The sequence below is a fragment of the Desmodus rotundus genome, chromosome 6, assembly GCF_022682495.2.
Source record: "Desmodus rotundus isolate HL8 chromosome 6, HLdesRot8A.1, whole genome shotgun sequence".
Lineage (NCBI taxonomy): Eukaryota > Metazoa > Chordata > Mammalia > Chiroptera > Phyllostomidae > Desmodus > Desmodus rotundus.
In genome coordinates this window covers 109,311,630-109,433,525 of record NC_071392.1, presented here as the reverse complement: position 1 = coordinate 109,433,525, position 121,896 = coordinate 109,311,630, and the positions used below count along the sequence as shown (strand labels likewise).

The 121,896-nt window shown below is 49.7% G+C and overlaps 1 protein-coding gene across 1 annotated transcript; it reads left to right on the top strand.

The window, feature by feature from the left end:
• Positions 1–4,378: 4,378 nt before the first annotated feature.
• Positions 4,379–63,633, top strand: DHX35 (DEAH-box helicase 35). Its single transcript, XM_045194725.2, has 22 exons — positions 4,379–4,439; positions 9,816–9,949; positions 13,696–13,788; positions 14,925–15,002; positions 20,610–20,714; positions 22,647–22,708; positions 23,801–23,870; positions 25,843–25,902; positions 30,829–30,941; positions 31,859–31,955; positions 32,807–32,965; positions 34,871–35,081; positions 38,197–38,321; positions 41,778–41,832; positions 44,533–44,628; positions 46,461–46,555; positions 48,217–48,294; positions 50,261–50,390; positions 52,831–52,912; positions 54,844–54,915; positions 55,572–55,683; positions 60,512–63,633. The coding sequence occupies exons 1-22, from the start codon at positions 4,400–4,402 to the stop codon at positions 60,554–60,556; spliced, it is 2,112 nt and encodes a 703-aa protein (XP_045050660.2). The 5' UTR covers positions 4,379–4,399; the 3' UTR covers positions 60,557–63,633.
• The last annotated feature ends 58,263 nt before the right edge of the window (positions 63,634–121,896 follow it).

The following is a 121,896-nucleotide window of genomic DNA, read 5'->3' as shown; positions in this document are numbered from 1 at the left end:
GGGAGGGGGATGGTGGGTGTGGGAAACTATTTGGTTCAAAAATATTTGTTGCCACTCCCTGGGAGAGAATTGTATTTCTTTATCTAATGTTGGACTTGGCCATTGCTGACAAGCTTGTGAATATTTCAGTACATGGCTAAAAGATAAAAGCTAACTTAAAAAAAACGTAACCACACTACCACGATCACACCTAAACAACTTTGATAAAAATGCCTCCGCGTCATCAAATGGTCAGTATTCAAAGGCAGTTGTCTCATTTTTTTTCCTCCCTGCTCATTCTGTTTGCATCAGAGATCCGTACAGTTCAAGGTCAACCCGATCAGACTGCAGGGTCAACATTCTTTTGAAAGACTTAGGGCGGCCTCTGAAGAGATGGCCTCCCCACCTCTGTGGGTGGTTGGGGTGGGGAGTCTCTAGTCTTTACTTACGGGACTTAAAGATACAAGATCATATCAATGAAAATTTACATGACAAAAAAATCCAAGGGTGAGGATGGAGTCAGGAATGAGGCTATAGGTGCGTGGCACAGTGACCAGCACACCTACTTTGGGTAGGCCACACGTTTAACTTTAAGTTTTCAGTGGCCAGCGCAGAAGGAGAAACCTGGTTGGATCCACCATTCACAACATCCCTAAGATGAAGGCAAATCCAGGTATGGGAAGAACAATCCTCAGCACTAAAAACCCGGTAAGAATTCCTCACAGGCATCCTCTTATCTAATGATAGTTAAGCATCCTGCTAATGAACACAATGACGGATACTCTGGGTGTGCCCAAACACTAAACTCCGCAACAGTAGCTGTACAAACTGACTTGGATGTATTCACAGGTGTGTGAGTGTGGAACATGTGCCGTATGTCGAAATGTTCAGATGAGCCTTATTACACTGGGTTCACTGGTGCCACACATGCGGAAACCTGCCCCAGTTTGCCTGGCAGAGTGGCAGTTCGAGCCGGTGAACACCCTGTTCGTTCTCAAGTGTCCCTGTTTAAACAATAAAGCATTGCAGCCTTCCCATCTCGAAAGCTCCACACTGGCCTCAGCAGGCCCTCCCCAGCTCGTCCGACTCCACAGATGCTCGTGTTCCCCAGGCCAGTGTGGCAGACTGCCCTGGTGGCTGGGTCTCCTTCCCAGTGAATCTCTCCACGCCTCTGTGCCCAAATCCTTGGTGCTAAGCAGACACTGATGCTAACATGTGGGCACTTGCTGCACCTCAGACTCAGTGGAAAATCCCAGTACGGTACAATTCAGTACCATATCTGGCTTGATGAAGTGTAGGCCCCAGGGAAGTTAGGATTTTTCTTAGGAAGCCAAGAGTTCTAACACATGACTACCAGGATGGTGTAGTGGACGTCTGTTATTTTTACTTCATTCATCCATTTACCCTCTAGGTCTGCTCCTCAGATCTCCCTTTGAGGAACCATTCTCATCCCAGCTGTTAGTCCATGTGGTTCTGGTGACGCTGACCACCTGTCTTGTGGTGGAGCGTGGCCTAGCTGTAAGTGATCAGGGATGGACACGTGGCCGGACGTGTTTGCTGTGAGTTTTTGGAAAAAGCCTTGATGCCGAGAGGATGCGGTGGCTAAGCTGCAAGGCCATCTAGTTATCACACAACACCTGGGTCACTAGAAGACAGAACAATATGATTACAAAAGCATGGTGTCTCAAGTCAGAACTACTCTTGGACTTTACATAAGCCATTTTTGCTTAAGTGAGAACATCACTTGTTACATAAAAGCGTTTACGGGCACAAAGACAAAAACTCCTAAATCTGCCTCCTACACGGGGCCAAGATGGTGGGCTGGAAACAGTTCAAAGCGGAAAGTACCGGCTACCACAGGCACACAAAAACTTCTATCATGTACTCACGAAACGTGATTTTGAGGAGCATCTTTCTGGAAAACCTATTATCATGCAAAAGTTGCAAAATGTATCCTTATGTAAGAAAACGATCAAACTTTGATGAATTGTTGGCAATGAACTAAATAAATTTTGGATGCCATCTTAAGACATAATGGTTTTAATTTTAGAGTTGTTATTTTAGGCCATTCTTTCTGAAAACAGTTAATTAGGCAGGATAAGAGAGTTTACTGAGACCATCCTTGGCTTTTGACAGTGAAACCAAACCATCAACATCTAGGTTATTTCTTAGGTGTTTTCTCCAATAGACACCTATAAGCAAAACTACCCATTAGGGACAGTGGGACTTCGAGAACTTTCTGTGGCAGGTAAACTAATTCTCATCTAGGAGAGTTAAGCTCTGATGGTTTTAAATGGTTCATGTGGTTGGAAAAAAAAAATAATAAAACACTATCCAGGGAATTAGAAAGCCTGAGTTCTACTTCCAGTTCTGATGCAAAATTAGCTCATTGATTCTGACCAAGTCCTTTTAACCTCCATGGGCCTCAGAATTTATTCTATAAAACGTATTTAGACTAGATGTTTTAAGAAATTTTTTTAAATAAGATTTTATTTGAGTCAAACTGACAACATATACTGGGGAGTAAGATTTCAAATGCTTTTCCAGCCTAGACATTGACTGAAGTCTCCTCCAGCTTTACTGCCTCTTTGCAAATAGGAAGACTTTATATAAATCATATGAATAATTTATAAAATACGGAATAAAAAGTGACATTTATTGCATTTTCCTCTGTATTCATGTATAAACTCTGTTTTCTGTACTTGAGCCTTTGGTGAAATAAGACAAAAATAAAACAAGGAAGAATCCATGTTATGAAGAACTTTAAAAAAGTATACAGCATGGTGTTCACATATACATTTACTCAATAGGCACTTTTGTTATTGGGCTAGAAATATGAATGTGACATGGTCCTTGTCCTTAAGAAGCCTGCAGTGTAACAGTGGAGATTAACTACAGTTCCACTAAGCAAACGTTATCACACAGTAATACATCGAGCACACAGGTTCTGGGTCTACAGAGAGGGGGATGCTTAAGCCAGATAGTGAGTTTAGAGAAGTCTTCTTAGAGCTGACTACTATGAGGATGTGTTAAAGGATGGATGGAGAGTTCTAGGCAGAGGGATTATCAGGTATTGCATCCTATTTTCATTATTATGGAAATAAAGAAGGTATTTGGAAAATAAATGTATGCATGTAAATTTAGATCCCCCCACCCCCACCCCTTGGTGAATATGGTCTATTCGAGTTAAGGAGAGCTAACATGGTTTGAATACCTGCCAGGTCTTACGCTGTGTTAGGTATTTTACATGTTATCTTATTTAATACAGCCTTTTAAAATATTAGATGACAGCCTGGAGGCAGGAAATGGCAAAGTTAGGATTCCAAGTCATGTCTACTTGTCTCCAACTGTTGAGCTTTCCATGGCTATGTCATTTCTCTGAAAGGGCGCATAATTTTCTTCACAGCTCTGAAAATGCGTAGGTTCTGAAGCCTCTCCCTTCCAACTAGTTGCCTACCCATAAAATTGTTCCTTTAACTTGAGCTTATTAGCTCTCCTTAGTGAACTTGTTCTCAAGCTTGTTGATTAAAAAGAATCATTTGAGGGGCTTCTTAAAATGCGAGTTCCCAGGCCTTGCTCCTGGAGATTCTGACTCAAGAATGGACTGGGGACTAGTACTTCTATTTTAAACAAGCATTCAAATCATATAAACAATCAAATTGTAAAAAAACACTGGGTTAGCGTCCTAGCCAACTGGTCTACCCATTTCTAAGCCTCTTAGTCCAAACCATGTTTATCCCCGGTTTTCAGCATTACTCCCAAATCCCCTGAAGACTTCCTTCCATACCGTTTACCATTGTTTTCTTTATTGATAGTTATAAACACTACTGTTTACCGAGCACGTATTTACTATTCACTCTCGCCTCCACCTCGAACACGAAGGAAGGGGCTGAAACTGCAGTACGTGGGCGCTCCGGAAATATTTACTGAACCAGCAAACCCACAAGGCAGTTATTATTATCCTTCAACTTAAAACTATGGGGGAGAGTAAAAGAGAAACAGTAAAACGGTCATTTTGGATGCACTGTCCCCGTTCCCACTGCCTGCCAGCAGTCCCTTCCCAAAGCTCGCACTTCTGAGGCGATCGTACGCCAGCGAGGCAACGCCACGTGCCTAGAACGGCTACTTGGAACGGTGACCCGCTGAGCTAAAGCGCCGTCTTCACCAGTTTGTGTGTGGGGGCGGGAAGGGGGGGAAGGGGTGGATCCCGCCGGCCTGGAGGCGAGGCCGGAACGCTCGCGGTGGACTAGCGGTTGGCTCCGCGGTGCAGACGCGTGGCTTGCCTTGGGGGCGTGGCCGTAACACCAAGGGAACCGGCGTCCTAAACTCCACGCGGGCCACGCCCCCCGTTCCCTCCCGGTGCTGACGCACTACGGAGGGGTAGAGGGGAGGAGCCTTGCTCGTGACCTTTCACCCCAGCATGGCTGCGCCCATGGGACCGGTGAAGTTCTGGCGACCGGGTAAGGCTTTGTGCAGAATGCCGGGTACATGCGGCGAACTGACTTTGGTTTTGGCCTGGATGCCGGCGTCCTGGAGCCTGCGGACCTGCTCGCAGGCCTAGCGTCGGCCGATTGGCCACAGCTGCCTCGATGCTGGTCGTCTCAGCGACTCCGACGCTCACAGGGGTCCAGAGGGATTGGGGGGATCAGCTCCCAGCCTGGGCAGAAATTCTCTCTGTGACCTTGTTCGAGTCTCCCAGCGTCTCTGGGCCTCGTTTCCTCACTCCTGATGCCTGTCTTGCCCAATCCACGAGTTGGGGAAACGCTAAAGCGCCCACGCGTGTCCTGTTACCGCCCTGGGGCTAACCTGGAACCAGATAGGCGGTGCCACTCAGAATTTAGGAGCTCAAGCTGTGGAATCAGACTGCATGGATTCCGCTCTGCTTGTGGTAGCAGAGTGCCTTTGGGCAAATCACTTAATCCTTCTGAACCTTAGCTTCCTCAGCTGTTAAACGGGCGGAATAATAACGTTTATCCTTGAGCTTGAATAAAGAGCACGACGACTTGTCTGACGTAGAGTAAGTGCTCATAAAAAGGTAAAGTAAATGTCTTACTTTGTTTTAGGGTGGTTTTTGTTCACTCCGATTGTCTACCAGAAAGTGAACTCCTTCATATCGACTGACATGGACTTCCTCTCTTGCAGGCTAACACGAATCTCAGTCCTAAAATGCTTTGCTTGTTTTGTTTTAATTTTCTCTACAAGGGTTTTATTGAATGTGTACATGTGAGACCCTCCTAGATGCATTACTTCCTCCCCTTCCATGAGTTTCTACTGAAAAACAAGTTTCCACCCCCCACTGCTTGCACCTCTGCAGGTCTGGATATGCAAAGTATATTGCAGCAAAAATGAAATGAGACATAGAGAAGGTAAAACAAGGAAAGTTTTTAACTTTAAAGGGTATTTTAGAGTGGGTCCCTGAAATTCGGACCATGCACCTAAGTGATGGGGGAGATAAACCCATGCAAGGGATGTGTTAATTCTTTTTTAAAATCTGTAGTTTGTCACTTAACAATTTTATGATTCAGCATTTCAAAGTCATTAGCTAATTATCTATCTATCCTGAGTTTTATTTGCAGCCAAAACTAAGCTCCCATTAGGTAACAAGGGTACCTGCCCTCTGTTTTTTCAAGCCTTTAATCATGGGTCAAAGTGCGAAGTATAATAAAGGCCTGAATGAACTGTTGAAAATCAAACCAGGATATTATTTTAAAGAACATGGGATTACTCTAAGAGTTTGATTCCATTATTTAGTTTATTCATTGACGGTATACTTGCTGTACACCAAACCTTGTAGTCAGGAGACAGATATAGAAGACCAGGGCTCTACTTGCTCTCAAGGTTTATTCTCTGTCTCTCAATTATACTATGAAGTTGGATACCCTTTAGAAGAGATTTTAAAACGAGGCAGAAAAGTGGTGGTAAGGAAAATGGGCTCTTGAGTCAGGCGGTAGAGCCCGTCCTTCACTACCATGTACTAACTCGGTGATTTGGCAAAGTCACTTAAGTGCTCAAAGTCTCAGTCACCTCATCTATAAATTGGACATAACACCTACCCAAAGGATTGTTTTGAAGACTAAATGAAAGTACATGTACAGCTGTTAGCACCAGACACATATTAACTATTATAATTATATGGAAGTATAGAGGAGAGGGAAAGATTGAATGTGTGGATATGAAGTACTTCATATCGCTAGTGATATTTTTTTAAAAAAATAGTGATGTTGTTTTGAGGTGGACACTGAAGCACAAGTAAGATTTTGTTCCACGGAGAAGTGGGAGAATGGAGCTCTAGGCAAAGGATGCAACACGAACAAAGGCAAAGTGCTATGCATGCCTCAAGAATGTCCAAAAAACCAAAATAATTGAGTAGTGTGATGGTGTTAAGTGGTGGGGAAAAGGATGGGGCAAAGTAGGTTTATAGTTTTTCATATGGAAAACAATACAGTAATAAATAATACAAGAACAAATATACAAAGAACATACTGTGTTTTGCATACTCACAACTGTAAACCAGTACTTTCTCCCCACCCTGTATTTTGGGGTTTAGCAGGAAATGAAGCTAGAAAGGTAGGGACCTCGTTGTGAGAGTTGTCATGGCAAGTTAAAGAATTTGCCCTTCATTGCTTTTAGCAGGGGATGACACACGTCCCTTGTGTGTCTTAGAAAGATAACTTTGGCAATGCTATGCAGAATGGTTGGGAGAGGAAGTTAAAGTCAGGAACTCCCTTAAGAGAAGGTACTACTAAAACTGAGGAAGGATATTGAAAGCCTTAGTTTTTTGGCCTGGGAGCAGCGAGGAGGGACCTTGTTGGAGGGACATTTTAGAGGCAGACGTATGAGAAGGTAAAGTCAGTAATGACTCAGATTTCTGGGTTAGGTGACTATCTAGGTAAGTGGTTCTCAAATTTTGCTGCGTAGTTGAATCACTTGGGAAGCTTAAATATCCTGCTGTTCTGTCAGACCCTATGACACTAAATCAGAAGTCGGGAGGGCCAGGAACTAAAAACATCAGTGTCTTTTAAAAAGATTCCCCAGCTGATTCCAGCATGTATCAAAGTGTGGGAACCACTTGTCTAGATAAATTGTTGTCATTAGTTGAGGTGGGAATGGATTTAGAACACACTTACAAGGCCCTAAGTTTGTGCTAGTCACTTTTGCCTGTATCATTTTATTAAACAGTCACACTAAGTCTACGATGGTGGTATCACTGTCATTTGACAGGGGAAGAAACTGAAGTTCAACGTATGAAAGTAGGATGTGAAGGTCAAGTAAGGGATTGAGGCTAGACGTAAGGCTAGATGTTAGAATCACGAACATATCCTCTAGGCTGGGAGCCACACCGTCAGGTAGCTACAGGGGCCTTTCAGACAATCTGAATAAGTGAAGCTGTTGGTTGGAAGTAATGCGGCGTAGGGGACTGTGGCAAACTAGAATGTGCACGTAGTGATATACACCCGAGCTTGCATGTGCTAGCGAAAGCAGGAAGTTGTAGTTAGTTCTACCCAATCGTTGTCATGTGGGCTCACAGTTGCCCGATTTTACATCTAATATCCAGATTCGAATGGGAAATTTTTACATGTTTTAAGTGAACTATTTCAAACATTTTAACCAAGGCACTTCTGGGGACCTTGAGTGACTAGTTTGTGATCTCTAGCAATTTGTGGTATCTGCCTGAGAGCTCTGTCTGAACTGCCTAAGATTTCTGTTTGACCAGCCCAAGTGGATCGGAAGGGCCTGGCCATTTTTCTTCACTTAGTCAACAAATATTTCGTGATTGCTGATTACACGCCTGGCAGAAACTTGATAGCAACAGCTTTGGGGATTTTTTTTGGCCTGGCCTCCAGTAAAGAATGTATTGTGCTGTGGTCCAGCAGGCGTACACATGCACCCCTGAAAAAAGTTGTACAAAAACAGTATTCCTCCCTGGGACTCGGATGCCTTCTATTCTGTTTCTAGTTCACTATTAAAAAATGCTGGTCATGATTCACTACATTAATTTCATAACCCACTAATGTGTCACCACTTAAACTGAAAACTGAGAGGGAATGCTGGATTGAGAGGGTTGCTGTTAATCAGCCTTTTTTTTTTTTAAGATTTTATTTATTTTTAGAGCGGGATGAAGGTAGGCAGACAGAGAGGGAGAAAAACATAGATGTAAGAGAGAAACTTCAATTGGTTGCCTCTCGTACCTCCAGAGTGGGGACCGAACCCATTACCTAGGAATGTGCCATGATCGGGAATCGAACCTGCGACCCTTCTTCACTTTGAAGGACAATGCCCAACCAACTCAGCCACACCAGGCAGGGCCATTTATTAGATTATTAAAGGCATCTGGGACTCCCCAATATGTAAACCTAAATCATTGGGCTAAATATTGTCATAAATATTCTTGTCATAATATGATGACAATATTCTTGTCATAATATGACATAAATATTCTTGTCATAAAGTATGTACTTTCACATGCCATCACAGATTCTGAGTTCAGAAGACCTGCAAGATCATAACTTTGGGTAATTACCCCTGTAGCACCCCCAAAAGGAGGCTGTGCAGCATGTTTGAACGTCCAGAGAAGTTTTTGTTGCTGCACGGAGGCCCCGTGCCGCCCCAGGGCTGAATAGCTCTACCTGTTGGGTTGAATTCTGAGCCCTGTGTCATTTACTGATTACTCTTACTTCTGTCCTTGGGCTGCACAAACAAACGGGCATGAAAAGTGATGGAAGTGATCATAAAAATGCTTCTCCGAAGGCACTTTTCTTTTCAGGCTAAAAATCTGTGGTACCTTGAACAGTTTTTCACTTTGGGATATGGCTTCCCTATCCTTCACCCTCCTGAGCACCAGGTCGTCATTGTTCCTACCAAGAAGCTGCTGTGGAATATGCGGCTTAATCTGCTCGGCACAGTGTTTTCTTAGAACAGCACCTCCCATCTAGCCATTCCAATTCTGTGATTCAAATGGGGGCTGCCATTTATTGCGCCCCACTCCACTGGCCGTAGTTGATTGGCTCGGGCTGAGCATTGGACCTGTGCTGGGAGAAAAAGAGCCCCCCACACCCTTGGACAGCACACACCTGGGGCCCCCTGTCCCCTCATACCGGGTCTTTAATGTTCTCCGTAGCACTTACTGCCAGTTCATGCACTAAGTTACGTTCTGTCGGGAGGAAGAATAGAAGCAGCAGTAAGCTGCACGAGGGTAGGCCTGCCTCCACAGTGTTCGCGCTGTATCTCTGCACTTCTGGCCCTGCCGGGTGAGTGAACGAATGATTGGTGGAGGATCTGCGGGCCTGAGCCGTGGCACCGTCAGCGGCCCCGACTCCAGCTCCTGTAGAGAAGCCACCCTAAGGGACAGAGAGGACCTTGTTGAGAGGAGCAGAGATGAGAGAAGGAGAAAGCCCAGGCAGCATTTGAGTCCTGGTTCCTGTGGTCCGTGACCTTGCTGCCATCCTACAATACTAGGACTCATCCTATGCTTCAGCTAATTCCCACTGGGTTTCTGTCACTTTTGTTAAGGGTTAGGTGATAATACGGACAGGGAGGCCGGAACCGAAAACATGGTTGTCTGTAATGTACAGTTGTGTGAGGCCAATTGGGAGCCCACTGGGACTGGACCTCCTTTGTTTTTGAAACTGCAAATGAAGCCTACAGAGAATATTTTTGTATTTTTACAGGTATTATACTCTTCTACATGCTTTCCTGAAGTTAAAGTGTAATGTCTCCTAGTAGTTTGAGATTACATGTATTGCTTCTGTTGTATAGCTTCATCTTTGAGTTTGTAACTCGTGCGCATTTTTCTGTTTGCTGTGTCAGAGAATCTGAAAAGAAAATTTCTGTTACAGGTACAGAGGGCCCAGGTGTCAGTATCTCTGAAGAGAGACAAAGTATAGCGGAAAACTCTGCAACAACTGTTGTTTACAACCCTTATGCTGCCCTTTCTATAGAGCAGCAGAGGCAGAAGCTGCCGGTGTTCAAGGTACGTTGAATGGGCACGCTCAGCCTTTGGGCCTGAAGCCGCCCGCAAGGGCTTTACTGGCACTGGGGCGAGGAGGGTCCTCTTAATGATTCTTTAGAACACAGAGAACTCGAGACTCCCTTATCTGAAGGGATGAACTTTGAAAAGTATGTGTGTCAGTTAACCTTGTGAATCTTCAGAGTCCTTAAGATTTTTTTCAGTTAGATCTTCCGTATTGAAAACTGGAAGAAATGGAATGATGTTTTTTTTCCCCCTCTTTGTTTTCAATTACGGACAAGTTCAAACATGCAGAAAAACAGAGAAAATGGCACAGTGAACTTCTGTGCATCCAGCTTCAACACATTACCAGCACACGGCCAGGTTGGGCTTCCTTTTTCAGGGCCTGTTTCTTTAAACAAGATTAAATGGGAGTATGAGGTGCTTTCTGGTGAAGAGGTCAACTCCCACGGAGACAGTGACGGGATATCGGTGTGTTTATTACGTGCCATGTGCGCATCCAGATGGGGTTTCATTAGTCTGGTGAACTGGACGCGTCTCTCGTCATCTCACAAGACCAAAGAGTAAACCAGAATCAGAATGTGTGTGTTTACAGGGAGTCGTAGTTCAGCGCAGATGGACCCAATCCACGGACACACCTCCTCCCTGTTGCCAAGTCCACGTGGGAAGCCAAACTGTACTCAGGAAGTGGGCTCAGAGCCAAAGGCGATTTAGATAGAGTTGAAGGGCATTTTATTTACACAGCCCCTGCTGAAGGGTGATGAACGGTCCCAGTCCCGGCCTCACCCCATGCCTCTGGAATGACCCGAGTGGGTGTGGCCACCAGCACCCTGTCTCTCTCCTGGACAGTGCTGGGTAAGGCTGCCAAGTTCTTATACTTACGGAGTCCCATTGTCTAGACTGCTAACTCCTCTCTTATAATATGTTCTTTTTCCAAATGGATATTAAATGGCGGCCTTAATAATTTAGCCAAGTGGCTTGCGTTCGAGCCGTATGTGGCCCCAAACATTTTAGTCACTCGCATACTGCCAGTGTCTGGGTTTCCTTCTCGGGCGGTTAACCTCACCCATTCGGTGTGAATGTAAACCAGTCTGATCCCCAGGAGACCAGCTTACAGGCTCTCTGTGGCTTCCTCACCATGAGGGACACAGATTGAGCTGTGGTGAAGGGTCTGGACTTCAGAGTTCAAGCCCAGGCTTCCTCGTTTGTGTGCTGTGTGGCCTTGCTTTACCATCTGAGCTGCTGTTTTCTTACCTTCAACACGGGACTAATGGTACCTCCCTCATACGATTGTTATGAGGACCGGATGAAGTAATTCAGGCAGAGCGTTTAGCAAGATGTGTGACATGCAGAAAACATTCCAGTGCAAGGAAAATTATTATTTACCAGGTATTTAATTTTGGCATTTTCTTGATTGATCCTTGTCTTCCAGTGATAAGATATGATAAGTGAAGCCACAAGTGGAAAAAAAAGAGTCAACAAGAAGTTAGCATATATTGATGCAATTAAAATGGTAGGGAGAGGAGTATGTTACCGATAAAAAGCAAAGCAGAGATGAAGCATAGTTAAGATCTCATATGGTTTTAAAGATAAGTCTAGGAGATTTATTCATTTACCACTCCCCTGTTAAAACTAGAACTAAAAGTACCTTTGAAAAGAAGTTGGAACTGAAGCCTCAGTGCATCTGAAGCTCACCCCTTTTTCCCAGTGCCATCACAGGGTGGCTGCCTTCCCTAGGCCGGTGTCTCTTTGGGCCCCGGACACGGCCGTGCAGAGTTGTGCTCTTGTTCCCTCACACTCCGGCTCTTCGGAGCCCACTCGGGTCCTCCTCCGCACTCTCCGTGGCTTCCCTGCCTGTGCCTTTCCGTGGTGCTGTCATTTTCCCATTCTCCACACTGGAAATCTTCTCATCTCTTGAATGTCGTTGCATTCTTTCCATTTGCTGTGCTCTGCATTCAGCACACGAAGTATGGTTACTGCCTTCGGTTTCTCACTCAAATCAGCCTTGCTTGCTGCTGTCCCCTGTTCTCGAAACACAGCCTGCGCTTCTCCTCAGGTACAGCCTGGACTCCAGCTCTGCATTTGGGGCCTTTCACAGTGTGGCCCTAACGACCCCCTCAAAACCCATTTCCATGCCAAACCCAGAGCCTCTCCTGGGCTTTTTCCTGCACCCTCTGAATAGAGATTGTATAGTTGTATGGTTTGCTTATTTCCATCTTCTTTCTTTTGCTTGTGTTATTTCCCTTTCCAGGGATGCCTTGTCTGTCTCTCTGTTTGTATTCAAATTGTCTTTCAAGTTTTCCTTGGCTGTCCACGCATCCATTCATCCATCCCTCCAGTGGATGGATCTACCGTTTACAAAGTATCTGCTAAGATCCCAAACCTTTTCCCTTCCACCCACAAAAAAGAAAGCACAAAATGCACGCAACTGACAAGGAAGCATCTAGAATAGTCGTGAGGCCACCTGCTGCCGAATATCCTTAGAGTGCTTGTAAACATGCAGATTCCTGGGCCTCACCCTAGCCCTACGGAATCCCAACCCCTGTAGGGCTAGGGATCTTCATTTTTAACAAGAACCCTGAGAGATTTTCACACTAAGATTTGAGGACTACATAATTAGGCCCCAAGTAAGGCCCGATTAAACACCTAAAACAGCCATCACATTATTGACCCAGTGAGGCGATACCCGGCTCCTCCAATCTCCACCAGACATGTCGCTGCCCTGGAGTCCGAGAGCTGGGCAGTGATCGGAGTGGGGGGGGCCCGGGCAGGTTTCTGTAGAACTTCGTTCCAAGCAGGAGTGTGTCAGAGCACTTCCGTGTGCCTGCCATCGAATGTGGTACCGGGATGCATTCTGAAGCTCAGTAGATAGGATGTTGGAATTGTCTGTGACTTTCCAGGCCAGTCAGTGTCTTTGCTCCCCCCTCGTGGGTAAAGGAAGGCTCAGCTGGACTGCAGATGTAACTGGTGGGTGCTTTGTTGTGACTTTGGAGTGAGAGGTAGTGGTGAAAGCATATTCTTCTTGTCTGTTTCTTTAAGCGAGTTAATCAGTGAAAAACATTTTGATTAGGTGATACATGCTTGCTGTACAAAATCTAAAGCTCTCCCTCGCAGCCCTGCTTCCCAGCCACCCTGTTCCCCTCCTTGGAGACGGGGCAGGTACCAGTTTATTTTTCCCAGAGATAGTGTGTACATAAGATAGCAAGTGTGTTGTATCTACCCTTTAGTGCAAATTCTAATGCATTATTCACACTGTTCTGCACCTTGCTTTCTTCCCTTAACGTATCTTGTTGACCACTTCATGTCAGTATAAATAGACATTTGTTCTTTTTTAGTGAGTCCGTATGATTCCATTATTGGAGTGTTCCATAACTGATTTAACCAATTCCCTGTTAGTGAACGGTTAGGCTGTCTGAGCTTTTGGTCGTTATAAACAGTACTGTAGTGAGTGTGCTTGTATGTACATCTTTGTTCACACGTATTTGTATGTCTGCAATATGACTTCTTATAATTGAACATCTTGATTCGAAGGGTGTGTGTATGACATACTTTGGTAAGTTATTATACTTAATTAGAATTGCATCAGCTTACACTGGTACCAGCAGTACCTAACAGTTGGAAATACATTTTGATAGTTCTTTTAGAAATGTAGTTTCCTTTGGCAGACAGCTCATAATGTTTGAATGTCTTTGTTTAGGTCTTTTGAGAAAATGTATGGCCATTTACAATGTACGGTTCTGCTTTTTCAGCTTAGGAATCACATATTATACCTGATAGAAAACTACCAGACGGTGGTGATTGTTGGAGAAACAGGATGTGGGAAGAGCACGCAGCTTCCCCAAGTGAGTATGGATTTAGGTGTGTCTTTGCACTTGGATTCGTTTGGAAGGGTTTGGGAATGAGAACTTGCTTTACTATCATTTGCATTTTTGCAATCTTCTCTCAGAGAGGAAGTATTCAACCCAACTAGATATTTTTATTGAACTTCTGGGGTTTATAATTTCTTTGATTAGTACTGAAGTAACAGTCTTCGATTTTTTTAAATTCCAAAATAATAGTTGAACAACCACACTCTGAAAAGAACAATGGGGACAGATTGAAAGAGATGTAATGCATCATTTTTGTCCTCAAATAATTATAGTTGAAGAGGAGGAGTAAGATGAATTATTGCCATAGTTGTAAATAGAAATTGAAGAATTTAGAATTCTTCAATTTATAGAATTGAAGAGGGTTATAGAATTACAGAGGGACACAGGTGAAGGTTCATGTTAAATTATTGAGAGATTATCAGGGAATAATAATAATTAACAATAAAACTGATGATAAGTGCTACATACAATCATTTTAAATAATCTATTTAATACCGTTAATCTATTTTGGATTTGAAAAATGCATATAATCAAATAACTATGTAACCAATATATATAGCAAATAAGTACATAAGTGAGATAAACACATATAATCAAATTTTATGTACACTAATATAACTCATGGCATATGTGCATGTATGTAAAATCTAATTATTTTTATTTAATCTCCCAGAACTTTTGGTATGGTTGATATTTATATTGAGCCGTCTCCAAGCGTACTGTAAAAGTCTTTGTTCTGCAGATTTAGCACGGTTTTTTATTCTTCCCCTGTCCCCGGAGCGCTGTCCTCAGTGACTGACTCACGGATAGGTGCTGTGCCTTGAAGCAGCTGTAGTACGAGGAAGTTTTCTAAGACTGGGGAGTGAGAATGTTGAGTTTTGCCTTGGTTCTGATTATCATCAGCTCTGGTGTGAACTTGAACAGATTACCTACCATTTCCGAGTCTCAGAACCCTCATTTGCAAAATAATTTCCAAAACGTCTGTTGGGGCAAGAACCATCTGTTATTTCTCTTCTCAGTGATTTTAACACAGCACAGCGTGACCTTAGGGGAGATTCTTTCTGGAGAAGTGGTGGCAGATGTATGCTTAGATGGGACTTTTCTTGCAGTACCTCGCAGAAGCTGGCTGGACAGCGGAAGGAAGAGTTGTGGGCGTGACCCAGCCCCGAAGAGTGGCAGCCGTTACGGTGCGTTTCTGTTTCCTGTTTTTTTCATAGTGCAAAGACCCCGTCTTTGTCTTCTGTTTCAGTGACTTAACTTTTTTCTCATTTCTCAAACACTCCACGTGAATGTGACTTTGCTTCTTAAGAATTTCATTCTTCATTTTAAAAAGAACCGTGACCTGATTATTTCTATAGAATTGATCCCTGTATATTATGAAATTTTTAAGTAGTAATAAGTACAGAAGAAGTTAAAACAAAAAAGAGAATAAAAAAACCCCAAGTCTCACTGTCCAGCAAAAACATTGGGGACGTTTGTCTGCATCATTCCGGGTCCTCTTAGGCTCACGTACAGAAGAATGGCAGGATGGGTGGATACAAATAATTTTAGAAAAGTGGGATCAGGGCCATATATTTGCTTTTGCAGCATTTAACAGAAGAGGAAACCGAAGTGAAACAGGAGTAGTTATATTGAACTTTGGATACATATTTGTTCACCATGAGAGAGTTTATTAAATCTTGAAAACAAAAAAGATTAGAAAAAGCTTTAGGATGCTATTTATTTCTGAAACTATGTTATAGGTAGTTTCCTGCTGTAAGAGTAAACGAACACACTTTTTTCCATCTTTCCCCTCCGTTTGTTATAGATGCAGTGCTATACTTTTTATTCCAAGATTTATAAATAGACATTCTTTTCTGTAATCATAACTCCCACAGGTCTTTAATTCCAGTTCCGTTAGAATGTTCATCACTCATGACTCCCATTGCTCTGCCAACCTCGAATCACTCATTTTACTTTATTTCTTGATTAGCTGAATGTCACATGCCTGAGAATGTTTGATTATGTTCCTTGTTGATATAAAATTCTTGATTCCACTCTCCTTCCCTGGAAAGGGCGCAGACACTGTGACCCTGACTTTAAGCATGGAGGCGCCCTGGACAGAACTCTGAGGTCCAACAGGGGCTCCCCCCTGCCCCCGCTTTCCTGGCTGACTGTCCTGCTCAAATGCTTTTATGACAGTTTTTGCACCAGGATGTGTCTTGATGCTAATTGCTGTCTCATTTTTTCCTAAAATGGAAGAACTTTTCATCTTCAGGTTCAACTCTCTTTGTATCAGGCAGATTTTCTTCTATTATATCTTGGCATGTTTTTCTGTTCTGTTGATTTTATGGACTTTCTAAGAGTATCAATTAAGTGTATATTAGATCTTCTTTGTTTATTTTTAGTATTTATCACCATCTCTGGAATCATGTGCTCTTTTCTACTTTGTTTTGTGAGATTTCTTTAAGCCTGTCCACAGTGTTTGATTGTTTTTAGTCAAGTTTATTCTGTTTTGATTCTTTTATATCCCTACCTGTGTCTCATAGTTATGTCTTTTAATTTTTATTTCTTAATGGATAGAGAAGTAAATATTTAGAATGGGTGGAGATATTATAATACATCGTAATTTTTAAAAGCAGATAATGCCACAAACATTTTTTTTAAAGTCGAGAAAAATAACAGTGCTTTTATTAATTAACTGCCTGACACATTTCTGTAAATTTTTTTTTCCGTGCAATTTTTGGCCACTTTTCCATTGATCATCTCTGCACATGACAGTGATTTTCTATTACTTTCCTGCAGTGAGAGCAATACTTTTGTGTTACTCCAGCTTCTTCGTGTTACTCCTTCGTGTTACTCCTGGTTGATTCGGGTTTGCTTTTCATTATTGACATTGTGGAAAAGTTCCTTTAATTTTGTAACTGGCTGCTTATAGCATATAAATTGTAGGGATTCTTCTCAGATTTGGGGAAGGCCTTTCTAGAGTCTCGTGTCTTCAGACTGGCTTCTGATCTGTGCATTTGAGACATTGTTTCTCTTTGATTCTTCTTTGACTTTGCATCTGTTCCTCACCTTGTTTTTAGCTTCAGCCTGTGATTTCTTTGAAACTGGATTTCTTTAGCTGAATTCTACTTCTGGTTGTTTTTTTGGTGGGGGGTAATACTTTTAAAGTTTCCTTTTAAACTGCTTTTTTGCCTGTGTCCTTTTCTTTCCTTCTTTTTTCATTAGCTTTAATGCAATGGACTCGTATTAGTGTGTTTAATGGCCACAGGATTGTGAGGTTGTACCGGTCTGGACAGTGAACGTCCTCTCGCCAAGTCTCTTAACCTCCTGTGCTGGGCAGACAAGGACGAGGACGAGGACGAGGATCTGCCCGCACACTCCTTGATGAATGAAAAGTTCTGTAATGGCTCGAGATAGAATTCTCTGGGCTCTCTGACTTGGAATTTGCTGCCCGTTCCTGACTGCCTCTCTCTCAGCTCCCTCTGACCCCCTGTGATTCTTTGCTGTCAGAGCGGGTCGCCCACTGAGACATTTCCTACACCTTCAGAGCCTGAACACACTACCGCTCAGGTCTTCCGGATCCAGGGGTTGTCGGCCTTGGCTTTTAGGGTGGCCACGCTGACGTTGAGCGAGCCAGCAGCCAGCAGCCAGCTCTGGCTGTGAGGAGGCGGGGCTTTCCTCCTGGGTTCAGACCCACAGCATCTGGCAGCTGTCCTTCCTAATTTATTGTTGGGCTCCTATTGTTTCCTTCTTTCATTGGGGTGGAGGTTTTGGTTGATAATATGTTTTTTTCTTTTGTTGTTTTAAATCAGCTCTGAGAGAGGGCCATCTTTACCTGGACGAGGAATTAATTCTATTTTTGCAGTGTACTGAGTTTTAATTATTGTGCAATCTTTTTTTCCAAAGTTCATTTTCTAATTGTCTTTGAGTTAGAAATTTTTGTAAACATTTCCCCAGTCTTGTGTATGTGTGAAAATGGAGTAACAGTTTGGAAACCACGTCACCTTTTGTGTCACAAGAGATGACTCAGTTACTTAAATTTTTCCTATTTGAGATTTGGAATCCCAGCTCTTAATCAGTTTGCATTTAACTCCAGATTTATAGCCGTGGAATAATTTCCATGAAACCACATGCTCTCTCTGTAAAGAATCTAAAGTGTGTAATATTAATAGACTGTCAGATTTGAAATACAACATCTCAACAGTACTTTGTGTGCAGACCGAAATCTGAAAACAATCTCGGAGCCTCAGAACAGATCACATAAGCAGTGGCTTGGTGTCCGTGAGAGGCAGTTACCACTGAGCGTGTTCACTGAGCTCGGAGGGCCTGGGTTTGGCTTCACGGCCAGGCCCTGCCTTGCGCTGTGATTCTGGACAAGCTCTAAGCCTGTCTGACTTCATTTTCTTTCTTTGTGAAAAGGAGGGTATCTTGCCCACCTCGTGGGCTGTGTGCATATTTAATGAGATACAGTTTGTGAGAGCTTGGGGCACAGTACTTGCAGGTAGTCGGTGCTCTGTGATTGGTTTTCCTTTTTATCTCCCTTTCCTTATATTTATTTGTTTCTGTCAAAAAGATATTTACTCCAATTGATGAGGTTATTGGGAGTATTATAGAATTTAATAGAGGTAAAAATCTATTAAAAAGCCACTAGGTTATGACCTTTCAAATATCAAGTGGTGTGATCATAAATACATTTTTTAAAAAAGAGTTTGAAAATAAAATACATACTTTTTATAGCAAATATATATAAATAGTGAAATAATAGGACTAAGTAACTGGTTTGGCTTCTCCCTTATAGACTCAAATGATTATCTTTTTATGGAGAGGGTTGATTCATTTATATTCATTCTTTTAAGCCTATTTCCCCCGTCACCTCCAAGTAGTTCTGTGCACATATTCTCCATATGTACCACTTCTGAGATTTACTGTAGAGTGTTCTGTAGGGTTGGAATTGAAACAATAACAATAACAATAACAAAACTGTCCCGGTGAAGTACTGTGTATCGGGAAATGCGAGCTGCAGAGGTAGAGCAGTGTAGGATGAATTTCTGGTTTCCTAAGATGTTTTGAAAGACTGTGGTACAGACCAGCTGCTGGATGACTGATCTGTTTTGGTCCACCAGATCTGCAATTTCCAGTCCTTGGGCAGAGCCACTGCTGATGCTCATCTGCCCTTCAGTTTCTCAAGCGCTGATGGCCAGATAACCACTGGTGTGCTTGGCCCGGGAGCCGCGTGCAGGGAGGCTCTGGGCTCCTGGGCCCGAAGCTGCCGTGGCCCAGTGGCTGTAGCAGTGAACTCTGCTTCAGGCACGTCCTGTGACAGCCCACATTCCAAGCCCAGGACTCGGGGACTGCATGGGGAAGTTGCCTCGCACTGGGTGGGTGTGCCAGGTCCCCAGGAAGCCTCTATAGCAGGGGTGTCCAACCTGCGGCCCACGGGACGCATGCAGCCCAGGATGGCTATGAATGCGGCCCAACACAAAATCGTAAATTTACGTAAAGCATTATGAGATTTTTGTTTGTTTGTTTTCATTAGTATTTGTGTATTTGATGTGTGTCCTGAGACAACTCTTCTTCTTCCAGTGTGGCCCAGAGACGCCAAAAATTTGGACACCCTGCTCTGTAGTATTGCTTCCCTTTGGTTCTTTTCAGTAATTTATATAGTGAATGTTACACTCTTTATTTTAAACTAAAGTATAAGCTTACTGCTCTTCTCCTTTTATATTTATTATTTCAAATACTTCCTCCTAATAAGTTGATAACCTTTGACTGAGAAGTCTACCAAATTTATGGGCTTCATGATATATTACGCATTTTGTTCTCTGGTGTTACTGTACTATGGTAACTTGGATTCTCGGTTAATCTTCTCATGGGCTCATCTGCCCTTTGTTATTTTTAATCTGCATTCTTGTCTTTATTTCCTCTTTTAATGGTTTTGGTGGCTGGGACGCTGTGGCACGTTGTTTTAGATTCTCTTGCTCTGGAGACATCTTTTGCCTCCAAAGAGAAAATGAGTTTGGCCTGGTATTGAACTTGCTCATTCCTGTCCTCCTGCCTTCATGGTCCAGGGGCCAGTGGACGGTGCCCTATTTCAGGGCAGAGGACGTGAACATGTGCCCGGTTGGTGTACTGAAGGAGGCTTGAGGAACAGAGTGAATCTCGTCATGTCTGCTTTCCTTTTTGCTTTGGCCTCCAGGAAATTTAGAGCTGAGTTTGTAGCCAAGTTCAGTAACTTGGCATATCTGTGTTTTAAAAATTTTCTCATTGGCCTGAATCTTTGGAATTTCACCTGTCATTTCTTTGATCCTGATTTGTAAGATCTTTATGTGATTCAGTTTATGTTGTGAATATTCTTATAAGTTGCCTCAAGTCGATTCTAGAACGAGGGGGGGTATATAAAGTTAGTAAGCCACAAAGGTTATCCCACTTGTTCTCTACTGACCTGCCCCTTTTCTTTTCATTTTCCTCTGTGTTCACATGCTATTTAAAAATAACTGCCCTTGGTCCTGACTGGTGTGGCTCAGTTGGTTGAGAGTCTTTGCAAAGCGAAGGTTGCTGGTTCAATTTCCGGTCAGGGCACATCCCGAGGTTGCGGGCCAGGTCCGTGGTTGGGGCACGTCCAGGGGGCAGCTGACTGATACTTCTCTCTCTCACATCAATGTTTCTCTCCTTCTCTTTCTCCTTCCCCCTCTCTCTAAAAATAAGTAAATAAAACCTAAAAAATAAGTGGCCTGTAGGGCTTTCCGTAGTATGTACTCTGTGCAGTAATTTCCGTGTCTCTACTTCGAGCATGGTCTTTCTTCCCGCAGGTTGCAGGGAGAGTAGCTGATGAGAGGGGCGCAGTGCTGGGCCACGAGGTGGGCTACTGCATCCGCTTCGACGACTGCACTGACCCGCTGGCCACCAGAATTAAGGTGAGGTGCTCGGGCTGCTTTCCCTGTTGTAAATGGGGAAGATGATCACTTGGGGGAAATTAAACGCATACTGCAGTACTGTTGACGGGACCTTTAGTCTGCTGGGAGGTACGGATTCTTGAGTCGTGGCCCTGGAAGGACCTTGAAAGTAAGCCTTGGCTCTACGGATGAAGCGGCTGAGGGCCGGGGAGGTCGAGTGACTCGCCCGTGTTGTGTGCCCGGCAGTGGTAGAGCCAGGACTCGAAGCTGTCCTCTCTTATGTGTGTTTTACTGCTTTCCCACCGATCCACACAGCTGTTCAAACACAGAAACTTGTCTGTAAAAGGCCTAAAACCAGAGACCAGGTAGTATAGATTGATAAAAGTTTAGAACTTAGTTTTACTAGTTCGCACTTCCTAATTTTTACAAGATAATGGATTTTATATGTGTGTTCTTTGACCTGCATGCTAATATTAAAATAATTAGTGCCAATAATAATTAGCATACACCCCTGCTAACGGCGTCTACTGGGTACCACGGTGCTGGAATCGAAGTCTGATCAAATAGTACTCTGAAACCATGAATGAAAGTGCTTTGATGAAGTGAAAAGTGGTTATTTCAACTTCAGTTAACTTCTCAATTTGCAACAGAGGAATATTGAAAATAATCAGATGAGTTAAATGAACAATGTAGTGATTTGTAAAAAAATAATGGACCTTGTTTTTCAAATTTTGTATTTTGTTACCTTTACAGTCATTTTACTAGGTAAAGGGAATATTCTTCTGTACCTGTAAATATATTTAAAGTAGCTAATTTTTAGATAAATTTCAGTGGATTACATAACCAAATGATTATGTTTAAAACTTTCACAGAAAGCTTTTGTGTTCCATTTGGTCCTACGTTCAAGGCCCTCAGTTCTTAACTGGTGGCCTGTCGTTGGTTCTCAGTCTCACTCCAGGGTGTGAATGTGGCAGCTGGTACCAGTCCCAGGAAACATATTATGGGATGCATCTTGCTCTTGTAAACAAAAAGTGAAAACACTAAGGTACAGCCTGTGAGGGAGACGCTTAGCCCTGTTTAAAGTACTGAACTGTTTGTCGGTGAGAGTAACAGTACCTAATTCTTGCTGCATATTTCTAAAGCATTTTATAAACATTCATTAATCCTAAGTGATCATTGCTGGCACTCTCGAACACTATATCCTGGGTCCTGTGCTAAACACTTCACATGTACTATCTTACTCAATTCTCACAGTAACCCTTTGAGGTAGATACTTCTATCATTTCCATGTTGCAAATGAGGAATTAGGTCCAGAGAGGGCAAGTAACTTGCGCAAGTTTCACACAGCTCGTCACAGGTGGAGCCAAGGTCTGAACCCCCAGCCGTCTGACTCATAGCCCATGTTCTTAACCGCAGTCCCTTCCAGCCTCCCTACAGTCATGTCAGTTGAAGTTGATTACCTCAAGAGCTGCAAGCCCTTAGTTTTGGGGACATTTTAAGGACAGTTATGTCATACTCGTGGCATTTCCTTGGGCAGGCACAGGTTTGTCTTTACTGCCTGTTCAGCGATACCTGCGGAGCCGGCCCGAGGAAGTGAGGCTTAGCCCATGTTCAGACGGGAAGTGCAGGTGAAACTTGCCCGAAAGACTTTCAGACCCCAGCTGGAGATCTCACGTTCAAAGTCCTGTTTGTGAGCAGTTCCCTTGCTCGATAGCTAGAATGTTGGGGCATTTCCTCATTGTCCTTGTGGCGATTGTCTTGTATGCATGCTAGTGCAGAGGTCGTTTAGTTGCACTTGAACTTAAAAAAAAAAATCAATAACATACAGTATAAAGTGGCGGTGGGAAAGTGGAGACAACTGTATTTGAACATCAATAAAAAAATCCTGAGCTATAAAAAAACATATAGTATACATGGATTTTTTCTAAATTTTCTTATGTTTTTGTTTTTTAGTTTCTCACGGATGGAATGTTGGTCAGGGAAATGATGGTTGATCCTTTGTTAACAAAATACAGGTGAATGTCTTTTTCTTACGGTAACTTTCCCGAAGTTTGAAAAGTGCACAAGCACACGGAGAAGCAGTTGTGTTGGTAGCTGGGGTTCACGTCTGCGTACAGCTGCCCTGGAGGTTTTGTCCTTACCTTGGCTGCTTCGGCCCTGATGTCTTCCTCCGAAGTTACAGATGGTCAGAAAAGGGCAAATTACAGCCCTACGTACTTGAACGTCTGTCGATCTGCTCGTTTTGTCTTACGTCCACGAAGCTGCTGACTGGAGGGTCGCAGCACAGACTGGGCAGCACTTGGGGAATGCAGTCCTCAGAGTCCACGTACTTGCCCTTCCTCCCCGTGCTGTGTCTTGTCCACCCCGCCAGGCTTCGAGGTTGTCCTACCCAGGCTCGGGTGTTCCGGGAAAGCATGTCACATTTGGCTCCCTGGTACGCACGCAGCACACCTGTGGTCGTGCGCCCCTTTTTGTTACTGTATTTCCTGCAGCTTAACAATCTTTTAGTGGTTGGGTCTTGTTCCAGTTCATACGTGCTCTGTGGGGTTATATGTTATATAGTATGTATTTTACATATTTAAAATCACATTTTAGATCGTATTGGGATCCAGTCTAGGTGGTAAACTCTTTACGAGAATACTTTAAAAAAAAAATCCTCACCTAAGGATATGTTCATTGATTTTCAGAGAGAGAAGAAGGGGAGGGGAGGGGGAATATCTATGTGAGAGAGGAAACATCCCATATGCACACCCCAACCAGAAATCCAACCCGCAACCTAGGTACGCACCCTGACTGGGAATCGAACCCGTAACCTTTTGGTGCACAGGATGATGCTCCAACCAACTGAGCCACCTGCCACGGCATGGCTGGTAGAACGCTAAAGATAGCAATAAGTACACCATTTTCTTCACCGGGGTATGTTAATGTTACCGTTTGTATTAGCTTAAGAGTTTCTTCCTTTTTGGAGAGGAGTTATGTGGCTTTATTTTAACACAAGGTGATCGCATGGGGGCTAAGCACCCAGTCGTCCCTCTGATGATCTGGGCGGGACTGTGCCGGGTGGGGGTTGTCTGGATGCTCCGTGAACTCCACCTTCTGACTCGCAGTGCCGTCATGCTGGATGAAGCCCATGAGAGGACCTTGTACACAGACATTGCCATCGGCTTGCTGAAGAAGGTATGGCTTCGCCGCCGGGCATCTGTTTTTAGGTTTTTGTTTTGTTTTGTTGCCTGATTAGGAAAATGGAGGAAAAAAATTTTACATCCTCATCCATAACCCAATCCTACTCATTCAGGGAAGACCACTGGTGGGATGTTGGTATGTTCTCTTCTTTAGTGTGTGTGTACATAATCTGTTTGGCACAGCGGGGATTGCATTGTATGTGCTGATTTGTGTCTCGCGTATTTCTCTTAACATCACATCAAGATCATTTTCTGTGTCATGAACTATTCTTTGAAGACATTATTTTTAACGGCTATATAACGGCGTCTCTATCATAAAGTATTTTATTTTTCCCTTACTGTTAGGGTTCCAGGTTTGAAGTATTTTAAATAATGTCACAGTGAGCACCCTTGCAATGAAATCATTGCATTCCTGTTTTTTTTCCTTTTATTTTTTAAAAACACTTTATTATAGAAAGTTTCAAACATGCCCCGGATAAAGAGGGAGTTTATGACCCCAGATACCCATCATTTGGCTTCGATAATTGCAGCTCCTGGCCAATCTTGTTTCAACCTTATCTCCATCCTCTCCCACCTTCCTGCTTTTTTGTGTGTGTGTGTGCTTTCTGATTGTTTCCCTTGGACAAATTCCCGGGCACAGGAGTCTAGAAAGAAACGGCAGAGCAGTGATGAAGCATCAACTCTGGGTCAGACCGCCCGGGTTCAGACTCTTAACTGCCAGGCTCACTCACCTCTACAGTGGGGACAATGGAAGTGTCTCTGTGTGCGCTGGTGCACTTTCCTATACGGTGGCCCTAACCACCTTGGAGTTAAATCGGCTACAGTAGAGTAAAATAAAAAGTTCAGTCCGCAGTCACACCGGCTGCACCGAGTGGCCACTGCACGGGACGGGACCCCTGCGTGTTGAAGAGCCCTTTTGCACAGAGCTGCTGTTCTGTGCCAGAATCTGTTGTGAGGCTAAAATAAGACAATGCAAAACTCGCAGGATGGCTCCTGGCACAGGGTCACCAGTAGACTCTGAGGTACTTTAGTGCAAATTAGAAGAAGGTGCTCCCAGCCAGGGGAGGGGAGGGTGGGCCGACTTCTGACGCCCCAGCCTCCTTAGCCAGCATCGTGGTGTAGTGTGTACACCACACGGCAGTCCCCAGGGACCCCGGCCTAGTACAGAACTTAGTATCTGTGATTTTATCCCTTGGCCGAGGATTCAGACGTCTGATGTGTATGAGGGTCTATCCTCTACTTGCCTTCTGAGGGGCAATATGACGAGAGGGCTCATCTCACTGAATCGCGGCCAGCACTAAACCTCGGTCTTCAAACACAGATCCCTGCCATGTGCCAGATGAGACCGGAATCGCACTGCGCCTGCACAGGGTTGCTGTAGTTCATTTGTCATGTCTCCTGCACTTGTCGGTCTCTGTCTTCTGAGTGCTCTTAATATCTTTTTCCCCTATTTCTGCCTTGGTGTGGCCGTTTATTGCTTGTTTGCTTTTAAAGTACTTTTTTATACTTTATATACGTGTGGAGCAAAAGTAGGTTTACATTTGTTCATATGGGAAATAATGTGACAATTAATAAACAATAACACGAGAATAAACTGTTTCGTGTGCTCACAACTGAAGTCTGCTTTCCCCATCCAGTGTGCATAGATTCTGACCATCCAGAGACCCAGGTTTTGCTTTAAGTAAGTTCAGATTCAATTCTTAAAGCTCCTTTATACTTTACATACACAATTTTAGCTCTTTGTTCTGGAAAATGTTATGTATTTATACAATTAGAAACAACAGTGATAAATCCTATTTTTACCTATGATGTTAGTAATTACCAACTTGTGGTCAGACTTGCTTCATGTGTAAGCTCCCCCTCACCCCCCAAAATACTCACACTAAATTATTGTGATGTAATTTCAGGTACCTGGTCTCACCCACAAATTTTACAGTTATCATTGTTTCATGATGCTTTCTTTTCAGATTCAGAAAAAGCGGGGGGATCTTCGATTGATCGTGGCTTCAGCCACCCTGGATGCGGAGGTGAGAACCTTTCCCCCTCTCTCCCCTGCCCCCGTGAACCCTGGAATCCTTGGCCGTATCTGTGGGAAGTTGCCTCTAGCGAGAGCTCATCTTTGGCAGCATGTCCTCCGGTCCTTATGGGGCCATCCGATGACCTAGATTCCACAGGATCAGAGGGTACTCCTTTTCAGCCTGGGGGTGGACTGTGCCCTGTAATTAACTGAGTTCGTAATACCAACTTGTCTTGTTTCTCAACATACTGTGTTTCTCCTCTCACAGGCAGCTGCTTTTTTACTTTTTTTGTGCTATGAGGCTAGATTTCTTGTATTTATTTATGACTATAGCATTTATTTTTAGAATTTATGTACAATTGAAGTTTTCCCTGTACATATAATAATTCCCATGTTATAATTTTTATGGTTAAGTTTATATTATTCTCTTAACAACTAATATTTTAGTTGAAACAGCAGTTCAACTTCCCAAGTAACTTAGACCTCTTGTTGTCTGTGTGTGTGTGTGTATAAAATAAATAGGTGTGTACAGTTCAGTATGTCCAAGGTTCCAAGGTGCTGAGACGGCCAGGGTGGGAGTTCCTAACTCCAGCTGGCTCGAGGGTGTCCGGAAGCTTTCACAGGAGGGACATCCCACTGGGGCTTGAAAGATGCACAGGAGTTTGTCAGGTGGGCAGGGAGGGAAGGGCATCCTGAGCATGTGCAGAGCACAGGGGTGTGAGACCGTGTGTGCACGGGGTGGGGGGTCCAGTGTAAGGGGGCATCTTACCTGTAGGGCCTAAATGGGGTGATCTGCCTCTGACTCCACATTCGCCAGTGTTACTCGCATTCCAGCCTCGCCCACCCCTTGCTGTCCCTCAGAAAAACCCAGACTTGCTTCTGCTCTGGGAGGGAGCCTCTTTTGAGACCATTCTTCCCTTAGACGTTCTCATAGCTCCACTCACTTCATTCCAGTCTTGGTCAGACATTACCTTCTCAGAGAAGCCTTTCTCCACCCCTCCGTGTAAAATAGTGCCCCAGTTCCTGTGCATCTTCGTATCTGTTTATATTTTTCTGTCTCGCACTTATCACTGCCTAACATCATGCACACATCCAACTGTTTGTTTATTGGGTCTCCCGCCACGAAAAGTGAGCTCCCCAAAGATGGAGACTTTGACAGTCTCCCTCGTGATTTTATCCCTTTGACCCAGAACAGCGTCTGGTGTAGAGTAGGTGCTGTGGGCGGGGTGAATTTTGATTGAATAGGAGACAGTGGGAGGTTAAAACGGAAAGGTTGGTGGGAGTCAGGTGACAGAAGGCCTTACAAGCTGACCAGAGGAGGAAGAGCGCCATCCAGCAGCTGGTCAGGACTGCCGGGAGGGTGTGAGGTATGTGATGTGACCCTCTTTGGGCCCCAGAAAGACACGTTGGTGCTGTGTTGGGGAACAGGAGAGATGTGGACGTGGCAGTCAGGAGGCCAGCTTTATAGCCCAGCTGAGATATGAAGAAGGACTGGCCCCTGGCCCCTGGCCCCCGGCCTCCCTATGGCTTCAGGACCCACACAACCTGGCGGGACTGAAGACTCAGCGTGGCTGAGAGCGGTGGCTCCCGTGTACCCAGGCTGCATCCCCAGACCTTCCCACGGGCTGTGGGAGTCTGCTGTCTCAGGTCTGCCTGTGATGGCTTCGGGGTCAGAGCTCCGTGGGTGCCCTCTTTGATGAGTTCTCGTGCTCTTCACCCCGATACCTGCTGCAATGCTCTTTTGAGGACCACACCAGAACGCTCCTCCTGTCACCTCCCCTGTGGCTTGTTGTACGAAACATCTCTATTTCACCTCTTATCTTTGTCACTCACCTCACCTTTAAAGAATCATTCCCAACAGTTTTTATTGTGTTTGAACACTATCACGTCCAAGTCTTTTCTTAGAATGACTGCGAAGTAATATTTACTGCTCATAATTGCCTTTTATAGTCTTTTGGCGTGACAAAGAGATTTAAAAAAAATAGCTTCTTTCAGTTCTGGCTACAGTAGTTGGGATAGACGGACTGTCTGGAAGTAATTTTTAACTGGAAAAGTGGAATGTGGGAACTCGGCCAGGCCGTGGGAATGCTGTAATGCGGGCATGCGGGACCTCAGTGGTGTTCAGCTGTGCCTTTGATGGGCTCGGGCAGGTCACCCCTTCACCCCTTCCTGGCCCATGCGGGGGAAGGTGAGGTCTGTGTGTGCGGGGGAGGGAGGACCCGGGGGAGGGGTGAGTCAGTGTCGTGGGAGTGAGGGTGTGGGGTGGGTGAGTGTGGATGCATGTGGGGCGCGGTTTACAAGTTCCCATGTGAGAGTAAGAGAGTGAAGAAGAGGAATGGAATGGCCGAAGAGGGGGAGGGAGGGAGGAGTAGGAGTGGGCGTGGGAGTGGGGAAGGGTGTGGCTTAGGTAGCATTTGATGGAGAGGTCCAGGGGTGTCAGAACCTATCCCTGGACCCCCAGCGGCTGGACCTGTGGGTGACAGACTAACTCTAAGCCCTACTGCCTGGAGGGACAGGTGACGCCACCTGCTCTGGACTTGCCCAGGGCCCCAGGGCCTCAGCAGACTGCGGCTGGGAGGCAGAGGCAGCAGAGTATGCCAGGGGCCGGCCCGTGGTTGCCTTCTTCGGTGCAGCTGCTTTGTTACTGTGAGCCGCATTAAGCAAGCAGTTACGGAAAACATGACCGGGTATAATTACGAAGTGTTTACTGACCATTGTATCATACTGTTGTCTTCCTTTTTTCATTTGCTTCTATCCACGTGCCAGAACACAGGACTGCTGACAACTCCCAGTGTTTTTGTCATAGGTCCAGCTCCTTGGGAGGAAACTGGTGTCTCTTTCCAGATTCCTAGGGAAGGAATTTGGGGTTGGCTGGGGTCAGGTTCTCGCTGGGGACCACCTGCACGGGCAAGGCAGACGTGTGGGCCCATACGGGGTGCATGTGTTGTAGGCCTGGCTGCTGGGAGCCCACTGCTCTGCGTCAGGGGAGGAAGCTGTGGCAGACGGGGGGACAGCCCAGCGTGTCCACATCACTCACATCCTGGGTCATAGGCTGTCCTCTTCCTTTATGTCATTTTGTGTTTCTTACGTGTCAGTGTGACCCCGCCTCTCTCAATCCTGACTTAGCTCTCCTTTTCCAGGTGGACCCATTTCACTATTCCAGTCCCTTCATTCTGCCTCAAAGTGTTTGCACTGTTGATACTGTACTTATTTGCTTTCTAGCCTGTAGTTTTCTGTGCGTATTTTATATTTCCAAATAGAGATAAAAGACAAAGATCTTAAGGATTAGGATCTTATGTCTTCTCAGTTAGTACTGAATGTTGTGTCTCCAAAGAGTGACACTCCGTGTTAGCTCTTCAACACGTGTGTTCCTGAGCAGCGAAGGGGCAGCCGTCCGCCCCACCGGCACTGTCGAGGCATCAGCTCCCTCCCTGTTCTGCTGGCCTTTTTGGTCCAACGAGCCTGCCTGTCGAGCCTTCCTAAAAACCCTCCTCTTCCACCCGCAGCTTCTGGAGCCCTCTGTCCCCTGTCTGCGGCCTCCCTGATGGCCTCCCCTCAGACTGCTTTGCTGGCTGCTCCTCCTCCTCCAGGCTGCCCACCTCCTTTGTGCTTGAGGCCGTCTTGACTTGTGCGCGTGCACTAAGCCTGAGCTGCCAGCTGCTGGCTAGTCGCAGAGCATTGAAACTCGTAGACCTGTGACTGCTACCAACCTGTGACTCTCAGCTCCTCAGTGGCAGTCCCTTTCTCAGTGTGACACTCATTCAGGCCCAGAACGTCCATTGCTTGGGGGCCTGGCTGAGGGAGAAGTAACTTCATCCTCTGCAGCGAACCTGGGCGGCTGCTCACACCCCCCGATTGCCAGGTCCCATCAGTCATGACCTCAGGAATGCTTTGCTTTCCCACCGCCCTGCCCGCCCCACCCGAGTGCAAACTTTCATTCTCCCGCCTCTGAGCTGGTACAGCACCTTCCTTAATTAGTCTGTTGGCCTCCAGTCTCTCATCACAGCTGCCCTTCTCCACAGTGGCCCCAGAGCCAGGCACCCAGGGCACAGGTCTGACAGTGTGACCGTCCCACTGCCCTGGCCTTGCTGCTCTCATGAAGTGTCCTGCAGCATGGCATCGGGTCCCCTTTGGAGTGATGACAGTCACTTACTATGTACTCGTACTAGATCGCGCTTTATTGGAACCGCACAACGGTCTTGCAGGGTAGGTAGCCGTCTGTTCATTTTGCAGACAAGAGGCTAACTCAGAGCCGAGGCTGGTCTTCCCTAGACCCTGGACTCCCCCTGTCAGGGGCCCCTTTACATCTTAGTCTCCATCTGCTGTCATCCTGGAGAGGGGTGCCTTTTCCCCTTCCTGGTCGTCCGTTAAGGCTTAGCCATGGAGCCTGCCCCCCGTGCTGCCTTCCCTGAGAGCTGTCACTGACCTGCCGTTCTCTCCAGCTGTGACTTGCAGCTCTCTCTGGTCATTTAGTCATTCTGCCTTGGTGTACATTGTGGTGGGTTCTCTGCAAGTGAACCGGGTCTTTGCTTTCCGGCTCCGAACCACACGTCACCCTGCTTTAGCCTCTGTTTCACCTGAATCACACCTTTTGACAAGTTTTTCAGTTAAATGAGATACAGGGGGTAGGATAAGATAATACCAAAGCTGCATGTTAACTTAACATGTATCAGTGAATACAGCTTTGAAATCTAACCTTCCTTATTTTATCAAACCCTAGTAAAGAGCCTGCCATGGAAGTGTGATTCCTCCCAGTTGCAATAATAAAAATGGTTTTTAATAACTATTTTGCAACCCAAGGTATTTATTATAGGTCTTCAATTCCTACTGTACCCCGTAGTCTGCCAGTTTCGTATCAGGTTCTTTCTGTCCCTGAGTTACTATGAACCATTTTTTTAGAGGAATGAAGAACTGATTTTTTTTTTTTTTTTTTTAGAAATTTCGAGATTTCTTTAATCAGAATGAAACCAGTGACCCCGCCAGGGATACGTGTGTGATCCTTACAGTGGAAGGGCGAACATTTCCAGTGGACATCTTCTATCTACAAAGGTTTGATGATTCTTGTGTTTAATGATGGTGATGAGAAAGCTGGGCCTGTATTGCAGAAGGAGAAGCAACTGCATGTTTTCCAGGGGCAATGTGCCAGGCTGGTGAGGAGGGGCATCCTCTGTGTCTTCTGTCATTGATACGATGCGCTGGAACCTTGCCCAGTGTCACTGCCGAAGTTTAACTTTTGACACTGATGTGCACATTTCTGTGACGCTGTGGCCAGCAGCTCAGTGGGAAAAAGCCAAGTGTTAACACGGTTGAGGGAAGGAGGGGTCAGTAGTTTTCAGAACTTGGGTTTGTAAGTAAGACTGTTGTCAGTGGGGGTGGTATTGGCGATTTGAATCCTTTGGTTCTCTCTTCTGGTTCTCAGCTCTCTACATCCTAGCTAGGAGGCCTGGTTGATGTTTTTGGGAGGAGCCCTTTTGACTAATTCCTCCCCCGAGTCACTAGACAGATGAAGACAGGACTGATAAACGCAGAAAGTTGTGGGCTTGACTTCTGAGTCGTTCTGGTTGGATAGCACCCCCGTTGGCTCCATCTTCCCCCTCACGTGCTCCCCGTGGACAGAGGGGCACGTGGACAGGGTGTGGGGTTTGGCCCTGGGGACAGCCCCGTTTTCACTGGCCAGGCAGCTCTGCATGCTGAAGATAGCACATTGGTGTGTGTGGGGGTCTGTTGTTTTTATTCCTTTACAAACAAAGCAAAAAATCATAGCTGAAATGTGATTTTGAATCATTTTTAAATGCTGTATTTAATAAAAGAAGAGAGTGGATACTTTTTTAATTTAGTCACCCGCTGATTACTGCTGGGCAGGCCCATACTAACTTCCATGAGATTCTGCTGCCCGATTACCAGGGTAATTGATCTGTAACTAGTGTGTATGTTCTGGTGATGACTTTATCTCATATATCTTTCAGTCCTGTTCCAGATTATATCAAGTCAACCGTAGAAACCGTGATGAAAATTCACCAGACAGAGGGAGATGGAGACATACTAGCATTTCTTACTGGTCAGGTAATTCCACTGGACCTGTGTTCTGTAGTGAACAGACATGCTAAGGCAGCATCAAAATGAATACAGAGGCCTGTTACTTTGCTTAGCCATTTATTTCATGGTTTATTGTATTTTGTGGTTACTTTATTGCAAAAAGAGAAATTGTTTGGTTTGATGTCATTCATCTACTGACTACATTGTTAGGGAGTCCCTAACTCCTGCCTGTTCTGTCTGCAGACGGTCAAAGGTAATGTCAGTTTATTAGCAGATTCCAAAGTGTATTACGCACTTCATTCAACAGGCTGTTTTGCTTACTAAAATTGAATATCGCGCTGGGTGCATTTTGTGTATGCACGCTGTTGCTGCTTGCCTCGTCCCCAGTGTCAGCTTGACAGCTGGTGCTGAGGGTGCCAAGTGGGCCCAGCACTGGAAGGACAGCTGCACAAGGCCAAGTGCTCACTCAGGGCTGCAACACTGTTCAGAACGACCCTCTGGCTACCGTCTTGTCCACTGTTGACCGTTTTCCATGGTCAGTATATGCCATGACTTGTTCATACGTGTGCAGTGCTTCGTCTCAGTGCCCGACAGTTGAGTTAAACAGTCGTCGTTTTTGTTTATTAGGGGCTCTTCTGGTTAGTGCAGATGGACTAGATTTCTCTAAGTAATCCGACCGTTGCAAGTTTTCACCCCCCTGGCGCCGTCGTGCGGTAGCACTTGATTACATACCAGCCCCGAGTGAAATGTGGTCACCGAAAGTCCCGAGTCCGACCACGGTTACAATCCTGATCCGCATGCTCATTTCCTTCGCCTGAAGCAGGGACGGGCCTCAGATTGACCGTGGTTTCTTTGGTTCCTGGTCCGATGTCTTTTAGGAGGAGGTAGAAACCGTCGTGTCTTCGCTGATCGAGCAGGCCCGAGCTCTGGGTCGGACGGGGATGAAGAGACACCTCCGGGTCCTCCCTATGTATGCCGGGCTGCCTTCCTTTGAGCAAATGAAAGTCTTTGAGAGGGTGTCACACAGTGTCCGGAAGGTGAGGCCGACCTGACGACCAAGGGCGTTTACGACATCTGCAGTCATTTCGGTGCCCCTCTCCTGTGCCCGGGGAAGATTTTTTTTTTGATTGGAATGGAACTTGGTATACAGGCAGGTTTCTTTAAGAATTTTAGGTCCATGTTTCTGTGCGCTAGGTCTGAAAGCACACAATAAATAATGTGTTGGAGAGGAGCCTGCAGAAGTGCCACCCTGACAGTGGTTATCAGAGCGGGTGACTTCTCTGGGCTCTTTCCTGCTGCCTAATGTTTTCCCGTGACACAACACTACTTTGGCTTGACCGTGTTGGTGGATTGTGATTAATTGGGAACAATAAATCTGTTACCGTAAGTGTTTTCCTAAACCATTTGTTTGAAGCATCATTTTGCCTGTAGAGCCAAGTTTAAGTCAATTAATTCAAGGTGTGGCTTGAAAATATTTAGTATTGAAATTGGGGTGTGTAAGGGTGTGGTGGGAAGCTCGGTTTGAAGGAGCCAGCAGGCAGCCAGTCTGCTTCCCGCTCACCTTCCCCCTGGGCCTTACTCCCCTTTCCCTTCCATTGGGTGAGGAAGGCCCAGAACTGGCCCGAAGTTGGCTTACAGGAGCTATTTATCAGCAAGTGGCAGAGAATATAGTAGCTGAGTGATGGTCGGATGCTGTGTTCCCAGTTCCGACCACTTGGAAGAGGGTGCTCTCAGCTGCCCGGCTACCAGGATAGAGCAACCTGAGTCTGCCCAGGGAAACATGAACTGTGGCCACCCAGTCAGGAGGCCTGGGTTCTGTGCCTGAGTTACTCAGCCTCAAGGCCAGGTGTTCTCAGCCATAAAATATAAAAAATAATGACTGTTAGATGGATGATTTTATAGCACAAAATCTTACATGTCTCCACATAAAAATGGCAGGAAGATTTTTATGAAAGGATCAATGAAAAGGTGTCTTTAAAAGCGCTAAGTGCCATCTATACTCGTCCCTGCTGCTTCAAATTCTCCAGGGGCAACCCCAGTGCACTTGGAGTAAAATGCAGACACCCCACGGTGGCCCAGAGGCTGCGCACGGCCTTTCTCTGCCTCCCTCCGAACTTGTCTTGTACTTACTCTGGGTTCTGCCTGTACTGGCCGTTTCTCCTTTCTTTCAGCTGTTTGTTCTGCCTGGATCTCTGTAGGACTGGCTGCCTGCTGTTACTCAGGTCTCAGCTCAGAGTCATCTTTTAGGCTGGCTTTCCCTGGCCATCCAATCTAACAAAGCACACCCCATTATTACAATGTATAATGAACACCTTAAATACTGTGTGGTGTTATATTCTTACTCTGTTGTGTTTTCCTCACCATATTCGTCACTCTCTGAAATTAACTACCTGTTTATGTTCATTACTTATTTGCCCAAACACTCACGCTAGACTCTGGGAGAGCAGGGGTCTTCTCTTCTTGTTCATTGTGCATCCCCAGCACTGTGAACAGTGCCTGGCAGAGCACAGACGCTCAGAAATAGCTAGAATGTGAGTGGATAAATGAATGTACATGCACAGGGTGGTGATTTACTTCCGTTGTGCAAAAGGCAAAAACTAACATTTGTTGAGTATTTACCGGGGGGCAAGTACCAGGCTCTAAACACTTTATGTGTATTTCATACTTAACCCCCCCAACCCTGGGAGGGGGGTGAATATTATGTTGATGAGGAAGCATGCTCAGATGAGTTAACTTGTCCAAATTCCCACGGTCTGGGAGACTTCAAACCCAGGGCACCCTGACCCTAAAATTCATGTTCTTTCCAGTATACCACACTGCCTCTTAAAGGTTCTGCCATGTCAGAAGTATCTTTCCATCTTTTAGGATTTTGAATAGTTTATTAAAAGTGAAAGAAACCAAATAACTTTTAGTGTTAACTCTCCTTTCTGTGGGGAACCTAGGTGATAGTGGCCACCAACGTGGCAGAAACCTCCATCACAGTCAGCGGCATTGTGTATGTGATCGACTGTGGCTTCGTGAAACTCCGGGCCTACAACCCCAGGACAGCCATTGAGTGCTTGGTGGTGGTCCCAGTGTCCCAGGCATCGGCCAACCAGCGAGCAGGACGTGCTGGCCGCAACCGCTCGGGAAAGTGCTATCGCCTTTACACAGGTTAGTGTGGCTTTCGTGAAGGGTGTTTGGTTTTCTCAGCCAGCCTGGGCCCTGGAGAGTGTTATATTTACCCTCCATGGGCAGGGCTTCACGGCAGACCCAGACCCCCCTCACGTGTCCCTCTGTAACCTGGCCCCCACCACCTTCCTCACCCTAAATGTAGCGCTTCCTCGCTACTGCTCCCTATTGGCCGAAGCTGGCCGTGAGTCACCAATTATTTGCCATCCCTGTTCTAACCTACTGTTTGGGCTTAGGCCTCTCTTTAGCCATGTGACCCGATAGCTTAGGCCGTGTGTCTCAGGTCCTGTCTCTTTTACCTTCCTCGTAACTTAATGTGCTGCTTTCTCGTTCTGGGATCCCTGAATCCTGTGGGGCCAGAGCATCCGCCTCCACCTCTGGTCAGAGCATCTCTGCAGGGCTCTGGCAAGGTCTGTCCTGAGAGTCACTGATAGAAAGCAAGTAGTTGGCCACTGCTGCTCTGTGCCATGTACCCTGCTGGGTTCTGAAGGAGCGGGACAAATCCCATCAGGACTGTCCTGGCCCATGAGGAGCCCTCCGTCCAGCTGGAACACAGCCTTCCCGACAGACAGTGATGCCCCAGAGCTGCTCTTCCTCTGTTCTTCCTGCGTGAGGGACGGCCCTGTGACTTCCCTCCTTTGTCCAGGCTTCGTTTTCACATCATTTCAAATTCCCTCCTCTGTCCCATCTCCAGGGACAGTCACTTACCAGGTCCGGGGGGTTTATTTTTATTTTTATCATTTATCTCTTTCCTTCTGGTTACCATTGCCTTTGTTCCATCCTCAACATCATCCTTTCTTTTGGCAAATGTTTACAGAGCACCTGCTGTGCGCCAGGTGCGGTGCCAGGGTTTGGAGCTCTAGGGCGAGGTGAGCCGTGGTCTTTGGCTGCGCGTGGTCACTGACAGCCTGTGGGTGGAGGCAGACCCACACACAGGTTGGCATATTGTGGTGTGATAGGGTTGCTATAAAGAAATGAGCCGTGGAAGCAGAGAGCAGGGAGTTCCTGTTGGGGAGGGCTTCACAATCGAGTGTCTGGGCCCGATCTTACCGGCAGCCTAGCAGTGTCCAGGAGGGTTACTAGTGGAGATTAGATTCAGCACACCGGGCAGAGGCAGTGGAATGCACAGGTACGTGAGAGGGAGGGAGGGGATAAGGAGGACTCACGGGAAGGAGGGAAAAGCAGAACCTGAGGCCACGGAAGGCGCTAAGAAGGAGTGATTGGAGTGGACAGGGGAGAACCGAGGTGGTAAAGAGGTGTCCTGAAATTCAGGGGAAGAGAAAGTTCCCCTGAAAGAGAAGTTTTTAGTGGAGATGCAGTTGGGGAGGGCCCTTCGACAGTCAGGTGCGTTAGATCCAGCCCCTAGGCTTTCTGGGCTGACCTGTTTCTGGATGAACCTGCAGTGGGCACAGCTCTGTGCACAGTGCTACCTTCTCTGAAACCCTTCGAAGTTCTCAGAACCTCTATGGCTTTTTCCCGCTTATCTTCTCCTGCTCTCTGCCTCCTCCGCCCCCGCGCTGCGTCACAGCTGAAGCACACTCTTCCTGGACACACCTGCTGTTTTCCCACACCCAGCCCTCACGCCTCTGATGCCCTTCCCTGAGCTGTTTCCTCTGCCCAGCGTGTTCTCCTTATTGTTCAAGTCCTTTCTCAAGTGGCACCTCCCAAATTAAGCAACCACAGGTGTCTTCTTCTGATGGCTGGGCTCCTTCCTTCCCTCAGTGTCACTTTCCCTTTGGTTGGACAGCTCACTGGGACCTGGTCTCCGAGGTCACCATTTCTGATCTTGTCCCAGCCGCCTTCATGTCATTGAAGCTCCTCTAAGCCATTGGCCTGTGGCACCTACAGCTCGTAGCCCATACTCCACGCACTGGAGTCCTCAGTGGAGTCTAGTTGAGTGTCACTGAACTCTGAGGAAGCACTTACTCCTGTAAGTGTCCTCTCAGTGGGGTTGTCCTCTTACCTGGCAGCTTTGCTTCTCCCTTGGTCAGCACCGTAATGGGAAATGTGGTGATGCTACCAAAAAACTGCTCCCCAAATGCTCTTGAAGGGCAACGGCAGTATCCCATTTGGAACTTCCTGCTGTTGCCCGGTATCCAGAATCTTCCAGTTAGACCCTTGCATTTGGCAATTTGTGTCCCACGCCACAGAGTTCTGGTCGGCTGTTCTCTCAGAGAAGACCTGTCCGAAGTTCTTCAGTGACAGTGCTGTTTGGTTTGCTTTTTCTCTAGTTCGCTGCAGCTCAGCGATCTAAGTGGAAGTTGGCCACCCTTGTGTGAAGGAGGTGTGCACAGCTAAAATGTGACTGACGTGGGGGGCTTTTGTGGGTGGAGCATTCTCTGTATGACCCATAAGCTTTCTGAATACGTACAGAATGGATTTATTCTCTTCCTCCTCCTTTTTCCCCACCCATTTCGTCCTGCTTTTATAAGAAGACCTCCCAACGTCTCTCTCCTTCCCGCCCTGTTCTCCTGCCCCTCCCATCCTGGCGCGACTGTGCCTTGTCTTTTTTGCTGTGAGAAGTCACCTTTTGTTCCTGGTGGTGCATGTCAGCATTCCTGAGTCTCTTTGGGACAGCCTCTGGGTTCTGAGGTGGCACGTGTGCCTGGCTCATTGACTTCAAAAGGTGGATTTGGACACGTTTTGCTCTCTGTAAGTTTTGGTCACTTGTTATATTCTGGTTACTGTTTTGGTAGTTTATTTTGAAATTGTTCTTTGCTTATTTGTACTGCTCTTGCCTTTTGGACTTACTTTATCCCAAGAGGAGGTAATGGTAACTGGGCACCAGTAGTGATTCAGCAAATACTTGTTGCTTTGATTTATAATTTTGCTGATAAAAAACACATGAAAAAAAAAGCATCCTAAAGTAAAAGGACAAACTTTCATAAAGATACATTGTTATAAAGATATAAATTGCTAAAGTAGTTTTTAGGTACAGTGGTATTTCTTAAACCTGATACAACTTTATATGTAATCATATCATCCGATCCTGGAACCCTAGAGCCTCTTGTTAGAGAAGGAGAAGTGTCCTTTTGTCATAAGGATCGCATTTGACTGTGACATGTGACCCCAGGCAGTTCTGACTTCCTATCCTCAGAGGAAGCCTTTGACCAGCTGCCTCAGTCCACCGTTCCTGAGATGCAGCGGAGCAACTTGGCACCTGTCATCCTGCAGCTGAAGGCGCTGGGAATTGACAACGTCCTCAGGTTCCACTTCATGTCCGTAAGTCCGGGGCCCCAGGGAGGCCGGGGTGCTCCAGGGGAATCCAGGACTTATTATGGAGCATGTCACCTTGCTTTTTCCCTTTCTTTCCCACCTAGCACCTGTGTTGTATGCCTGCTTTGTACTGGGTGCTGTGCAGGGCATAGGGGGACTACCGCTAGGTCAGGTAGACACAGTTCCTGTTCTTGCCTGCTGGGAAGAGAGACAGGTAATGGGTAATGCCGGTACGTGTGCCCGGGGCTGGGAGAGACAGGGGCAGGGCCCCCCGTCCAGTTAGTCGTGCCCGAGGTGAGACGTGGAACTCATGCGGGATTTCACTGGGTCAGGACAGCGGAGGGGAGGTCCAGACAGTGAGTACGTTTGTAGGCCTGCAGGAGAGAGCATCACACTTGGGGGAGCCCTGTGGCTTTGGGAGAGCTGCGGGGAAGGTTCTTGGGGCGGGCTGTGTTTCTGCTTACTTTTAGGGCAGGTTTCCAGGGCCACAGTCGCTTTGTAGGTCCTTGACACGTGGCCAGGTTGCTTTACAGGGGTGAACTCCGGCAGCGCGGGAAGGCCCCGCGCGTTGTGCCCCCGTCACGTCGTGTTATTTTCTGGTAGAGTTTTGCTAATTCGATTGATGGTGGGAGGGAGAAAGGAAGGTAGGAAAAATACCATCTATACCTTATTATTTTGATTTTTCGTAAGATAGTTTTTTAAAAAAGTTTATTGTCCACTTTATACTTTTGCATTGTTAAGCCATTTATCTGTTAGAATTGGTGTTTATTAGTGATTTTCAAGAGTCCTTTAATTATGAACGTCATTAATCTTTGTCTACAGTATTTCTTGCACATAGTTTTTCTGGGTATTTATATTCTACTGTTTTTAAATTTATTATTATTTTTTAATGCGCAGGCATCCACATTCCCACAGTAAAGTTGTTCTGTCTTTGCCTCTGTGGCTTGTTATTCTTGTGCTTATGAAGCACTTCCTTGTATCTAGGTCAGTCAGTTAATAAATACTCACTTTTTTTCTTCTCGAATTTTTATGATTTAAAGACGTGCATCTTAGCTTCGGTCTATCCCAGCTGTACTGGTAAAGGGTGTGGCAGGTCCTGCGTTCTTGGATAACCAAGTCCCTAATGTCCCCTGTGTCATGGCAGACTAGGCAGGTGAAGGAATAGAAAAATAGCACCCCACCCAAAGCAAACAACTGTGGGTTTATTGTAAGTATGGAGAAAACATATCCTTCGTTTATTGGTGTGTAAGAGAAGCAATTATAAAGAAAAGATGAACAGTAAATGCAAATTAAAAGCTTATGAAAAACCCCGAATTGGCAGGCGGTGGCGTGGAGAGGGGCCTGGTTAAGGGAAAACATAATGGCAGCAGTGACAGATCAGCATGTCCGTGTCTGAAGGGTTTGCAGACATCACTTAGAATAAACCTAATGAGCACTGAAGAGAAAGCTCAAGGAAAGGAAATGTCAGAACATACTCGGCTTTTCTAGAACAGGGAGAAGTGCAAACTGAAGCGGAGTGCCGCTGTAATTCAGTCAGCAAACGAAAAGAGAAAGGATGAAATGCAGAGCCGCCGGTTTGGGAAGCTGGGTTCACACTCTGGGCCAGTCCTCGTGGAGGCCTTGCCGACATGCCCGGCGCTGCTTCTCAGGGAAGTTTCTCCTGAAGAAGTAATTCAGAAGAAGACCAAAGATGTCCATGCGATAATGTTTATAGCATCCCTTTTTATTAGATTAAAAATATCAGTAATGAAAACCATAAACATTGGGCAACTGAAAAATGAGGAGAATACATGCAAATTTATCTTCATTTAGTCCCTTCCCGTTATTTCCCCCTGAAATGGTGTTTTTCACAATTGAAATCACAGGATACACGCAATTTTGTGTATTTTGCAATGCTAATTACAGTAGCAAAGAACTGAAAACATTTGCCCAGTGGTAAGAAGATGGCTTATTTTATAGAATAAGTATGACCATGTTGGAAGGTTAGCTAGCTATCCCAAGCAGTCACTGAAGTTCCTGTGGGTACAAGAAATAATGAAAACGGAAAACCATACAGTGAGGAAAATGAGCTAGAATTCTACACACCCAGTCCTCTCAGCCGTGTTAAGCAGTGTTTGTGTACGGTCCTGAGTCCGACGAGGCCGCAGAGAAATGCTGGCGGCCGCAGTGGATGCGGGTTTAGGTGAAAATACCAAGGCTGTGATTTGTGGGGTCAGGGGAGGGGTTTGGTTTTGTCGATTGATGGCAAATTCAAAGAGCAGAATTAACGGGGGACTTGGTGCTCGACTGGAAATAGGGTCAAGCGTGGAAAGGAGTCGGAGACACCTTGTTAGTTGTGTCTGTAAGTATTCAGACCCTGGTTCGGTGCTTTGCCGTTCCTGCTGTCACACCTCCCGTGACCTCAGGGTAAAAGATCCCCAGAGGGTTCGCACTCCTCCACGCAGGTACAGTGCATTTTGCCTCTTTTGTGAAGTCGGGTGTCAGAGGCACTGAGGAAGGGCTAATGAATCAGTTCCACGATTTAGTCAGCCCCGGTTTGATCAGTAAGTTCCCTCTGTGTGGTGAATTATGTCTAGTGTGTGTGTGCAGTCATCACAGCCACTAAAAGTACAGTTTTGTTCCTTGGCTGTCGGTGGGTGGGGGAGAGTGAAAAAAATGCGGCCAGAGTTCAGTTTCCAGCTTTGCCACGAGCTGCTTACCTGACTGTGTTCAGTGTCTTTTACTTACTGTTACTCACCGTCTCCAACACTGAACTAAAACAGTGTGGTACTTAAAATGTTTGTCATGTGGATGCATTTAGGAAAAAAGCCATGCAATTTGCAAAGTACTACAATTTTATTATCTGGCTTATTATAAACAAAACAATTGAGCAGAAAATGGTAGTGGTGCTTGGCAGTAGTAGATGCTCAGGAGAGATTTGTGGAAGGAAGGGAGGAGGGAAGGGTCTAGAGAAAGAGACCCAAAGTCCCGATATCAGCTTTGCTTAACTTCCGATTACCTAGCATTCTCCGTTGTTTTCAGGAGCTCAGATTCACCTGTGTGTCAGTCACCCCTTCCTAGGCAAGGCTTGGCGCAGGGCTCTGGCGGGTGCAAAGACCCCCGCCAACCAGTATTCCAGTGTAGTGGGAGGCGGAGACTACGCAGTAAGAATTAGAGCTGTCTGATGAGAGTGTGGGAAAAGCAAGGAAGTAGTTCAAGGTGGTCCGCTTCTCATGGAGGGAAGCGTGAGGAAGGGCTTCCAAGGGAAGCGTTTAATCAAGCTGAGAGTAAAGGCCGAGCAGCACTAAGGATGCCGAGGAGGAGAGGAAGGACATTTCAAGGGGCGCCAACGTCAGGAACAGGAGCATGGCGGTCGGGAGGTCTGGGGCATGTGGAGGGGAGAGTGGATTTTAGCAGGAAACAGTCACATTATTACCTGTCACCAGAAGAAATTAATTTAGGAGGATTTTTATATTTTCACAGCCCCCTCCAGCCCAGTCGATGGTTCAAGCGTTGGAGTTACTCTATGCCCTGGGAGGTATGACTTTCTCTTCCTATGCGTGCTCCGATCTCTTTACTGATACGCGATGTTTGTTAGGTCGCATTCCCTTTCGGGCTCTTAGTATCCTCAGGAATGGAATTGGTTTCCCCCAGTAACGGCGTGTGAAGTCTCCCCACGACAGTGGGTTCATAAAGCATGTCAGGACATCAGAAGTACTAATAACCGTCACCAGAGCCACCCTCCTAAAGACATCTAGAAGTTCTCTACCAGTATTTCAGATGTTACCCCTTTTCTCCGTCCCCCCACTCTGTCCCGAGATTGGTGGCCTGGTGTTCCCTAACTCGCCTTCACTTCGTTCCTGGAGTTCCCTGCGGAGAATTGGGGGGGGCGCTGTCTGTGGCATTGTGAGGCACCGAAACACCATGTTACGGAGGAACCTGTGTTGCTGTTTGAGAAATGTAGTTATTTCCCTTACGGTAGAGAAAATTGTTGCCTACCTGCACCCCGTCAAGAAGTACATACTTTTCTGTGAATAGTTATTGAGGTATAACACATCCATGTAAAATGTACAGTTCAGTGGTTTTTAGTATATTCACAGGGTTGTGCAACCATCAGCACAAGTTTCGAATATTTAGAACATTTTTATCCCCTGTGCCCATCAGTACTCGCTCCTCATTCCCTCCCCTGTCCTCCTCCTGGCCTATAGGTCTGCCGCTTCCGGACACGTCACACAGGTGGAGTCCTGTAATATGTGGTCTTTGTGATTGGCTTCTTTCATTCAGCACGGCGTTTTCAAGACCCATCTGTGTTGTACCACGTGTTAACACCTCATTTCCTTTTATTGCCGAGTAAACAACTTACTGTGTGGATATACCGCATGTTAGTCTTATCCATTTGTCAGTTGATGGCCTTTGGGTTGGTTTCCTCATTTCGGCTAATACACATGCTGCTGCTGTGAACATTTACGTGCGGGATTTTGGCGGGCGTTCCCCCCAGCAGTGCACGGATGCTCCCAGTTTCTCCACAAGTTGCCAGTACGTGTCATCACCGGCCTTTGGTGCGGTGGCCGCCCCAGTGGATACGAAGTGGTGTCTCGTGGCTTTGGTTTGTGTTTTCCTAATGACTGAGGATGCTGAGCACCTGTTCATATTCTTACTGGCTACTTGTATATCTTCTTGGGAGAAATGTCTGATGAAATCTTTTGCCCGTTTTTAATTTGGGAGTATTATCCTTTTATTATTGAGTCGGAGGAGTTCTTTATATATTGTGTGTGCACGTTTCTCTTCAGGTCTGTGATTTGTAAATATTTCTCCCATTCTGTGGGTTGGCTTTCACTTTTCTGATGGTATCATTTGCCGTACAAAAGTTGTATGCAGTTGAGTTTATCTGTTTTTTCTTTTGTCACTGTGGTGTCATAGCTAAGAAACCATTGCCCAACTCAAAAGCATGAGTATTTTTCCTGCCTTTTCTTTGAAGCGTTTTGATAGTTTTGGCTGTTAACATTAATAGGTTTATGATCCATTTTTGAGTTAATTTTTTCATATGGGGTGAGGTAGGAGTCCATCTCCACTCATTATGTTTATGGTGTCTCCCTGAGAAGGAAGAGCCAGATACTGATTTAACAGTAACTGATTCAGTGATTTCAAAGGCCTCCCACTGGGTCTGCAGTGTGTGCAGGAGGAGGCTCCCACCTCCTGTTCTCAAGGATGGAGCAGCTCGAAGGCAGGGCTTCCTGGGGTAATCTGTAATGCGGATGGGATATTGGCTGCATAGGGGTTTTTCATTTGGACCGATTTTCCTCCAGTCGGAGTGACATTTCAAATAATTTTTTGTTTCTTCACTGCCCTAAATTACCTGGAAGAGGTAGAGGGAAACACCCAACTTAGTTTAGTTTCAGGCTGAATTATCACCTTTAAAGAGAAGGTTATATGGGAACAGCTGAGAAATGACCTTTTCTGTCTTCACTCTGAGCCTGAGGTAGTGGTTTCAGTGCCACATCTCGGGCGTAGTCTGAACCATAGTGAAACGGTAGTCTGCCTTGTGGGCGTCCAGTTTCTGATGCGGCCAGTGGTGAAGGGGCGAGGAGGGGCGTGGGGAATTGAAGGAGTCCGCCCAGGAGGCGGTTGGATAAACAGCTCTGATGTTGGCACCCAGGAGAGACCTGGGCAGGAGTTTAGACTCATAGGCATGGCCTTGTAATCGCTCACACAGTAAGAGAGGAACAGGGCACATGGGATGTCATCCTGGAACAGCTACCACAGTACATGGAAGAAGATCCAGAGGTAGCAGAGAGGGAGCAGCAGGCGAGAGGGGTCCCGGGAAGCGTGTTTCCAAGGAGCTGCGGTCTACAGAGGCGAAGGCTGCCGCAGCCCTCAGGAGGTGTCCTTTGTGTTCACGCTGCGTGGGTGTCGGGCCCTTGGGAAGGCAGCCTGTGGGGAACAGCAAGGCTGCCATGGGTGAGGAGAGTGTGGGAGAGAGAGGAGGCTGCGGGACCGTTTCCTTGTAATTAAGTCCTTAAATAGAAGCCGTTAGAGGTACCAGTTTTTAAAATTAAACATTCAAGAGCTCAAAGGGAGGTCCTGTCTTTTTTTGACACAACGGTTCTCTGGGGTGAGAGTGAGTTCGGTAGAGCATGACTCATCTTCCGATGCCTTTTCCAGCGTTCGTCATCCTCTGTTCTCTCAACGACGGGACGTCCTCGACACGGTGGCACACGCCTTCTTGTTCTTTTGGCAGGTCTGGACAAAGACTGTCGCCTAACCGAGCCGCTTGGCATGAGGATGGCGGAGTTTCCTCTGAATCCCATGTTTGCGAAAATGCTGCTTGAGTCAGGTGGGTGGAGACGGCAGTTCTCGTGGGTTTTACTGTGACCACCGGGGAGCTGTTTGCCTGCATTCTGTGCGTCCTGGGGAGGAGCATCCAAGATACAGGGTCTGGCACAGATCACGCCGCTTTGGTAACCTATTCCAAGTCTTTTATCACAAACTCATAAGCATGTGATTCTGTAACATAACCGTATCACACTCAGGCACACCATACGACGTTTTAGGTGAGAGTTCAAATTGCTGTCCATCTCGTGAGAGACACTCACACACCCCACCAGCCACACACAGCGGCGTTACTCCTCCCGGACGCCGTGTTTAGGGCGCTGAAGGAGCTGTCGCCGAAAGCTCTCGGGTTTGGGGCATGTTGCCAACTTGTGATTCCACGTCAGTCATCACTAATTCAGTAAACGCTTCTATTTGTTTCTCACGGGCCTAGCACTGACACCTTCAGATTTTTCTGTTTAAACAGGGAAGTTTTTTGTTACGGAGGTGAAAAATACATAAAAGAATTTACCATTTTAACCACTTTCTAAGTGCGCAGTTCTGGAGGCATTAAGTCACTCACGTTTCTGTTGTACCATCCCCACTGTTCACCTCCCGGACCTTTTCCTCTTTCCAGACTGAAACTGAACCCAGGAAACACTCACGCCCTGGTCTCCCCCTGCCCCCCCTGCAGCCACCACTCTGCTTTCCGCCTCTGGGTGTGACTCTCTGGGAGCCGCACGCAAGTGGAATCATGCAGGATGTTTTTTTGTGGCCGACTCATTTCGCTTGGTATAACGTCTTCAAGATTCATCCGTATTGTTGCCCGTGTCAGAACGTCCTTTTTAAGGCAGAATAACATTCCCTTGTATGTATAGGTCACGCTTTGTTCACCGTTCATTCGTCTGTTCACAGACATGGAGGGAGCTCCCACCTTCTGGCGATTGTGCCCAGCGCTGCCGTGAGCGTGGTGAACAGATACCTATTTGAGTCCCCGATCTCACTCCTTTGGGGTGGATGCTTAGAGTGCAATTGCTGGGTCATCTGATGATTCTATGTTTGATTTTGGGGGGAATTACCACATCATTTTCCATAGTGGATACCCCATTTTGCGCTCCCACCACCAACGCATGAGGGTCCCGACTTCTCTGATGCCCTTAGATTTCTGTGAGCCAGACCTGAGGCTCACAGGAGTCTGAGTTTGCAGTTGGGGAGTGTGTCGCTCACGAGGCAGAGGGCCTGTGGGCGGTGGGCCTGGCAGCGCAGCTCGCTCTCACCGTCTGGTGTCCTGGAGGGCTGGTGGCTGCAGACTCTGGGCCCGGGTACTGGCGGCGGCGGCGGCAGTGGCGGTGGCCCGCCGAGTGTTTCCCTGGTCTAGTGCAGTGCCAGGTGCCATGAGCCCTGCGGGCAGGCCCCCTCAGAGAAGGACCAGGAGCAGAGAAACAGCAGAAGGGACACGGCCCACACATCCCCTGCCCCTTTCCCTCTCAGGCTTTCTGCCAGGACTCTAGGTGTCCACATAAGGGGGTCCGCAGTGGGTGTGATGCTGACCTGCCCTCGGTGATGGGGCCAGTGTGGCTCCCCTGTGGCTCACAGTGAGGGTCCCTCAGTGTTACAGCTGCAGAGCGGACCAGCAGCTCCTCTCGGAGTCCTTCCAGGCCTCCCTTGTCAGGGCCGTGTACAGGACACGCCATTCGGCAGGGTGAAGCGCTTGCGTACTGCAAACTGTAGAAATCAGGCCGAATACGGTGCATCATCTTCGTGTGCAGTGTGGTACGAGGGAAACGTCGGAAAACGTCTTTCACTTCTCACAGATGCATTGCGTGTCTGAACTCAAACGTGGTTTTTGTCTCCTAGGAAACTTTGGCTGTTCTCAGGAAATTCTCAGCATTGCAGCCATGATGCAGATCCAGCATATCTTTGTGGTCCCCTCGAACCAGAAGTCCCAGGCAGTAAGTCCCTTCCTCTTGGAGCGGTTCATGCCAGTCGCTCCTTCACTCTGGGCCTTCTTATCAAAGCGACTAGGAAGGGGGGGCAACCGAGCGGCGCGGATGCCAGCCTGCACCTGCGGGCGGGCGGTGCGCCCGGCGTTGTGCCACCCGTTTCCTGTGCTTCATTTCATTTCATCTCCACTGTGAACCGCGAGGCAGATGCCGTTACGATCTTCTTTAGAGGTGGAGGCAGGGGAGGGTTAGGCAGCTCACTCGTGGCCGCACAGCCATGGTGGAGTGGCCTCTCACAGGCGCGTCCCAAAGCTCCACCGTTTTACCCCCGCCTTTCCCGCAAGGGGATCGTCCTTTAGGTGGCTCTGGGAGTGACTGAGTGGGCACGTCAGTGACTAAGGAGTCAGGGCCTGGGCCCAGCAGGCTGATTCTGGCCATGTTGGCGTTGAGCCAAGGAGGTGACAAGGCCCTACCTAAGCCCAGGTGTCAGTGACGATGGGAGGAGTGAGTGCTGAAAAGACTGAAGGAAAAGTTAGGGTGCCGAAGGGCACCACGAGGGAGGCCTCCCGACGAGGCAGGTCAGTGACCAGTTCCAGGTCGGTTCCGAGTGCCCGAGCGCAGCCTTGTGCACTGAGAGGCGGACTTCGGGTGTGCGGTTGGGAGGAGAGCCTCTCTTGCGGACTCTTCCTCTCCCCAACAGTCACGTGACCGCAGAGCGCTGCGTTTCCCTGCCTCCGTGCCCGGCGATTATTCTGTTTGCTCCATTTTCTGTTTGTGTGCTTCTCCGTTGGCCTTTTTCACAGCCCCACCTCTGGGCAGGCAGACTCACGTTCAAGGTGAAGAAACCGAAGCTCTCCAGTGTGTCTAAAATCGCACCATATCCCTTCTCCCTTTCCCTCCACCATCCCCTGCTTTGTTTTTTTCTTCTAGCACTTCTCACCACCTAATATCTAAATATTTTGCTTATTTATCTTGTTTACTGTATTTCTCCCACCACTCTTATATTCAGTGTTACATTCTAAATTCATAGAGCAGCACCTAGCCTACAGTAGCTACTCAGTAAATATGTTACTGAGTGAATAGAAGGAAGAAGGAAGATTTATTCGGTGGTATTAGATGCAAGGAGAAAGTTCTGACGTTGAGAAGTACGTGTGTGTGCTTGTGTTCATGCTGTTTATGCTGCTCCTTGAATCCGTGGGAGCAGATGGCATTGCCGAGGGTGTTACACAAAGAAAAGTTTAGGGATGAGGTCTGCGTGGGAGCCTCGGAACACAGAATGTCCGCCGTGCGCCAGACAGGATGTGTCCCCAAGCTTTCGTTCTGGGGCAGGGGTGCTGGGAGGAGTTCTGGAAGAGACACTGACTGGAGAGAGGAGAGACAAGACCACCAACCCTAATCTAACAGCTGTGCCGGGGGCTTTGTACCGGGATATCTGAATCCCACAGTGATCCTGACAGACAGTCTCATGTCCCCGTTTCACACATGAGCACACGGAGGCCGAGCAAGATGAGGTGGCCGGGCTGAGGTCTTTCAGGAAGTGGAAGAGCTAGAGTGCTGCACTCCAGGCCCTCCTGGCTCCACAAGCCATGAGCTGTCCGTTGTGTGGCGTTGCCTCCCAGAATGAGAGGCTCACCAGAGTCAGCTTCTGAATGTCGCTTTTTTCTTTCCAGACTCGAGCGCACCGAAAATTTGCCGTGGAGGAAGGTGATCATCTCACCATGCTGAACGTGTATGAAGCATTTATCAAGGTAAGCACAGCCGCCACCTGAAAGGTCCCCTCTACGCACCCATCCACCCTGGGAGCCAGGGTTCCAGAAGGTCAGTTCATCCAGGAATGGCCGAGACCCCTTTTTGGGGTGTCTGTTAGAGTATTGCCAATATTTCTTTTTACTTTTCTAAAGATGTTACTTATTTAATTTGAAAGAATGGGGAAGGGAGGGAGAAAGAGAGGGAGAGAAACATCCATTGGTTTCCTCTTGCATGCCCCCAACCGGGGACCTGGCCCACAACCCAGGCATGTGCCCTGACTGGGAATCAAACCAGTGACCTTTCGGTTTGTGGGATGATGCCCAACCCGCCGAGCCACACCAGTCAGGGCTATTGCCTTTCTGATCTGTGGGTTGGCCCCTGCCTGAGGTCGTGGTGCAGATTTGCCTGGAAGAACACAGGAATTGTTTCTTGCTTCTTTCTGCCTGGAGAGGTGGACTTGCAGCGGCCCCCCAGCCCCTCCCCTCACTCTGCCTCACCCACCCAGTATTTCTGGGCAGTGCTGTCCGACATTTGAGTAGGAAGTTCTGTTATATTTTCTGCAAATAAGCGAGGCTGAAGGGAACTTGTAGCTTTAGCTCACTCTTCAGAGTTGTCCTGTGAGTCTGAGGCCTCACCCAGCAACCACTCCGCCAGCAGCGGACGAGCTGCGAGGGGCCATATATGTTCACATACCTGCCTACAGTTAGCCACAGGTGATGCTGATTTGTAGTGTTCTTAATACTCTGTAAAACTAAGAGCAAATAGTACAGCTTAAAGTTCTCACCATATCCCTTCTCCCCTTCCCACCTGCTTTGTTTTTTTCTTCTAGCACTTCTCACCACCTAATATCTAAATATTTTGCTTATTTATCTTGTTTATTGTATTTCTCCAACCACTGTTGTATTCACTGTTACATTCATAGAGCAGCACCTAGCCTACAGTAGCTACTTAGTAAATATGTTACTGAATGAATGGAAGGAAGAAGTAATTTAAAAATTACTAAAAAGAGAGATCTAAAGGTGATGAAGAACAATGAAGACAAATCTCTATAAGGAAAGGCTATGAGAGGGGGAAATGAGATACTTCAGATTTTCAGTATCTTGTATTCGTTTTTTTAAATACTTTTTTAGAAGAGCAGAAGGACTAACTTTTTGTTTTATCAGAGATCTGAATGGATCTGTTTCAGTCAATGAACGGTTTTCAGGAAAACCCCATCTCTTACTGAGATTATTAATTATGGATTAAGTCAGTGGAAATTCGTTTGTATGTGCAGTGTGTCATCTCCGACCCAGAGCTTCCCCCGCCAGTGGACTGCAGGTCCAGGCCTCCATTGCTCCTTCTGCGGTTGCCGTCTGCGAAAGTCCCCTGCGACTTACATTTTCTTATTTAAGACACTTTCTTGCCTGGCTTAGACTAATTTCCAAGATGCCTTCCCACAGCAGTACTTAATCTAAGACATAATGATCATACTTAAGAAGCTAGAACAAAATGAAGAAGTGTTGGTAGAATCATAGTTTGGGGCTAAATAATACTAATTTGGAAATTATTTCTAAATTGTCAATTGTCATGTTGTTTGCCTGCAGTCAAATAAAGTGACAAACTCAAGCCTGCCAAGGAAGGGAAGTGCATTTACAAAAAGGCACAGGGAAGTGATTCTGTCTGGGAGTTTGCCAGTCACTAGGAAGGTACTGAAGATTGTCGTTAGGATTGTCGTTAGGATGGACAACTCCGCTTGTCAGTCGAACTCTCGTTTGCCCCTAACACAGAGGCCGGGGTCAAAGAGCGTTCAGAGGGCGAGCATGCCGGCCCCTCTCTCAACGTGTTAGAGAGAGAGACGCCCAAAAAGGGCTGCTTGCCCCCTGGAGATCTCGCCTCCCTGAGTCAGGAGGCACAGGGAGAGAGACAGTGGTGGGTGGTGACGCTCCCCGCGCTTTTTTTGTGCTCCTGCCCGGGGGCCCCCCGCAGCACAGCAAGAACTCTCAGTGGTGTCAGGAACACTTCCTGAATTACAAGGGGCTGGTCAGAGCGGCCACCGTGCGAGAGCAGTTGAAGAAGCTCCTCGTCAAGTTCCAAGTGCCCAAGAAGTCGAGTGAAGGTGAGAATCCGCTGCCGCTGCTGGCGGCGTCCCCTGTCTGCTCTGTCGACTTGCGGCTGCAGAGTTCTCCTGCTGGCGTGTGATGTGGGGCAGAGAGCGGGCCTACTTTGCACCCGTGTCGGCGAAAAGCCGTGTGTAAAAAGAGCGTATTTTTTCTATCAGGGTTCATTTTTATGTCCGAGGGCAATTCTTGTTAAAAAAAACTTCCATAAGCCCTGACAACACGTAAGAACCGTTAGCCTTCAGACCGGTGAACATCACACAGTTAATTTTCCCACGTAGGCTTTGTAAGGAAGGTCACTTTTAAGTGGGTGGTACTTCTGGCTGTTGCGTATAAATTGCATTTCACATTCAGACGCAGGCATTGTTACAGCAGGCGCCGTGTGTCTCGCCCGGGCCGGCAGCAGGGCAAGGCTGGCTGACATGCTGCGTGAGGCCTGGGTCTGCCTCCAGTGGCGACAGTGACGATGAGGACACGGCTGGGTCACACTGAGGCGGGGGCTCTACAGTCCCTGTCTCTGCCTGCCCCTCTGTGAGGTGGAGGAAGTGGTACCGCGTTTTACAGACGAGTTGCCAGGTTCCCAGGGAGGGTCAGCGCAGGACAAGACAACGGGTCACAGCGGCTTAGGACCTGCGCTTTTCAGCAGCCGTCTCCCGAATGCCTGCCGAGAGCCGGGCCCTTGGGCGTGCCCCCAGCTCCCCAGTGCTCGTGTGTAGTAGGCCAGCAGTGTTCCAGCGTTTTTATACGGTAATTCCTGTAATGCTCACAGCACTCCGCTGAAATATGTAGCTGTTCCCCCATTTTATAGATGGAAATAGTGAGGCCGAGCGGCGATGAGTGCCTCGCTGAAGGTCACACAGTGAGTGTGTGGTGGAGTCAGCTGGAACCCAGGCAGTTTGCTTTCAGCCTTGTTTTGCTTTCACAACTAAGAACAAGTGCTTGCAAGGAGACGAAGGCGTGGTTCTTACTGTCAGGAAGCAGTGCAGGTGAAGGGAGAGTCGCACGGGTAGACAAACTGCTGCAGTGTGACACTGCCAGCCCTCTGAGCAGTGACGACAGTGGACGCCTCAGTGACGGTGGCGGACAACAGGGGCAGCGGGTGAGATGTGGTGGGAATGCAGGGAAGAAGGCATCCGCGACGGGGGCGGGCCTGGAGTGGTGGCCGAAGTCCAGCTGAGGGAACTGATTGGATTGGCAGGGAGGACTGTGGGGACAGGTACTCGGAGTGAGGAGCATATCAGTGTGCAGAGAACACTGGCGAACGAATACGCTCACAGGAGAGAGAAGAGCTGGAACCTGGGTGATCAGGTAAAGCCCGTGTCACTGCTGGAAGCAGGAAGCTTACAAGGGCAGCGGTTCGGGGAGAAGCTGAGTGCCCGCCACCTAGCAGAGATGACAGTCTTCTAGACCTGCGTTTCTTAACCTATTTTTCATTATTGACCCCTTGCCCAGGAGAAAAGTTACATTAAATTCTTCCCAACGAGAGACATTAAAAACTAGGAAATGAGATTTTGTAAGGTAGGGTTGAATTTTGGGGGCCTCAAATAGTAGTATCTAAGATTCCCTCCTGCCTTGCCCCCCAAGAGCCATTTTTCACCCCTTTTGCTCTACGGGGAAATTTCTCATGGGCAGTTGGAAAGAAGGGACTGGATCTTGGATCAGACTGTGGTTAGAGATGGAAATTTGAGTCATCAGTTCTGTGCCAAAAGGAAGTACAGGAGTAATTGTGCAATAAAGAAGGGGTACCTTTTTGCCAAAACATTGCTGGTAAGAATGCAGCGAAACTCACAACCTCATACATTAATGGTTTTGTAAATTTTACCACCCTTTGGGAACTGATTTATCAACAAACTATATTTCATTGAATCTAAAACACCATTATGAATAAGCCAGGCCATTATTTTATGTACCACTAGGAAAGAAAAAAAAAACTGCTGCCAATTATAATTATAAAATGCTGTCCTGGTTTCAGTGAGTGAGAGTGTAGAAAAGAGTGAGTCTCAGATTTGATGAAATATGATATATCATAAGCCATATAAATGACACTATCTGTTTGCACGCTAATTTGGAATGTGTCCTGTGGGAATCATCTAACGGGGAGCCTTTCCCCTTGGAAGATGTTTACTCTAGCAATCCAGACACCAATTAAAGTGGGACGTTTGAAATTTGTAAAGAATTGCACAGTGTAGCTGTAGCCACAGAAATAATGTAGTGTTAGTGTCCCAGACTGAGTCTCAGGGAAGGAACATCATTCCCATAGGGTACTGTCCTAGGAAGGAGTTCTTAAGGTCACGGGCCAGCCATCAGAGTGCTCTCCCGGGGAGGCGGTGCAAGGTGCCTCAAAGCAGCCAGGGGCGCACCCTCACAGCGCAGGCCTGGGCGCACACAGCATACTGCCGGCGAGGGTCTCACCCAGCATTCCCTTGGCTGCCTTGGCAGGTGATCCAGATCCGGTTCTGAGGTGCATCGTTTCGGGGTTCTTTGCAAATGCAGCGAGGTTTCATTCTACCGGAGCTTACAGGTAATGTGGTGCTTGGTGAAGTCATTTATTAAAGGACAGATCTTAAAAATGATCCAAACCGCATAGAAAGCTGCAGTGCAAGAAAAGGAGAGAAATTCAATTGAATAGTTTTCCCTTATTCATATGGTGCCTCTATCCAAAGATGAGTTTAGCTATCTAACTTTAAGCAAAGTATCTTAACTCTGTGGACGTGAGTCTCAAATGCTCAGCCCACCCACGCATTGTAGAAGGACAAAGTTTCCAAGTCAGGAGGCTGGCAGTACTTCCATTTTAGTAACAGGAGCACAGGACTAGGAGGAGCCATTGCTCTTGCCTGGACAAGTTACTTTTGTCACCGGGTAGCTCCTACGTTTTTAGAGAACTGCAGGATTGAAGCCACCGCCTACTCTGATACATTGTGGCCACACTTGGTGGCTTTGGATGTTGGTCAGTGTTTCTTCCTGTGCGCGACCTGCCTCCCACTGCAGCCTGTTTCATTTTCTGCGCAAACAAAATCGCTGCTGGTGGATGCCCTCCTCATAGCCTTCGGTATGTTAAAGTATAGTCCCAGCTGATACGTGGCTTAGCTTTCTTTACTCCAGACGAAATCACTCCAGTTCCTTGAATTGTTCCTGTTAGTCTGTCTTCTCACACAGCCCATTTCAGTCTCGTACTTCGCTGCAGCCCGTGTGAAGTGCAGTGACCCTGTGATCTGCCACTTAGTAAGGGAGCAGCCCGGCTGCTTTCTCCCAGCCCTCCTCTGGATTTCCTGCACACAGTATTCTGTCATTAGCCTTCTCCGCTCCGAAGGTACTACAGTCCTGTCACCGTGAGGTCAGCTGCGTTGTCCCAGACACTGGGCTTTGGTAACGAGGCCAGAGTCGGGTTGAGAGGTTTTGTTTTATGTTTTTGGCAGCCAGGTCTCTCAGGAGATGGGGCCATGAAACTGACTGAGCCTCAGTACAGCATTGTACATTTACCCCCAGGACGTCCTCTTGGTCAGTCCAGGCTGAGTGCTCTGGCCTGTCGGTGTCGCGATTCTGCTGCCCATCACGCGAGCTCGCCTGCCAGCACCGTGTTGCCTGCGACCGAGGTGTCTCTGGGGGCCTGGCATCCTCTCCAGGGAGTGCCGTTACCGTGTTGTCACTGTGACGGCCCCACTGTCCTCAACAGTGTGAATTCACAATTTCCACCGGCATTTGGAAAAGTCCTTTCTCCGGAGCCCTCGACAAAAATGCAGGCTACATACACAAGAGGCTTCACGGTCGGCGAGCCCCTGTGGGACGAAGTTCAGTGTCGGTCAGCTCAGGGCCCCAGGGTGCTGGCTCCACTGCGGTGCTAGAGGCACTTGCCTGACACGCTTGTCCCTGGCACCTGCAGAAACTCCGTACTTGTGCTTCGGGCAGTGACGTCCTATGGCATGAGTGGTCTCCTGTGATCTGATCCGACTGGGCGTCCTGGGCTCCATCAGTCTTTTTTAATTAAATCGAGTCATATCTGCATTGAACTTGAAATATTATCTCAGAGAAATGGATACTTCAACATCGAGCTTTCTTTTCCCCCTATTATCTCCCCCATACTCTTTATCCTTCATATTAACTTTGTTTAATAGAAATAGTAATTTGTATTATTTCTGTTCCCAAGGAAATTATTTTCAAAGAGAGCCTGTAGAAGACAAACATAAGGACTGACAGAGCAATATATTTCTAAAATTTTTTCCCTAAATGTCCACAAGTCGTTTTACTTTTATTCCCTTGTTTGTGTGATTTATTCTTGACTTCTGGGCTGGCAGTGGGGGAGGAGCTCATAAAGAGCCCAGGAGAAGATGGAGAGAATAGTCTTGTTCCTGTGAAGTATAATCTGTATGCATTTTTTGTAATAAGCATGTCTCTGGGAAAGTCTTGCTGTAAGTATTTAAAATCTACTGCAGACAAATTCTTCTGTTTTACAAGGACTATCCGGGATGACCATGAACTACATATCCACCCTGCGTCAGTCCTGTATGCAGAGAAGCCGCCTCGCTGGTAAGCCACGCCCCCGCTGCTTAGCCTTGTAACTGTGATGAAGGAAAGGCCTAGTTCTTGTTCGTGTAGGGTCCCTGTCAGGGTCCCTATCGCCTAGAACAGGCGCCAGTACTGGTTTGTTGGCTTCGTTATGCTGGGCGGTTCATAACAATTCTGCTCTATCAGAGCTCTCCTTGAGCAAATGGTGATAATCCTCTGCTCACTCAGCCATTCAGCAAACATTCAGTTTTGCCCTTGGACCAGACACTTAACCCTGCACAGCTGTGTGGAGATGAATTCAGGTCCCAGAGAATTCATGGTTCGGATGGAGAGGCAGACACCAACAGATGCCAGTGCCTTAGGGGAAGGGCTTTCATAGAGTGGTGTATAAAAGGCTGCATTGGCACCTCAAGGCCAAGGTCAGGCAGGGATGGCTGAGATGCTCTGGAAGTCACGCAGGCCTAGAGCCTCCCCTGTGGATGGACACACTCTGATGCACCACTCAGGCCGTGAGTCTTGGGTGAGCGATGTCCGTGCATTTGTTTAGCGTAGTGCCTGGCACGCAGAGTAGATGCCTGTTGAAGGTGAAGGGAAGAAACGCATCATCTCTGATTGTCCTGATTCTTGCCTCTCAGCACAGGGTATGGAAATTAGCCCATGCCTCCTTCTCGTTGCAGGGTTATCTACAATGAAGTCATACAGACCTCCAAGTATTACATGAGAGACGTGACTGCTATCGAGTCTGCCTGGCTGCTGGAGCTGGCTCCACACTTCTATCAACAAGGAACGGTAGGAATGAACAGAGTCTGCCCCTAAAACTGCCTGATAACCCGCCTCTTTGTGTTCCAGATACACACCTATTCTCCAGGCCAGTGCCTGACATCGTCCCCCCGTAACACATAGGTGACATGGCCATTACCATATCCCCAACCATTCTGGGTAAGAGCTCTCTACCACTTGCTTACAGTGAAGCCCATTTAAAAGTAACGCATGAGACAAAAAAGAGAATGAATCTTCAGCTGTTTCTTTCATCCTCTGCTCTTCTGCACTATTCCCAAAAAAAACCTCTGTCGCACTGTGGATCGCGTTCACAAAGAGTGGCACAAGTGTTCTCTGACGAGGACTGCCTCGAGAGGCCCTGAGGAGGTGTGCCAGCGGAAACCCGGGGTCCAGCCCGGGGCCGGCTGATGCTGAGCGCCGGCGGCACTGTGGGTTTGTTCTCTCCCTCCACGCAGGCCTGCCGGGACGATGAGGGGGTGAGCCTTGTAGAGCACGTCACAGTGTCATGTGCTTCATTTTTACAAGAAACTGGCTCATTCATTGCACGCACACACAAAAGTCACAGATTTTTTAGCAAGATTTTTAATGGAGAGGTGATTATATTGGAAGGCTGGCATGAAAACAGCTACATCAGAGTTCACAAACTTTCTGGCTGAATAGAGCTTGAAGACTTGCTCCGATCTGCATCGTGTTTTTAATCGATGTGTTTAGTCCAGTCTCCTTCAGTGAATTACTGATGTGGGTTAGGGTTAAGTCTCCCGTTTTGCTATTTGTTTCCTACTTGTCCGATTTACTCTGCTCCTTTTTTACTGCATGCTTTCGAGTTAATCAGATTATTTTAGTGTTCCATATTGTCTCTTCTAATGGCCGTTTATGCTTCCTGGTTTTTGGTGGCTCTAGGGATTATACGTGCGTCCTTACCGCACTGCAGGCGACCTCGAATTAGTGTCACTATTCAGCTTACAGCGTAAGAAACTTAGATATTTCACTTGCCTATCCCATTCTTTGTGCTCTTGTCGTCAGATATTTTATTTCTACATATGTTATTGTGTGCTATTCCTATGTATGGCCTGTTTCTATGTGTTGTCATAGACATTACTTTGTTCGACATATTTTTAAATGTCCTATTTCACTTCTACATATATTCTGTTTCCACAGTATGATATTATTCGTGTTTTAAACAGTTGCCTTTTAAAGGAGCTAGGAAACAAGAGGAAGAAAGTGCTCATGTTTCCGATGTACTCGCCGTTTCTGTCGCTCGGTGCTTCTGCACAGGCCCCAGTGTCCGTCTGGCGCCTCCTCCGTCCAGCACTTCCTCCAGCGCACCTTTCAGTGCACCTCCGCTTGGAGATGCTCCCCGCATTCACACGTCTGAGCGTCTTTATTTTATCTTCACTGCGGACAGATACTTTTTCTGTGTTTAGATGTCTAGGTGGAAAGTCTGTTTTTCTCATTCAGCACTTCGGAGAGTTCATGTCCTTGCTGTCTGCTTTGAGTTGTTTCTGGGAGAAGCCGGTCACTTTTATTGCTGCTCCTCTGTGTGATGTATTTGTGTTCTCTCGTGACTGCTTTGAAGTTTCTCCTTGATCTTTGTATTTTCAGCAGGTTGACCTACTACGTGCTTTTCTTTGTGTTTTTCCTGCTTGGGGGTCATTGAGCTAATTGGACTGTGGGCTGATGTTTTATTTTTAGCACATTTGGGACATTTGAGATTATTATTCCTTAAAATACTTTTTTCTGCCTCAATAACTGTGCCAAGGTCCTGGACCTCCGGTTACACACATTTAAGAGCCCTTGTTGTCGTCCTGCATGTTATGGAGGCTCTGGGTTTTTTTAATTTATGCTTCAGTTTGGATAGTTTTTCCTACCTGTATTCACGTGCATGGGCCAGTTCTTCTACAGTGTCCAGCCTGCTGTTGAGCCCATCCAAAGAATATTTCATTTTGTATTTCCTATTCTCACACTTTCATTTGGTTCTCCTTTAATTTTTTATTTTTCTGCTTAGAGTCTCACTCATTATGTCCATCTTTTTCTTTAAATCTTCTAACATATTATACTGGGGCAGCCAGAAGTAGGTCTACAGCTGTGATTACACGAGACACAGAGTTTATTATTATTATTATTACTTGTATTAATTACTGTATTAATCCTTGATTATTATTAATTGAATAACTGTAAACTACTTTTGCCCGTCCCTGTATTAGTTGTTTTAAAGGGCTTGTCTACTAATTGAACATACTGGGCATTTTCTGGTTTATTTTATCTTTTGATTTTTGTTTTCCTCCTTGTTATGCGTCTCATTTTCCTGCCTCTTTAATATTGTTGTTTATGCTGGACAGTAGAAATGCTGTGTTGTGGAGAGTCTGGATTTGGTTGTCTTTTTTTAAAGAATGTTGAGCGTTTTCCTAGCAGAAAGTTAATGATGACAGATTAGTTTCATTTCACCGAGGACTGATTTCAGGCTTTGATGGGGCCAGTCTGAAGTAGCTGTACTCCTAAGACACGAAGACCTTTTTGATGTCTCAGCTGAATGCGCAGCCTGGCCAGTGAGGCCTTCGCCCTCCGGGCAGAGCCCCAGCGTCTCCAGCACAGACCTGCAGACTCTGGTCTGCAGATGAGGGATCTTCTCACCCACCCCCCTCTTGCAATGGGAAGGGCAGCTGGCTTTCAGAAATCTTGTTACAATACTTAAATGGTATCCAACCAGACAAAATACATTTCACACAGGTCCTCATCAGATATTTCAGCCAGACACGAGATCAGCGGCGGGGACTGATACCAGCGCGGAGTGTGTGGTCTCTGCTGTGTCGGCCTGATGGGAATGACCCTGAAGTGGAAGGAAATCTTTTCCCTCAGAACATCTCGGGTGGGAAGTGCGAGAGAAGCGACCAGAAATGCACGGCGGCGTTGAGAAGCGGGGGCCCAGCCGTGAGGGTGCTTGTTAAAGGGATGAGGGGCAAGTAGCAAGGGAAGGAGACTCCGAAAGTCGTCTTAGGCTCTTGGAGAACAGAATGAACCTGAAAGTTGAGTCCTTTTCCCTTCTCAGCTCAGAATTAGTTTATTTAGGTCAAACGCACAGAGTTAAGAGCAAACAGCCCCAGGAGTTTGAAGGAAATGGCAGTCATAAATTCCTGCATTTGTCTTCTCTCCAAGTGCGTGTTTTTCAGCTCATCAGCTCTCCTCTGATCACTGTGATCAGTTATTTTTAGAGAGGCCGGGGTCTCCAGGAATCACCTGGTACCCCAACTTCATTGTACAAGCGAGGGCCCTGAAACTCCCTAAGAACCTCAGCCCCTCCCTAACTAGACAGTGCAAAGGTACTTCTGCTACTGACTTGTTAGTCCAAAGCGAAGTGATTCCTCCGAGGGCCCTGCAGGCCCCCGGGGCGCCCACGCACGGTGGGGGTTCCTTTGCTGAACACAGCATGGCACTCATGACCGCCGGGGCTCGCTGACCGTCCCCGGCTGTGTTTCTGCACCTTCGGTGACTCCCCATTACCACTGTTTTTCCGAGCGCCGCCTCACCCTGGAAACAGGCCCGAGATGGTCTGGAGTCAACTCTGTTTATACTCAGCATTCTTCCCAGAAAGGAGCACCACAAATGGTCCCACGGGCACGATGACGTCGTTTCCCGTTCCCAAGCTGAGGCTGTGGGGTGTTTAACGTTTGTTGTGGGGTCACATCAGGTGAAGTGAGAGGATTCAGAGAAACTCAGCAAGACCAAGCTGGGAAGAAAAACAGGGTGACCTGCTCAGAGATTTGGCTTTCAGTCCTTAGAGTATTTTTCCCTTGGTTCTCAGAGGTATCTTTGGAATCTGGGGAAAATCCTCTGAGCCAGGGCCTTTGCCAGAACCTGTACCAGTCCTTTCCTGGACATACGCAGTTAGAAAGGGACCTCATTCAGCTCATTGACACACGTGTCCTGTCCACTTGGCCATCTCTCGTCGTGCATGGTGGTGTGTTGTGTCTCCTTCTGCACCCTGCGTTCTCCCAGGGTCTGCGTTCTCCCAGGTCCCTGCCCCGCGGCCAGGTGGGCGTGGGCACTCCGCAGCGGGCGAGCGGCAGGCCTGCCCTGCTGGCAGCCAGGGCGGGAATTCCTCAGGTGGAGATCTCGCCGCATGGCAGGGCGACGTGCCTTAGATGTTACTTGGTTGGTTGTTTATGACTATTAAGGGGGCCCAGGGGCACCTCAGTTGCTGAACAGAAGTCATTTATTAAAAACGTACGTTTGTACCCTCTGCCGTATGTTAGAATGGCCGAGTGTACAAATGCATACAGAGTGTAGAAATGCGTACGTTAGAATTTCTGGCACTTTGGGCCAGAATGTGTGTCTCCCCGAATCCTGTTATCTGATGCCCGCGATTGTAATGCTGTGCTTCCTCTGCCATTTATGCTGGCAGAGAGCGACATTTCTGAAAGAAAGCCATGTCACGAGGGGGTATCCTTTTCCTGTGTGTCTTCCCTGCCTTGCACAGGTACCTGCATTTGCGATGCCCGCTAAAATGACGCACCTCCTCGTTTCCGTTCCCTAAGGGATTCGTGGACACTTGATGTGCTGTCCAGCCCGAGCCCTGTCCCCCGAGCTCAGGAGTTCAGCTGCAGTGCTGTCCACGCGGCTCATGTGCCCAGGCTGAGCCATGTGAGCCCAGGCAGGCCCGTTTCTTCTGTTGGCCACTGGCGCTTTTCCCCCTGCAGACTCCTGCCCGGGGGCCTGGCATTTACTGAGAGGGCGTAAACCAGATGGAAACTTCGATCTGGTCCTGTGTGGGGGGATTGTGGTGAAGCCTGGTTTCTTTGTCTGGCCAACCCCAGTTATGGTGTTTTCTCTTCTCTTGCAGCACCTGTCCCTAAAAGCCAAACGGGCCAAGGTCCAGGACCAGTGAGCAGACCTGGGCTGCGGCCGCAGGGGCTACATGGGGCCCTCTTCTCTGTGTCGCTGTCCCAGCTCCGGGGGATGGCCAGCTGTCCTTGGCTCCTGTGGAACCTTCAGCTGCTTTGACCGTGGACGCCGCCCACGCATTAGCCCCTTCTTCCCTCTCCCCTCCGTTCCTGCACTCCTTGCTGGGACCCGGGAGGGGTTGTGTGCAGGCAGGCACCCTGCTGCACGGCACCCAGCAGAGTGGGAGTTGGCAGGGCTTTGCTCGTTGGTCAGTTGGCACCCTCACTGACCCAGCATGCCACTTCCAACAGGCACACCGTCCTGGCCTAACTTAACAGGGAATGAGGGGCAAAGTTAGCCAGTCTGCCTGCAGCACCACACTGGGTGCCCAGAGGTGCACCACGCTGGGCTGGCTTTGCTTTCCCTGGAAGGGCCATGGCTCTGTGGACCAATGAGGCCAGCTGCTAGGTGTGAGTAAGTGTGCCCACAGAGGGGCACAACACGGGAAACGCTGTGGGTTTCTACCAAAGTCACCACGGGGCTTGTCTGGTGGCATAGGGGCTCCCTAAACCAAGGAGCTTCTGGCTTCCCCTTTGCCCATGTCTGTCTGCGGGCAGAGGACTTGCAAGGACGGGTGATGGACAGAGAGGACGCGTGCGCCGTGCTCTGTTAGCACGGGTTTCCCTGTTTCACAAGTGGGCTTAGCTTTCTCTGCCAACAGCATCACCAGCTGACAGCTCGGCCCCGTCGGGGGCCTCTGTAGCAGGAACTCACAGCAGCGTAGAGGTGCGAAGCTTCTGTAGCTCAGGAACACGCCTTGTCCATTTGTGTGTGTTCGTTTGCCGCGTTCTTGGAGAACAGGGGCGGCCCTCCCAGCGGGCGCCGGTCGCATCGCTGTCCTGGGCTCCTTCCCTCTGATTTTTGCATTTCAGCCCATGACCGGTCACACTTTGTCCCCGTCCTGTTTCAGTGACATTTATTTCAAAACCACGTAGCTTGAAAATTTATTTTTGTACTGATCTTAGACTGTACATGCCACTTTGGCACCAAACGCGTATGTCATTTTTATTTCCATTTTATAAACGTGTTAATAATAATAGTGGTAACTTGTTAATAGTAGCAAACCTTTATACCTAAAGTAAATGTGTTCCCTCCCATCCTGGTTCCCAGGGTCTGTATTTTAAGATGGTCCACTTCATTCTTCCGCGTGAGGGCCTGACATTCGCTAAGAAACGTGATGCTGTGACGTACAGCAGCTTTTGGGGTCGCGTAGACCGTGCAGCTGCATCAAGCAAGACCCACGTGACCAAATGGCCTCAGGCCTTCCTAGAGCAAACCATGGACGTGGCTTCAATGACGTCCCAAAGATGCTCGCCAGTTTCCGATTGGGATTTCTCTGCGGAGAGGTCAGAAGCACTAATTCATATAAAGTCTGGATTTAGGACTGGAGCTGACCCTAATAAGCTGTTGCGGTGGAAGGAGGAAAGGGTACAGGACCCACACCCTGCAGGTGAGGCCAGATATCCACAAGAGAGGCCACACGGCCAGCCAGGGGCTTGGCCTCGGGGAGCACAGTATCGCTGGCCGCCCCAACCTGGGGTGTCCTATCCCAGCACGTCTCCCTGTGCCTGCCACCACAGGGCTGCCGTGCTCAGGGCAGGCCCCGAGCTGTGTGCTATGTTATGCTGTGGCCCACAGTGTGTGGAGAGAACATGTCACTGGCAGGCCTGTTGCTGTATGGTCACAGCCTATGAGTGTGTCTGGAGACCCATCACCGTGTGAGGGAGTGATGTCCTGGCCTGGCTGAGAGAGATGGGACCATGGCCATCAGGGCCTGCTGGCTTAGCAATGCATGAGACTTTGTCCCCAAGTAGTCCCACGAGAGTTAGTCCCCTTGGGCTCCACGTGGCTTTTCAAAATCGTTAGTGAAATTTCCACTGCACTGCAGCATCTTCTTTCTGGTGCCCCAGGAAGAGGAGGGCAGCCTGCGTGGAGGATGTGGTGGGGGCCGAGGGGTCCTGGAGGCCCGGAGAGGGGAGCTTTCTGTGCGTGTGGCTCACTTCCTGCAGGTTCTTTCTCCGCAGGGTTGGACAGTGCCATCACAAGGAGCCCTGGTCCAGCCAGTCAGCAGGTGGTGGGTGAGCACCTTGGCTGAGTACCTGGCACAGGTTGGGGGCTGAGGTGTTTGACATGAGTGGCCTGATGGGCAGACCAGCACAGGGGAAGGGTGACAGTAGTGAGTGGCAGAGGTCACAGAGGCCAGGCCAGCATCCAAAGGACGCTTCCCCCACGACCAGACTTCCTGTGAATGTGCAGATGGTGCTCGTGTTCCCCTCCAGCTGAGTGTTTCACCGTGGCCGTGACCTTGGAGAGTGGCACAGCCCCACACGCTCCTGACTGTTGTCCTGGCGTCAGCACAGCTTGAGACCAGCGCTGCCTTCACTTGGTGGCCTGGGTGCTGCCGTCCCTCTGTCCTCATTCAGCTCCACTTTGCAGGACTCAGTGCCGGTGTCTTCTGGTCGGTCATTTCATAGGGCTGAGTGGCGGGAGGCACAGGGCTGAAGCGCCTAAGTCTGGGTGACCACGAGACCCCGTCCTGGACCTGCCAGACGGACCTCTGGGAGTGGGACTGGGAGGCTGCAGCTCCAGCCCACAGGCTTCTGATGTAGGGAACCACTGGGAATGGAGACGGGCCTTGTAGATGTGGGGACATCAAGGCCTGGGAGGAAGGTGAGCGCAGGGGCAGCATCAGATTTGAGTGACAGTCGATAACATGGGGTTTTGCATAGACGGTACCCTAACGTGTGCCTAGATGGCACCCCGGGCCCACCCTGTTCCCCCAGAGTGCTGGGATCAGAGTGCTGGAGTTCGACTCCCAGCAGGTCCTGGCAGTGCCGCTGCCGGTGTCGGACAGCCCGGCGCGCCTGTTCCTGGCTCCCTCCCAAAATGAGGAGCACGCAGTAATGGGCATTCCATGAAGCTCAAAATTACTCCACATGAAAGACCATCCTCTGGTCTGTTTTTGGTGTGAAAATGTTCAGTTTAAAAAAATGTTTTCCTTGGGAAAGTATAATATTGACAATCTCGAATCAGTCTCTTCATTGAAAACCAACTCAACAAAAACAAACGTCCATTCATGAGACCCCCGTGTCTGGGCACCAGTGGGCGGGGGGCTGGGCGGGCACCGAGCACCACCGCCTTGGGAGGGTGTCTCTGGACTTGGAGCAGCGGGGGACTACCTGTCTGGCAGAACTGGCAGGATTCAGGTTAGCAGGACTCGGCCCCCGCTCCCCGTCACCGCACCTTCAGAGAAGGCCAGTTATGTCCACTCTCCACAGACTCGTCTGGACTTTTCCTAGGCCTCCCAACTTGGGCTGAAATGGGGTAATGGAACTCTGGATTTTCTGTCATTACAACTTAAAATAGTCAATTAAATCCTCTCAGACTCGTGGCCACTCCGGAGTGGCTAGAGTCTGCGGGCAGGTCCGGGTCCTCACACGCATTGCCCGCTCTGGCAAGGTCACACTGTGCTGTCTCCAGTGAATCATGGAGGTGTTACCTGGTGCAGACCTGGGTGGTTCTGAACTTGTTCAAACAGGCTGTCTCCTTGCCTGCCAAAGAGATTCCTGATGCAGCATTCTCCCTGGCCCCATGGCCTCAGCCCCGGTTGTGGGTTCCGCTGAAGGCAGTGAGCAAGCTGGGCCGGCTGGGAGGTCCAGCAGGGAGTGGGTGTGCTGGCGAGGGGGCCAGGGTGATGCCCAGACTCCCCGTGGTCAGGCGAAAGGCCCGCATGGCTGCTGCCCCAGGGCCAGGCTCCTCACTGGCCCCAGGGTGATGGGGTGAAACCTTACATCAGGGGTCCCCAACCCACCAGACCGCAGAATGGTACCGGTCCGTGGCCTGTTAGGAACCGGGCCGCACAGCAGGAGGTGAGCAGCCCACAAGCGAAGGAAGCAGCTTCCTTGCTTTACTGCCTGAGCTCCGCCTCCTGTCTCCCCGCCCCACCGTGCAAAAAGGTTGGGGACCGCTGCCTTACACGACCCAAAGATGGGCTCCTTCCTCTGTCTGGTCTGCTGCACCCGGACCCTCCTGCCTGCTTCTGCCATCGCTCCGTTTACTTTCTCTGTGTTCCCACTTGTTTGTTTTGTTTTGAGTGTGTGTAGTATCTGCAGTTACTGTGTTTACTCTTAGCTGTTCTTCTTGTGGTTGGTTTTCACTTGGGAGTATCCTTTAGCCCTTCATTTTTCTGTCTGACTTCTGCATGATTCTCCCCCCTCCTTTTTCTTAAATCATGAAGTTGCTTCCTTTTTATATTATTTTTAAAGAGTACTTTCACCTTAACATTTATTTTAACTTCTTGGTCTTTTTTTTTTTTTTTTTTACACTCTTTGTTTTTAACTTTTCTTTTGTACTTCTGGTACAAACAAAAATCTCGTTTAGTTTTTGTTGCTGTCCTGTAGATATTTGTTTTCATTATTTTCATTTTCTCATTTAATACATTGATTTTAGACTCACTGTAACATTTACCTTCCATTTCATTTTACTTCTGTTACTCCCCTCCTCTCGTATGTCAGTATGCTTAATTTTGTTTTCGTGGTTGGCAGAAGGCCTAACTGTAGGTGTGGGAGCTGAGAGAAGATATTTCTGATGGTTGAAACCAAGAAAGGGTGAGCTATCCAGAATATACAAGGAGCTCCGACAAAGCAACAATGAAAAGACCCCAACAGAAACAAGTGGGTGAAGGGAATGAATACTCCGTAGAAGCAGACCCCATAGTTTACGAAGCTGTGCAGAGATGCTGAAAATCAGCAGCAAAACACAAACTAAAGCAACAATTCCATATCACCAGGTTAGCAAAAATTGCAAAGGTGGGTAGTGCCGAGTGTTGGCAGAGATGCGGGAACCTCTGTGCACTGCTGGTGTGGCCGTCCTGGGTAGCCACCCGGCACAACTCATCAAATGAAGTGTGTGCATGGCCCACTCTCCAGAAATTCCATGTGTGGGTAAGTGTTCCCAACTGAATTCTCACCTCGGTCCCAAAGGAGACGTGTATAAGGACGCTCGACTGTGGCGGGCAGGGTAGAGTAACGTCCACCACTGGGACCACGTGCAGGGTCATTCCATGGATGACACCGTGGAGTCCTCCAGAGCAGTTTCAAGCCACAGACAACATGGAATGTGGACCTTAAAAATAGCTGAGTGAAAAAAAGTAAGTTACAGGGAGAGGTGACAATATCATTTACAGACAATAAAAATACACGCACCCAAGAAACTACAGTGTTGGCAAAGACGTGTACAAACCAAAAGGTGCACATTGGTCGGGTTGCCTGCAGGAGGTGAGGCAGGGGGTGAAGGAAAATTAAAAGTGAAGTAGAACATAATGGGATGGAAGAAGTTCCCTTGGGTGTTCACCTATAGGAGACATGAATTATGGGACATGTGTCCTTTCTTAGGGTTTCAGACAGGTTTACCAGTCGCCCCAGGTAGGGCGGTTTCCGGGGGGCTGGCCACACTCCTGTGCGTTGATCTCGGTGGGCCTGATGCTCGGCTCCCAGCTCATCTCCCTGCAGGAGCCACTGTTACCCATCCCACTGGGCGTGATGCTCTGGTGAACACGAAGTGTCTTAACACTTACCTTCCCCACCACAGTGCACTTCCGCTCAGACATGGGTTCTTGTTGTGATGCCAGGTTCTTGTTGTGATGCCGTGTGAGCTAATGCAGTCCACGGTGGAGTCAGTTTCCACCAGCCATCTGACAGCAACAGCTGCCAGCCTCGTGTGACCACCAAGGAGTGAAAGGAATGCAGAGGCAAATGAGCACACTGGAAAAGCTCACCCTGAATTCACGAGTGGAACGACTGCTCGCGTGGGCGGGAGCCCGTGGGACCCACGTAGGCACAGCTCATCCATGCTTCCGAGACGGACTGGTAGGGCAGATGACGTCATTGTGAGTCTTTCCTGCTGATCAGCATCCTTAAGATGGGATTTACGCTCTCAACCCACAGGGACTGTGGTCCCTTTGCTTTGGCTCATGGCCCTGTGCTTCCAGAACCTCCTTGCCCTCAGCGCTGGCCTGGATTATTAGGAGGTTGAAAAGAACAGGTTACGCCAAGGCTTTGAAAATCCCTTCCTAACCTTTTGTCATCCGAGGAGCCTATAAACTTCAGCTGTGTTTGCTGCCCCCTTGTGGCTTCTGCTCACTGTAGCGTTGGGGGGCCGGGCATTTAGAACCCTCTTAATTAGCCCCGGTGTCTGGTTTTCCAAGAATTGCCTGGCAGCAGGGAGGAATCTGGGCCAGGTCAGTGAGGCAACATGCAAATCGGAAGAGGCCACCAGGGAACTTGTTAAATTTAAGTCTTACTCTAAATTTCTTACTGCCTGGAGAAAGGGTGTTGTAAATCATCCTGGCTTGGGCTGCGCACTCAGAAGGAGGGCAGATTCCGGAACAGCTCCCTGCCCCAGTGGTGAGTGGGGTCACGCAAACCCACGCCTGGGGAAACAGGGCAGGTTTCCTGTCCCAGATTTGTAGACTGAGGCCAGCTCCCCTGGGCCCGGTTCTGAGCGAGCCCAGGTGGAGTAAGACTTTTACATTTGATTTATGCCACTTGATTGATCTGTCGTTCCAGCCAGAATTAGGACTGGGGTCCCCGCAGTCCTGTAGCCTCTCCGAGCTGCTCTCCTGGTTTGTGCCCAGATGGAACCCTGACACCCACGGGGGGCCGAGAGTAACTCCTGCAGTGCGCAGGGACGCACTCCAGTGACAGTGGGGCCGGGTGCGTCCTGAGTGGCGGGGGCAAGAGGCCTGACATGGAGCAGGAGACCCAGATTTAAAAACAAAAACCAAATCAACACTCATTGAAATATAATTTACCTATAATAAATGTATTCATTTTAATTGGATAGTTCAGTGAGTTTTGACAAATATATACACCACAAATGACCACCAAAACCAATTTTAAAAATTAAAAAAAAAAAACCACCAAAATCAGGTACAGAACATTTCCATCCAAAAACTCGCCTAATTATCTACTCTAGTAACCCCATCCCCCCACCTACTGGCCTCAGGCATCACTTTTCACTAGGAACTAGTTCCGTCTTTTCTAGAATTTCATGTAAACAGAATCATTCAGAATACCCTCCTCTGTGTCTGGAGGGGACCTGGGTTTAAGCTCCTGTTCCAAGATTAGGTAACTTTGTGACGCCTGGCAGGATACAACCTCTGTCTTCAGCTCAGTTTTCCTATTTGTAAAGTGAGGGTAATAATCACAGCATCCACTCATTCGCATGTGTGCCGGAGCTCCCCCCAGGTTCAGGGCCAGGAAGTGCTCAGTGACCAGGGACTGCTCTTCTCAGCGACCTGTCACAGAAGGACCTGTCCCAGAAGGCCGCTGCCACCCCTCCCTCCACACCTATCCCAGCCTCCCAGGTGGCACAATTGACACCACACTCCCTTCAAAGAGGACTCCTTTTAGAGAGATACAAAGATGCCCTGGGGAAGAACCGGATGCAGCGATGAGGCCCCCATAGGTAACTGGGGCCTGAGCTGAAGGGGGGATACATCTGGGAGGCATCCACAGAGCCCTGGACTGGGGCCTCCTTGGTCTTGGGGGTGGGGACACTGAGGTGTCCTAGGGGAGTGAGTGTGAGCAGAAGGTACACAGGGCTGCTGGACACTCCAGGGGGGTGGTGGCATGAGGGGCAGACCCACATTTGGACACCCACTGTGACTCACGCTGGGACAAACCCAATGGACGCCTCCAGCCCCTGCATGGGCAGGCGCAAACTCGGTGACATTTGACACACTCAAAAGCACTTCCAGACCTGAGGACTGCACACCCACACAGTCACACTCACCCCAAACTTCAACTATGTATCGATTGTCTTCTTTGTGCCAGGCGCTGGAGATAAGGCAGTGAACGCAACCAAGTCTCTACCCCTGTGAAGCTCACACGCTAGAAGACAATCCTATATTGATTCAGGCTGCACCCCAGGGACAGAAAGGGTCCTGGGTGGGGCCCTGAGCTCCATCGTGTCAACCTGCTCATGGTGACTTGGCAGAATGGGACTGTGCTGCCCTCTGCTGGCTCTGTGCAGGTAGGTGCTTTTGGTCCCCTGTTTCTGGCAACCTGGTGGAGCAGACTCCCAGGGGCAGGGGCTGTGTGAAGAACTCTTCCCCTGAGCCCTGATAGCCTTGTTACACCCTGCATGCCCTTTCTTCTCCTTCCCTGTAAGTATTAGCGGGATTTGAAGTGAGAGTTGAAGAAACTCATTTATTTAATTTATTTTTAGAAAGGGGGGAACGGAGGGAGGAAGAGAAAGAGAGAAACATCAGTGTGTGGTTGCCTCTCACGCACCCCCCATGGGGGACCTGGCCTGCAACCCAGGCACGTGCCCCGACTGGGAATTGAACCAGGCCGGCACTCAATCCACTGAGCCACACCAGCCAGGGCTGAATCATGATTTTCTTTTGAACTCTCGCCTGTACCACCCCTTCCCCATGGCCCCTCCTCCTGACCCCCAGCTACTGCAACTGGTTCAGGGGATCCCTTCTCAGCCATTCAACATCCAGCGGTGATGGAGGGACTCACAGCCCGAATTTGGAGGTAGAATTCAGCTGACACTGAAGGATGCCAACTCCCCGAGGCCAATGAGCTGCAGAAGCCGGCCAATAGGCATGCGCAGTGGCCAACACCTCGCTGGAGCTCTGGCACAGCCAGGGGCCAGGATACACAGGGAAACAGCGTTTTGGAAGGGGCTCCCTCCAGGCCCAAATCTTCCAGACCCCAGCCTTTTGAATCACCCTCAGAGGAGACCCCAGGCATCCAGGGGTAGAGACAAGCCATCCTCATTGTGCCCTGTCCAAATTCATGACACATAGAATCTGTAGGCATAATAAATGGCCGTTTCCGTGTCACCAAGCTTTGGGCTGGATTGTTAGGCAGCCCCTGGCACACATAGACTCAGGCCATGATGCGCGAGTGGGCTTCGGAAGCCTGGAGGGGAGGGAACTCACCATGGAAGTCTCCTTGGGAGGATCTCTGGCCCCTTCCGGTAACTGGCCTGGAGAACTGGGGGCCTCCGTGTCGTGGGATTCCTAGGGGGTCGGAGGTGCTGACCTGGTCAGCTCTGTGTTCCCTTGTCTGGGCCGGTCTGACCCAGGTTTATTCTAACAGGGAAGCAATATTTTATGCAACAACCGTTTCTCCTGAAGGATCTTAAGTGGAGAAATGGCACACTGATATTTGGAATTGCAGAAAAGTGTCGCGCCTGTCGGGGTGGGGGACTTGACCAGAGAAAAGGCAGGATGCTGTGAGCCCCGAGGTTGCAGAGCCACTGGCGTTGGGGAAAAACGAGCCCCCGTCCCCTTTGTCCCCTGCGAAGAGGAACTGAGGCTCAAATGGCCACGGGGCCTTGCCCAAGGAGGATGCAGCTCGTGTTGGATCCCCGGGTTTGTTCGTACTCTCAACGTGGGCCGGCGGGGCGCGGGGCAAGGACGCACACCCGCTCTGCCCCTAACGTGGGCCAGAGCCGCCAGAGCCGCGGGAGCCGGGGAAGTCGGTGTCGAGCCCCCCCCCCCCCCCCCCCCCCCCCCGGAGCCGCCGCGGAACGCTGGGGCGGGCGCTGCGCGTGGCAGCTGGCAGGGGGCGCTGGCGCTCCACGTTTGCGCCGCCGGGACCAACTTGTCTGGGTCCGGACTCGGGCCCTGAGGGCCAGGCCGTGGTGCGTGTTCAGAGCCAGCCAGATCTGTGACCTCGTCCACTCAGTCTCGCCACCAGGCATGCTTCCAACTCTGGTCCCGGAATGAGAGCCACGAAATGGAAGGAGCCTCCCCACCATCACCGGTGACTGAGTCCTCTGCTCTGTGCAACCTGCTCAGAGCTGAACTTGACCCACCAGGTCCTTAAAGCTTGACCATATCCTGGAGGAAGGCATGCATCTCCCTGTTGACAGGTCGAGTTCATGATAATAATAATAACCAACAACAAAAATCAAATAATACCAGCTGACCTTTACGGAGGTCCAGTTACTGACCTGGCGTGGCAGGATCCTTCCGAGTGGAATCCCAGGGAAGCAGGGAGGGGGGTTAGTCACCCTCACAGCGCCCCGCTCTACCACCAGGGGCCTGCACACCTGAGAACCTGGTAGGAGGAGCAGATGGGTCACAATAAATTTCAGGGGCCAGTGGGATGTCCAGACCATCCACCCCATGTCTGCATTTCTTCCATTGTAACCATCTCTCCTGGAGCCTTGAGGGGCCAGAGTGCCTGGGTGGTGGCCCAGGAACAAGATTGGCACCTACCAGGGAGCATTGCCCAAGGTCATGGTACCCAGAGCTACCGCCCGATACTGGAGCTGAGCCCAGTGGGGCCAGAGCCACAGCTGGGTCCAGTGGAAACCAGCCAGGGAGCAGCCCCAGCCGGGGAGCTGTGCTGACATGAGACGGTGCAGTAGGGTGAGGTTCAGGGCTCGGCCCTCAGCGGGGCTTGGCTTCTAGTCCTGCTGTTGCCCTCTACGAGCTGTGGGCCTCGGACATGACACTTAAGCCCTTGCCTCAGTTTCCTTATTTTTAAAATGAAGATAATAATAGTGCACATGCCTGTATTAATCATGTACGTGTGTGTGCATGTGTGTGCTTTATGGTGCTTTGCCATCTTTCAGACTCGCAGACCCAGGGAGGGACTGTCGCTCCTTGGACCAGCTAACTAACCTGTCCTGAGCACACTTCGCCTGTGCAAACTGACCAGTCTGAAGCCCTACCCTGAGCATCTCCTTTATCTAACTCCTGCTCTGAGCCAGTGTATCACCCCAGGGCCAGGGCCAGGGGCCAGACACCTAGGGGCACCTCTGTGGCCTAGAGCTGACCAACATTATCCACACTCACCAATCCCAACCTGCTCACCTTGCTGTGACCATTCCTTTTCGTGAAACCACAGTAGAGGCTCTGGCCCCTGCCAGTCCCCCACTCCTTTGCCTCCTGACAGCCCTGCGTGGTGTGGCGTGGCCCCTGCTCTTGGGAACTGTGGGTGACAAACTCGTCTTTCAAGGCAGCTGTCTTTATGTCCGTCCTCTTACCGTACCCGGTCACCACAAAATCCCAGGTACATTTTACAACAACCATATACGATTGTTGCAGGGATCAAAGGCCAACTTTTCTAAAGTGCTTACGGCACTGCCTGACACACGGTGGATGCGAAGCAAGGAGGAGCTATTATTACTCCATCCCCTCTGCCCCGTTTGCTCCAGCCACCTCCCTCGGGGTGACTCTGAGCACGCGTGCAGCACGAGATGCCACCCGCGCCAGGTGCCTGGTTGAAGGTCGGCCAGGTGCTCCCTTCCCTTGGCAGCAGTGCTGAGCAAACACCGTGCGCTGACAGTGAGCGCCAGGAGCAGGGCGGGGAGGGTCTAGGAGCCAGTAGAGGGGACCCCACCGTTGCCGGTTGGCTTCAGGAACTAAGTCCCTCAGCAGGGTTTCCAGCCCACACCCATGAGAACCCCCAGCTCAGGTGTTGGACTCCCCCATTGATAATTACTCCTAATAATAATTATTAATCATGATTTACCCAGTGCTTACAGTGACTGGGCACTGTGTTAGCATCTTGTGCCAACAGTACTCAAATATTTGGGTCTTGAGAACCCTTTACTGAGGGTCTTGAAGTGCTCTTGTTCCTGTGGGTTGTGCCTGTCACTGTTTGCCGCTGGAGGAGTTAAAACTGAGAAATTGTAATAGTATCTGTTGATAATTTATTTAAAATTGCAACAATAAACAATAATAAATTTTGTGAGGTATAACTATACTTCCCAGCACAGAACATTTAGGGAGAAGGCAGCGTGGCATTGTTTTGCATTTTTGCAAATCTCTGTAATGTCAGCCTTAATAGGAAACAGCTGGGTTTTCATATCTGCTTCTGCATTCAAGTTTCTGAGGTATCACATGTCACGTAGTCTCTGGAACACTCCGCTGAGAGTAAAATAAAAAAGAACACTTTAATTAGAAGTGAAAAGGACAAATAACATTTTAGTATTTTTATGAGCTTAGCTTTAATTATCGTGGACACTCCAGAAGGGTCTCAGAGACCCCCAGAGGTCCCCAGAACATACTTTGGAAACTGCCGTCTTCTGTACAGGGTGGGTAGGTTCTAAAATGCCCTGGCTTTACAAAGGAGGAAGCCGAGGCACAGGGGGTTAAAGTGATTTGCTCGAGGCCACACAGCTGACATTTCAAGCCAGGCCACCTGGGGGTGGGCAGGTCACCAGGAGAAGACTTTGACTTGGGCTTCAGTGGCATTAGCACTCAGCCCTGAGCGACAGGGCAGGGAGTGGACACCAAGTGACTAGGGCAGGATGGGCCAGCGGGGAGGGGGGCAGCTGGGTCTGAAGTGAGGGGGTTTTGGGAGGGGCCTGGGGAATCAGTCAGTCACCAAGTGGTCTCGGTGACAGGGCTAGAGATGGCAGCTGGCTGAGGATGCAGCCTCCGGCGCGAAAATCAATAGGTGATCAGCGGTCCAGGGGCACCGCTGTTCATCAGGTGCGGAGAGGCAGGGGCGGGCGCGGGGGGCCGGGAGGAAATATCACTGACCCCCGGCAGGATTGATCAAACAGCCAGACACCCAAGGCCAAACTCACTAATAAAGTGAGACGTTCAGCTCAGCCAGGCGGCTGCTGGCTGAAGGTCTTAAAAAAACCGCTTAGCTGGGGAGTTCTTGCTAAACTGTCTTTGTTTCTTGAGGCCAGTGGGAGGGAGCCCCGACTGGGTGAGGCTGGCTGGCTGCTGCTTGGCCTGTGTCTTTGGGCTTGACGCAGGCCTGGGCCATGGAACCCCGGGCCCACATGATATGTGTGTGTGTGTGGGCATGTGCACTCGCCATACACCACCATTCACACACTGCATGTGTGTGCACATGCAGGCACATGCCACACACTGCCAGCCACATGGTGTGCGTGCACATGCTTGCACGCGCCACACACCACACTCATGTGTGTCACGTGCACACACACATGTGCACATGCCACACAGCACCATTTACACACTGCATGTTTGCACACTCACACACCATATAGCACTACGATGTACATGCAGCATGTGTACGCACACACATGTGCATGCTACAGCACCACCACTTACACATGACATGCATGCACACACATGCACAAGCTACAACACATATCGTTTGCATTTGAGGGGTGGACATGTGGCTCAGGGGTTAAACTCTTTCTTATTCCTGTTTTCGCTAACATCACCCTTTCCTCTGCCTACAGCCCCAGAGATGCCACGTTTGCAACAGCAGCCACGCCTGTAGTGGGGCGTGGAGAGAGAAGCGGGCACTGGCACACTGTGTCTGAAAGCCAGGATGTGTGACAGAAGAAGTAGAGATGTGGAAAAGGAGGAGGGGGAGAAAAGTGAGGGGCCTGTGGGGGAGGTGGGGTAGCGGCCGGTGAGAAAATGAAAGAATAAAATGATGCGCCAGCCCTGGCTGGCTAGAGTGCCGTCCCGTGAACCAAAGGGTCAGGGCACAAGCCCAGGTTGTGGGTTTGGTCCCCGGTCAGGGCATGTACAAGAGGCAACCCATCGATGTTTCTCTCCTTCTCTCTCTCCCTCCCTTCCCCTCTCTCTAAAATCAATAAGCATGTCCTCGGGTGAGGATAAAAACGTTTAAAAGGATGTGCACACGGCGTCTGAAGAAGCGGTGCGATGGGTAATGACTTTGACATCGTCGACATCCTTGGAGAGATCTGAGCAGAGGAAGAGTAGAGTGACTTCCAGTAACTTTCCAGTTGTGGGACTGTGTTTTGTGAAATGTGCCACCATGTCGAGACCGGGCTTGCAGGGTACAGCAAGCTGATTTGGGGTAAAGAATGACATCATTCATACTGAGGGTTGCATTTTGTGGAATGCTTCTGTGGGCCAGAGGTTGTTCCAAGAGCTTTCCAGGTCTCTACCAGTCCTAAGGGATAGGTACTGTTATTGCCATTTTCTGGATGGCTCCATTGGAGCTCAGAAGTCTGTTTAATCACTTGCTCAAAACACGTGGCCAGAGAGGGGTGGACCTGGGATTTGAGCCTGACTGCAGAGCCCACCGCTGCCTCAGGGATTATCGCAGAGTTTCTGAGGGTTGCCGTGTGGGTGCTGGGGACCAGGGAGGCAGAGCAAGCCTGCATTTGGAGGGAGGGGAGCATTTTCCACCATTGCACTTTGCCCTGCATTAGGAAAGTAGGGTCCAGGTGTGAGGACTAAGCATTTGGCTTGCATACCGTCAGAACCTTTGCCCGCCAGCAGTTACAGCCTGTGAGCCCCCCAGCCCCCTCATCCCAGAGCCCCCAGCGGAGCAGCATCTTCTCTCTTTACTGCGGAAGGCCACGTGGATGCACAGGCAGGGGCTGGGAGGCTCGGCCATGCTCTGGTAGCTGACTTTAACGAGTGTGTGTGGGTCTTACACTCTCACGCCTTCGGGGTTTTATACAAGCATACAAACAACTCACTGAGAATGACTGAGGACCTAAACCGTGGGAGAGATGTAAAACCACATTTTCTCCAAGTGCGGTCCTTGGACTGTCTGTCTTGGAATTACTCGAGGAACATGGAGATGGAGACAGCCGGGTTCCTCCCAAACTTGCTAAACCAGAACCTCTGAGGCTGGGGTGGAGGGCTCTGCATTTAAAGAAAATGGCTGGAGCAATTCCTCTGCACATTTTGATTTGACCCTCTGCACTTGCAGTCCCCTTGACCTGGCTGCTCTCCCTGCAGATCTCTCCTTGGCTCACACTTGCTCTCCTTTGGGTCTCTGTACAGACTCCACCTTCTCCTTTCCTGCCCCCTTACCTGAACGAATACTGCTTCCATTTCCAAGTCCCTCACTCTGCTTTATTATTTATTATTTATTTTGCCTGCATGGCTCACTGGCCGAAATTATTTATAAAATGCAGTATATAATATATGAAACAGAATGCATGATGCATGCTCTATTATACATATTATATATCAAGGTGCTTATTCGCTCCCTTTGGAGTTCCATGGAAGAGGAGCCCCCTGAGAGCCAGGCTTGTCCCCCTAGTTCAATGCTGCACCCACGGTGGCAGCCCTGGGCCGGAAGAGGTTAATGTGGGGGAGGGGTAACTCCTGCATAGAGCCCAGTGCTTAGTGGGTGCTCACCCCCAGTCCCTAGACCTACTGACTGTAGCCTGAGCCTGGGTAGGTAATATGAGGACAAAAAGCCAGAAGTCCTGTGGTTCTGGTAGGAACTCCCCCACCATGAGAACTGGTGAAACGGTTAAAAGGGTGGTGGAGTAGAAATGTTTCCCCAGTTCTCTTCATTGCTTTAATCCTGCCTATAGCAGATCATCTGTGTTTCCCTCACTCACTCCCCTTGCCTTCTTCCTTAAGGAAGAGCAGCGTTAATAATCGCAGCAACTTTAGACAGCGGTAAGCCGTTTGGGGGCTTTGTCAGGTGCCGAGCCGAGGTTTGGGGGATCAGCAGCTTCCCTGAATCTCGACCTCATATCAAGTGCAATGCGTCCTCCCCAGTTCCTCCTCAGGGCTCAAACCCCACTCCTCAAGTGGACTCCTCCTTAACACTTTCCGTGGCTCTTGATCTCAATCAATTTTGGAGAAGGCTCTTTGTTGGGTCATGGGGTCCAAGGTCAGGCAACTCATTGGCTGGCCAATGACCAATCAAACTCTCCCTCTGGAGAACCAGGTGACACAGACCTAGGGGTCAGCAGGTGGAAGATGTTTGCACTGAAAGGTGGACCCCAGATGGGTTCCAGAGATGCTGGGATGCGGATGCCCTCTGCCCTGGGAGAGGCTGGGTGGGCCTGGCCTTGTGGAGCCCCCAGGCTGAGGCCTTTGGGCCAGAAGAGCCTCAGCGGTTCGCCGCCCAGCAAGCCTCAGGGAAATTATCGCATTCTGTGTGTGCCACAGGGTGAAGAAGGCTGGAAAGCACTGGTGTGAGTACAGGGGTGGAGGCAGCTCCACTGGGCCATGGGGGCCCCTGGTCTTGGATCAGCCTCTGTCTGTGAGTGTGAACTTGCCTGGATCAGCCTCTGTCTGGAGTGTGAACTTGCAGCTTCACCAGAATGTGGCAGTAACTGCAGCCCAGAACAGGGCCGAGGGCCTTAAAAGAGCAGAGGCGCTGGAGTGGGAAGGACATTGCTAAGAGGAACCTGAAACCCAAGATGAGAGGCGAGATTGTGAGAGAGCTTGAGGCATTGATATACAAGTGGAGTATCATTATCCCCATTTTGCAGTCAGGGAAACTGAGGCTCAGAGGAGATCAAAATCCCGCTCCAGTCAATGCCAGAGCCAAGTAGGCCGAACTCCAAGCTTTCCTTTCTCAGCGAGGGAATATGACGAAGGGTGCTTCAAGATTTTGAACTTGACCAGATACCAAGTCTTCTCATGATATCTGGGTGGGGAAGACGAAGCAAAGGCTACTTGTAGTGGGGGCAATTCGGTGAACCACGCCAGTGCAATGGGACTAAAACAGACTTGGCACTTTCCATCTGAGGCGTGGAAGGAAGACTGAGGCTGTTCTTCAGGCAGAACAAACAACCAATGGGATGTACTGAGTTGAATAGTGGGGAACCCAAAGATATGTCCGCCTGGAACTCATGGATGTGACCTGTTATGGTCTGAATGTTTGTGTTCCCTTCAAATTCATATGTGAAATCTTAACCCCCAAAGGTGATGGTATTAGTGGATGGGACCTTTGGGAGGTGGTTAGGTTATGAGGGTGGAGCCCTCACGAATGGGGTTAGTCCCCTTATAAAAGCGACCCCACAGAGCTCTCTCGCTCCTTCCACCATGTGAGGACACAGTGAGAAGGTAATGGCCATGAACCAGGAAGGGGATCCTCACACAACTGTGCTGACACCCTGACCTTGGACTTGCAGCTTCCAGAACGGCAAGAAAGGCACTTCTGTTGTTTATAAGCTACCCAGTCTGTGGTATTTTGTTATAGCAACCTGAACAAACAGACTAATACATAATCTGATTTGGAGAAAGGGTCTTAAGAAAAGTAGTTAAGGTAAGGGTCTCAGGATGAGATCATTCCAGATGAGCTGAGCGGGCCCTGAACCCAGTGACCCACGTCCTTGTAAGAGGAGGGGACACAGACAGAAGAGGAATCTGTGAGCCGAAGAATTGTGAAAACTGCTGACAGCCCCCAGAAGCGCGGAGAGAGGCGGGGAACAAACTCTCCCTCAGACCCCCTGGAAGGAAGCAACCCTGCCGACACCTTCCTGTTGCGCTGGCCTTCGGGCACGTGAGAGAATGCTGCTTTCCTGTTGTAAACCATCGAGCTGTGGTAAGTCGTTACGCCTGCCCGGGGACACTGAGCCGCGGGGCAGATGCTGCTCTCGAAGAGGCGAGAGCGGGGGCTGCACTCCATGTGTCCCTGGAGGAACACGGAGCTCAGAAACATCCAGCTCCCAGCTCCTAATGACCAGGTGTTCCACAGTCAGGGCATTCAGGATGGAACGGGCTGTGCTGGGAAAGGGGGAGCATTGCAGCACTCATGCAGCCATAGTGGAGTTGAAGCCTCTGTTATGTAGTTGAACTTTACCCCTGGTGAGGTCTCCTCCAGGCCCGAGAACCCTTGCAACCTGGCCCAGCAGAATGGGAAGAGGGGCTGGTTTCCCATTCAGATGGTCTCTTCTGGTGTTTCGGACGCACAGCCTCCTTTTCTCTGTGCCAAGCCAGGATGCCCAGCTCCTCGTGAGGCTTTGAAGCTGTGGTAGTCAAGGCCAGCTTCCCTGGGTGCTGCAGAGCAGGCAGGCCCAGCACCCCCAGAGTGTGGCTCCCTGTTTCCCTTTTCCCTTGCCTCCCTCTTCCTCAACCAGACTGGGAGGCTTCCCCCTCCAGACCCTCCTTCCATCATCTCAAACCTTTTGCACAGAAAGGCAGAAAACGAGATAGAAATTAACATCTCAGGGCCACCAGAGACAGGTGAGGGTAGCAGATAAAGGTTTGGGTTCTGGACCACACTGCCTGGATTTGGATGCTGGTTCTGCTACTCACTGGACTCTGTGCTTCATCTTTCTTATCTGAAAAATAGGATGTAATGGTGTCTACCTTAGGGGTTTATTAAGAGTATCAAATGAGCAAATGGACATAAAGTGCTTAGAACAGTGTATGGCACACGGTAAGTGCTATGTCAGAGTCAGATCTGTTATTATCCTGCTGGGTGTACCGAGGTTTGTGTGTGCCTGTAGAAAGCTCTAGAAATTGGTAATGATGTTACCCCAGGGGAGCAGAGCTGGGTTTCAAAAAGAGGGAATTTCACTTTTTATTTTATATACTTTTGGATTATTCAGTTTTTTAAAAAGAAGCATCTAGTAGATGTAATAATATTTAGAACTGAAATAGCTTCCTTGGACATTTCAACTCTTTGGAAGCAAAAAGTAAGCTTTAAAAAAATGGTAAGATTTGCACCATTTAATATAGAATACAAGACATGGCAGATTGCCATCAGTCCCCCTTCACTGCCCCTGCGCCTCGAAAGCAACATTTATGAGTGTGCCTGGGGCTGGGGGTTGGATGGCCAGCTTCCCTCCATCCCAGGTTCCCTGAACTTCTCCCACTGGACCAGGCACAGGGGCCGAGTCACCCGCCTGCTGCTCCCCACACCCACCCACTTTGGGTCTCCCGCCCCCGCCTCCCAGCACCTGCCCTGGTTGCCAAGGAAACAGCCCTTTATTGAGCGAAGCCATCCCCCACCCAGCCCAGTGATTTGTCCTTGTCTAATTATTATTACTCTTTGCATTTCCCCTTTGGATGAGTAATAGGGGAGGGTCGGGGGTGGGAGGGCACAGGAGCCGAGGAGCTGTGATTTGTGGGGTCGGCAGCTCATCTTTGAGAGGAGGGCATTTATCTTTCTGGAGGCAGAAAACAGCCCAGTGGAGACAAATGCAACAGTTCCAGTGTGAATCTGCTGGTGTGTTTGTGTGATCACACACGGGCCGGGAGTTACCCTCCTGGAAAGTGTGTGCACGTGGGCTTGTGGTGTGGGAGTGTGTGCACAGAACGTGCCTGCTCACAGACCTCTCGGAGCCAGGACACCTGTGGGAGGGCGTGGCTGTGTGTGCTCACTGGTACAGCACCCAAAGCAGTGTGTGCACCCATCTGTGCGGGTCTGCCTGCCTGTCTGTGCGCCCTTTGTACCGTCCCTCCTCAAGCTTCACAAGCCTCTGTCTGGAAGCCTAGCTGGGAGGTGCTTCCCCTCGGGGTGAAGTGGCCTCAGCCAGTGCCAGGCCCAGGAGCAGGAGGAACGAATCCTTGTGTCTATCAGAAAGCGAATGCGGCACAGGGATGCACATAGAAGTTCTGCTCATAGCAACCCGAACTGGAGAAACTCCAGTGCGTCTGTCAACAGTAGGGTGCAAAAATACATTGTGGTGTATTCACAATGGTAGGAATGCTACGCGGAAATGGAAACAACGTCCCGCTACACGCTGGGTCTCGTGCTGAGGGAGACACGCCAGAAACAAAACACTCTACCCCGTGAGACCACTTCCGTCAGTTGGCCAAAGTGGGTAATGGAACCTATGGCCAGAAAGCGGATGAGTATTTACTCCTGTGGGCAGTGACTGGAAGAGGGTCTGGGGGTGTGGGGGTCCTGGTCACGTTCTGTCCTCCCCTGTAGAATCTGGGTTGTGTTTCATGGATGTGTTCACTTTGTACAAAACTCTGCATTTGCAGCTTCTGCCCTTTTCTGTACGTATGCTGCGCTAGAGTAAGGCGTGTACTGGACACAAAGACATGTCAGAGGACACAAACCATGGAGGTGCCGGGGGCTTGAGGTGGGAGAGTAGGGAGGTGAGAGCTAGCGCTGGCGCCTCAGCAGGAACGGGATTGTGTTGGGGCTGACAAGCCATCGTAGAGACCCTGAGAGCAGTGGAGGCATGCGTGGGGTCCTACACCACATTTAGACTTCGTTTCAGAAGGTGACCCTGCTGGGGCTGAGAAAGGGTGCCGGCGGAGGGGAAAGTGGGAGGTGGGCGAGGAGGTTGTTCACACGGACTAGGAAGATATCATGGAGTCTTGGGCTCAGGAGGAGGGACCTGTAGGGAGTGGAGGTGACAAAACTTGGAGGAGTTAGAGATGGGGGCTGGGCCAGGAGCCATGCCAGAGGAAAGAAGAGGGAAGTGAATGAGGGAGAAAGAGACAGGCTCTTTTCTGCAAAGTTCACTGAGGATAATGAGCACCCCTGGCATTTGGCTAACGAATGTTGTGGCTCTAGTCCCTCACCTGGGGTTGGGAGGCTGGCTCCCAGGGGTTAGTGATAGCACGGGGAACTTCCAGAAGGGCAGGCAGGATCTTAGCTACAAGGAGGCACTTTCAGGTAGGGTGACAGTATGTCCCCTGCATGCTCTCTTTCTCTGGGAAGGTGGATGTTGGGCACCCGAGACTCTGGAAAGACTGGAGGGCCAGCCCTTTCCTTCAAGCCCTTACCCGTTCACGAGCATCTCTCAGAACTGACCACCTCCACCCCTTCCTCTCTGTCCCTCACCTCTACCCTTTGTTTCAGTCCTGTCCCTGTTTTTTCTCTCTGAGCTTTGGACTCTGTTTGCTAGGACTTTATTGACTTGTATAATGGAGACATCTAGTGACATGGCCACCTTCAGGAAGAGCTGGATCCGGGGGACCAACCAGCAGCATCAGGAATTGGCTCTGCCTTACTTTTAGCTCCTTTCCATTCGGTGTTCTTGATTCTCAAATGGCTGCTACAGCCCTAGACTTCCACCTTCGCGGCTTAGCAACCCCAGAGCTAAGAAGACTTTTTAATTTCATGACAGTTCCAGCAATTCCAGCAACCACCCAGGATCAACTCTTGCTGGTGTGAGACCAGTCACTGGTCCAGCAGAATGTGGCATTTTGCCCAGCCAGGCACATATCGGTGCTCACAGTGATGTTGGGTCAGCCCAGCTCAAACCATGCAGCCTGAGAATGAGAGCAGGCTGGTGCTCGGAATAAAATCGGGGTGTGGGAACGTCACGAGGTGAAGTGCAAATTGGGCCGGCAGGACATCCACCACAGACCAGACCTCATTCCGGACTCCTTAACTTCCAGTTCTGGGGATCCCTGACTGACCCAGCTCTGGGTTTGACTGCGACACCTTCTTCCATTGCCTGGAGTGGAGAGCTTTGCTCTAACCTCATCAAACCCTGTTCCAATTCTGATTACCTAGGAGCACTGTTATTTATTAGTCAGGGCTCTCCTGAGAAACAGGACCGAAAGGATGCCTCTATCTATCTATCTATCTATCTATCTATCTATCTATCTATCTATCTATCATCTATCCATCCACCCAATTATCTATCAATCCATCCAACTATCATCTATCTATTCATGTTAAGGACTTGGCTCACATGATTATGGAGGCTGACAAGTGTCCAGATCCGCAGGGCGAATGTGCCAGCTGGAGACCCAGGAGAGCTGATGGTGTAACTCCTTTCTGAAGAGCAGTAGGCTCAAGAACCAGGAAAAATCAATTTATCAGCCTGACTGTAAAGGCAGGAAAAAAAGCTGATGTTCTAGTTCAAAGGCCACCGGGCAGGAAGAATTCTGTCTTCCTTGGGTAGGGTTGGTCCTTTTGTTCTCCTCAGGCCTTCAACGGATTGGGCGAGGCCCACCCACATGAGGGAGCACAATCTGCTTTACTCAGGCTACCAGTTCAAACAGGGTAATGTCTGACCAGGTATCTGGACACCTCCATGACCCAGCCAAGCCGACACATAAAATCAGCCGTCACAGTGAGTGTGCTTGGAAATGCTTCCCCGTGCTAGGGAGAGCTTTATATTATTCTTCAGTGGATTGTAGGTTTTATCCTCTGCCTATTCTGTTACGTGCCAGTGATTTCCTTTATCCATTGATAGACATTGACCTTTTGCTGCTATAGATGTCAAAGGGTATCTTTCAGTTTGACTTCTGGCCTTTGCTTGGAGGGGGTATGTCTCGAAAACACAGATGTGTAAACATTTTGGAAACTCAATGTGTCTTTTTCCTTGGAAGTTTTGTCCAAGGTCATGGAAAAAACCCTCCTCATCTAGGCATCCAATTTTTTTTTTTAATACTTTCTTCCAGACTTTTATTGTTTCATTTTTAACTTCCAACTGCTTCACCCATCTTGTTTTTATTTTTTGGACTCTAGAAAGAGATGAAGATCTAACTGGACTGTTTTCCAAATAACCCAATTCACAGACAGCATTTATTGCATAATCCATCCCTCATCTGCTGCCCCTTCGTTTTTCACGGGCCGAGTTCTTACTCAGGACTCTTCCCTCCCATCGATTTGTCTGTCTAGTCTTGTGCCAGTAACAGACTGGTTTTATTATGGTAGCTTTATAAGGCATTTTAATACTTGATAAGGCAAGCTCTTTTCCAAATCAATATAGCTATTCTCGTCGTGTTGGTCTTTTTATTTTGTCACATGTGCTTCAGAATCGGTTTTTATCCCTTTTTTTCAGTGGTTCTCACAGGGGTGTGACTTGGACATTTCACAGGGGAGGGGGCTGTTTTGTGGGGACCTCTCCGGCACGCCCAGCTTCCCTGCAGTGTCCCTAACCTGGCTCTTCTCCCTGGCCACGAGCGGCTGGCGTGTGGCTCACAGAGACTCGGAGGGAAAGCTGGGCAGCTGTGGCGGAGAAAGCTTGGGTAGACTGTGTATTCTTTCCCCAACTCCTTTAGTGTTTCTGCTAAATAAAAGTCCATTTTTATTCTTACAGACGCTGAGCAGGGAGATGTTTTACACCCCAGTTCTCACCCTCCATGATCTATGTCCCTTTTACAAACTTATCTCTGGGTTTTTGCTCAGTTTATAAGCTAGGGGCAATCTTTCTTCCCTAAAGCCGCCTTCCACCACAGTCTGGAGGAACCTTGAGATTTCCTGCCAGTGATTTAAAGGGCTATAACACTCGCAGGCTAGATTTGTTTTAGTGTCCATAAAACTCAAAAATTTCATAAAACAATTGGTGAAAATAAAATTACCAAAAAATGATATAGTGCCAGCAGACTGTATAATAGTTACGGGAGAAATGGAGACCATGATTCACGGGGGGATAAAAATGACAATGTATTTATTGCAGTGCGCTGACAAGAAACTAATTTGTCCCTTTTACTTTTGAGACAGGACAAGAATCCTGATTTTTCTCCTCTTGCTCTGGCTCTGACAGGGGAGCCGAAGGTGGTAGCAAATGGACCTCGGCTTCGGGGTCTGTGTGTGCGTGCGTGCGAGTGTTTGCACGCAACACCACGAAGGGTTTGGCCAAAACCAAAACTGTGAGCTCTTTTTGCTTTACCTTGACCTATGTCTTTTTGAGCCTTGAAAATCCTCCCTTAACCTAAAACATATGGGTGTGTATATGTAAGTTTGTGTATGGCATGAATGTGTGTGTGAGAGTGTGTTGTGTGTGTGTAAACATGTAAGGATGTATAGGTGTGTGTGTTTGTGTTCGTGCATTGTATCGGGCCCTTATCACCAACGGTCGAAGAAGGTAGGTGGTAGGAAAAAATGAATACTGTTTCACCAAGGAGACGTGTGCACTAAATAAAAAAGGAAAAAGAAACATGCCAGCAGAATTAGAAGTAAATGAAAACTTCAGCTGGGGAAAGAGACAGGAATCAGGTCAGTGGTTGTTGGATGGTGAGGGGGTGGGCAGGAGATTGACCGGTGAGGGGACTCAAGGAACCTTCTGGAGTCGTGGACAGGTGCTGTGTTGACCTGGCAGGGGGGTGACACAGGCATACACATTTTTCAAAAGTCATTGACCTGTGGAATTAAATGTGTAAATGTTATTTTATGGAAGTTAGACCTCAGTAAAGTGGATTTAAAAAATCTTTAGACTGGAAGACGGGCGAAAAGAGAAGGAAGCTGCTTTTAACCTGATGGATAATGATCAAACGCAGTCTGGCACCAGAGATCCGTCTCTGAGTCAGTGAGTGACTGAGTGAAGGAAGGCGGGGCCAGGCCTGGCCCTCCCTGAAGACCGAGGCCTCTCACATCCACTTTACAGCCCAGGCAAGTGTGGCTCAGGGAGGCCACCGGACTTGACTTGCCAAGGGTCACACAATTCATGAGAGGCAGGGAAAGAAAGTGACCCAGGCTCAGCTAAGGGCCCAAATTTATATTTACCATCCCAATGAAGGGGGCGGGGTTAGCTTAGCGTGATGCCTGGGGGCTGATGGGAGCCCTCTCAGGACACAAAGCCTTAGTTAGACCCATCTGGGGGCGGGGAAGAATCCACCACAGAACCTCAGGGCTACCCCCAGTCGGCTCCCACTGGAAAACCGTCTTCAGCACAATCCCCTGAAGAGACAGGAGGAGGGGACTGCGGGCAGAGGTGTGGGAGGGACTGAGGGCGTCAGATGCACGCTGGTGAGAACTTCTGCCTGACTGCCTTGGAGCTGGTACGTAGGGCTTTTTTCCTGCCTTTGGATTTGAACTGCAATATCGTTTCTTCTCGAGTCCTGAGCCTGCTTGCTCCCAGACCCGAACTACACCTTCAGGCTCTCCGGGGTCTCCATCCAACTAGCGACTGCAGATCTCGGGACTGGTCAGCCTCCATATCACGTGGGCCAATTCCATCTTGTTTTCTGTATCTACCTCCACGTCCTATTGGTTCTGTTTCTCTGGGGAACCCTGCCTAATAAACCAGTCATCAAAGAAATACCGATGACATGCTAGTTTTTCTCATGCCTCGTGATTTGTTGAGGGTTCTCTTGGACCCTCCCAGCCAGCAACTAGACATTCTCAAGACCCTCCCAACTTAAAGGAAGTCTGCCTCTCTGGCCCCACCGCCCTCGCCAACCACCAGCTCGCTTGTCTCTCACGGCCCGGTTTCTTTCTCGAGATGTGCATCTCCCTTCTTTGCCATCCAATCATCTGGCACACGGACCTGGTTTCCCTCCCCCCTCTGCCCATTAGGCCCTTGTGATAGTCAGTGTCTCTGCGTACAGCCACACAACTCCAGGGGGCGCCACCAGCATGGACTTCCATGTGAAGGGTGCCTTGCTGTATGATACAGCTGCCCTGCTAGAAATCCATGGGATCTTGCAGCCCCCTCCTTGTTATTGCATTTGCCTGGAGGCAGCATGGAGGTGAGGCTCTGTAGAGAGAAGGGGTACTGAGACGAGGACCTCTCAGTGGGCTTTTAACCAGCATCCCTGCCCCACTGTTTGCAGGTAAGTGGGCACCTGTCTTCTGCGAGGCTATTCTGGCTGGCTGTCTCAGGTAGGAAACACAGGCTCCCAAGAGCCAGTCTTTTCATTTTCATTGCCTAACTTTGCATTTGAAAAGCATAGCAGGTATTCAGTTAGCCCTTGGAGAATGTGAACAAGTCTTGCTAATCCTCCCCAGTCCCTGTTGCCAGTGCTGACCTGTGCATCTCAGCATCGGGTGCATGGGGAGGGTGTGAGCCCTGGCACTCGGACTCAGGGAGCCTGGCGGCAAAGATGTCATTTCTCCCCTGGACGTTGGTTGTCTCCAGCCCCTTCTCAGGAGCAGCCAAAAGGAGCTTTCTAAGGCATTTCTAAAATCCCATCACTGTCTCATATTTGCATATGTGATAAAATTCTGACTCCTTCCAGGGCTTGCTCCTTGCCTGTCTCTTCAGCCTTCTGTCCTGCCTGCCCTCTGGACCATCCTGTCTCAGCCACATTGCCTTGGTAATGTGCCCAGGACACCTGACACTTGCTGGTGGCCACCCTCTGCCTGGGCTGTGCCTTCGGCCTCTGCTGCTCCACCTCCCTGCGCTTCATAGGGCTGGTTCCTTCTCACAGCCAGGTTCCAGGTCACCCTCTCCTTGTCAGAGCGGTCACCTGGCCACCATCTAAGGGGCTGTGAGTGCCCTTTTTATTCTTTATCCCAGTCTTCGTTGGTTTCCCCTTCAGCACTCATTACAACTTGGATTTTTAAAGAGCTGCTTTGGTTGTTCACTTGTGCTTTGCCTGAATGTCCATCAGAAGGTAAGGTCCTGCCCTGGCCAGGTGGCTCAGTTGGTTGGAGTGTTGTCCCATGCACCAAAATGTTGTGGGTTCGATTCTCGGTCAGGGCACATGCCTAAGTTTCAGGTTTGATCCCTAGTTGGGGCGTGAGTGGGAGGCAACCTAATGATGTTTCTCTCTCTTACATCAATGTTTCCCTCTCTCTCTCTCCCTTCCTCTTTTTCTAAAATCAATAAGCACATCTTCAGGTGAGCATTAAAAAACAACAACAAAAAAGAAGGTGATATCCATGGGGACAGGGGCACCTGCCCTGTTCACTGTGACACGCCCAGCACCAAGCACAGCACTTGGGACATTGCAGACACTCAGTATAAGTGAGTGTCTGCAAACTGAGAGACGGAGAATAAATGAATGAAATAAAATGGTTGGAAAACGCCCCAGCTCCCACATGCAAGCAACCCTCAGACAACACTGTTTCCAGGGTGGGTTGGGGCACCAGGACGATGGGAAGTGAACGCAAGCCGGCCGGGGCTGTTAGTGGCTGAAGGTCTGTGGAGAGGGGCAGGTTGTACCCAGGTGGAAGCATTGACTTACTTTTGGTCCTAGGGCAATGCTTTCGGAACTCGCATGCACCCAGGTATCATCTTGTGGAAACGTGGATTCTGGTGCCGTTGGTGGGATGCTGATGCTGGTGGCCCAGGGGCCATGCTTAGAGTGACAGGGTCTGGACCAATGGTTCTCAAACTTGGCCATACACCGAATTGCCCAGGGGCATTAACAATACTCTACCCAGGGATTCCGATGAATCGGTCTGGGGCGTGACCCGGGCATCGGGGTTTTCTCAAAACCAGGTGATGCTCACGTGCAGCCAGGTGGGAGGACCTTTGTTCTGGACAGTGTTTTACTTTATAAATCATTGTGACAAAACGAAGAAATGTGATTTGTCAGGATTCTTTTCAGGAAGATCACTGCTTTTTTATGGGGAAGAAACTTCCTTGACAAGCCTGCCTGCGATGGACCCTAAGTCACGGCAGGGCCCGAAAGTGGGGTGAACACTCTGCCAGGACAGGCAGACATGAGGCTTATGGGAAACCTGTGTGAAGAGGGGTGTGGAAACAGGTGTGAGCATGTGGGTCCCAGGGATGGAGGAAGACCCCTTGCTCCTTCGGACCCTCAACCCTTCAGACAAAATAAAGTAGTGAAATTCTCAGAAAGAATGGGATTTATTTTAAAGGGTGCCGGTGAAGGCAGTGGTTGCCAGATTTACCAGCACATTGGGGATCTTTAAAACATTCCAGGCTAACTTGCAGTCTCAGGCACCCGAACTTTCTGCAGCTCCCCGGGGGATACCAACATGCAGACACGTTTGGGAACTACCTGGTTCAGGTGATGAGTCTCCAGCGCCCAAGCGGATGCTTGCATGGCCCAAAGACAGAAAGAGGCCTGAGGGGTCAGCTCAGGGGGCTTCCCCAAACACAGGGAGGGTTCTAGACTCTCAGTTTGTGAAATCAGGGCTTCAAATAAAATGCAACCAGAACTCCAAGGCCAGGAGGGGCCCCGCCAACAAGGTGATACCGCCATCAGGGAGGTACTTGGTTTGAGAGAACCGTTTCTGTAAGCCTCAGTTTCTTCCTCTGTAAAGTGGGAATGGTTATCAGAAATGTTTTAAGGAACAAAGGAGAGGATGTGGGTCGAGGTGCTCTGCAATATACTGTGTAAAGAGGAAGCCTCACATAGCTCTTTGAGGCTTGGTTTGCTATTTTGCGGGATGTAGTTTTTGATAGAAAAGCATAATTTGATGAGACGGAGCCTCATCAAATTAGATTTGTTAATCTAGGCTCTCAATTATCCACCAGCATGGGAAAGAAACGCGCTAATTCAAACGCCACCTTGTGGTAGAAACTTGAGTTGCAGGATTAGGAGTTGGAAGCCTTTTTTCACCCCCTCCTTTTTGGATAGATGAACAACTACAATCATAATATCTGAGAACCGGGTTGGAGAGGGGCGGGGCCTTGGTATTTCTAGTGTGTTGCCTGCAAGTGGGCTAAGGCACAGGCCTGTGGGGAGGGGAGATTGACCACCACACCCCCAACCATGACGCATGGGGTGTGGGTCCAGCTGTGGCAGGCAGGACAGGGATCCCAGCTGTGCATGTGTGGGTGAGGGTCCCCCGTGCCTGAAGGAGCGTGACAGTAAATAGCAAACGAAAAACCGTGACAAGCCAAGACAGAGAGAGGGACCCTGGACGAAAGGAAAAGTTTTATATTTAGTAGTTTCAGCCATGTGCTTTCCTTGCTTTTTGAACAAGGGGTGTTTCATTTTGCACTGGACCTTGCAAATTGTGTAGGTATAGATGGGTAGTGAGCACAAGAATGTGGGGATTTTTCCATAAAGCTGGAGGGGTGATAGATTCTGAGAGCAGCTCTGGAGGGCAAGGAGGATTCTGACTCCAACCTTTGACCCTGGACAGGCTCATCAGAACATGTGTAGGATCTGGACCCTGAGTGCAAATGGAGCCCAGGCTCCTGGCCGCCCCTCTCCTCTCCTTCCAGCTCTGCCCTGCACCGTGAAGCGTGTGCACGTGTGTGACTACTGCAGCTGCATCCATGTCTGACACCCCCAATGGCTGCTCTTGCCTCCCCCCCAAGCCAGTGTTCTGGTTGGTCTTGGGAGGATAGACCTGGGAAGAGACCTGTGCAGACACAGCAAGTGAACTTGGGGCTGTTTGGGCAGAGAATTCTGGGGTGCAGATACATGGAACATGGTCCAGAGGAGGGGGTGGGCTCTCAGAGGGCATGACCCCATGGTCCTTCGGGCTCCCCATGTGGAAGGTGAGCCAGGCAGCGTCTGGGGTCCCGGAGTGGAGCTGACCCCCGGGGGCACGGAGTGTGAAGGGAAGGGCAGGAGCCATCCTATTTGCTCAAGGAATGGTTCTAGGAGGGAGGGGTGAGGAGGCTGGGTCCTGGGACAGGAAGCAGAGCCTAGGGCTCCTCCCTGCCCTGGAGCTGAGGCATCACAGGGGCGGCTCTACTGGTTCCTAGGAGGAGCCTGGGGCATTGGGCATCTCAGCCTCCCCAGCAAGTCTCCTCTGACAAAATCTCCTTTTCTTCCTTGGCAGCTCAGCCTTCAGATGAGACCAGGTGAACTCTGACCTGTGTTAAAATGTGTGAAAGGTGGTCCAAATGGAGGGAAGGCCCGGAAGCAGGAGACCATGTGGGCAAAAAGGGGAGGCGAGGGAGGGAGAGGGGCACAGTTCTCATGGAGACAGTCTTCCTACGGGGGACAAAAATGACACTTTTGCTCTTTGGGCCCTGGGGAGTCAAGAGGTGTTTGAGCGATAGAGTGACCCAGACAGATGGGGCCACAGCCTTGTGGAGGCTGTGGGCAGGAACCAGGGGTAAATGCCCCAGCCCCTCCCTCCTCCCTCCTCCAGGGCCCAGGGACTCCCATGTTCCAGAAACAGGCAGAAGCCAGGGACCGGTGGTCCTATAGGTCACTTCTTCGGTCACCTAGCAGGGGAGGAGGCTGGCCAGAGGGCCGGCCAGTGGATACATCCAGGCTGGGGGCTACTGGTGAGAATGTGGAGCAGGGTCAGTTTGGGGGAACTGGCCACGTTCAGGTCTGGCCTGGCCATTAGAGGCAGGTGGAGAAGTCTGGGGAGAGCTGGGCTGGAGAGGGGAGGGGCCCTCAACATTTTGATCAGGTTCCTCCCAGCCTTGCACAGTCAGGCTGGAGCAGAGCCGGGTGTGGAACGGGGCGTAGGAGCCTTGCAAGCCTGTCCCATGGAACTGACTTCTGGCCTTGCCCTGGATGACCCCAGAGAGCAGCCTCTGGCTGAGGCGGGCTCACCCTCACCCTCACCCCTCCCAGTCAGGCCCTGGCCTTAGCCCCATCCTGGGGGTGGGGGCAGTTTCATCGCTCTCTTGGCCTCAGGCTGGCCTGCCCAGCAACAGCTCTGTCTCCTGCTGCCATGGCTGCCAGGATGTGACAAGCGGCAGATGGGCCTCTGATCAATGGACCCTGTTCCTGAGCAAGGACGGTGGGGCTGGGGGCGGGATGCGGGAGCGGCCGTTAATGGATGGGCCCTGGAGCAGTGATGGATGGGCAGGAAGAAACTGCCATTTGTCTTGGGGAAGTGAGTGACTCTGGGGAGGAGGAGAAGGGAGGGTGGCTGATGGGCTGGGAGGGTGAAGAGAACCACCAGGAGCTGGGAGTCTAGTGGGGCTGGGGAGATAGGGGGTGAGGTGCCCCAGCTGCGGTGGGCAGGGGGAAGCTCTTGAGCTTGCCCTCACCTCAGATGCCCCCTGGCTGCTGGTCTCCTCTGCTCCCCAGCTAGCTCTGAAGGAGCAGCTGCGACCTCATTCCTCAGAATACAGCTCCACCGAAGGTCCTTCCTGGTGTGGGTGGCTCCTATCCTCTCCTACATCCCAGTCTGGAAACTTCCACTCTGAACAGCACAGTCAAGATGGGGAGCTTCAGGGTCTGGCAGAGCTTTTTCTGGTATTCCGGTGTGCAGGATGCAAAAGAAGTCAAAAGTACTGGAGACTTACCTTCTAGAAGCAGCCCTCAACGGATGGCAGACAGGTAGTGGACACATCCCCCGGCTGCCCACCTACAAGTGTGGGGTGTCCCTGAGGTGTGTGGAGACCCCATTGTCCCTCCATTGCAACCTGCTCAATAGCATTCTCTTTCTTTACCGGTTTCCTTCCCTTCCCTTCCTCACCTCCTCTCTCACCCGTCAGCGTTCCCAGGGGTTGCCTTCCACATTCAGCAACTTGCACTTGAATCCTTGTTTCAGGGTCTCCTTCTGGGGGGACCCAAACTAAGAAGACATGGAACCTCAGCCTTTTCACCTTTAAAATGAGGATGACAGTGTTCTCACCTCCTTGGCTCATGTCATGGTTGATTTTTAGGTCAACTGGATTGGCCACGGGGTGCCCAGATTAAGCCCTCCTTCTGGGTGTGTCTGTGAGGGTATTTCTGGATGAGGTGAACATTTGAATCGGCAGGCTGAGTGAAGGAGATGGTCCTCCTCAATGGAGGTGGGCCTCCTCCCGTCAGGTGAGGGTCTGAATAGAGCAAGAGTGGAGGAAGGAGGCATTCATCCTTTTTTCCTGCCTCCCTGTCCGAGCCGAAACATCTTTCCTCCTTTTCTCCTGCCCTCGAACTGGATTTACACCATCGACTTCCCTGGTTCTCAGGCCTTCAGATGTAGACTGAATCACGCCACTGGCTCCAGCTTGCAGAGAGTGGGGCTTCTCAGTGTCCATACTAGTGTGGGCCAATTCCTTGTAATAAATCTCCATATACAGACATGTCCGGTTGGCTCAGTTTCTCCAGAGAACCCTGACTAAAGCAACTGGCCAGAAGGGTTGAATGAAAAGGTGAAGGTACAAAGGACAGAGCCTGCTCATGTACGTTACAGCTTAAGGCAGGAGAGCTGACCCACTAGTTCCAAAGCACAGGCAGCTAAGATACAGAGCAGTGGGATCTTGTCTCCGTAGCTGCCCCTTCTCCTGTTGAACTGCTCCCAACCCATCTATGCCATTGGTTCCTCTCTGGATGGCATTTTCTCTTCTCTCACCTAAGTCCTTAGCACACTCAAGGGTAGTGCAGAGCTAGCCTGTCCCCTCCTTGCTTCATAACTCTGTTGATGTAACCCTCTGTGAACGAATCTGCCAATGTCAGATGCCATTAGCTCCAGTGGTTCCTACTGCACTAAAAAGGAAGCTCAGAGCACTTCTGCCTCTCCCTTTTTTCCTTGCTGTGCTATACTGAGTTCCAAGGGCAAGCTCATGTGCCCAGGTCACACCGGCAGACTGAAGATGAAACTTAGAGCCGCAAACAACCAGGGCTGTCACAGAGTCAGATCCTATCAGCCCAGACAGAACCACCACCAAAGGGATCTGTCGAACGACAGAACTCTGAGGAATACGGTAGTCCTCATCTGATAGGACTGGCGGCCTCTCACAAACAGCAAGAGAGAGGAGTCTCTCCCCCTCCCCAAGGAGACACCCCAAGGAAAGGCCAGGGGAAGACACAGCAGGAAGGTGGCTGTCCGTGAGCCAGGAAAGGAGGCCACACCATCACCTGACTCTGCCGGCTCCCTGATCTTGGGCTTCTGCCTCCAGAACTCTGAGAAAATTCTGTTGTTTCAGCCAGCCAGTCAGGGCCACCTGAGCAGACAAGAATTTAAGGTCTTGGACAAAAAGCCTCAGCAGGAAGCCACAAAGGGACGATTTTGAGGGGGAGAGAGACAACGAGCATGTGCTGAATGTGGGAGAAAGGAAGTAATCGAGGCGGAGATGGACTGTGATAAATTGAGAATCGCGGACCCAGTATTTCGCTGTCCCTCCCGGGAAGAAATAAAGTCCATTGTCCTGTGTGGGGACTCGGAGCCGATCCCGTGGCTTGTTTTAGCCAGTAGAATGCGGTGGGCATGACGTTGGCAAATCCTTGAGTGAAGTGAAATGCTAGGAGTGGCGCACAAGGCGGTCGCGAGGGACTGGGTAGGGCAACAGTGGCCCACCCACACGGCCGGACGCCTCAGAGCAGTGACCCACGGGGTGGGTCTACCTCTGTCAGAACAATGTGTCTCCTAGACATTGTTGGGCTATAGAAGCAAGTTCGCTGAGTGGTGGCTGAACTAAGGGTTCATTTGTGTTAACATACAAGCACATAAAACAGCACCACATGTTTGTTCCTGTGGCTCCACAGGTGTGTGTGTGTGTGTGTGCCCATGTATGTAGGGCCATTAGAACAAAAGAGAAAGACAAGGGTCTGGTAGGGAACACACCAAACTGGAAGTAAAAGTTCAACGCTGGGGAGGGGAGGCATGTCGGGGGGGGCGTGGAGTGAGAAGGTACTTTTCTTTTTGCTCTCTGTATCTCTATTTTTTTTAAAGGGTTGTACAAACCTCCACAGTGTCATTCACACGTAACCTTGTAGGGTTGTGTGGTCCACACTTTATGTGGTAGGGGCGCCTCTCAGCAGTCCTGGCTAGGATGCCATGGGGCAGGAGAGTCTTCCTCACCTGGAACAGGGCTGCTGGGCCTCTGCAGAGGACAGAGATCAGAGAGGGACAGGCCACTGCGTCTCCCAGGGAGAGTGAGGTGGAGGTGGGAGCCCTGTCTCCCCCAGCAAACTGCACTGGGTCTCTCCTTCACCCCAGTGCCTGTGCATAAGCACCTGGTGGTCCCGCCCTCCGCTGCCCAGGGCCTGAGGTCCCCACATGCCCCACCCTGGAACTGTGGAGCTGGAGCTCAGCCTCCCTGCAGCGATACCGGCTTTCTGGGCCTTGCCTCCAGCCCTGTGGGTCCCACTGCCTGCCTGCCAGCTCTCCTCACTGGCTTCTGAGTCTCCCTCCTCTTTTCCCCAGGACATCTTGGGGGGCTTAGCTTGCCCTTTTCCCAGGGAGCCTTCCTGTGGGCAAGTTGGGGGCCGAGGGTGGTGTAGGGTGGGGTGAGGGAAGGACTGATATATCAACTCAACCGCTTACCTGCTTTGAACTGACTGGGCTCTAAGAACTTACCCCTTTAAAACGCAGGGGGTCTTTGAGCCACCTGGCTGTCTCAGTGCCCAGTGGCCTCACCTACCTATTCCCTGCTCCCCCAAATCCCCAACCCTCCTCCCTCCCACTGCTGTCAGCCCACAGTGCTGATGCTTTATTACAGCTCACCTCCTGCTGTGAGTAAATAAGTTTGTCTCCTTTAAATTCCCTGGGCAATTAGGAGAATGAAAGACCGAGCTTTGGATTAGCATTTATTTCCTCCCAACGTTTATATGAGGCCATTTTCCTACTGACAAATCGTGGGGCGAATTGTTCTGGAGGAAGCCTGTCCGCGGCAAAGGTGCTATGATTAAAAGACCGGTGTAAATTTGGGGGCATAAATCCTTTCCTGGGTTAACGGGACTTATTCACAGCTACTGCCATTACGAGCTCAAAGAAATAATAATAATAATAAACGAGGTTGGTTTTGCACCTGGTTTGGGGTAATTAATATGCGCACTAAAGGGAAAAGAGGTTGGTTTTGCCAACTGCCTGGTCTGTGGCTCAGCATTTGGACTTGTTCTGGGGTCCGAACGTCAGCTGTGGGCCAGTCTCAGGTCCGAGGGCTGGAGCTTCTGGGAAGGGGTTTGAGGCTGGGGGTGGTCCGGGGTCTGACCTCTTGCACTGCAGATAACAAACAGAACCCTCAAATCAGCATGAGTAGAGGGCGGTTATAAGGACGAGGGCATGTATGAAATTCACATGTGGCGCATTGGACAGAGCTCACTGGCTGCACGTGACAGCAGCTCAGTCCCGAAGGAAACACCCTGGGAGCCTGGGCTCTAGGAATTGGGATGGGGACGCAGGACCGGCCGTCTCTCAGCCCTGCGAAGAGGCCTCTCTGAAGGAATACAAAGTTCTCATAGATGGAAGGTTGATGTGCAAAACCCACTTGCTTTCTCCTCAGCATTCCCCATGCAGGGATGGACGGGTCATAGTTATTTCTGAGGCTACTTGTGTGTCGGGAGGCTCAGCCATTGCAGATCCACTTCCAGCCCATCTGGGCCAGGAGAGGTCTGCGGACGGACGTTCAGGGATGTTGGCTCTCATGCACTGACCGCCCACCTGGCACTGCCACTGACCATTTTGTCCCCAAGTCTCGGTGCCCGGCTTTCTGCTTACAGACCTTGTCCGGCTGGAGAGCTGCCGCCTCAGACCCCTGCCCAGCCCTGGTCAGCTCTCTCGGTGGGAACTCTGAGCCCCTGACTCCAGTCACTGCCTGCATCACTGTTCCCAAGAGGCCCACCTCTAATCCTGTGATCTGAGGCACTCCCAGGTGGGGGGCTTCCTTGGAGGGGACTTTGGACCCTGGGCTTCTGGTTGGGAGCAAGAGCTGTTCTGATGGCCTCTGCCTATTTAAGTCCTGCCCCATCCCCAGCTCTCCTCTCTGCTACCATCTCCCTGGCCTGGGCCAGGTAAGGTCTCAGAGGGCTCCTCGCTGGTCCCTCATGGAAGAGAAGTTGGAGCCACCTGTCCAAACACGAATTAGATCATGGCATTTTCCTGAGAGGCCGTGGAAGGGCAGCAACTGTGAGCTTGGGCTCTGCAGCCAGACCGCCTGGATTTGAATCCCTAGCTTCCCACTGCCCAGGTGTGTGATCCTGGCCCAGTCCTTTCTCCACTCTGAACCTCAGTGTCCTCTGATAAATGGGATGACAGCAGTGTCCAGTCTGCCTATTTTTTCCCAAAGTATAAATAAAATAGATTTTATGACTATGCACAGGAAGACCAAGAAGGGGTGGGTGAGGAAATAGATGTGGGGAGTGATGCTGATCCTCAAAGCCTGCTTGGAAAGGCAGAATAATTGGGTACACTGAATCCAGCCCTTCCCTCTAGATGCTCCGTGGGAAGTCTGGAGAGTGGCTGACTCCACCTAGGGCAGCCAGAGAAACGTGAAAAGAAGAGAGGGCATCAGAGGTGGGGCTTCGTGGGTACGTAGGAGTTCATCAAGTGGAGCCAGAAGCAAGGACATTATTCCAGGAATAGAGAACAGTCCATGCAAAGTGGGACGAAAAGAACCAACTGTGTGTTCAGGGAACAGTGAAGAGTTAGGGTGTGGCCCTAGATGTGTGTATTGTTTTGAAGCTCACAGCAGAAACTCAGATCTGGAGAAGATATCCATTTAGATCTTTTCTTTAAATCAATTAAATCTGACTCTAATACCCCCCACTCTTGGAACTGGCAGGAAATTCACTTTCAGTCCCTCCTGAGGCCCCACCATTCCCGGGTCCTAGCAGCACCCGGGGGCTCAGGGCATCTGACGACTGGGATCTGCTCTCCGTGTGGCCACCGCAGCTGCGGTCCTCCTTTTCTGAGTTCATAGAAACCCCTGGAACCCCATGACTTTCTCCCACCCAGAGCTCCCATCTGTGTCCACGTTGGGTGTCACAGGGCCTGGGGTCTTGTTCAGTGCATAACACAGCTGCCCCCTGGGTCACCTCTGCAGGGTCATGGGCTGTGAGCAGTCTTCACACCTGTCTCCTTGTAGCCTGGGAGGATGTTCTCTCCTCGCTCCTGGTCCAGGGCCTCTTGTCCAACCTTCCTGCTCTGGGTCACCTCTCCGATGGCTCTGAGCTTGTTATCAAAGCCAGGAAGACAACACACTCTGGGAGCAGTGGCATATAAAAAGCTCTGGGTGTAGGTTCAACATGCGGGGGGGCGGGGAAGGAAAAAAAGAGGAAAAGAGGAAACACACAGAAGTCAATTTCTAACCAAGTTACCCTTCCATGGTGTGATGCAGGAGGATGGGTGTAGGAGACAGGTGGGCATGGTGTCCGAAACCTTGACCCAAAGGGCTTAGAATGTCAGGCTGGTTGCCAGGGAAGACTTGACCCAGGGGTGGGAATGATATGGTCAGGTCTGGTGTGGTGCCCAGGGGTGGGCCCAGAGAAGGTCCCAAGAGGGACAACTTTACCGCCCCAGGGGTATTCTAGCTCCCAAGAACTTCTGATGCTGGGGACAAAGGCAAAGCCAAGTGTTCAGTTCAAACCTTGAAACTAAACCCCAGATCCCTCCATTTTGGGGAGGCCTCATCCTGGGGGAAGCCTGGGATAATGGCAGGAATGGCCCGATGTCACCCTTGCTGGTATATGTCTGCAAAGTTTGTTAATTTCTCAAACCTCCTGTCTGCTGGGGCTGTAGTAACCAAGTCCCAAGGACTGAGTGCCTTATGTAAAAGAAATTTCAGGAGTCTCAAATCCAGGTGGTGGCAGGGTCAGCTCCTTCTGAGGGCTGCGAAGGAGGGCTCTCTACTTGCTGTGCAGATGGCTGTCTTCCCATGGTCTTCCCTCTGTGTGGTCTCTGTGTCCAGATCTCTTCTTAGAAGGCCACCAGGCATATTGGATCAAGGCCCACCCTGATGGCTGCATTTTAACTTGATGACCTCTGTAAAGACCCTGTCTCCAAAAAAGGCCCCATTCTGAGACACTGCAGGCTAGGACTTCAACATATGAATTTTAGGGGGAACATAATTCAACCCATAATGCCTCCTGCAAATCCCACAAAATGTAAAATGATTATTATTTTACAAATGAGGGATTGGAGATTCAGAGAGGTCAAGTAACTTGCTCAGGGTTGCCAGGCCAGAGAAAGCAGGAGGGCACGTATGCTCAGGGCTACTGGGTGATGCTCCGGCAGGTCCCAGGGTCCCTGTGCAGGCAGAGAACTGGACTCCTGGAAGGCTGGGTCCCTGCCTGGCCACGTAGCTGGGTTTGTTACAGGCCAGCCTTCCTGGAGGGCTGGAGAAGGGCAGGGAGGAGAGAGAAGAAATTTCATTCTGAGAATCACTTTGCCGGCCCTTTGTTCCTCCGTTCATTGCCTGCAATGTGTCTGCACCCTATTCCTCAAGCTAGGTAGATTTTTGCTTGGTTGAGCTGAGATCAAAAAGCAATTTTTCTTTTTGCAACAGCCAATTAGAAATTCATTTATTTTCACATTATGGACATTTGGCAAAAATTTCTTTGGCAATTTAGCTCCATTTATATAGCCTGAGTAAAGGGGGACAGTGGGGCTAGGGGAAAAACAGGCAAAGCCCCAGGCAAAAATTAAATGCAGAATCATGTATTAGAAATGAGATGTATTTACTATTGTTTTTGAAAATTAATGGTGCATTTTTAGCTTTTATAATGTAATTTAATGATGCAATTCATCTAATAAGAAAAAAAAGAACACATTTTAACTCAGTCACACAGATTTACTGGGGCACATGGCATGGAATACCTTTTCCATGGAAAGGGGTTGGGATGGAATGCTTGAGGCCTTTCTCTGTAAGACAAAAAAAAAAAAAAGAAAAAAAAGAAAAAAAAAGAAAGAAAGAAAAGAAACAAGAAAAAGAAAAAATGGTCTCTGTGTGTTGTGCATTACCATCTGAGGTATATATGGGAATCCAATAGAAAGGACATTTTTCTTATTCCCTATTGGTTCTGGTGCTGTTATCATTGTATAGGAGCAGCCATTGATTGTGGAATGTTGGGGGCTGTTGGCTGCCCCCACTTGCTAAGTAAGCTCTGATGCTCAGACCCTGGTGGGGGAGCAGAAAATGGCCTTGGAACTGTGTTCAGGCCTGTCCCTCTAGGTTCTGAGTGGGCAGAGTGTGGTCCAGGCATCCATCCCAAAGCGTTGACCCCACTTGCCAGTTTGGGGCACCCTGTTGACCTCCTGACTCCAAGACACTTTTCTCATGGTGTCAAAGAGCCTGCGTTCCAGTCGCCATTGGCCCCGTTTGAAGTTAAGGAGATGGAAGTCCCTCCCACAAAGCGCGGGGTGTCTGGGAAGGAAGAGGGGAAGCAAGGAGGGAGCAGGATGCTGGCTTGTTCCTCTCCTGTGTCTGGCACTGGGGCGTTAATTTGGTTGCCCTGCCACCCACTAGAATGACAGCTCCCTGAGGGTGGGGTCCATTCCTCTCTCCCAGCCCATCGTACACCGTAGACACGCCCCCGATGACGTGTGCCCAGCAGACTGGTGAACCCTGGGCTGAACACATTGCGTGGAACATCTCGCTTAACACCCCCACGCCGTTCCAGGGCAGAGAGGAGGCACGTCCTGTTACTACCCTGTTTTACAGGAGAGGCTCAGAGAGGTCAGGGAGCTTTCTCAAGTTCACCCAGCTGGTAAGCAACAGGGCAGGGACCTCGCTCGGGACCATCTCACTCCGGAGCACTTGCATATGCAGCGAATGAATGAATGAATGAATGATGAACGAGTGAATGAATGAATGAGTGAATGAAAGCACATGTGAAAGAGAGGGTGGCTTTCCCCAAGGCTGCCTCGCTAAGGAGCTGGGATTTTAAACCAGATGTCGTGATTCCAAGTCGAGAACTTCTTTCCTCTGCCCCCCTACTCTTAGCTGGAGGAAGAAAGGAGGGCTTGGGGTTCAGCTGTGATCATGGGGTGGGGTAGAGATGAGGGTTGTCAGTGTAGAGGCCAAGGGTCACCCAGGCCCAGGTGTCTTCTGGACACTGGAGTCCCTGGGGAGGTGACCAGGGATGGGGTGCAGAGTTGTCCCAGGGGTCAAAGCAAGTGTCCAAGCCATTTTTATTCATTCGTTCCGCAATATTCTTATTTATTTATATTGAACTTATTGCGGTGACATTGGTTAATAAAATTATATAGATTTCTATTTCTTCCCCTTTTGTTCAAAAGATTTTTTCCCCAATACCTCCACAATTATTTTTTGACTGTCTACCATGTGTAGAACTCACCTGGCCTCATCACGCTTCAGCTTCCTCACCTGAAAAGTGAGGCTAACCTCCCGAAGTGTTTCTCAGGGGGGTGGGCGCACTGTTGGCAACTTACAGGGGAAAGTCTGTTCTATTTCCTTGCCTGGCAGGGTGCTGCCCCCTCTCTCTGACACTGGTGTTCTGCAGTCACCATGAGACCCCCCAAGCCTCCCCCATCGTCCCTTCAAGTGAAAGTGGCGGATTTGTGGGGATGCTGGGAGAACTCCACGAGAAAACCTATGTGAAGCTACTTTAAACAGAGCCTGGCCCACAGTAGGTTCTTCACACCCTGCTTTACCTTCTCCCTTCCCCCACCCCTCCCTCCCCCTTCCTCCAGCCCCGCCAATCTGCTCTGAATGCCATCTCACGCACTTGACCCTGCTGCCCTCTGGTCTAGGATGTCAGTTCCCTCTGGCCTCGCCAGCTCTCAGCCCCCCACTGCTCAGCAGGCCTGCGCCTACCTGGGCGGCAGTCTCAGCACTGAGACCCAAACTTGGGTCTTGCCAGGCTGCTACAGGCGTCTTGCTTCCCCGGAGGCTGGTGTGGTTCTTCAGGCGCCTGGCCCTCCATGAACAACCCCCGATGTTGGAATTTGGGGCCTCCTGGAGAAGTGGCGTCATGGATAGGCCACTGTTTTTGGAAGTCCGGAGTTACACGGCCCGATGTGGTAGCTGCTGGCTGCATGTGGCTGCTGAGCACTTGAAGTGGGATTGGGTGTGCTGTCGGTACAAGATACCACCAGTCTTCCAAATCTGGGGGTACAAGCAGCTGAGTGGCACATCTCTTTGGTTTTCTGGATTTACGTGGACTGGCTCACTATACTGATGAGAAACCTACCATCAGCGACGAAGGGTGATTCTTTCTCCTCTCTGGGCCACATAAATCCTTAAATTCAGACATTTCCTCACCAACCTCCCCTCTCCTCCCAAATTGGGATTCTGACCTCTCACCCCTGAGCACCCAGAGCCTGCCCACCTCCAAGGAGCAGAGAGGGCTACGAGGGGGAACACACAAGCCCCCTTCCCTCTTCCTAGGCTCCCAGGATTTCTGCAGAAATGCTTTTTGTCCTGAGGCCCAGCGGGAAGGCCAGTGCTTCTATGAAGGTACTTCTTCCTTTTACTGGGTGGAAGGCTTCTTCCGTGTGACCTCAGAGCACTTATGTCCCCTGCAGAGTCCATTCCAGCCCACCATGCCCTTCTAGGCTGACGCTCCTGACTCAGGAGCGTCAAACTGCCTGACTCAGCTTCGTCCCCCATCTATGTGGACAGGCACGTGCCCACCCGGCAGGGCGGTTCAAAGTGGACCTTGGCTGTCATTTCCAGAGGTGTCTTTGCAAAGGCCCTGCATGAAGGTAACAGGCAGGAAACGGATTCAAATCACATCCTGGAGCTCAAGCAGGTCAGACCAGGTGACAGAAGTTCCCATTTCTCGGGGAAGGGCTGCCACCTCCGACATGGACACTGAGCCACCGTGTGACGGCTCACGTGACGTGAGCGCTCGCTGGGCTCTGTGCCATGCTGTTTATGGATGCCAGCTCACTTAGTCCTCACAGCGGCTCTGTGCCTAAGGCCGCAATGGCCCCCCCACTGCAGGTGGGGCGTGGAGTCCCAGGGAGGTTATGGCACTGCCCAGGGTCACACGGATGGCAAGAGGCAAAACTCGTATTGGCCCCCAAACTCTGTGACCCCAGAACCCCTGTTCTCAGCAACATGGCAATTCTGCCTCTCACAGACACACATGTGCAGACTCAAAGACACAGGTGTACATATATGAATATGCATATAAAAACTCAGAGACCCATTTGGATCTGTGGACAGACATACAGACACCCTCACATTCCCATGGCCACGCAGATATAAAGATCCACGGACACATCCCCACAGATGCCTGCATGTACATCACATCCATACTTACACACCTACGCACACACCTGCCTGTGCACGCACCTGCAGCTATACATGCAAACACACCCATATACATGTGGTATCAGACATGATGGTTCACATGCAATGCATGTGTACATGGGCGTGTCCACAGATATGCAAATTTGGAAGTCCCTGCCCCCAAGGTTAAGTTTACAGAGACACAAGCACACCCCCTTACCTGTGCCCTCCCAGAAACACACAAACACACACACGCATCTTGACATGCGTGTGAGAGCGCCCACCCCCGGGGTATGCAAAACACCCCCTCCCAGACACACTCACCGACACTCACTCAAGCACCATCAACCAATTTAAACTGAAAAGGGAAAACCAAGTTGAAAATTAGAGGGGAAAAAAGTCCTTCGGAAAGTAGAAAGCTAATAAGCGGGAAGTGGCAAGCCTGCTGCCCGCGCGATATCAATAACTCAGTATTGGGTTTCCAAAAAGACATCACATAATTTTTCAATGAGAAATCCACGAGCCCGGAGATGCTGTTATGGTGTGAATTACAATGCGCGCGGCTTGTCAGCCGTCCCTGTCAGCACTTTCTCGGACGCCTCCGCGGGCGCGAAGTGCTGCGGCTGCAGCAGGGTGGTTATTGTTGTTCTTATTTCTTCCTTTTGGAGCCTCGAATTAAGAACCCGAGAAGCCAGCAGGTCCCTTCCTCCCCCCTCCCCTCCCCCCATTGTACCTAAATCAAGAAGTTTTCTGGCTTGATATATTCCTGAAGGTGGCTTCTTAGCTCTCTGCATCCGCTCCCCGGCCCGGAGTCCTAATTTCGCGGGGGACTGGTTCTCGGGGCTGGGGAACCAGGGTCAGAATATGTGGGCTGGGGCCCCTCGCCCCTTCAGAGCCCGGGCGTGTCGGAGACATCCTTGAGTGCTGTGGGAATTGGAAAAGCTCTGTTTGCTCATAGCTCTCCCCTGGACCCTGGGTTATCATTCAGCAGAGCCGGCCTACTACTGGCCATTGATGCTCCTTCGGGGCAGGATTTTAGTTCTGGAAGGACGGGGTCTGTGGGAGAGGCAGTAAAGGATGATGAGGGAGAGGGCCTAAGAAGACATCCTCGCTGGGGCACGGAGCATAGCGGGAGCATCGCGGCCGAGAGGAAGGGGCTGAGTGGGCCACCTGGGAACAGAAGAAGGGGGCCTTTGGTGCCTGAGGTAGGGCTGGGCTCAGGACGGTGGTCACTGTATTATTCTGCTCAGCACTTCTGTGCGTTGTCCACTGGCCACCAGAAGAGGATGCTGCAATTAGTCACTGGCCCCAGAACATGGAGCCGACCCGACTGGGGGCTGCAGTGAGGAGTAGAGCCAGCTCTGCTGACCGTGGACCTGTGGGTCCTGTTGCAGGCCACTGAGCTCTGGGGGCTGTTTGCTGCATAGTGTTCATGCAGCGGCGATCTGGCCAAAGGGGCCCTCTCCTCCGTACTTCCAAGACCCATCTGCTTTCCAGAGACCCAAGTCAGCCTGTGGGGAATTGAGATGTCGCTGTTAGCACCATGGTGCCCCGGGGCCCTGTCCGTGGCACAGAGTCACCTCGTCCACTGAGCTCAGGGCCCTCTCCACGGTGCAGAGTCACCCTGTGCTCCTCAGCCTCCAGGGTTCTGAAGCCCGCCAGGGCAGCTTTGCAGACTCTTCTACTTCATCCGAAGCAGCTCCACCTTTACGTGTTGGTGTTCATGGTTTTGTGTGAGGACAGGGTTGAAGAAAGGTTTCCAGAGCCCCGCACCACAGCGACCCACCCGGAGTGCCATTTGCCCTGCCTGGCCCCAGGTGGAGCCGGGGTCTGCACGGTTACATAGGCTGTGCCCTGCACAGCCCCATGGACACCTCCACGTGGTCAGCGATGTGCGCTGCACTGGGCCTGGGCCTGCTTACGGCTGTGACAGTGAGCCCCAGACACTGGCCTTGGCCCTCTCCAGTGGGGGGCTAGCTGTGGTCTGTAAGCTCTTGACCTTGTGACTCCATCAGGATTTCTGGATGGTGTTGTGAAGCCTGCATCCTTAGGCTGACTTTGGGCTATTCATTCATTCACTCATTCATTCATTTGTTCATTCATTCATTGACTCAATAATTACTGAGCACCTTACTTTGTACCAGGCACTGTGCTTGTCATGAAGAGAATAGACCCCCTTCCTCCTGGAGCAGCATCTAGTCTGTTGGGAGAGGCGGTCCATGAGGAAGAAAACAAATAAATGTGGAATTAGCAATGGACCTCCACGCCACAAAGAAAATAAATGGGGTGCTGACGTGGAGGGGGGGCTTCTCAGAGGAGGTGACACGTGAGCTGAGACCTGAGGGGTGATGTGACAGCTATGGGAGAGTGTGAGTAAGAGTGTCCTAGCAGACGGAACAGTGAGTGCCAGGGCCCTGGGACAGGAAAGCACATCGTATGTCCAAGGGGCCAGGAGGCGCCGTTGCGGTTGAGGGTGGTCATGGACAGGAGGGCCTGATGCTTCAGAAAGCACCTTAGAGAGGCTCCAGTCAGGAGGATGCAGATGAACAGACCAGCCTTCATGCCCCATCTCTGAATTCCCACTCGTGGAGCAGAGTGTAAGGATAGGGGCCTGCCAGGGAAGGTTCCTCACACAACCAAAGAATTACCAAATATCTCCCACTGTAGATCCTGTAACAGAGAACCTTCCAGATCTCAGTCTCTTAACAGCATCACAGATGTCTCATTTTTCCATTAAGTCCAACTGGGTGATTGGCAGGTGGCTTTCCACGTGGTGACACAGAGACCCGGGTGCCTCCCACCTAGTAGCTCTGCCGTCTCTCTGGAGCCTGGCAAGCCAGGAAAAGAGAGTGTGGAGCACTGCAAGGGAGGTTTTCTGGGCCAGGTGCCAACGTGGATGTCACTTCCCCTCACATTCCAGTGGCCAGAATTCAGTTACTTGGCCACACACACTTGCAAGGGAGACTGGGAAATACGGTCTACCTGGTGTCCTCCAGGTAGAGGGAATGGGCCCTGGTGACCACCTAGTCCTCTCAGCCATGGCCTCTCACTTTGCATGAGAGTGACAGTGTGGAGCTGAAGCTCTCTGCTGTGACTTCACATCAGCACCACCTGGGCCGCAGCCAGGTGCCTACTCACCACTTACATCAGGACCTCTGGGAATGGGGCCCGGGCATCTGTATTTTTGAAAGCACTGCAGGAGGCCCTGGCCAGTAGGCCAGTTGGTTGGAGCATTGTCCCGATACACCAAGACTGTGGGTTTGACCCCCGGTCAGGGCACATGCAAGAAGCAACCAATGAACGCATAAATGAGCGGAACAACAAATCGATGTCTCTTTCTTCCTCTCTCTGTCTTGCCCGCTTTCTCTCTAAAAACAATCAATCAATAAAAAAAATTAAAAAAAGAAACTTTAAAAAAAAGGGATTCTGAAATCGGAGCGTGGGCTGTGTATCTATCCTGAGTCATCTCGTACGGCCTGCCTGTGTGACTGGGGATGAGTTACCTCACTTCTCTGAGCTGTTCTCTGCGAAATGAGGAGAAGGGCCTCCTGCTGGAATTTTGGGAGGGTGAAATGACTTGAGTGGTTAGCTCAGTAAGTAAAGACTGCTTCTGCTTCCTGTTGCTCTCATTCTTGTTGGTTTGTGTTGAAGTTTTAGGGTCCGGTTTGGGGTACAGGTCTGGGCCTGGTGTGTTCTCTCTTTCCTCCCCCACAGCTGCTGGCACTAAGCTCCCCCTCATCTCTTCAAGGAAGCTGTGACACCAACCTTGCTTTAGCAGAAACCAAACCCAAATGAATCATCCGCAGAGGGACCAGCGGGCTCATGGAAGGTTCTTCACAGGACACTTTCTTTTGTCAGACTGCCCCAGTGCACTCTGGCTGCCGCCTGCGCGCAGTGTTTCTGGAGGGCTTGTTTGCAGGTGATGGGAATGGACCGCTCTGACATTTGTCCAAGTGAGGGGGGTGAGGGCTTCTCTCCTGTGCACCCATCTCCCTGTCTGCCTGGTCCTGCTGGCAGCCTTGTCCTCAACACCTTCACGGCATTCAGTGTGCAGGAGGGGCAATGCGTGGGAGGGTGGGGGCCGGCGGGGAAGAAACCCCCCAGTCCTTTCCGGGTGCCCCCATCAGGCAACCCCAGGCCCCCCTTTCCCAGCCTGAGGAGAGGCGGATGGAGCTGTTCCCACCCCGGCATCATCCAAGCCTGCTTTCCCTTCCTCTCATTTTCTGAAAAGCTGTGTGTCAGCACAGGCGTGGCAGGTGTGCGCGCTCCCAGAGACTGCGCCTGTACCCCAGCATGGGAAGAAAAATGCCTACTCGGGGAGAATCTGAGTCAGGCGCGGCACTCGCCTCGGGCGCAGGAGAGAGTTGGTGGGAAGGGAGCCCTGGGAGAGGTCCAGGTGGCTGGCATGGGGGGCGCACGCTTGCCTCACCAGGAGCGCCCCTCCTCTCTGCCAAGGAAGGAGGCCCCCATAAGTGACTTCGAGAAGTAGGGCAGCTGTATCCCTCCCTCCCTCTCTCCTTCCCTTCCACATTCCCTCTCTCTCTCTCCCTTCCTTCCTTTCCTCTTCTCTCTCTCTCCCCCATTCTCTTCCTCCCTTTCTTTCTCCCTCTTTTCTTCTTTCTTCCTCCCCTCTCTCCTTCCTTCATCTGGTTCTCATTCCCATCTCTTCCCTTCTCTTCCTCCTCCCTCCCCTGCCCTTTCCTCTATCCTCCCTCTCATATTCATGGAGGACCAGCCATGCTCCCAGTGTCCCCAGCTGCACACAGTTACTGGGAGAGAGACTCTACCTGACCGCCCAGGAGCTCTGTGCCTATCGGGGAACTGGTGGGTGGACAGGTGACGATCCTGCCATGTGGCCCACACCCTTAAGCCCTCATGAAGGTCTGGGCTGGTTCTCCTGGGAACCTTGCTGTAACTGGAGGGGCAGAGAAAGCCCTTGCAGGAGGGCAGGGAGAATTGGGCTTGGGTTTCAGTATTTCAGGTTGAGACAAGAGGCAAGGGTGTTTGTGGCAGAGGAAACAGCTTGTACAAAGGCTGGGATACAGGAAAAGGCTTGGTGCATTTGGATAAGCTGTGAGGTTCAAGGTGGCCTGAGCCAAGGGTGGCTTTGGGACTCACTTATTCATTTATTGCTTACAAGCATGGTGGACTTGGCACCTCCGTCCTGACATGGTTAATCAATGAACATGTATGTGTGGAGCCCCTGTCACACGCTAGTCCCCAAGCAACGTTCAGGGAGGACAAAGTTGGCCATGATGACATATCTGCCTTCAGCCAGCTCACTGTATGACCAAGGTCATACAGTCAGGAAAGGTGTGGAGCACAGGCAGAAACTTAGGCAGTCTGACTCCCAAGACTGAGCGTTCAATAACAACCCCTAAAAGTCGGCGTATGGACTTGGAACAAAAGGAATACATCAGCAAAGTGGGGCCCCCTGGCAGGGTCAAGGGGCCGGGGGCCGGGGAGAGGTTGTCTCCAGAGCTACAAAGGCCCAGGTCCCTTGTCTCTACAGTTTTTCACCATGCCATCCCATCCCACACTGCTCTCTGAGGCTGTCGGGGGCGGGGGGGGGGGGGGGTGGGGGCGAGGGGGTGCTGCTGGGAGAGAAGGGTGGGGCGTGGGGGCAGAGGAGGAGGAGCTCTTTGTCTCCCCCTCCCCTCAGTCTGGCTCCCCCACTCCAGATGCCCAGCCCAACGTGTCTTGGGAATCCAGGGCTCCAGTAGAGGTCACGTGGGGCCCCGTCTTTGCAGCTGTGCCTCTTCTGTTCACAAGGGGCTTTCTTTCCCTTGACATCCTGTCTTCCAGGACCCTTTTGTCTTTTCAGACCAGCTTTTGTCTGCGAACCCTCTCTGAGTCCCCTGGCACCCTTCTGTCCCCTTGCTCTGCCCTCTCTGTCTTCCATTTCTCCTCTATACTCTCCCTCTATTTCCATCCCTCCCAGAGGGGTGAATAGTTGAATTTCCAAGGTCTAAGGAAGGGCTTGGACACTACTTGAATCTCGGGCTAAGGATCAGGAACCTTAGAAGGAACCTAGAGGACTCGGTCAGTAGGTGCGGGCCCCTTTGGTCATTACATAGATTGACCACAAGATGGCGCCATGGGACCATCAAGCACTTGGGAGTCAATCCAATGGGGCTTCCCATCCACAGTCATCCCCGGGGGGGGGGGCTATTTGCTCTCTTTCAAGTTCTACTGGCACCAAATGGTCTTTACTTTATCTCATCATTGTTGCCCTCCCTCACTGCTCCCTTCCTCGGCTCTGTACCTGGGCAGCTGACGCCTGCTTCTCCTGCTTCCCCTGGGCAGACAGACCCTAGTTACTGGTTGTGTCCAGAGGAGGGGAGGAGAGAGAAGAGAGGAGGGGAGAGGCAAGGAGAGAAAGGGGAGGCTGGCCCAGGGGGGTCGAGGGAGGCTGTAGCGGTAAGGGGGAAACACCTGGAGTCACTTCGCGCTTGATTCTCTGAAGCTGGGCTCTGGGAGCAATCTTTAGAAACGGGAAACAGAACCTTTATATCCAGGGCACATCTGCTTGCCCTGCTTGGGGTCCCAACAACAGGCCCCCCTCCGGGAAGCGTGAGGGCCAGAGGTGACACAGAAAAGGATGCTGTCAGGTGCCAGGAGCATAAGAAGGAGCAAGAAGTGGTCAGAGCTCCAGCTGGAGGCAGCCCTGATGGGGACCCAGCTGCCACCAGGCCAGCTGTGGCCCTTCCCTGGACATGGCTTGGCAGCTGATGGACCTGCTAGGTGAGACGGCAAGATGCGGCCTGACCTGGGCTCTGAAAAATGAGACTTACCTTCTGAAAAAAAAAATAAAAAAGAACAAAACAAAACGAAACAAACTGAGGCAAGAAGTGACCAAGAGTGAATTTCACCCAGGCGCGGAAGAGTGGAGACAAGCCAGGGCTGTGGTGATGACGGCCATTCGTTGTGTACTTACTACCTGCCGGGCACGCCCTAAGCTCTTCACGTGGCCTGTTTCATTTACACGGGCTCTCCCGTCCCTTAGGCAGTGGAGGCGGATTTCTAATGAAAAATCAAGTTGAGAAGGAGACAGACTTTGCTGTAACGCAGTGAAGTCCAGGGCACACGCAAGCCTGTCTGCAGAGCTGCATCTGACTGCGGGGTAGAGAGAGAAGAGCGGCTCGTTTCCACTCGCCGCGAACACTGGGCCTGGCACTACGGCCTCTTCCTTTCCTGTTTTCTTTTCCGTGGAAGGGACGTTCTGCAGCTGGAGCTGGATCCTGATTTAATAAGGCAATAACCAGAGAAATGCATTTCAATTGATTATTAAGCATTTGTTTATTAGAGCTCAGTAGCTCTGACCCAAATAGCTGCTAAGCAGTCATTAAACATCAAAGAAGATGTTTCTGTTTATATATTTTGTTTATTTACCATCATGAACAAACATTATTACATCAATTAAATGTCGATTAGGGGCCCATGATTTGAATTAGATTATATACACAGTGTCAAATCATTTTCCTGTCTCCTTTGGAGATGTAATCCATTTCTGCTTTAATGTGAAGACACAGTTCAATCCAAGTGTGAGAGGCTGTGGCTGGCGGGGGCCACAGGGTGGCTGCTGAGCGCGTGGAGAGCTGATTTCTCCTTTCTGGGTCTTTGAACGGAGCTGCGCGATCACGGCACTTATTCATCCTCGATTAGTCGTGCAGGTGCCAGTTCTCCGTTGGAATTCTTTGCTTTTGGGGGGGTTAATTTCTTAACACACAAAACAAAGCAAAACAATAACTCCCCTATCACAAAGCCCTTAGAGATTTCCCTCCAGGGTTGCACCACTGAGTGGCAGAAATGAAGCCAAACGCTCCCAAATCAGCAGCATTGAGATCAGAAATGACGCCCTGGAGAGGAGGCAGCGTTTTCTTAGAAGCATTGAAGTAACATAGTTTAATTCCTTTTAAAGAATAATTCAAAGGAAGATTTGGAGACATTTCTAAGTTTATGAGAAAAACACTTTAGAAAACAAGATCACCTGTAAATCTGGGCTTTTTGATTCAGAGGAGAAGGGACCTGGAGGAGGTCCGCTGGGAGGCCGGCTGTGGGGCTCAGAATGGAAGCTCCCTCGTCCCCATAGTTTGTCCTCCTGGAACCTTTGGATTGCCTGAAGGGGGTCTCCCCACGGGACCTCGGGGCCCAGATCTTCTGGGGTAGGAGGAGGAGATGAGAGCACAGCCTTCCTTCCTGCCCTGACCCCCAACCCAGCCCAGAGAGGCCGCTGAGGGAGGCCAGCCCGGGGGAGGCGGAGCTCAGGCCGTCCTAGGTCAGTCCCAGGGGGTGGCGTGCAGGGGAGAGGGCAGACGGGCCAGCCAGGGTCTGGCTCCAGCTCTTCCCTGTCGCCTAGGGAGGAGCAGCCTGGCCATCTGTTTAATGAAGAGCTTCTCAAATGCCTCAATTCCCCTTCTAGCCCGGATGCTCTCAAATTTTTTGTTTTAAGCCATAGGTCTCTTTTACCAAATGACATCCTATGTGAAGTCCCATTACGTAAAAAGTTTAGCGTAGTTGAAGGGTTGAGGTGGGGGGTACGGCCCCTCGACCCCCAGCCCTGTGGCGCCCCGAGGCATCTCTGCAGACAAACCCCTGCACTGGGACTCGGGGCAGCCTGGTCTCGAGGCCAGTCCTCAGCCTGGGTCTGGGATGACGGCATAAGAGTCACTGGGGAGGAGAACTTCTCAGAGTCCTGTGTCCACCCGTGGGTGTTCTGATTCTGTGGGGCCGGGTTTGGCCCAAGACTCCACTGCTAACAAGATCCTTAAACAATGTAATTCTGTGTGCAGGGCCAGCCTGAGGGTGAGGTGAGTGGGGGCCTGGGGCACAACATTTAAGGGGACACCCCTCTCAGGGGCTCACCCTGCAGCTGCCAGACTCTGAAAGCGGAGGTTCCTTAAATGTGACCCTAAGCCCCTCCCTTGCCTGATCCCAGGCCTGGCCCTGGCAGTAACCCAGTGCAAACCGCCACCCACCGCCCTCTGGGGTACACCTGCACACAGAGGCGCTCAAATAGGGCCTGAATGAATGACAGCTGTTCCGCCTGCCATAGGGACCGGGCAGGGCAGGCAGCAGACGGACCGGGCTGAGAGGCAGTGTTCTCGTTACTGCTGTTCTAAATTGAATTTTCAATGCTCACAATGCACCAAGCACAGCAAGAGACAGCTTATAAGCTTTCCCATATTTTACATTCACACCAGCCCTGTAATATTAAACCCATTTTGTAAATGGGGAAACCGAGGCTTTAGAAGGTTAAGGTCTTGTCCAAGTTCACACTGCTAGTTGGTGATGGAGTTGAGCCTCACATTCATGTCTAATATTCCCCAAAGCTTGGCATCTTTACGTTTATGTTGTACTGAGAACTTGGTATATGGGTCCTCACCAGGGGGGAGCATGTCCCCAGATGACCTTCACTCTAATGTAATAGCAACCAGTCTGGACGGTAGTAACTGTGTGTCTGCCCAACAAGACACACAGTGTGTGTCCCCACCTGCCTTCTCAGAAGCAAATCTCATCAAACTGAGGCCACAGGGGTCACATGACCCAGGCTAGGCCAGGCAGAATCCCCCCTTCCCTTAGACACCACGACTGGTCCAGGAGTGGGTATGGGATCCATGTTAAACCAGTCATGTGCTGTCTCCTGGTTTTTTCCCGTGGGAGCTGGGAGCTGGAGGAGAAGCCATGCTTCTCTGGGCTTACTATGCTGGAGGAGGGTGAGGAGCTGTGGCAGCCAGAGCTCTTAGAGAGGATAAAGCCACACAGAGGTGAGAGGAGAGGGAGCCAGACCTGCTGACCGAGCCTTGCTGGCAAGGCCCTTCTCTAATGCATTTGCGGTTCCCAGCAACTTCAGAAAACTTCATGTTCTGCTTTAAACTAAGGTGGATTAATTTTCTGTCACTTGCCGTCTAAAGTATCCTGATGAATTCAGTGTCCAAAGTTAACCCCACAGTCCCTCCATTCTGAGTGCCCTTTGAAACACCCCCCGCTCCCCGGCATTTTCCAGTGGTATTTGTGCCTCTTTCCTCCTCTCCTTGTAGCCCATGCCTTTTCACGAAGCGGTGAATGGTTCTCTGAATACTGGTTACTTCCAGGAAGTTCCCAACACCATTTCATTTTATTTTTAATTGTGGAAAAATATGCATTACACTACAGTTGCCATCCTAACAACTTTTAAGGGTACAGTTCAGTGACATTAAGTACCTTCCCATTGTTGTGCAACCATCCACTTCCTGAATTCTTTTCATCTTGAAAAACCGAAACTCTGTCCCCACTAAACAACCTCTCATTCCCCTCTCCCGCCATCCTACGGCAACCACCGTTCTGTTTTCTGTCTTACCAATTTGATGACTCTAGGAACTTATATAAGTGGAATTGTGTAGTATTTGTCTTTTTGGGACTGGCTTGTTTCACTTAGCATAATGTCCCCAAAGGTCATCCATGTTGTAGCCTACGTAAGAAATTTACTTCCTTTATAAGGCTGCATAATATTCCATTGCACACACAGTACAGACCACATTTTGCTTATTCATTCATTTGTCGATGGACACTTGGGGCGTGTCCACCTTGTGGCTATTGGACCTCTATGTTGCTATGGACCTCTTCCAGATCCTGCTTTCAATACTTTTGGGCATATATCCCGAAGTGGGATTGCTGAATCATATCGTAATTCTATTTTTATTTTTTGAGGAGCCGCCATACTGTCCCCAGGAGCTGTACCATTTTGCATTCCCACTAACAGGATACAAGCATTTCTGTTTCTCCACATCTTTGCGAACAGTTGTTATTTTCTACTATTTTTGTGGTAGCCATCCTGATGGGTGTGAGGTGGTTTGAATGCATTTTCAGTAATAGCAATTCTATCAGTTTTGCTGCATGATAACCACTCTGAAATCATGGGAGTGGTTGGTTTAAAACAACCACCATTTACTTAGCTCAAGATTCTTTAAGGTGGCAAGATGGGCTGAGCTGAGTGGGGTGGCTCTTCTGGTCTCGGCCAGACTCACCCGTGTGGCATGGCTAACTGCAGGGTGGACTGGTCCAGGATGACCTCTGCTGGGATGACACACTGGGCCTTCATGGCACCTCTCACCAGGTGAGTTAGCCCAGGCCTGTTCACAGGAGGGGCAAATGGAAGCATGCCCTATGTCGTGAGGCCTAGGCTTAGAAGTGGCAGAATGTGATTTTTTCTGAATTTTCTCGGTCAAGGTGAATCACCAGGCCCATCCAGATTTAAAGGGTTGGGGAAATTCACTCCATCTCTTGGTGGGAGGACTTGGGAAATCAAATTGCAAAAGGATGTGGATGAGGGGAAGTGAATAATTACCAACATTTCCCAAAAATCTACCATAACTTTTCAACAAGTTTTCCCATCAGATAGCGACACATTGTATTTAAGATTTACTCCGGTGGGTTCACCCAGTTCCTAAATTTCAGAGGCTCTGGTTCATGCCTACAAGACTGGACTCTGCTGGCAACCTTGGAATCAAGGCCATCGATTCCTCATTCATTTGCCGAGAGCAGTTGACTCAAGGTGAGCTCTGTCCCTGTAGCCCTGCACTGTTAACGACGGCCATTGTGCATCTGGCTTTTTTTGGGTGCAATTTCCCCAACCCTTTGAATCTGGATAGGCCTGTTCTTTTTTTCCAGAAGATGCAACTCAGAAACTCTCCTCACAGCCCACAGTGACCAGGGGAGCTTCCATAGAACTTCAGAACTTGTTTAAAGCAAGTCCAAACGAAATGAAGACCGGAGGTTTCCAAAGGTCAGAACTTTCCCAGTAGCTAGGGAAATACAGAGCTAGATTCAAATGGTCAGAGCTGTTGCTGGGGAAGCAGGCAACCCCAGGCATTAGATTCCCCCATAAATCAGTTCATGGAGGTGAATGTGGAAGATTTGGAGACAGCATCCTCCTTTATTATTTTGGTTACTGCTGCAATAACGCTGCCACCCCAAACTCGATGGCAAAACACAAGCATTTATTTTTCTTCCTCATGGGTTTGTGGGTTGGCTGGGGTTTGGCTGGTCTTGACTGAGCCAGGCTGGATTCCAGGAAGTGGGTTGGGTTCAAGTTTGTCCACAGAGCTTCATTCTTTTTTTCTTTAATCCTCACCTGAGGATATATGTATTTACTGATTCCTTTTGAAAGAGGAAGGGACAGAGAGGGAGAGAAATATTGATTTGTTGCCTCCTGTATGCACCCCGACCAGGGATCAAACCTGCAACCTCGGTATGTACTCTGACTGGAAATTGAACCCATGACCTTTTGGTGTATGGAACAACGAACCAAGCCACCTGGCCAGGGCCATAGAGCTTCCTTCTTGGACCAGCAGCTCTCCAAAGCATAATCTTCTAGTGGAGAATGGGAGGAGCCCAAAGGGCTAGAGACCCGTCCATGCACATTTGAGGCCTCTACTTGACTATGCTTGCTGCCATTTTATTGGCCAAAGTAAGTCACATGGCCGGACCAAAAACCAATGAGGTAGAGTAGGAGGGGCTTGCGAGTTCCCCAGCCAGGGGCGAGACGATGACATGCTGGAGTAAGAATTGGGACCAACAGTGCAGTCCCCCATGTTTACCCAGAGGGGCTTTGAACCTGGCAGATAGGGATTAAAGCTAAATTCTGTGCAGGTGAAGTTTCATGCTTATGTAAAATATTTAATAAAATGTTAGGCTGGATCAGTAGGAGGCTATTTGCAGGAGGAATCAAGATTTTTTATGAGAGTGAGCTCCTTCTGGAATAATTCAGAGCTGGGCCAAGGAGCTTATCCAAGGAACAAAACCTCAGACCTTAAGGGAAAGGGTAGTCCTGATTGCAGCATGACGGAAGTCTCTGGCTTCTTCCTCTGCCTGGCCCCGTCCCCACCACTGACTCATGAGGGGTTCCTGGGAAGAATTCATTGTTCCCATCAAACTGTGTGAAGTTGGGGCTTTCTCCATCAAAACACAGTCCTTCACTGTGGGGTTTTGAAACCCCAGTGGTTCCACAGCATCTGTAGAGACTGCTTGGCAGAGGGCAGGACAGGCACGTGCCTGGTGGCAGCAGAGACAGGGTCCCAGAGAAGCAATCGTGTCCACTGGAAGGGGCGTTGGCAGCACCTGTCTGGAGTGGCAGGCTCTGAGTGGGTAGAGAGAGGCGAGATTGAAGATTGAGAAACAGGTGAGCGTGCCTTCCTGGAAGTGAGCCTTGGAGACGGTGCGTTCTCCAAGTTCTGGCTTGGAGCACTCCCAGTGCGTGAAACGGTCCAGCTGTACCCAGGCTGAGGCCTAATGCCCAAACCTTAGGAATATGATGAGTTAATTAAGTTCTACCAGGTGCTGACAGGGATTGCACACATTTTTCAACACCATTCCTTTGTTCCTGGAGTATCAAGGACTTTCTCTGTGCCAGCTGGGACAGTTGAACACAAACATTTTCTGCTTTGAGAATCTCATTGTCTAGTGTAGGACCAACTGCGGCCTGTGGGCTAAATCTGGCCTACCACTTGTTTTTGTAAATAAAGTTTTATTAGAAACAGTCATGCTCACTTGTTTACATGTTGTGTATAGCTGCTTTCATACTACAAAAAACGGAATTTAGTGATTATGACAGAAATGGCTAAACTATTTCCTGTCAGCTCTTTACAGAAAATATTGGCCAATTTGTTGTCTAGTGAAAAAGACAAACAGATAAATAGTTAATGACCATATAACACGATCTTGCAACAGAAATAAGTTCATGGCTTTGGAGAGTGGTGTGAGGTCAGGGAAGGCTTCCTGGAGGAGGCAATATCTAATCTGAGAGCTAAAGGATCAATTCAGTAATTTCAGCAAAAGTGTGGGGAGAGACTGCTGGTAGAGAAAAGCATGAACAAAGCTAGAGGGAAGAGAGAACATAGGGTTTGGAGCTTGGTGTAGGCAGAACCTAGGGTGAGGTGGGAGCCGAGAGAAGAGGCTGCAAGTAGACCTGGCAGCATGTTGGGGTCTGAGGAAGTTGGTGTTTTATCAGCAGTGGGATGTGCTCTGCACGGTGCTATGGTGTGAGTGCATTTTCCCCTTTATTCCCTTTAGGACTGGATTTTATTGTTTGCAGTGTACAGATGTGAATGTGGACATGGCAGTGAAGAAACCGGCGTTTATGGAGGCGGGGATGGTTGGAAGGATGGTTCAAGTGTGTTTGCCTGTGAGTGCTGGGAATGAGCTCCGGTTAGAAATTTGGGGTTGCGCTCTGGCCTTGCCTCTGGGGTGCCGAGTGACCACAATTAGCTGGTGATCCCTGAGATGGGTCTTTGAAGAAATATTCCAGCTCCAGGGCATCCTGTGCCCCTACTCAGCCTTCCCAGTGGGGTCAGCACCTGGGACAGGGCTCCCTGCTCTGTTCTGTGGGATCCCCCCCACGTCTGGCCCCCCTTCCTTTTCCCCTCTCATCACAGCTGCGCCTCTCTTCTGGGGTCAATATAATTCGCAAATACTCCGTGACTCAGGGCCACTGACCCTCAATGCCTGAGTCTGAGCCACAGCATCATCACTCCCCCTCTTGCGCCCAGGACAGACTTGCTACTGGATCACAAAACTTTCCCCTTCAGTCCAGACACAGCCTCAGAATCCTGCTGAACACAGCCCTCCATTGCCCAGCCGGCATACTTCTCATCCCTTCCTCAACCCAGGAGAGAATATTTAGCTTATGCTGTATTTTCAGCACAAACCTTAGCTCCCCTCAGGCATCCAGTCTCCTTTTGACCCTGAATTCAACACAATTCAACGCATGTGCACTGAGAGCATCCCCCAAGTGTCAAGGAGCAGGGATGAATAAACACGGTCTCTGTGCCCTAAAACAGCACACATTCTTATGAGAGAAGCAGATTTCAGCTACCTCCCCCTGCTGTTGTCTAGGGTGCTGCTGGGTACACTCCATGCAAAACTGGACTCAGCCTTTCCCAGCTGAGATGCGGCCATCCGGCATGTGGCTGTGTGGCCAGGAACTCAGCATCTTGGACCAGTGGGGGAGGGGCAATGCCAATGGGGAGGGTGAGAGGACCCCAGGGGAATGGAAGCACCTCAAGGCAAAAGATGAATTCAGGTTTGGGGCAGGCTGGGAACATGAAGAGTGGGCCTGGCCTGGGCATTGGGGACAGCACCAGGGTCTCTCTGGAATGTTCTAATAAGGCTTCCATGTATAGGGCTCTGCCACCCACCCACTCCAGGCTCAGCAGGGGAAAGAACTGACAAGCAAAGAGCTAAAGTATCAGGGCATTGGCCCCCGAAGCAGAAATACAGCCAAAAGAAAACCGACCCAGGGAGTAGCTGGTTCACCTCTGTGGATATGCGTATCTACCCTGCAGATCCACCGGGCTTTAGAGAGACTCCAGTTGTAGGAAGCTTGAGGCCTGATCTTCTGGTCTACCATACACTGCCCAGCTCAATCACACCAGACAGTAGGTTCTCACTGTGTTTAGAACTTCCCAGTGGGAGACACTTGGGACAATTCTGGGTTTTCTCTCCAGCAAAATGCATGGCTATTGCAACCTGGCCACTGTTCCCCACCCCCAAGAGCTGGCAGTCACATCATCCCCAAAAGGGACACCAGAGCCTTCTTAGACCTTGTCACAGCCTTCTGGGTTGTGTCTTCCCATGGAGATTTCCAAAATCTACTAAGCAGGTGCCATGATTAGGCAGAGAAGGAAGTGTGTGTGTGTGTGTGTGTCCGTCATAGTGTCCGTGCAACACATGTGCACACACACAGCCAGAGGTTCTTCACCAGAATCAGTCTGCAAACCTCATTGCTTTAGGATGAAGAGGAAAGACAATTATTACTAACATATCAATGGCACCTCCCTGCTCAGAACAGGATTACTCTGAGGCACTGCCAGCGCCTGGGGAGGCACAGACGCTGAATTTTAAATGTGCTCTGTCTCCGCGTAGCCCTCAACCCCGCCCTGCCTCCACTCCCTTTTTATTTTTATTTTTTATTCCTCCAAGCTTGTTTCTCTTGAAATTTCCACCTTGTGGTTGGGTACTGCTGACTTCACATTTGCTGTGGTGTGAACTCCACATCTGTGAATGGATGACAGGAAAGATTAATAGCCCTGTTCCTTTCTCCTTGACTGTGGGCCCAGCTAATGAATAAATAAATAAATAAATAAACAGAGCTCCAATCCCCTAAATAGAGACCCAGAGCTGGGGAGAAAACAGCATTTTGCTGAATCCATTCTTTAAGGAAAAACCCAACCTCTAATGATCTTTGATTTACATAGTCGGCAGTTTTTCGCTAAACATTTTACAAAGACACAAAAGTTTGGGGTGGAGGGATGGCCCCCATGCTCTTGGCAGAAGGAGGCAGGGGGCCTGAGGAGCCCACATGCCAAGGCAGGCTGGTGATAAGAACGAGCCAATTTCCCACCTATGTGGTCTTAAGCCAGGGATCCTTGAGCCAAGTGATGGAGAAGAAGGTTGCACAGTGACCCCTGAAGTCCCAGCCATGTCCACGCTTACCAGGTGGGAGGAAGCGGGAAGCCTCATCAGCCCCCTCACAAAGTCTACACTTATGAGCAGGGAGAGATAATTCTCTCCCCCCTGCCTCCTTCGTGCTTCCAATTCCTGTGAAAGAGAAGCTCGATGTGCAAAGACAATGCTTCTGAAACTTGAACGTGCGCCCACGTCACCTGCACATCCTGGTACGACGTGCATTCTGGTTCTGTAGGTCTAACATGGGGCCAGATTCAGCGTTTCCACCAAGCTCCCAGGCTACATCCAGGCTGCTGGGCCAGAGACCACATTTTGAAAAGCAGGATGCTGGGGAGGTGACAGTGGCTTAGGTGATGCCCCCTCCTCTGTGGGTCTTGTTGCGTCTCAGGCTGCAGGACAGCATCACCCCCTTTCTGCCACCCCTGGAGCTTGGCCGTTGTTCGGTTCTCCAACCTCGGCTAACTCAGTGGGTCTAATTATTTAAAGGCACCCAGCCAAACCAGCAAGCAACCCCCCTGCTGAGGCGGCATGGAGGATTCCGGCTGCATTTTAAAAGTCCTGTTGCCTCTCATCTAGTGATTGGATTTTAAACAAGATCTGTGGCTGGATAGGAAGATGCCACTCCAGGGTGAGCTGGTTGAGGGTTGGGCAGGTTCAGAGGCAGCGAAGGTGCCTGCAGCCCTGGTTGGGCTGAACAGAGGCTGGGGTTCAAGGGAGGAGATATTGGAGGGACAGTGGGCTCCTCTCTGCAGCCAGGAGTTTGGGGGCCAAAATCCACAGGTACCAGCCACTTTCATCAACCTGCTGTCGCTGGTACCGGTCCACTTCACTCTCTTTTCTGAGGAAGGAGAGAGGAGACTAGTGCAGCAGAAACAGGGCCCCCAGTGCCCGACATTCCTCCCATTCACGGTCCCTCTGGCTCAGGTAGATTTGGTCCAAGCACACCAGCCAGCATTCAGGAGTGTGGATGCAAGTTTGCCTACACGGCGGTGAAGGGAGCCGACCCAGCTGGCTTTCTGCTTTATCTCATCACTCAGCCAAGATGTCTGATGCGTCCTCCTCCTCCTTGATTCCCTGCAATGAGTCAGCCTGTGAAAGCCCCAAAGCTGGGTTATGAATCACCCCAGTGAGCTGACCTTATTCCCTGATCATCCTCAGATGACCCCTGTCCAGCCAGCAACAGCCCTGCCCATCCCACCCCCCAGGTGCTCCAGCCCAGTCTTCTCTGCCTTCACTATTCCTGCACATCCTGACCTTGGTTTGCTCATCTGTAAAACAGGGGCCACAGCACCTTCCTCCTGGTAGGGAGAAGGTGGTGGCAGTGAGGCTCTCAGGGGCCTGGACCTATGTCACAGCCATTGTAAATACCCCCGACCTGGGCAGCAGTCACGCCTTTGGCCTTTGTATTGCCTCCTCTTGCCCACCCCTGGCCCTTTCTCTGAGGCCCTGCTGGGATCTGTCTGACCAGCTAACTGAGCATCATTTCCCCCAGGTGTAATTCCATGACAGGCTTTGCAAAAAGGTCTACAGTAAAAAATATAAACAAAAATTCAAAAAAAAAGAAACCTTGGGAGAATTGCATAACATTCCTCTCCTGAAGAGTAGATTGGTTTAACCTTTCTCGATTCTGCCTTTCCCAGACTTGTTTGGCCATGGAATGTTTTCAGTGTAACACATTAACCACAGAGCGGGGGTGGTGGTGTGGGTGAGGAGGTGGGAGAAGCTGACGTTCTCCTCCTCCAAAGCCTGAAGGGCAAGGTGTCGCTGGCGGCATCCAGGAGCGGGTCTGGCGTCTGGGAAGGCTGTGTTGAGGGGGTGCGGGCTTTTCCCACCCTAGTCATAAGTTGCAGGCTTTTCTCTCCTGTTTCTGTCTCCTGAGTTTTCTGACCATGATTCTCCGGGGCTTTAGCGTCCCGAATCTGGGTGTTTCAGGCTGCCCCCTTGTAGAAAAAGGCTATGACTCAACCTTCAGCGGCTCTGAGAAGCCCAACCAGAGCCCCCAGCTGTGGTCGACTCAGGGTTAATGCTGTGATCCACCCAACCCAGGCCACGCCATGCTCTGAAGGCTGATGTTATCTGTGGTCTGTCCATATCCCCTTGGCGTTCATTGTTCCAGGAGATGTTCACTGGCATCCCTCGGCCAGCACCTGTGACTCTGCCAGCTGGATTTGTCTCTGTAGTTTCTGGGGTAGGCTGAAAGTGCAGACAACTAACGCCCCGGGGGGAGCCCTCAGGCAGGGCCTGACAAGGCATATTAGCTTCCTGCGGCTGCTGTAACTAATTACCACAAACCTGATGGCTTCAAACAACAGGAGTTATTCTTTCACAGTTGTGGAGGCCAGAAATCCAAAATGAATATCACTGGGCCAAAATCAAGGTGGTAGAAGGAATGTATTCCCTCCAGAGGCTCCAGGGGAAGCTCTGTTCCTTGTCTCTGGTGGCTGCTGGCATTCCTTGGCTTGTGGCCACATCACTTGGATCTTTGCCTCCATGGTCACATTGCCCTTTCTTCTGCTGTTGGTGTCAAATCTCTCACTGCCTCCCCTTATGAGGACATTCGTGATTGTATTTGGGGCCCACCTGGATAACTAGGATAATCTCCTTATCTCAAAATGCTTAATTTAATCATATCTACAAAGACTTTTTTTTTTTTTTTTGCCACATAAAGTCTCATTTGCAGGTCCCAGGGATTAATGATATCTTTGGAGGCTGTTACCCAGCCTGACACATGAGGTTGGAGCATAAACACTCAGCTTCTTGCCCCTGGGGGAAGAGAAGGCTGAAGTCTGTCCCACACTGTCTCCTCGAGTTCCCAGGGAGGACAGAGGGACTGCACCTCAGTTGTCCGTGCAACACACTGCTCAGTAACACACTCTGTTGGCTCCCTTCTCTTCCTGTCTCACTTCTGCACCCCTCTGGGCTGTGCCCTCTGGGATCCCTTCCTGAATATACTCCTTGGCCTTGAATCTTCCTCTCAGGGGTTGTTTCTTGGGGACCCCACCTAAGAAACTCATCTATCACCAACCATCCTCAGCAAAGGCAATGACTTTAATCAGTTATCTTTCCAACTCCAAGAATCTAGGTGCGAGAGCCCCGTGGACATAATGCTGGGAGTTGGGTCAGCAACTACTCTGTGTGGAGCTTGAGATCCCCTTACAGATCAGGATTGTCGCACTTCTTCTCAAAGCCGATTGCACTCAGCCAAGGGGCAGCATCCCATCTGGGTCTGTCTTGACAGCTCACAGCAGAGCAGGGGGCTTGGAGTGATGTAAAGAGTATGGTCTCACCATGGCCACCATCATCTCTTTGGTACAGCGACTTGAACTTCTTCAGACTTTGGGGACACAGAGGCCCTCTTTTGCAGGGGATGTTGAATCTGACAGATGCTCAGAAGGAGAAATATCACACAAACATAAGAAGGTCAGAGAACTGAAGAAGCTCCAGAAGCTGGAAGAATCACTTTATCTACACCAGCTACCGAGGAGAATGGGTCTTCCGTCGAGGGGTGTTTAGGGAAATGCTTTACAAGGAGCTCTCTGGGGGGGAAAAAAAAAGCCCTGATTTGTAACATTTGCCAATTTCTGTGGTGTAAATAATCCCATCACAGTCGATTTCAAGGTATCATTTTACCCACTGGCCTGAAAAATTCCTGAGACTCTAACAATCAGTTCTTGCAAACCAGTCTGTGCTAGCTCTACCACATCACTACCTCTGCACTTTATTTCATTTTATTATGTATTTTTTATTGGACTTTTATTTATTGAAAAGGATTTTTATTAAATGTTATTTAAATTTCAAACTTTAAGAGAAATTCCA

Excerpts from the sequence above, each read along its gene's own strand:
- DHX35 (XM_045194725.2), top strand. The coding sequence starts at position 4,400 with ATGGCTGCGCCCATGGGACCGGTGAAGTTCTGGCGACCGG. Across the intron at positions 32,966-34,870 it reads TGTCACACAGTGTCCGGAAG|GTGATAGTGGCCACCAACGT; the intron begins GTGAGGCCGACC and ends TGGGGAACCTAG. Across the intron at positions 38,322-41,777 it reads TCAGGTTCCACTTCATGTCC|CCCCCTCCAGCCCAGTCGAT; the intron begins GTAAGTCCGGGG and ends ATATTTTCACAG.